Here is a 144179-nt window from a genome sequence, read left to right on the forward strand (position 1 = left end):
GCTCGAGTTCAGCTCAACATTTGTCGAGCCGAATTCAAGTTTTTCTCAAGCCGAGCCGCTATCATCCCTAGGTGCGGGTCTATTTTGCTTTAATTAATCTAGCGCAAATTACAGTCCAATCCTTCCAAACTATAGCCAAACATGTGACTAAATTTCAAAAAACTGTTGTAGCGGCATTGTTCATATCTTAGTACAGTGCAATACTACAAAACCAAAGCACCTTTAGGGTGCATTTGTCACATGTTTTGAGTAACAGTGGACTAAATTTATAATTAATTAAAAAAGTATAATTTAATTATTTAAAACTGAATTATTTAAATATTTGAATAAATAATAATATATATTTAGAAATAAAAAATTTGAAATTGGTCAATGGGGTGGCTGGTCACCAATGAGATTTCGGCAAAGCATCTTGCAACATTGTTGACACATTTAAGTAGATCGATGCATGATCTACCTAACAGAATTTTCGCAAATGTACAAAATCGTACAAGTAATAAAGGATGAATAATGAGTGTCGAATCCCAAGAGAATTATTACTACTAAGTACCAAATTAACCTATCTTATTATTATTTGATTAATCAGATTCCTTAAGAATGAATTACTAAAATTAAAACAAATTAAAAATTAAACAACAATAGGATTTTTATTAAAACTTTGGTTGAAAATCAATACGACTAAACCTATGATACCGATTTCACACCAATTTAATCCTATACATTGACAATTATTGCTAACCTAATTAAACTTTTTCTAAAGGCCAAATTCCCTAATATTCTGCTAACTTTCTGGTAAAAAATTGCTGGATTAACTCTTAATCATCAACACAAGATATCTCTAAATTGGATTAGAAGTTAAAAGATAATTACGTTTTATGGAATTTACCAAAGCCTCATAGATTACGGTAACCTATCTTTAGCGTTCACTCAATCTACGGTTTTATTACCTTAGACTAATTACATTTCATCTTTGATCTCAACCTAACCTATAAAATCATTCCAACTCTTGGATCCAACAGAATTGAAAGCATTACGTGCAATAATAAAACTTAGAACAATGCTTAACAAATTTTAACAATAATAAAATCAACACATATTCATAAATTAGGCTTCATCTTAGCCCTATAAAATATATTTAGTTCATACTTTCAATAATAAAAACAATCATTGTATTAATTAACATTAGTTCAGAAAAAGAATATTGGTGAACCAAAAACTCCAAGAATTGTTGTTTCGATCTCCCTAAAAAATGACTAGTCTTCTCTCTCTTTTTCTCCCCACACAAATAATAGCTAAAGACCTATATTTATAATGCTAGACTTTAAGAACGTGACTAGGAAAAAATTTATTCCAAAATAAAACAAGGAAATTCGGACTAGGCTACACACAACTCATACATGCCCTGGAAACTACTGTTGTTGTAGCGACAGAAATCTTTGTTGCAGCGTACGAAGATTTCCTCTAATGAGCCCGATATCTTAAGAATTAGACAGTCATTAACATAAGAATTGTAGCTCTCTAAATCAGCTTTCCAACACCACAAGAATCATCGAATTCTGAGGTCTAAAGCTCAAGTTATGGTTAACATACTGAAGCACGTTCACAATTGAAGAAATTTCCAAGATTTGCAATTTATCTTCAAAACAGCATAATTTTCTTGTTTCAACTGATCCTTGTACCATTTGTTCCTAGCTGTCACAAATTTCCTCACCAACATTATGCTTCATTCAAATATAATTTAGACTAAACAACATATTCCCACCCAATGTTGAGCGAAATCCCAAGCTAATACGCTTGGTTTAATTTATTCCTAACACCCACCCTTAAATTAACACCATTTCCTTTATTTTAACAGTGAAGGGGTAGATTGGTCTTTCTCTTTTTTTTTTTTTTTTTCCTTTCTCCTCTTCCCTTCCCATTTCTTTCCCCAGTACGCCTCCTCCTCCCATCTTCTTCCTTTTCCCTTTCACTTTCTTCCTTATCTCTGCATCCTTCTCCCATCTTCTTCTTTTTCCCTCTACACCTCCTCCTCCCTGGCGCCTCACCATCCCAACCCACTACCCCCCCGACCACCTTGACTCCCCTTTTCGACGTCACCCTTCACCTCAACTGTCGCACTCCGCCAACCACTTTCCGGCAGCCTCATCACCAAAAATCTTAATCGAGCCCACCATTTAACTCATCAAAGAGCCCTCTCCAATAACCCCATGTTTTCCGTCCCCGATTTCTCACCTTTCAACACCGATTTAAGCCCCCTCTCCCTAGGGTTTCTATTTTCTTTTTTTTGTTTTTTTTTTTTTTTTTTTTTTTTATTTTCTTTTTTTTGTTTTTTTTTTTGTTTTTTTTTTTTTTTGCTTTTGCTTTTGTTTTTTGTTTTATGTTTTTTTGTTTTTCTTATTGAAATGGTGATTTTTGGTGGTTGCTATTGGGTTTGGAATGGGGTGATTTGGCTGACTGTGGTGGTGGTTTGGACGCTGTGGTGGTTTTGGGATGGGGTGGTTTGGAATGGGATGTGGTGGTGGTGGTTTGGCCGGCTGTGGGATTTGGAATGGGTATAGTTTGGATGGCTATGGTAGTGGTTTGGGATGGGCTGGTTTGGTGGTTTGGCTAGCTCGGTGGTGCTGTGGTGGTTTGAAATGGGGTAAAGGGCAGTTTGGTAATAGCATCCATCCAAACCCAACCGTCACTAACTGTGTTAATTTAAGGGTGGATATTTGGAATAAATGAAACCAGTAGTATTAACTTAGGATTTAGCTAAACCTTGGGTGGGAATATGTCGTTTACTCTATAATTTATAACTTGAAAATACTCAAAACACACCTGTGATCCCATAAAAGATATTTATGAAATAACTAACTCAAATTTCGTAATTTAAACTAATTTTCCCTCAAATAATCTTAATAAATAACTAAATAAACATGTATTTTCAAGCTCTTATTACAACCCTCAACCAGCTTCTTGCTAGCCCCTAGCAAGCTAAGTGATAAAATAAGTCTTTTAGCTAAAAAATAAAATAAACAAACTAAACCCCACATCTAAACTATCCTAAATCACTTCTACAAATTGTCAGAGTTGCATTTAGCATTGCAACGAGCTCTAAACCCCTAGGCGATCCTAGTTGGATGAGTTGTAGTCTTGTGAGGGTTTCCAGTGATGATACTCACAAACATCCACACTAAACCTAACTTACACTAAAAAATAAAACTAACAAATCAATTCAAATAATCGCCTCAAAAATTGCATACACACATAACAAATAGAATAATTAATACCTCAGCCCAAAGATAATGCAAACATCAATTCCACTTTTATTATCGACTCTAGAACATAGGCTCACTTTTCAAACCACTCTCCACCAATATAGAACTACACATTACCTTGGATCAATAGGTGTTTGTAAAGGTTATAATGTTAGGCCATGGGAAGGACCCGCGGGGTGTGGGGGTGTTTAAGGAGGGTTAGTTGACCCTCCTTAACTTTGAAAAATTATCAAATATATATATATGAAATTAACTTTTAAATTCATCAAAGATATCAAATTAAATTCTTAGTTTTACAAAAAAATCCCATAAATACATTTAATAAATTATATAATGAATTTTATATCTATTATTTAATTGTACAAAGAACAAAATGAAGAAAGTTTGTATATCTTTTCATATATTTTATAAAATAAATTTCATTTCTAAAATTTGTTTGACAATTTAAACTACTGTCAATTGTTTTGTGTTTCAATACTTCTTACTTAAAAAAAAAAAAAAATCATATTATATATATACCTCACTTAAATTGCGGATGCTCAGATGGAGAATCGAACATAATAACTGTGTGTCTGTCCACACTTCCACACTATTTCTAATTCATTCTAATCATCTAGACTACCGATAGACGGGTCATATCAAAATATTGAAGTTAGGACCAAAAGATAGATATTAGAAATATGTATTTTGATGCATTATTTTAAGGGGTCAAAACATAAAAATGAAATTACAACAAAAGTTATAATATTTTACTATAAAGCTAGATAAATCTTTGAATATTTTATTAGTATAAATTTTATTGTAGTTTAATTTGGAGGTGTTGTTATTTGTGTTGGCTTAATAACTTGTTCGTTTGTAAATTTTCTTGGTTTTGTTTTGCACTCGTGAAAGTATTATAAATTTATTTCATATCATCAAATAAATATATGAATTATAAAGAGCATTATAAATAAATACTCATATTTTTGTATAACTTATATCTAATATATTATTTATTGTAATTTTATTTACAATTGTATTGTTAAGCTTAATTAACGTCTTGACCCCTCTAGAATGAGTTTCTGGCTATGTCCCCACTAGGGTATGGGTTCATGAAAGAATGAAAAGGAATTAAACAAAAATTAAGAGACTTAATCATCACTCCTTCTCATAATAATCAAATAAACATGAGTATACTTCCTGTTTTTCACCCAACTTTTTCCCAAACTTTATCGAGTTTTTCCTTCTCACACTAACACAAATTTTTTTCTTCACAATTTCACACCTTCGCAATGTTTTCCAAATGATCACTTTTCTTCCTAACTTCTCTTCTCTTCCTTTTTCTTTAATCATTGTTTTTTCATTTATCAAATTTTTTTTTTTTTTTTTTCATGGAAGAGAATAACTTGTAAGAAAGAAAGCAAAATCCAACCCCACCTTGATATTACCCACAACCCCCAATCTATTTCTCTGCATAAGTTCAGACTGTGGTACAAATTTTCACAACTTTCCACTCGCATTTGTCTAAATTCTCTCATCAAGCTTGTACTAGTATTAAGTCTCTTAAAATTAAACAGGCAAGGATGTGTTTTAGGCTCACAATCAAGGTAGGTAATCATAAGCTTAATGAAAGAAAAACAAGTCTTAAATATGTTTACAAACGGCTCAAAGGGTTAACTAGGGATTATTAAATAAATGGTTGGCTTGAAAGGCTCAATCATCCAAAAATAGCCTAAATTATTTCCTAAGTAATGTGAACTCTAGGATTTCGCCTCTTTTAGAGTTTGTCGAGATCTAAAAAATGTCTTATGAAAAATTCACACATAAAACTTCTCTAAGCATGTAAACTAACCAACCTTCAAACCACCAATTATTAGATTCTCAAACGAGACGTAATTAACATTCACAATCATCCATAAGTAAAGGCAAAATTTAACATCTTCTATATGTTCCATATTATTGCAATTATATTACTATCATTGACATACAAATTAATCTAAGAACACAAACAAACAAAAAAATAACTTATATATATATATATTATATTTAAAACAAAAAAAAACTTCTCCCTTTACCTTTAATCCATAATTCCATAGTTTTAACAAACTTTTGAAAAGGTTAAGGCTAATTCCTACCCCCACCTTAAAACCAACATTGTCCTCAATGTTAAGAAAAGGAAGAGGGAAAGAAAAATAAGGCATTACCCCTTCATAGGGGTGCGAGATCGGTCCATTTGTCGTGTCCATGTGCGCCTATTTCATTTTATCAAAATCACAAAACTAGGAGTACCTCATTGGCCAGCAGTGTTATATGTGAAGGTGAATTGATATAAAGAGTAATAAACAAAACAACAAATTTAACAAAACTATCATAAACACAATACAACTCTGAAAATTTGCAACATAACACACACAAACTCAAACATCATAATAAACCAAGTATAGAAATAGAAACAAACAACCAATGTAAGCAAAATCCAAAAAAAAAAAAAAAAAAAAACAACATAATGATAACTACATTCTTCCAACAGCAACACAACTCCTTTATTCCTCCATGCTATCCTCAGTGTATTCATTAGTAGATTCTTCATCTTCCACATTGTGCTAATAAACAAATTCATTCCATGCATACCCAGACGCCTCTATCCCAACATGAGTGAGTTACAAGCGTTGCATCTCATAAAGTACCTTCATTTGCTTAGTCATCTAGGATTGTTGTCGATCCTGCTTCTCGCTCAATTGTTCCATATCCTCACTCAACTTGGCCAATTGATCCTTCTTAGATGTAGAGACTATTGTACGTGACTCCACCTTGCCCCCACTTGTAAGATTATTCATAAATTACTTTATCAAACATGCGCCAGGTTGTATCAACATCTCATCAGAGTTACATGGCACTCCTGCTTGCATACACAACACATTTATAAGATGAGTAAAGTAATAACCTGTTTTCAAACGGTTTGCCAAAATATGAATTTGGTGGAAAATTATTTGGCCCACATTCATACTCATCAATCTGTGAATTACAAATAGCAAAATAGCTCGAGCTTTACTAACATAACTCATATGCTTTGTAGGCATCAATTTGGAGCAAACAAAGTACTGTTGAATTTGCGCAAATGCTTACGAGGGCTTACTTTCAAACGTTTTATGCTCACCAGCAGAAATAAGCTATTTTGCATTCTTCTCAACGAACACTCTTATCACCTAATCATAATCCACCTCTTGCTTGTAAGCCACATATTCATCCTCATCATCTTTGACATTTGGCAGCTTATAAAACTCATTGATAGTGGTTGCATCAAACACAATAGGTTTGCCTCGAACCATTGTTCTCCCATTAATGCTTTCTGGAATGTTAGCATAAAATTCCATGACTATAGAGGCCACAACAACAGCCTGAGGTTCTTTGCATAATGTCTACCAACCCAAAGTTGGGATTTTTGCAAAACTTACATGAACATTCAAAGTGCCAAAATTCATCCCTCTTTCCTTGATAAACCCTCATGTTTTCTTTTCCATATTCTCATACCATTCTTTTGCAGCCTCACTTATAAACCTCATATCATTTAAGGGCTTCCCCATTCGTTTATCTTTCCCAACTCCAATTTCCTTCCTTTTAGGAGCCCTTTTTCTTGGAGGAAAAAAAAAAAAAAAAAAAATTCTAACAAATAAAAACTCCCACAACAATGCTATATTCTCAAACAAATCAATCAAAATACTATCACCACCACTTCCAAAATCAACCACCACAAACTCTCCAAAATCACCCACAACAGCAAACTTCAAAAGCATAATATTACATCAACCAACCTCAACCAAATGAAAAAAAAAAAATGATAAAATATACGAGGGAACACTTACTTGAGTCAATGTCATAGCGAACTTCCCTTGAAATTGTGAGAATTTACCCAAATTTGCCAAACCTGCAAATTTTGGAACCCTAACCTTTCAAAGGGTGAGAATCCTTGAATTTCTTTCTTTATCCTATGGAAAAAGACTTTAGAGAGAATATTTAGTGATAAAATGATGAGAGTATGATGAAAGAATGAAGAAAAATGAGATGAAGAGTTAAAAATGAAAGTAAGATGAAGTTATAGACATGAGAGGGGTTGACAGGAGGTGAGTTAGCGTTATGAAACCCTTTGACTTGAATTTGTAACTTTAAACGCGAATTCGTGTTTTTAAACACTCATTGCACGAAAATATAGTTAGCCGCAGTGGTTATTACGTTCATAACGCTAGCCGCAACGAAAATTCTATTTGTCACGGTGTGCATACAATTTCATTGAATGATTTGATGTTCTTCTTAAGATTCTACCGCGGCGGTAATTTTCTTTGCCATGGTAGTCGCTCCAAAAAGTCATATGAACTAAAGACAAAACCTGCAAAAAAACAAAGACAACAAAACAATTAAACTTAAAACAGTAGAACAATAAAGTGAAGAACACGTAAAAAAAATAAAAAATAAAATACAAAGCTTGGGTTACCTCCCAAGAAGCGCTTGGTTAAAGTCGTAAGCTCGACTCTTCCATCTTGTTACCGTAGATTGTGAATGAAAATCAAAACCCTTTCAACTTCAATCCCATTCTCTATATAGGGTTTCAATCTTTGTTCATTGAATTTAAATGTCCCCTTCATCAGATGGTGAACCTTTACCACTCCATGTGGAAACACTCGATGTACTATGAATGGTCTAGACCACCTTGAACGCAATTTTCCCAGGAAAAGTCTTAGTCTTGAGTTAAACAACAAAACTTTGTTCCGCTCCTTAAATTCCTTTCTCATGGTGTGCTTGTCGTATAACTGTTTAGTCTTTCCCTTGTAAATTCAGGCACTCTTGTACGCACTATTTTGAAATTCTTCCATCTCATTGAGTTGCACTAATCACTTAGCTCATATTGCTTGCCGATCGAAGTTTAAAAGCTTCATTGCCCAATACGACTTATGTTCTAACTCAACCGATAAGTGACAAGCTTTTCCGTATACCATCCTAAAGGGTGACATTCTTATTGGTGTTTTGAATGTCGTCCTATAATGTAATGCTACATGCAAGACATGATATAGCTTATGTTGTAAGTGTTACGAGCAGATATCAGTCAAATCCAGGGGAGAAACATTGGTCAGTTATAAAATTGATCCTCAAGTACTTAAGAAGAACTGAGGATCTAACCCTGAGTTATGGATGTTCAGAATTAAACATTCAAGGATACTCATTCTAGTCAGATATTAATGATAGAAAGTCTATGTCAGGGTTCATTTTTATATATAATGGAGGTGTTGTTAGCTAGAAAAGTTCCAAATAGACAACTATATCAGACTCCATTACAGAAGTTGAATACATTGCCGCTTCAGAAGCAGCAAGAGAGGCTGTTTGGTTGCGCAAGTTTGCATATGAACTAGGAGTGGTTCAAAACATAGCTTATTCAATAAGCATCTTCTATGATTATACTGGAGCTATTGCAAAGGCAAAGGAACCAAGGGCACACCAAAAATCCAAACATATTCGGGGAAAGTATTACATTTTGAGAGAATTCGTTGGAGCGGAGAGATTATAATTCTGAAGACACCTTCAGCAAAAAATGTAGCTGATCCATTGACTAAGGCGATGACAAAAAAGTAATTGGACCATCATCTTAAGAAGATGGGTATGAGATACAATAGCGAATGACTTTAGTGCAAGTGGGAGTTTGTTAGTGTATGTCGTAGAAACCATTTGTGTTGTCGGTTTTAGAGTATCTTATCTTGTATCAATATTTTATAAATAATAAAAGAAAGAGTTCTTCAATTCATATAGATAAACTGTTTTTTTTATTATGTCATGCATTTAAAATAAAGTACGTCTATATATTGTTCAGATAATTCATATAATCAGTAAATGAATTTATAAAAAGGTTCCCTGTGAAAGCAATATTATTTGGGCAAAAATATTGTATAATAGGCATACTAAATGCTTCTGAAAGATATCATAAGTTGATATAAGTATGGATGACAATGATAGTCATGTCATTAGGGCATTAGTATGGATTAGCGGTTGGTGAACTTTTTTTTAACGTGACCGAATAATAACAAATCACTTGGAAAAGCATGTAGTCAGTGATTTATCGTTTGGTTATATCAATATGCGATGTAGTCCTTTGACCTGAGACATCGTGATTGGATCTGATACGGATACGTATGGTTCATATGGTGTATAAGTACGAGATTAGTCATGTTTCATATGATAAAGCCTATTTGGTCATGTATTGTTCATATGTGGAAACGAAAGATGGTCAAGACGGGATCCATTGACTTAAAAATATAGGATCAGGAGTACCGCTGACTCCATCCATATATGAGTTTCTGAACGGACGTCAATAAATGTCAAAAACAAAAACCTCTGGCCAGCGTATAACATTAGTCATATTAAAGTGAGTTCGTGGTAACTAGGGGTGAGTGGTTTCGGGTATCCTACATTTTTCGGTTCCGCACAATGCAGGTTCCCAAAAGAAGGAATCGGAACCGAAACCGGAACCGAAACCGCACAATGCAGGTTCCCAAAAAAAAGAACCGGAACCACACAGTGCATGTTCTTAAATTCAAGGAACCGGAACCTAAAATGCATGTTCCAGTTCCTTTCTTGGGTACCCTATAAAAAACTAATTGCACCCTATTAGTTTAAAAAATGATAAAAATACCTTAAAAGTTTACAAATACACCCCTAACAAATTTTGATTACTCATTCATTTGTGTCCAATGTGACTCATAAATCCTCTAATCTCTAGGCAACACTTGAATTCAATCAATTCATCACAATTCACATAAAATTCCTCAATCAAAACCAAAACACAAACAATTAATTAAATAAATCAAACAATCATACTATAAATCTATAATTTAATATTATAATTAATTAACTTTCTAATCATTTAATTAAGTATTGTATTAATGTTTATAATGGAATATTATAATTAATTAAATAATCATACTATAAATCTATAATGTAATGTTATAATTAATTAAATTTTTAATTATTTAATTAAGTAATATACTAATGTAGTAAATTACCAATGTTTATAATGTAATGTTATAAATTTATAATTAATTAAGTAATCATTTAACTATGTAATGTTATAATTAATTAAGTGATTATAATATAATGTAATGATATTATTAATTAAGTAATTATTTAATTATAATGTAATGTTTTAACTAATTAAATTTCTAATCATTTAATTAAATATTGTACTAATGTTTATAATAAAATGTTATAATTAATTAAGTAATCATTTAATTAAGTAAGCATACTATAAATTTATAATGTAACGCTATAATTAATTAAATTTCTAATCATTTAATTAGGTATTGTGCTAATGTAGTAAATTACTAATGTTTATAATATAATATCATAATTAATTAAGTAATCATTTAATTATGTAATGTTATAATTAATTATGTGATCATATTATAATGTAATGTTATAATGAATTAAGTAATTATACTATAAATCTTTAATATAATATTATAATTAATTAAATTTCTAATCATTTAATTAAGTATTGCATTAATGTTTAATTGTTTATAATGGAATGTTATAATTAATTAAGTAATCTTTGTTTATAACGTAATGTTATAATTAATTAAGTAATCATACTATAAATTTTATAATGTATTGTCATAATTAATTAAATTTCTAATTATTTAATTAAGTATTGTGCTAATGTAGTAAATTACTAATGTTTATAATATAATGTCATAATTAATTAAGTAATAATTTAATTATGTAATTTTATAATTAATTATGTGATCATACTATAATGTAATGTTATAATGAATTAAGTAATCATACTATAAATCTTTAATGTAATATTATAATTAATTAAATTTTTAATCATTTAATTATGTATTGTACTAATGTTTATAATGGAATGTTATAATAAATTAAGTAATCATTTAACTATAATATAATGTTATAATTGATTAAGTAATCATTTAACTAGTAATGTATTAATATTTATCCATTTATTTTATATGATTAATTAATTACTAATTTACTATAGATATACTTAGATCTTGATAATTGAAGTAAATAACTAAATATTATATTATTATTCAATCAAATATACTATTTTATTCAAAAATAATTCTTTTAATAACATTAAAATACTTTTAATTGGTCCTAATTCCAATTATACATTTAATTAATCAAAACTTTAATATTAATATATTATAATATATTAAAGTTTTTTATATGGTGTAGTTTATGTGTAATAAGTATAATTGTACATTTATTTAATTAGGTTATTGTAAAAAATTAACTTTTTTCCATTTTAATTTTTTATATGTAAAATTACAATAGACCTCCCATTCTTCACAAATATTTCATTTTAGCCTAGGTTCCAAAACAGGGTACTCGTTGTAGGTTCCAAGCCGCGTACCCACTACAGATTCTTTTTTCCAAGTTCAAGTTCCGATTCCGATTCCTCCACATGTGGGAACAGGAACCGAAACCGCACAGTGTCGGTTCCCAAAAAAAAAAATGGAACTAGAACGTAACCGTACAATGTCGATTTTGGGTAGGTTTTGGTTCCAGTTCTACTCACTACCCGTGCTCACCCCTAGTGGTAACAAGTTCCGAATATATTGATTGTCGATCCAAAAGAATATTGAGTATATGAATTTGACATTCCATGAATCGATGCTCAATCAAGTTATATCAATGGAGAGACTTTATCTGCATTGTAACACCCACATCGAGGTACGTAACTCTATTTATGTTTTTAATGCCCTTAGTATTACTTATTCTAAGGTTAAAGATTGAAAATTGGCATTTTCATAGTTCACCATGGCAAAGGAGTTTTGTCACCGCGGCAATGAACTTTCTACCCAAATTTGTGTGTTAGAAATCTTAGACTTCGCCGAGGCAAAGAAAAAAGTTCATCAAGGCAAAGAATTCTTTGGAGTTTTTCGCCAAGGCAAAGGAAAATTTTCGCCAGGGCAAAGAACTCACTGGAATTTTTTAGAAAATTCTAGAAAACTTGCTTAAGAGCAAAATGGTCATTCCACTCAGAATTAGTTGAAAGTATGGGAGTTGAAAGTAGTAGAATTTCATGGAGAATGCAATAGAAATGAGGACATTATTGTAATTGATTAAAGGGCAAAGATGGAATTTCATAGAAAGTGCAAGGGTAAAATGGGAAAGTATAAATAATATTATGAGATATGAAGGGTTCAAGAATTGAAACTCTAGACATTTCTCTCTTAGCTCACGCCACCCTCATCCCCAAATTCTCTCAAATTTTCTTCAACCAATCTCAAAGGAAATTCATAGAAGTTGATCTAAGTTTGGTAGAATTTCAATCCTAAGCAACTATACTAAGTTTCTGGCACTAATTTGTGAGATTAAATTTTTAAAGTGTTGAATTATTATAGTTTATATGCTTAGGGTTTAAGAGGAAGAGGAATTCTACCAAAGAGAGATTATAGTGTTGGAATTACTCAAATTCAAGGTAAGTAAATCCAACCTTAATTATGATTTGAGCAATAATTGTGTAAAGAAACTCTTATATGTATGTATGTGTTGTATGTTGAGAATTATTGATGGAGTTGATGTTGAATGATGGTTAGGATTCAACCATGAGAAGTAGTATTTGTGTATATGATGATTGGTGAAAGTTTGGATGAATTATGAAAGAATTTGAGTAGAATTATGGAGTGTGATTTCCTGGCCAAGTTTGGTGTTGATTTTAGGGAGCTTTGCTCCAAATTTTGGTGGTTAGAGATTCATATGGAGGTGTAATCAACTTAGTGTTTTGTTTGTGCATACAAACTGTTTGATGAAATGTCAAAGTGAAGGGGCATGTATGAATATGATAGCATGTTATCTTAATATGAGTTTATAGATGGTAGAGAAAGTAGAGAATGATATGTCTACATGCCATATTGCGTTCTTTGTAAATATTTGAATTTAGAAAGAATAACAAGAATAAGCCCATCTACATGCATACATACCTATATGAGAACACTAAAGAACAAAGAGAAAGAAAAGAAAAGAAAATTCATTATAGATTCAATTATTAAAGAAAAGAAAAGAAACTGAATTTTTATTTAAAAGAAAGATAAGAGAAGAGAAGGTTGTTACGATAGGGAACTTGTGAGTGACAAAGAAACAGAATAGCCCCACATGCACGCTGCCTTTAGTGAATGGCCTCAGAATAGAAAGAAGAAGTTGTACTGTCTGTTAGAAGTGCATGTGGATGAGGATTGTACCCAACAGAGCATACCTACATGCACGCCGCCGCGAGCGAGCGAGCGGCCACACAGAGAGATACCGTACTTGTACAGTCTATGAGTAGTGCATGTAGATGAGAACTATACTCACTCAAATGGCCAGGGTTCTGAATCTATGCCTCAACCGAGTCCAATCGACAAACCAGAATAGAAGAGAATGGAAAAGAAAGAATGGAAAAGAAAGAAAGAATAGAAAAAGGAAAGAAAGAATAGAAAAGAAAGAAAGAATAGAAAAGAAAAGAAAGAATAGAGAAGAGAAGAAAGAAAGAATAGAAAAAGAAAAGAAAGAATAGAGGAGAAAAGAAAGAAAGAAAAGAAAAGAAAGAATAGAGAAGAAAAGAAAGAAAGAATAGAAAAGCAAGAAAGAAGAGAAAACAGAAAAAGAAAGAAAACAGAAAACAAATGAGAAATTTTGAAGAGTTGATGTTGGAATTTGGAAGTGTTGAATTCGGCCAGAATAGGGGCTGAGTTTTTGTTGAATTTCTTCCAACTTTAAGGCATTTGGAGAGATGTGGAGGTGTGGCCAACCATGTACTTATATGTGCATGTAAAGTGTTTGGTGAAATTTCAAAAAGAAATTCATGCATGAATTTATCAAATATTGTTAAAGATATTGTTTGACAAAGGAAAGAATTGATGTTAAAAGGTTGTATTAGACTTGACCAGGTATAAGTTTAAGTGTTTAAGAGTGCATTTTGTTATGCCAAAATTTAGAATAACACTTGGTTATGTTAGTTCAATGAAATGAATGGCCTTTAGATCATGGTTCAAGTTGCTTGAACTTTTAGCATTAGTTTGAATGGCATATTGTATTTAGTCATTGAATTATGAGTTTTGAAACTTATGACTTTAGAAAAGTGATGGCAAGAATTGCATATTAAATTGTTGTAATAGTGTAGTATTGATGATAGGAAAAGATGGGTGATTATATTATAATATTACAATATGCCACAATAAATTGTCAAGCTTGTATGCTTGAAATTAGAAAGATCATTCAAAGAATGGCTTGCCAAATGAGTATATTTTTATTTCTTGTTTTGAGATTAGTTATAAACAATATGTAATAAGTGATTTTGTTGTATAAATAATAGAAAAACTTTCCCAAGTATAGATATCAAAAGAAACATCAAAGAAATAGAAGTTTGGTTTATATATTAAATACATGACCATTTTAGAAATTGATTGATATGGATATAGTTTTCATGCCTTATTATATATTACAAGCTATAGAATTGTGCTAGAAGATCTTGGGAATATGTTGTATTGGCCAAAAGTTTAGTTAAGAATGTTAGAAAGAAATTAGAATTTAGCAAAAGTATATATGTTGTGCTATATGTTAGATTGTATTTACAATGATTAATATGGCAATATAGATTAATGTATAGAATGTAGCCAAAAGAAAAGAAGAAAGAAGGGCATGTATAACAGTGTTGATGGTCATATTAAGAGAATCCAAATTTATGGCATTAAAATTTGTATTTAGAAGTTGTACAAGGCATGTTTGTAACATTAGAAAATATGAGAGAGTAGTTTAATGACATGGTTATGTGATATATATATATGAAAAAATCTAGTAGCATAATTGGGCAAGTTAGTAGACTTAATAACTAAGTTGTGGCATAGATTTTTATAGAAGAAATTAGATTGCCCAAAATGTAGAATTCATTGCCTAGTTGAATTGTGTCGTTTTAATATCTCACTAATAGAATTATAGAAGAGTAGAATTTGTGAGAGACAATGTAATTGTGTACGTGTACATTTTATGTAGCACGATAGAATGGAAGAATTATAGAATTATGTAGAAATTATAGAATCACATACGTACACATGAAGCATAGAATTCATAAATAAAGAATAAAATAGAAAATGTTTAAGTTAAGTGTGTTATTAGAAAAGGAACTTTGGGCTTTCCAGAAAAATATAGAAATAAAAGCCTTAGAATTAATAGAATACATGCTAGAGTCAGACACGTATTTTGGGATCATGCATAGACAACATATAAATACATGACATAGCATAGCATGTATTTCAGAAATTTTAAAATTATTGGAAAATGTCTAGCTAGTTATTTTTCAGATTTATAGAGCATGTTTTCAGAGGGCTATTGCAATAGGGAACCTATGAGCATTCACTGCATTAGTTACTGGCGACAGAGATGCAGAAGTTTCCCACATGCACGCCGCCATCAGTGAGCGGCCTTAGAATAGAAAACAGAATTGTACAGTCCGCTAGAAGTGCATGTGGATGAGGACTGTACCCAGAAAGAATCTCAGAATACGTTCACACAACTAGGGTTCCAAATCCATGCCTCATCCTAGTCCGATCGACAAACCAGAACAGAATACAGAAAGAGAAAAAGAAAGAAAAATAGAATAAGAAATAGAAAACAAAAAGAATTTCAGAAAGAATTAGAAAAGAATTTTCAGAAAGAATACAAACATGATCATTTGCATATGCATCAGACATTTTATGTGCATTGCATTTTATGCATTTATGCATAGATTAAATAGTTAATTTTATTATTGCGTGTCTAGCTAGCCAAGAAAAGAAAATAGAAGCCCATGAAAATGGAGAAGAAAAGAAAATAGAAGCCCATTAAAATGGAGAAGAAAAGAAAATAAAAGCCCATTAAAATGGAGAGGAAAAGAAAATAGAAGCCCATGAAAATAGAGAAGAAAAGAAAATAGAAGCCCATGAGAATGGAGAAGAAAAGAAAATAGAAGCCTATGAGAATAGAAAAGAAATTAGAGATATATGAGAAAGGAACATAAATTAGATATATGCTAGAAAACAATAGAAATTAGAAGCATGACCAATAGCAAGGAAACTTAGTGATTTGTTGAGTAGAGAAGGAAATAGAAAGATATAATCTAGCAGAGAAGAGAAATAAAATAATAAAGAATAGCACAACACTAGAAAGATTTAGAAAGATTTGAGAAAAATAGAAGACAGCTATGTAGTACGCCTGAGAATAAAGAGAGAAAGCAAGTAGAAATTTAGAAGCAGTACAATGAAAACGGGGACAGTGGAGTAAGAGCATAGTTAGATTTGATTTACTTACTGAGCATTTATAGGTCATCTTGTTGCTTTCTTTATTTTTGCAGGTATCATATTGTAGCGGTTGGGAGACGTCAAGCTGGCGAAAGGATTGCACACACTATCTTAGTGAAGGAATTAATGTGGATCTATGCATGTATTTTTGGTAGTTATAATATTTAGAAAGGCATCTTCATGCTTTCTGATTCATTAGAAAATGATTCTTATTATTTGTATATATGTGAGAAATAGTCATTGTGTAATAGTATTTTATAACTGGATTAAGGATAAAAATTTCAGACAAACACTTTTTTTAAGCTAGCAATTCTCTAGATTCTCTCTATAGGATACTCAGTGAATACTTGCCTAGTGAGAGATTACAGTAACCCTAGTGTCTATGGAATAAATCCTCTAATGAATGGTGGTGCATGTGATCCTTAGACTTAGATCACCAGAGCACCTTGTACACCGATTGGTGTAGTTTGACACTAGCCCAACATAATTCTATTCAGAGTTGTTAATACGGTAGTGATTGGCTACATCGAGGAGTGTATCAAGACTATGGTGGATTGACAAAAGATTCATCACTCCTAGGTACAGGAGAAGTTATCTCACGACGCAATTCAGTTAATGATAATGACAGTAAATCTGTGATCATAGTGGGATTGAGTTGTTGCTCAATCTAATTTATTATTCTGGTCATTTGTCTAGTAACTGAATATAAATATATCAAGGATAACTGAGATTGACACTATTTCTATACCTCATCTCGATGAGATAACAGATGATGAAAGGATTTGATTGCACGGTAACCATATAGTTGACAGGTAGCTATTTCGCTGAATCCAAATCTATTAGGTGGCCATGATGCCTTATAGGGGCCAATATTGGTCTGTGTGTAGTAAAACTATTGATCGGTGTCAATTGCGATACTACTCATTGTCGGTATGATGAGGAGCCTACAGGTCACACACTAAGGAGACAGTTTAAGGAAGGTTAACTATGGAAGGGTATTTTCATCTTTTGGACAAAAGGGCATATTGGTAATTTTGCTATCTAATTAAATTTACTGAGGTTATAGCCTGTGTCCAATTTTATTGGAATAATTTAGCAAAGTTACGAGTTTAATTATTGAAGTTAATATTAATATTTAATTAAATAATTAAACAGAGACCTATGAGCGATTCCACCTAAGTTTGAGTTGTAGCTAAACTTTGGGGGTGGAATTGACATTTGGTTTTTCCATATAAAGAAAAGCAAAATAGTTTTTCAATGAAGAGAATTCATTTTAGCCGTGGGAGTTAGATTTAAGAGAGAATTTTTCTCTCTTCATTTCTTCACTCATCTTTCAAACCTTGAAACCTTAAAGCCAAGGATTGGTTCTAGCAAAACCAATCTTTGGTCTCTGACGTACTATCTTCGTGTGGATGACGTGAGTTTGATCTTACACTTGGATCGGTAGCGAGATCGCGTTCAGAGATATTGATGGAGCCTCCAAACCCTGGTATGATCCGATCCTTGTTTGGTTTTGTGTTATTTCAATTTAACCATGTAAAATATATACATATCAAACCCTGATCATGGGTTTATCATAATAATCGATGGGAAAATTTTTCATTTTCCGCTGCATTTACCCCATCGATTTACTTACACGGACAAGGTTTTTTAAAAGATCTGAAACCATCTCATACCTAATCCATGGTGGACCTACATGGTCACACTAATAACCTTGTGCAATTAGAGAAGAAAGTGGATAGAGAAAAAATTATCCAAAGGAGGCTAGCACCTTCCAAGGGTAATAATTGAATTTCTATATAAATCATTACATAGAATTATTCATGACATTTTAAAGGTTAAAATGGTCAAGTAATAATTAATTGGATTTAGTTATAATATCTTAAAGTGTTACAATAAAATAAAATAAGACATGGACCAAATTACTAAATGCTTGGGCTCTTTTAAAATAAGATTTTTATAAGGACATGCAAGTAAAAAGTGGTAATTAAAATTTTGCCCTGGTCTATATAAGTAGAAGGAAATTTGATTTTAGAATACAATTTTCTTTTCTCTTATCTCTCTACCTCTCTGGTCTCTCTCTCTCTCTTGCCCTGGTGGTGTTAAAGTGTGGAGGATTCATCTTTTTGGATCTTGGCTTATCAAACCTTGGCACTAGGAGAAGGTATAACCCATTACTTCTTCCATGTATGTGTTGTTTTCATTCCTAAGTTCTATATATATGCTTGCATGCTTGTCATCTTATTTCCACCACTACTTCATATCTTTCAATTGGCAATACATAGTTTTTATTCTCATGATGTGTATAATGAAATGTGTGTGTTTTTGTGCTTATTGGTATATAATGCATTTCTTTTCATCACTCTTATGTGTCATTAAGATTGTGTTGATGTGTTGATATCTTTTTGGTTAATGACAAAAAGGGGGAGAGATAATGCATATGCATATTGAGTTTGATTGTGTGAGATATTGAAATATCTTTTGAAATGAATATGTCTCTCTTCTTTGATCTTCAAAAAGAGTATTACACTCTTACTTTAAAAGAAGAATGAATATGCTTAGTGTAAGGGGGAGCATTATGCTCACTTTATTTTGGATTATATGCATATTCTAAGGAGGAGCTTGTCAATTTTTGTTTTTGGCATGTTGTGAATGAATTTGTAGTTTTATTTGAAACTCAATATTTGCTTAGTTTTGTCATCATTCAAAAAATGGGAGATTGTTGAGCCCTCGTGTGTTTTGATATGCCAAAACTAAATCAAAGAGTTGATTGATTTCTGAGAAACATTCTTAGGTATGACAAAGAGTCATAACCAAAAAATAAATGTAGTTTTTCCTTTTGGAATGACCGTGTAGGATAAAGGAACAATCGTTCCTTTGTATTAAAGTTGCTCAGATGCACATTCCTCTTAGCACACAACGTTATGTGCCATTGTGCATGCTTCAGACTATTCCTTGTGGTGGAATGACCATTCGCGGTGATGATACAACCATTCCTCATGGTGGAAAGACCATACCAAAAACCCTAAAGCTATACTAGTTGACCATTGGTGTCAGGAACGACTGTTTGCGATGATGGAACGATCATTCCTTTGTGTCTATAGGCTTTTCAAACATGCATTAAATACAATGGTGTGCTGTCGTAGGCAACCAAGATTAAAAACCTTCCTAACCTAACTACTGAACTGTAAATAGGATAAGCAAGGGTCGATCCCACGAAGAGTGTCTAGAATAATTCTCGATGATGTGAACAAGGCTGGGGGGTTTTGAGTAAAACAGAAAACAATCTTAGCAAAAACAAAAACAAAAACAATTCAAATCAAAATCAATTAATATAAAGAAACTTGGTCTCAGTCAACATCCACTATCGGAATCTTACAACTAATCATTGATGCAAAATTAAATCAATTCATACCTGAATATTCACCGTTGGAACTATTTTCCTATCCCTCCTTAGGTGTAATTAATTAGGAAACAAGCGATCTTAATTAACCTTACTACTAAACAACCCTAGACAAGCACTAAAGATTTAATCTAGTGGCAGCTTTAAGAACTAGAGAGATCGATGAAGCTAAACAACACAAACTCAAGCGATTGCATTTAATTTAGTCGAGTGTTCCTCTTAAGATTACTAATTCCTGACACAGCAAATCAATAACCCTAATTGCTTCACAAGTTAGAGGGATCAAACAATTACGGATTTGATATCTAACTTAGCAGTAGATTATAACAAATAATAACCTAGTAGGCCTCCTAGAAATTAAATGAAACAATCATTAAAATAAGCATTGAAGAACATCTAATACTCAAAGCATAAAATTGAACACCAAAAACAGATAGATCTCACAGATTTATTGATTCCGAGGCTTCCGTTTCCTTCAACCAAGTTATAAAAATTAGCCTCTCATGGCAATAACAAAAACTCAAAAAGAAAGAAAAATTCCAGAGAAGAGAAGAGAGAGGTGTGATCTCACTCAAAAACCCTAATCTGATCCCTTTAACAAAAATCCAGTTCAAGTATTTGAATCCCACTAAATCTTCTAAAAGAAATATTCTAATATCCTAAAATAACATTAATGCTAATTTGATTCTAATTAATTGAAAATAAGATAAAGTCCTAAAATAAAATAGGAAAGTGGTGATTCTGAGCTGTAACTTGCATGTCACATGTCTTCAAATCTTCCAATAATAAACTGCCCAATTGATTTGCATGACAAGGCAGAATGTTCCAGGACATCAGCAGTGCAGGTGCGTCAATTTCAAGCCCGATTACAACCTTGATGCAGAGAGTATCTCTCCAAAATCAAAACCTGAAAGTTGTAGATCTATTTCTTATGGTTCCACAGCATTTTGAATCATCTCAATCAGAGCTTGGATGAGAGAGTTATGCCCAGATTACGAAACAATGTTGAAACTATCTGAATTCACTTAATTAGTTCCGTTTTGCAATTAACGCCTCCATTTGCATCCTAAATCAAAATAGAATAATAATGAGTACATTTAGGCAACAAAGACGTATAAAAGACTAAACATTCAGGGGGTAAATATGATATTTTGCATTCTCATCATGCAACAACGACTCTTTGCAACCAAGGGAGAAGTCAAGCTTAAATAGAGCACTTTAATGCTTAGAAAGGTAGAGAGAATATCAGAGATTCAAGTCATATCAAAACATTCTCACATAATCCCTTGAGCTAAAAATCCAAATCAAAACATCACTCTCTTGTACTTATTTGTTATCCTTTGAGAGTATTGTTCTTATTGTGCGTTCAAGCCTAAATTAAAGGGCAATCTTTCTCACACCTTTTATCAAACATTTTGTGGGTGAAATCCTATAAATCTAAAGGTCAAATCCGATTCTAGTGGAACTTCAAGGAGGGTGCCTTGAAGAAGTGGATGTAGAAGGCTTGTGGATAGAGCTCCGAACCATTATAAATCTTTGAGCATTTCTTCTCTCTCAACTCATTTATTGCTCATCTCATACTTACTTAAAGCATCATCATCATACTCATATTTATTGCTCACATTCATATATGCATCTCTCTAATTTATTGCTTATTATTGATTACTCATATTGTTTGAATCACTCTCATTCATTGCTTATCATTTGTTCAGTATCATATTTATTTATTGCATATCTTTGTTGGTGTTTGGTGTCTATAACTTGCTTGGGTTGGTGATAGTTTTATTTCCGCAAATGTTTTTAAAGTATCCCCACCCCCCTCCCAGCGGTCCTAGACTATTTTTGCCATATAGGGTTTTACACATGGCAATTTTTTTAATTCCAAAAGGTTTTATTTGGTCGAAAAGGAAATTAAAGAATAAAACTAATACTGGTGTTACTAAAAATAATGCTCGAGCTATTGATAAAATCACATTCTCTAACTTAACTTCAGAAGAAATAATTATTCATAAAGACATAAAAGCCTAGAAGTGATAATGTCTTTGAAAAGGCACAAGTCTCTGAAGAGACAAACGCCACCAAAAATGGCACATGCTCTAGAAGTAGCATATGAAGAAAATGTCTTAGAAGTGGCAAATGCCTAAAAAATGGCACATAAAATTGTTGCCCCAAAAGTGGCGCATATGCCAAAAGTGTCACACAAAAATGCTGAAATTTCAATAAATTTTGCATATACATGAGAAATGTGGAATTGTAAAAATATGATCATCGATGATATATCTGTAATAGCTACTGAAATAATGAATGATGATTCTAAGCAACGTACTGTCGATGAGTGTAGATAGTGATAATATTGGCCGAAATATAAAGAAGCAATTTAAGAAAAATTGACTTTTGTAGCAAATTGTAAAGAATGTGGATTTGTAGTCCAAATACCTAGAGTTGTTAGACTTGTAAGATACCAATAAGTATTCACAAGAAATAAAATGAGAAAAATGAATTGCTAAATATAAGTCCAAAGCCATGGCCCAAGGTTTACTATGGAAACCTAGAAATGATTTTGGTGAAACTTATTCACCATGATGCATGAAATCATATTTAGATATATAATTAACTTATTAGTTTGAGGATGAATTGACATGCTTCTCATAGATGTCGTGAAACTACTAGAAAAAATCTCATCTTTGATAGAATAATTTGACAGATTTTCTTGACCGTACTCAAAACTGTCAAAGAATTTGAAATATTTCTTGACATTTTGGATGATTAACTGTCAAGAATTTGGTAAGAACAAAATTTTATTTTGTTCTTGATAATTGTAGTTTCAATCCTTAATAATTTTACAAAAATAAAAGAACCTAAAACATTTGCTTACCCCATATTTCACGAAGGCAAACGTTTCCCACCCATTTTCATCAAGGCGAAAGTTTCTCATTCATTTTTCATTAACCCATTTTTTATTCTTTCTACCATCAATTATTTTTCTCTTTTCATTCTCCACGTCTCGTTCAGCTTTTCTCTTCGATTCTTCGTTCTCACCTTAAATCCTTCTCCGAGCTTCTTCGTTCTCACCCGATTATAAGACAAGCTCTGGCCTTTGAGTCCGTGACTTCAGCCACTCGCCAGTTCATCATTCTTCAAGCTCTTTTCGTGTCGCCATCAGCTGTGCCAGTGCGCCTGCCGCTCACTCTGTCTGCGTTCGGTCTTCACTCTACAGTCTTCAACATCACAATGTCTTTGAAGCTCATTCAGGTAATCTTCGTCATTGCTTCTTTTAGTTTAGAAGACTGGATTTTGCCATGGAGTTTTTGCGTTATTTTGTTCTCTTTTGGACTTCTGGGTAGTTTTGGATTTTGTGTGTGTTTTGAAGATGCTATATTGACACCGAGTGCTCACCGTTTATCCCGTGAGTGTCTCCTGGCAAGTTGGAGAACTCCTACTTTCAGTTTATGTCCTGTTTGCAGGTACAATCTAGTAGCTTCAAGTACTTTAACTTTTATCATGTTGCCTTTTCATTCTTTTCCCCTTTTCCTTTTGTTTTGTACTCGTTGGAGCTTTTTCATTATGAAATTTTCTGGTCATACATTCTCAGATAATATGTTTCACCTTATTGCAGGAAAGCCATCAATAGGCAAGACCTTATTACAGCCCCGACTGATAGTCATTTCACGGTTCATGTTGAGAAAGATTGGGTGGAATCATCTAAAATCGTTGTTCTTTTGCAAGAACTTGAAAATCTTCGCAAATCAGGCTCCAAGAGCATTATATATAGCCAGTGGACTGCCTTGTTGGACCTCTTGCAGATTCCTCTTTCTCAGTAATACATTTAGCTGCCTAAAATTTTTTGAGTATATTAGTTGTGTGAGCATAGCAAACTAGCCCTTGATTAGAACCTCTTTTACACAATTTGTCTCATTCACTATTTAGAGAACAATCTGGCTATCCATTTATTAATTTCTCATCACTGCATACTCTTAAGCAAATGATTTGTCAGATGCATTTCAATATGTGATTCATTATGTTGTTAAATCTTCATGAAGTTGATATTGGGCATGATGGTTGTTTAGGAAATTTTAGTTTTGGGCTTTGGTTGCACTAAGTGGATTTTTGCTAGAAATTATTTCATAGGGGTTTTGTTTCCAGGGAAATGAGGTGTGCTTATGGAGGGTTGTTCAATCAACTTATGTGATGTGAAAACAAATAAAAAAAGATAAGCTTTAGGTTGGGACCATGCTTACGGATATATTTTAACTTTTTGTCGAAGGGCAATACCAGGCTTTCTTAATATTTATAGGAAATTATCATCTTTTCAATAACCTAGCTCACTTTAATTAAGTATCAGGGTACTTTAGTATTTGCTCCAATTGAATAAAATCTTCAATGGACCCTTTCTTTATGAGTGTGAGAACTTGGGATCTGTTTTCTCATAAGTTTTTTACACAATTGACCCTTAAATGATAGCACCCCTAGACTTGTTTATGTATTGTAATATATTATCATATTCAAAGCCTGTGATAGTTTGAGGCCCAAGTGTTTGTGAGGCCTTTGCTGACCCCTTCTGTTGGAAGTACAACAAATATTCTCCCTTCATTAATTTTCATTTCTGCCTATTCAAAATGTTTTCGAAATTCTTGAATTGGTCAACATGATTGATGAACCAACGTTCATGTTTCTGCAGGATCCATGGTGGAATCCAGCTGTGGAGGAGCAAGTTGTCATACACATTCATTGTATTGGACAAACCAAGAGGGTGATGATTAACCGGTTCATTGTGAAGGTACATGTTCCCTAGCAACTAAAATCAGTTTTTGTGATGAAGCTGCACTTTTTGTTTATGTTTTTGTAAACTAGGAGTTGTTAATATGGTTTAGAATTTTTTTCAACTATAAATGGAAATGCAGTTGTCTGCTACAAATGATATTTTTTTCCAATCATAAAAAAAATAATTAAAAATTATTGATAATAGGGAACAGTTGAGGAGAGAATGGAAGCAGTGCAAGCACTTAAGCAGTGGATGATTGCCGGAAGCGTTGAATGTGGGTTTTATATAATAAGATATATTGGAGATATAGTTGAGAATGGGTTGGCAGTACTGAAAAACAATGTAAATTCTTTCTCTTTTTTTTTTTTTTTTTTTTTTTGTAGTTTTGAATTATAATAAGATATAGTTGATTTTTGTTGATTAGTCTTATTGTGTTTACTATCCATTTAGATTTGTATAAGTGTTAATGTTGGTTAATTATATAATAATTAAGGGGTTTTTAGAATATCATAAATAAATGTTGAAACACATATCTATAGCATGTCCTTAGCATGGGCAGGAAGTATGCTTGGTCTTGTAGTGGAGAAAATAATTATTATCATGTGTTTATAAGGATAATGAATCAAGTGCAATCTAAATGTTATGCTCATAGTACAATGTAATTTATGCATTGTTGATGGGTGGCATGTTACAATGTAATTTATGCATTGTTGATGGGTGGCATGTTGTCTTTTGATGAAGTTGTTGCGTCTTGTTGGTCTTCTACTATGTGTTTTAATCATATATAAATTACAAATTGCTTGATTACTGGAGCTCATCATTTGATGGTTTTGCTACTAGACTATAGTCAGATATTAGATATTAGATGGTTTATTTTGGTAGTTACTACTACTGAAGTGTAGCTGGTTATTACTGTAGGTTTACGAATCAAATTTACCCAAGAGAATAACAAAAATTATTTGATCCATAAACCTTTGAACCTAACGATCCTTATATCGATTTACATCGTTCATACATATAATTATATTAAATACAAATATAACTTCATATCAGCGTTCGGAGGCTCCTTCAATTGGTTTTTATTGCGTTCACTTTCACTCCAAGGAAGGAATGCACGAATGGTATCCACACGAAGACAGGATGATGATCATCAATAGGTTTATGTGCTAGCTAAACCAATCGGTTCAAGAATAAGAAAAGCGATGCTACAGACACCAAAAATGGGTACCAAAAAATTGCACCAAAATACGTGGCCTTTGACTAGGACGTCGCCACATAGGACACGATAAAAGAATTTTGTAAATGGACGATCGTCCATACTTCGTGGACGGTCATTCATTCAGGAATGGACGACGGTCCATAACAAATTTTTAAAAATAAGCACGCTAGACAGGATCTAATTTGACTGGCATCCATTTAGTGTTAAAATATTTTTTTATAAAAAATAAAAACAAAAAAACATTGGATGGATGTCAGTCCATCTAGTATGAATGGTCGTCCCTAATAGATGGACTGGCGTCCATAAGCAATACAAATTTTTTTTTTTTTAAATAAAAACGAAAAATTAGATGGACTGGCGTCCATGTTATGTTAAAAAATTTAAAATTTTAACTTCTTCCCACTTTGGCCCATTTAGTGTAAAATGTTATGTTAAAATTTTAACTTCTTCCCAACTGTCGAGCTTGTGATTGTTGTCGCTCCTGCAAAAGCTTTTGTTGTTGATGAAACTGTTGCTGTTGCTACAATTGATGATGTTGAAGTTCAAGCTGACACTGTTGTTGCAGATGAAGGGTCAAGAGATGTTCCATATCTGGAGCTGGATGGTTTGCCAACTGTTGTTGATGAATCAGATTCTGATTTGGCAACTGTTCTAAAACTGATTCATTCAGGCGTGTAGGAGGAAACATATTTCGCTATTGGAGCTGCTGTTTCTGCAATTGTTTAGACAAAAGCTGCTTTGCTAGATCAAAATGGTTGGATTCCTGTTCCATGCGTCGCATATGGTGAGCAGCCATAGGATCTTGATACACAATGGGGGATAAGATATTGGAGGAAGAGGAACAGAAAAGGAAGGAGGTTGAAGAGAAGCTAACAAATGCGGAAAGTATTGCAGAAGAATTGAGAGAAGCTGCAAAGCAAGAAGCTCATTCTACTGAGATTTGGAAGCACAAAACTACTTTTATATATATATATATATATATTGTGATGGATGGAGCAATTGATGGTGAAATGGCGTGTTTGAATCTAATAAAACAGGAGAACTTTGATATGTGCAGTCAGTAAAGATGCTGAGGAAGCATTCAAAAAAACTGTAGAGTTGGATAGGCTGATTGATATGCTCAGAGATGCAAATCCCAAAGAACTGGACCGAGCACTTAGGCAAGTTGAAGCTGCGAAACAAGAGCTTGCTTCAGTCTTGGTGCAGAAGGATGAGTCAGTCTTGTTGCAGAAGGAGGTTAAATTATCAAAAGTGAAGAAGCAGCAAGCTGAACTTGAAAATGGAGCATTGAGTATGTGCTTTTTGGATAGCCGTCCATATTAACTGGACGCCAGTCCATAGAATTTGGACGGGCGTCCATTGTTTTTTATTTTTTTTTAAATATTTTTTATGGACCCTCGTCCATTCCACTATGAACGGCCGTCCAAAAAGTATGGATGGTCGTCCGAAACCATTGGACAGTCGTCCCTTTACATCAGTGTTCTATGATCTAATGTGGCAACGTCTACGTATTTCGGTGCAACTGTTCGGTACCAAACTTTCGGTGGATATAACATTTTTGGAATAAGAATGCAGAATTTTTCTCTTGAAAAATTCTCTTCTCCAACAATGAGGGCTCACGATTTGGGAGAGAGAAAGAGAGAGAGAGAGAGAGAGGGCAACTAGGGTTTATTTTAGTGAATGGAAAATTATGTTTTAATTTTTAGTTGTACTTAAATAGTGCACTAATTAAAACCCTAATCAATATGGAATAGCCATCTACTTATTCCATATTTATATTAGCATTATTCCATTATCAAAACAAGGTAATTCTAATATTGGTATTTTAATTTTAAATTTGAATTTATATTATATTCATTAATATTAATATTATTTTAAATATTAATTATTAACTAATAATAATATAACATTTAAATATTCATATATATGCTTGTATTCACACACACACACACACACACACACACACACACAGAGAGGCAACAACCTTAGCAAATCTAATTACACTGTGAGATTACCAAAATACTCTTTCATCTTAAAAGACAAAAAAGCCTTTCTGACTTACTTATCCTTTATCTGTCTTCTACGTGTATAACCCAAGAGGCTTCTCATCATATCGGTAGTGAGTAGTATCGCGATTGATACTCAATCAATCGTCTCACTAAACACAGACCAAGAATGGCCTCTAGTAAGGCATCGTGGCCACCCGATAGATTCAGATTCAGCGACAACTACCTATCAACGATATGGTTATCATGCAATCAAATCCCTTCATCATTCTTTATCTCATCAAGGCTGAGATACAGAAGTAGTGTCAACCTCAGATATCCTTGATCTCTTTGTATTCGGCTATTGGACCAACGACCAAAATAGATTAGATTGAGCTACAACTCAATCCCACTATGGCCACATATTTGGTGTCTTTTCCAATTATCGAATTAGTTAGTGAGATAATTTCTCTTGTACCCGGGAGTAATGAATCCTCTGTTAATCCGCCATAGTCTCAATACAGTACTCGATGCAACCAACCACTACCTTTTTGATAGTCCTGAATAGAACTATGTTGGCTAGTGTCAACTACACCAATGGGTGCACAAGGCACTCCAATGATCTCAAGTCTAAGTATCACATGCACCACCATCCGTTAGAGGATTTATTCCATAGATGCTGAGTTTACCATCTATGTGGAATCCTCTAGTGGGTTTATCTGGTGAACTTACCTATAACAAGCACCGATGCATTGCACCAGGTTGTCAGCAAACAACCTTGACAAGTGAGATTAGTCACTGTCTTTCAATAGGGTCGTTCAACACTATGATAGCCTTACCTATTATCTGTATCCTTAGTTAGAATAATACTGGGGCTATGAACATTTCTAGAATATCCACCATATGTGATCATAAGGTCCTCACTATCGAGATTTGAAACACTCAATACCCTCGTTACAGTTTTACCATTCTAAGGACATACATCATAACATACAATGAATATATTACACGATGTAGAAAAAGTCTTTTATTGATTATAAACATTCTTACGAAGAGTCAATATTACAATAATGGATTGGCTCTAAGGCACTTACTCTGACTGTTGCTAGTTTATGTTTGTTGATCTATTTCATTCTATATGTTTTTATTTGCATGCATTTTCAGAATTTCATGTATATATACTGAATTTATCTACTTTTCTTTTATAGTTCATGGGAAAAGAAATATACACAGATGCAAATGTCGATGAAGTTAAAGGAGAATGGGCGATGTACATATCAAACTTTTTTTAATTATTAATGTTTTAGTAATGTCAGAGGGAAAAAAATATGTATCAAACTTTTAATTATTGATGCACTAATGCCATAGATCTTTTATTCATGTATATATACTGAATTTATCTACTTCTCATCTTTTATAGTTGTTTTTGCAATATTTTAAAGTTTATACTTGTTGTTCAATTTTGTTTAATAAGAGCAACAGTAATTTATGTATCATTCAATAAATTAATTGAGAGATTGTAGAATGTCTAAATTTATTGTTGAATTATGATCATTGTTGTTGGTTGAGGAATATTATGAATAATTTTGTTGCACTATTCCATAATTTAATTTCATTTTATTATTATTATTCAATTTCATTTTATTTATTTATTTGTTTGTTAAAAACACTTGACAATTCTAGAAACTGTCAAGAATTTGGTTAAAATTCAAAAACTAAAACCAAATCCTTGATAGTTCGAAAACTGTCAAGACCCTTCCTTGACACGAGCTTCCTTGACAGTTCGAAAACTATCAAGGAACCCCTTCTTGACAGTTAATAACTGTCAAGAATCAGGGTTTTTCTTGTAGTGTGACTACATACTTGTACGGCACAATGGATACTAATGTTATATGAAAATCCCTAAATGATTCAAATTGCTAGAAGCAAATATTATTATATGGGTTGGTATAATGTAGACAAATGTGATATATATAATCGTCTAAGAGGGTACTTGACGAAAGAATGACATGTTCGCCATCCTACATATTTATAAAGAAATCAGTATCTTGTTTTGCCAATTATGGTAGTATGTGTCAATGACATGAACTTAATTAATTGGAACTCTTAAAGAGTTCACAAAGACTATTGAGTACTTGAAAAGAGAATTTGAAATGAAGGATCTACGGAAAACATGATATTGTCTCGGCCTATAGATTTAATATTGTTCAAATGGAGTATTGATCCATCAGTTAGTTTATATTGAAAAGATCCTTAAATGTTTTAATATGGATAAGGTTTACCCCTTGAGTACCCTAAGGGTGGTTCAGTCCCTTGATCCTAAGTATGATTCATTTCATACTAAAGACAATGATGAAAAGATATTTGGTCTTGAAGTACCATATCTTAATGAAATTTGTGTTTTATTATACTTAGCATAATATGCTAGACCGAACTGTTAGAGTAAGTGCCCTATAGCCAATCAATTACTATAGAATTGACTCTTTGTAATAATATTTATTAATCAATAAAAGGCAAATTTTTTTTTATATCATGTAAATCATAACTGCATGTATTGATGTTAGGAAATGATCAAACATAGCAATGGAAAAAACAAAAAAAATTACAACATGGATCGTTCCTTAGAACCAAGATCATGGTACAAAATTACAGTTTATATATAAAATAAGAATTTGCAGATTTTAGTTTAGAGTTTAAGAAATCATACGCATGTTTAGAGGCTCCTCCAACTTGTCTCTGAGCATATTTCGCTACCGACCCAAGTGTAGAATCAAACCGGTGTAGTCCACATAAAGATAACCTCAAGGAACTAAAGAGGAATTTGCTAGATCCTCTTTAGCCTTTAAGAACCAAGAAGAAAACAAAGTGTATTTGATTTTAGCGAAGGATGCAATCTGGCGTGAGAAGAGAAAAGGGGCTAGAAATATTTCTTTCAATGAGTGAATTAAAATATTTCACAAAGTGTGCACTTATATAATACACACTATACCCTATTCCATCATGGAATGGGCTTGGGCTCTAACCCAAACACCCCTTGTATCCAAACATCCCCTTTAAGATATTTTAATTTTAATTTATCATTATCTCAATTAAATTAAATTAATATATATTTACAATATATGTATTAACATTTAACAATAATGATAATTTATTTAAATATATACGAACACATATTTAAACGTAATCTCACTTATTTAATTTTAATATCAAATTAAATAAAGGCTATGACCTCAGCAAATTTAATTGCAATGTGAAATTACCAAAATACCCTTTCACCTAAAAAAGACGAAAACACCCTTCTTCTAAACTGGTTCTTAAATTATCTTCTATGTGTGTGACCTGTAGGCTCCTCATCATACCAGCAGTGTGTAGTATCGCGATTAACACCAATTAATCGTCTCACTACACACAGACCAAGATTGGCCCCTAGCAAGGCATCATGGCCACCCGATAGATTCGGATTCAACGAAGTAGCTACTTGTCAACGATATAGTTACCGTACAATCCAATCTTTTCATCATCCGTTATCTCGATGAGACCGAGGCATAGAAATAGTGTCAACCTTCGGTTACTCTCGATATTGTGTATTCAGTTACTGGACCAATGACCTGTATTATAAACTGGATAGAGCAACAATTCAATCCCACTATGGCTACAGTTTTAGTGTCATTGCCATTTACTAAATTGTGCCGTGAGATAACTTCTCCTGTACCCGGGAGTGATGAATCCTCTGTCTATCCACCATAGTCTTGATAAACTCCTTAATGCAGCCAATCACCACCGTATTGATAGCTCTAAATAGAACTACGTTAGGCTAGTGTCAAACTACACCAATCGGTGCACAAGGCCCTCCGGTGATCTCAAGTCTAAGGATCACATGCACCACCATTCGTTAGAGGATTTGTTCCATAGACACTAAAGTTACCATCCATATGGAATCCTCTGGTAGGTTAGTCCAGTGAACTTGCCTACAACAAGCACCCATGTGTTGCACCAGGTTATCACCAAACAACCTTGACAAGTGAGATCAGTCACTGCCTTTTGACAGGGTCGTACAACACCATGATAGTCTTACCGTATTATCTGTGCCCTTTACTTCAGAATATTACAGGGGCTACAGACGTTTCTAGAATGGCCACCATATGTGCTCACAGGGTTCTCACTATCAAGATTTGAAACACTTGATACCCTCGTCATGGCTCTACCATTCTAAGGACATATATCAATACATACAATGATGATTTACGCGATATAGTATAAAATGCCTTTTATTGATCAATGAACATTATTACAAAGAGTCAATTCTACAATAATTGATTGGCTCTAGGGCATCTACTCCAACAATCTCCCACTTGCACTATAGCCAATCATTTATGTATTTAATACCAAATGATCTCAAGTGCCTTTCATGCTTCTGCTGCAACAGAGGCTTTGTTAGTGGATCTGCGAGATTGTCATCAGTATGCACTTTACTAATCTGCACATCTTTCCTCTCAACTATCTCTCTGATGAGATGGAATCGTCTGAGTATGTGTCTAGACTTCTGATGAGACCGTGGTTCCCTGGCTCTAGCAATGCTCTATTGTTGTCACAATAGATGTCTATAGGATCAACAATCATGGGAACCACACCAAGTTTAATAACGAAATTTTAATCTGGACTGCCTTCTTGGCCGCATCTGCTAATGCAATATACTCAGCCGCCATTATAGAGTCCACTATATTGCTTTGCTTGGAGCTCTTCCAACTCACTGCACCCTTATTGAGACAAAATACAAACCCTAATTGCGATCAATAATCATCTTTGTCTATTTGAAAACTAGCATCACTGTATCCTCTTACAGTGAGCTCATCTTCCCCTCTATAAACTAAGAACATATCCTTAGTCCTCTTCAAGTACTTAAGAATATTCTTGACAGCCATCCAGTGACGCTTACCTAGATCCGATTGATATCTACTACAAGTGCTTAAAGCACATGAGACATCAATCCGAGTACATAGCATGACATACATGATGGATCCAATTGCTGATGCATATGGGATCTTCTTTATCCTATCTCTCTCATCTTGTGTTCTAGGACACAATTCCTTATAGAGATAAACACCATGTGACATCAGAAGAAATCCCTTCTTGGATTCTTCCATACTGAATCTTTTTAGTACTTTGTCAATATATGCACTTTGACTTAGGCCAAGAACCTACGCAATCTATCATGATAGATCTTTATTCCAAGGATGTAGGTTGTTTCCCCTAAGTCCTTCATGGAGAAGCACTTGGATAACCAAGTCTTTACTGACTGCAAGTTCGATATATCATTCCCAATCAGAAGTATGTCATCGACATACAACACTAAGAATGCCACTGCGCTCCTACTCACTTTCTTGTAAACACAAGGTTCATCTTCGTTCTTGATAAAACTGAATTCTTTTGCGGCTTCATCAAAACGAATGTTCCAGCTCCTTGAAGCTTGCTTGAGTCCATATATGGATCTCTACAACTTGCATACCCTATCAGCTTGCCCATCAAGAATGAAACCATCGGGTTGTGTCATATACACATCCTCTTCAAGGTTTCTGTTCAGGAAAGTTGTTTTGACATCCATTTGCCAAATCTCATAGTCATGAAATGCAGAAATTGTAAGCATAATCTGAATGGATTTAATCATGGCAACCGGCGAAAAGGTTTCTTTGTAGTCAATTCCATGAATTTGTTTGAAACCTTTGGCAACCAGTCATGCCTTATAAGTATGCACCTTGCCATCCATGTCATTCTTCTTCTTGAAGACCCATTTACACCATATGGGTTTTACCCCTTCAGGTGGTTCCACCAGAGACCATACTTGGTTCTAGTACATGGAGTCCATTTCAGATTTCATGGCTTCAAGCCATTTAACGAAATCTGGGTCCGATATAGCATCTTCGTAGGTTCTAGTTTCATCGTCTTGGTAGACTAGTACGTCACCATGTTGAGTCACGAGATAACCGTATCTTTTGGGCTCATGGCGTACTCTCCCATATCTACGTAGCTCTTGTGCTACTTGAGGTGGTTCACTTTGATCCATAGCTTGTGGATTAACCTCCTCATGATGTTCAACCACTTCATGTGGCACATCATCCCGTCCTTCGTCTAGTATAATTTGTGGTTCTAGAACTTCATCGAGTTCTACTTTTCTCCACTAGTGCTTTTTAGAAAAAATTCTTTTTCTAGGAAGACACCAGAATGAGCAACAAAAATTTTGCGCTCTTCTGGGTGGTAGAAATAGTATCATTTGGTCTCCTTTGGATACCCCACAAATATAAAATTACAGGATTTTGGGCCCAGCTTATTCAAAGTCAATTTCTTAACATAAGTTTCGCAACCCCAAATCCTTAGATAAAACAAGCTGTGTTTTCGCCCTCTCCATAGCTCATATGGAGTCTTATCTACAGACTTAGACGGCACACAGTTCAAAACGAGAGTCACAGTTTCTAGGGTATAACCCCAGAACGATACAGGTAAATCACTAAAACTCATCATGGACCTAACCATATCAAGTAAGGTCCTATTCCTCCTTTCAGACACTCCATTGTGTTGGGGTGTATACGAAGGGTTGAGTTGTGATACTATCCCACATTCCTTCAAGTATTCAAAAAACCCTAAGCTTAAGTATTCACCTCCTCGATCAGACCGAAGAGCTTTAATACTCTTGCCCAACATATTTTGTACTTCATTCCTAAATTCCTTGAATTTATCAAGGGCTTCAGATTTATGTCTCATAAGGTAAACATAACCATATCTACTGAAATCATCAGTAAATGTGATGAAGTATGAATATCCACCTCTGACCTCAACTATTAGTGGACCACGTACATCACTATGGATGATGCCTAAAAGCGCAGTAGCCCTTTCACCTTGTCTTATGAAAGGAGACTTGGTCATCTTGCCTAACAGGCATGACTCACATACCTCAAATGACTGAAAGTCAAAAGGGTCCAAAACTCCATCCCTTTAAAGTTTTGCAATGCAGGTCTTTTTAACATGACCCAATCTACAGTGCCAGAGGTATGTCTGGTTTTGATCGCTATGTTCAGCTTTCTTGGTTTCAACATTGAGAATATCTTTATTGTTTAAATCAAGAACATATAATCCATTATATAACCTTACAATTCCAAATAGAATACCATTCAAACTAAAGGACAACAATCCATTAGATATCTCAAAATGATACCCTACATTATCCAAAGCGGATACTAAAATAATATTTCTAGAAATAGAAAGGTACGTGATAACAGTTATGTAGTTCCAACAACAAGCCCGTAGGTAAACATAAACAGTAAGTCCCTATAGCCAATGCAGCCACATGTGCTCCATTTCCAACTCGTAGGTACTCCTCTCCCTTGGCGAGCAATCAGGTACACCTCTCCCTTAGCGAGCAATCTACTCTGCCTTAGCCGCTACACATCGGTACAAATGTGAGTACCATATCCTGTGTCAATGACCCAAGATGTTGAGGGAGAGAAGTTAATCTCAATCATAAACATACCTGAAGTTGTAGCATCTGACTTTTTCTTGCTTGCGAGGAAAGCCTTACAGTGTTTCCTCCAGTGGTCAGGCTTGCCACAAAAGAAGCAGACTAGTTTGCCCTTCCCTATGCCATTCTCAGGCCCAAGAGCAACCTGTCCATTGGGCTTGGGCTTGGGCTTGGGCTTGGGCTTGGGTTTGGCCTTGGCCTTACCCTTGTCGTTACCCTTTCCTTTACTGGCAACAACCAGTAAAATAGGCTTGGACTTCTTTAAGTCATGCTCTGCAGTCCTCAGCATGTTCAAAAGCTTCGACAAGGTTTTCACCATCGTGTTCATATTGAAATTCATTATGAACGGTGCATAAGAGTCAAGCTTTGTGATACAAAATTACAGTTTATATATAGAATAAGAATATGCAGATTTTAGTTTACAGTTTAAGAAATCATACGCATGTTTGGAGGCTCCTCCAACTTGTCTCTGAGCATATTTCGCTACCGACCCAAGTGTAAGATCGAACCAATGTAGTACACACGAAGATAAACTCAAGGAACTAAAGAGGGATTTGCTAGATCCTCTTTAGTCTTTAAGAACCAAGAGAAAACAAAGTGTATTTGATTTTAGCGAAGAATGCAATCTGGCGTGAGCAGAGAAAAGGGGTTGGAAATATTTCTTTCAATGACTGAATGAGTGAATTAAAATATTTCACAAAGTGTGCACTTATATAGTACACACTATACCCTATTCCATCATGGAATGGGCTTGGGCTCTAACCCAAACACCTCTTGTATCCAAACATCCTCTTTAAGATATTTTAATTTTAATCTATCATTATCTCAATTCAATTCAATTAATATATATTTACAATATATATATTAACATTTAACAATAATGATAATTTATTTAAATATATGTGAATACATATTTAAATGTAATCTCACTTATTTAATTTTAATATCAAATTAAATAAAAGCTATGACCTCAGCAAATTTAATTGCACTGTGAAATTACCAAAATACCTTTTTGCCTAAAAAAGACAAAAACACCCTTCTTTTAAACTGGTTCTTAAATTATCTTCTATGTGTGTGACCTGTAAGCTCCTCATCATACCGGTAGTGTGTAGTATCGCGATTAACACCAATTAATCGTCTCACTACACACAGACCAAGATTGGCCCCTAGTAAGACAACATGGCCACCCGATAGATTCGGAGTCAGCGAAGCAGCTACCTGTCAACGATATGGTTACCGTACAATCCAATCTTTTCATCATCTGTTATCTCAACGAGACTGCGGCATATAAATAGTGTCAACCTTCGGTTACTCTCGATATTGTGTATTCAGTTACTAGACCAATGACCTGTATTATAAACTGGATAGAGTAACAACTCAATCCCACTGTGGCCATAATTTTAGTGTCATTGCCATTTACTGAATTGTGTTGTCAAATAACTTCTCCCGTACCCGGGAGTGATGAATCATCTGTCTATCCACCATAGTCTTGATACACTCCTTAATATAGCCAATCACCACCGTATTGACAGCTCTAAATAGAACTGCGTTAGGCTAGTGTCAAACTACACCAATCGGTGCACAAGATGCTTCAGTGATCTCAAGTCTAAGGATCACATGCACCACCATTCGTTAAAGGATTTGTTCCATAGACACTGAGGTTACCATCCATATGGAATCCTCTGGTAGGTCAGTCCAGTGAACTTGCCTATGGCAAGCACCCATGTGTTGCACCAGGTTGTCACCAAACAACCTTGATAAGTGAGATCGGTCACTGCCTTTCGACAGGGTCGTTCAACACCATGATAGCCTTACAGTATTATTTGTGCCCTTTACTTCAGAATAATACTAGGGCTAAGGACGTTTCTAGAATGGCCACTATATGTGCTCATAGGGTTCTCACTATCAAGATTTGAAACACTTGATACCCTCATCACGGTTCTACCATTCTAAGGACATATATCAATACATACAATGATGATTTACATGATATAGTATAAAATTCCTTTTATTGATCAGTGAACATTATTACAAAGAGTCAATTCTACAATAATTGATTGGCTCTAGGGCATCTACTCTAACAATTGATATATGTCCTTAGGATGATAGAACCATGACGAGGGTATCAAGTGTTTCAAATCTTGATAGTGAGAACCCTATGATCACATATGGTGACCATTTTAGAAATGTCTATAGCCCCAGTATTATTCTGACCAAGGACACAGATAATACGGTATGGCTATCATAGTGTTGATCGACCCTGTTGAAAGATAATGACTGATCTCACTTGTCAAGGTTGTTTGTCGACAACCTGGTGCAACGCATGGGTGCTTGCTGTAGGCAAGTTTACTGGACAGACCCACCAAAGGATTCCATATAGATGGTAACCCATTGTGTATGGAATAAATCCTGTAACCAATGGTGGTGCATGTGATCCTTAGACTTGGGATCACTGAAGCACCTTGTGCATCGATTGGTGTAGTTTGACACTAGTCTAACATAGTTCTATTCAAAGCTATCAATACGGTAGTGATTAGCTGCATTGAGAAGTGTATTAACACTATGGTGGATCAACAAATGATTCATCACTCCCGGGTATGAGAGAAGTTATCTCATGGCGTAATTCAGTAAATGACAATGACACTAAAGTTGTGGCCACAGTGGGATTGAGGTATTGCTCAATCCAATTTATTATTCTAGTCATTGGTCTAGTAACTGAATACAAAGATATCGAAGATAACTAAGGTTGACATTATTTCTGTACCTCAGCCTCGATGAGATAATAGCTGATGAAAGGATCGGTTTGCATGGTAATCATATCGTTGATAGGCAAGCTATTTTGCTGAATCCGAATCTATGGGGTGGCCATGATGCCTTGCTAGAGGCCAATCTTGGTCTGTGTTTAGTGAGACGATTGATTGTTGTCAATCACGAGACTACTCACTGCCGATATGATGAGGAGTCTTCGAGTCACACACATAAAAGACAAATTAAGGATGAATTTGTGAGAAAGGGTATTTTCGTCATTTATAATGGAAATGATATTTTCTTCTTTTGAGATGAAAGGGCATTTTGGTAATCTCATAGTGCAATTAAATTTGCTGAGGTTGTTGCCTATATTTAATTTCATATTGAAATTAAAATTAGCGAGATTAATATATTCATATATTTAAATACTATATATACATATTTAATATTAATATTTGATGATATGAATATTAGTGAAGATAATATATATGAAATATGAAATTCATATTTGAATTTAAACATATATTCAATATTAATATTTGATGATATTAATAAAGATAATATATGAATATGAAAATCATATTTGAATTTGAATAAGATGTCATGTGGATTATTACCTTGTTTGGTAATGAGGATTTACTATTCTAGTCATGGAATAAATTTATTCCTAACTAGATTAGGGTTTTAATTTTTGTTGCATATAAAAGGCAATTTAAAATTAAAATAAAATAGGAGAACACATTAATTAAATCCAAGCCACTCACCTCACTCTCTCTCACATTTTTCACTTGGTGGAGAAGAGAATTTTTCTTGAAGAAAAATTATGCATCTTTTTTGCTTGTGTGTCTTGCTAGCACTTGAGACCGCAAGTCGATCGTCATCCTGTCTTTATGTGGATACCGAGAGTTCACTCTTATCTTAGAGTGGGAGCAATTCGTATCGATTAAAGAAGCCTCCAAACGCTGGTATGAAATCTGGAAATGTTATATTCAATATCATTTCATATGTAAATAACGTAAACTAGGTATAAGGTTCTTGGGTTCAATGTTGTTATTGGGGATTTTATTTTTATTTTCCACTGTGTAAACCCCATCAGCGACTAACACGAACATGGTTTTTGTAGTCAATTTACTAATGTTGTTTACCTTTCTGGTCCCCACAAAGCCCATTGGCAAACATGAACTATTTTTACTTAAATTGTTTAGTAATATCGTGATGCTCTAACAAAGCATACTTTGGTTGCAAAAACTTTTAATCATTAAAAAATTCTAGCAGCTCATGAAGCCAACCAAGAATGCATATGGTTATCAACATTAACTTTTGATAAAATTGGTATATAACGTTGAAATGTGGAGACTCAGTAAGCAACCAAGTTAAATCCATGTCAACTTCTAGCATAATTTCAAAGAAATCAACATATTGGCCAAACTGTTCATTGTACTCTTATTTCTTTGGTTAGGTTTTGTTTCACTGGGTTTCCTAACAAGGTTTTTAATAAGGCAGTTTAAGCAAGCCCAAGCCACCTTACAATACATTGAATAATCACATTTCTCTACTTTGGTTTATATCTTGGGTTTTTCCCCCGCAAAATAATTTTAATTATCTTTAAGTGGTGGAAATCCAAGGGAGAGTCTTGTGGACATGTGTCATGGTTCTAGCTTTCCACCACATATGCTTAGCATTTAAGACGTATANAAATTGGTATATAACGTTGAAATGTGGTGACTCAGTAAGCAACCAAGTTAAATCCATGTCAACTTCTAGCATAATTTCAAAGAAATCAACATATTGGCCAAACTGTTCATTGTACTCTTATTTCTTTGGTTAGGTTTTGTTTCACTGGGTTTCCCTAGCAAGGTTTTTAATAAGGCAGTTTGAGCAAGCCCAAGCCACCTTACAATACATTGAATAATCACATTTCTCTACTTTGGTTTTTATCTTGGGTTTTTCCTTCGCAAAATAATTTTAATTATCTTTAAGTGGTGGAAATCCAAGGGAGAGTATTGTGGACATGTGTCATAGTTTAGCTTTCCACCACATTTGCTTAGCATTTAAGACGTATAATTATTAAGACTTGATAATTATTAAGACATATGGTATTAGGAGATTAGTCTAAGACTTGATAAAGGGACAAGTGTCCCAAAATTGATGTTTATCTCATGGTTGAAAATGGCTGGAAAATATTATATCCCCCCCCCCCCCCCTCTCTCTCTCTCTCTCTCTCTCTCTCTCTCTCTCTCTGTGTGTCTGTAGGAGAGATTGATTATTTGTAAGAGAAAAATGAAGAGCTAAGCACGTTTGTAAAGACTAGTAAAGGTGCATTTGGTTAAGGGTTTGGGTATAATCTATATTTTATTACAGGCATTATGTTGTTTGATTGTCAAGTAATAAAGATTACGATAATCTTTTGTTGTCAATAGTTGTTACTGTTGATAATATAAGGGTAATTAGATTACATTCTTAATAGGTGTTATCAAAAGATTAGTAGAGAATCTACTATTCATACCAATTTTTAGACCTAGCAAAACAGGTCCATAACTACGAGTGGACCTGCACCTGCCCAAAAACTATAGGGTACAGGGTCCACAAGTTTAAACCCGTTTTAATTTTACTGGTACTCGGCCTTGCCCATTTATTTTGCGGGTCAGCCGCATATTCTCGCAGGTACCTGCAAAAATTTAAAAAAAAAAAATTACCCTAATTCCTTCCAAAATCACTTCCTCTCTCTAAAACCGACCAGTAAATCGAATTTTGGAACTTAGGTACAATCGAGATCTTCTTCTCTCCTCTCGCTCAAGCACCTAATTGAAGACAAATCAGTTGTTGCATTTGGCATTGTGGCTACATTGAGTAATTTCTTCTCTTCTATTTTGAATCTGTTTTGTACGACTTTTTTTTAATTGTAACTCTGTTTTGGACTCATGATGTTGCGCACATAAGGTTGGGTATTCGTTGGGGCAATTCTTCAAACACCTGGTGGGCAAAGTGCAGGGGAAAGGTGTTCAATCAATCAACAAAAAATCACTTAAAAAAAAAATCCTCAACCTCAAAACACTACAAATATCCGTTTAATCAACTCCAACAATGACCATTCAAATCGCAACCAAGAAACCCAAAAGAAAAACTTAGCGAACAGGCTCATGATAGAGGCGAGGTGCGGCGGTCTTCGAATGACAATTGGGCAAGTGAAGGCGGCTAGAGGTTTGGAAGGTTATGTGTTGTGCAGCATTGCCGGAATGGGAGGCAGAGGGCCGTGCGCTCGTTCGTGTGATAGTCACAAATGATCACGCTAGGGGAGACGCAGCTGGAAAAAAAAGGGTGGTGGTGGTGGCACACAACGTAGACAGCGACGAAAGGGTTGGCTGGGAAAGCGAAAAATGGCAAGGGAGCTTCACGATAACGCCACAATAGGCGGCGACGCTGGCAAAGAAGAAAAACACTAGCAAATTTGATATATTGGACTCGTTTAGAACCAAGCCATTTAGGGCCCGTATCTGTTGAACCCATACCCGTTGGACCCGAACCATACTTGGCCAACCCACCCATTTTGCGAGGTCTACCAATTTTACACTCAATTACAAAACACTTTAGACACAAATGTCCTCATATGTCTATCAAATAACAATTAGTCCAACTATGGAAAATGACTTCTATAACTTCATAAATTAATTTTTTGGACAGAAATGCCCCTCACTATTTATATGAATACCATCCAAAATTATTTAGCCATTGCAGACAATTGTCGGTCACCGGCAATCGTCAGAATGACTCATGATCAGCTGGATCTGATCGGTCGTACGTCGATATGGTCATTTATGGCTAGATTAAAGGTTGAAAACGGCCAAATGGCCTTGGATCTTTAGGCCTCTCTGGCCATTAACGACCTTGAATCTGGTAAAAAAATGGCCACATCCATGGCCATCTGACTGTTTTCGGCCTTTGATATGGCTGGCAACTGCCAGATCGGTGCACGGCTAGTTGTGTGCCGTTTTGGTGACTATCGGCAATGGTGGTCGGTTGTCGACAGTAGTTGGGGGTATTTTGTTCAAATTTAAACTTTTGTTGTTGCAGTGTTTTAGCTAAATTCTCAAATGTAGGGGGTTAAAAGTAACCTGTATAATAATTATTTTTATTATTATTAAAAATGAAGGGCAATTCAATAAAAGCCTTTGTCGATAATATCTTATTCCTCCCAACCAAACATTTTAATTATTTATACTCAGCAATCTAACCAAACATATTGATATAACATTTCCCCATAATCTTCAAGGTAACATATTTCACTAGTAATCCTACATTTTCAACAATAAAATATTCTCCGAACTAAACGCATCCTAAAGGCAGTAATGTATGATTAGTCCCACATCTCTCAATCCTCTCACTTTGTCCCTTGTTTCTTTTATTTGTTAACTTAATTTTTTGTCCTAAGTTAATTATTATATAAGACAATAGAGACTTAATATCGATTTGTGTTATTGAGTTAGCACTTAGCAATGCTATTACTATGGGAATTGATTACATTGACCTCCCCTAAGGTTTCAACATTTCACATGTGCATAGAAAAAAAACTAGGTTAACACAGATGCCCCACTCTGTTAACTTCTCTTAGAGCTCCGCTGACTAAAAAGCTCCTTTATAACCCTACAAATATAAAAACCTAACAGTTACCCCCACTAACTCACTTGTATTTCTTTCAAAACAATTTATTGATAAAAAAATTACAAATATTTATTTTAGCATTTTATTTTTAAACTAAAAAAAAAATTTAAGAAAATTGAAACATAATTTTTAAATATAATTTTTTAAAAAATTAATAAATAATGAATCCAAAACTAAAATGTTTTGTAAAGTAAAATATAAAAACTGGAAAAAAAATTTAAAATAAACCTTAAAATATATATATATTGTAAATTGAAAAAAAAAAATAGATCGATGATCTAAGAATGGAGGTTGCAACGATCTTTATTAAATGTTAAATGTAATTTATTTTTAAGACTTTTTTTCTAAATATTAATTTGTTAATTTGAAATATTTAATTTATAATTCTGTATTTTAACATAAAAGGACTATTTCACCCCTCCTTTATTAACTTTAACACCAAAAATTGACTGTAGGAGGTGTAAATATAATTAATTTTTATCGTTTTTCAATTGACAAAAAAATATTTTAAAAAGTACTGTATATATATATTTTTTTTAGTTTTTATATTTTTATTTATAAAATATTTTAATTTTTGATTCCTTATTTATTAAATTACAAAGAAGTATTTAAAAATTATATTTCAACTTTTTAAAATTTTTTAGTTTACAAATAAAATTTAAAAAGAAATATAAGTTGTAATAGTTCTCTCTAGCTAGTGTACTTGTGAAATATAAAGTAAAACTCACTAAACATACTATAGAAAATATATATGTATATGAGTATGAAATAGAGCGCCCATAAGTAATTTTTCTTTATACACAAATCTCTACACTCAGTCATAAATTCACAAAAATAAACTCAAATTACAATCAGACAGTGTTGTCAAGTTCTTCCGCTTCTTGACGTTCCAACCGACCCCATCTCATCTATTACCTGTAAAAACATTGAAATTAATAGAGTGAACACTTATTGCTCAGTAAGTAAACCCACTATGCTACTCTTCTATCTCCGTTGCTCATATTTTGAATTTCTTTCCTTACATCAAACTTCTCTTTTCTTCTCTGCTCTTTCTAAAACTCTGGTTTCTCACTTACCCAGGATAGTGGGAATGGTATCATACATAGGTATAATGCATATGCACAAATGCATAGGATATGCATTTTCATTTTTGTTTCTTTGTTTTCTTATTCTGTTTTCTATTTCTTTTTCTGTGTTTCTTTCTTTTCTGTGTTTCTTTCTTTCTATTCTTTCTTACCGATCAGAATCGATTGAGGCATGGATTCGGAACCCTGGCTGTGTGAGTGTATTCTCAAATTTTTTCTGGGTACAATCCCCATCCACATGCACTTCTAACGGACTGTACAAATTCTTCTTTCTTATTCTGAGGCCGCTCACTAAAGGCAGCATGCATGTGGGGCTAATCACTCACAGGTTTCTCATCGCAACAACCTTCTCTTCTCTTCTTCAAAAGTGTTCTTTAATAGGTTTCTTCATTTCTCTTTGTTCTTTAATGCTTGTATGTATACATGTAGATGGGCTTATGCTTGTTATTCTTTCTAAATTCACATGTTTAGATGGAAAAATGAAATATGGCATGTGTACATGTCATTCTCTACCATCTACAAACTCATATCGAGATAACAAGTAATCATATCCATGCATGCACTTCTCTTTGACATTTCATCAAACAATTTGTATGCACACACACAAACTCTAAATTGGTTACACTTCTACATCCCTCTCAAGCCACCAAAATTTGGAGCAAAACTCCTTAAAACCAACATCAAACCTGACCAGGAATTAAACTTCACAAATTCTACTTCAATTCTTCCATAATTCATTCAAACTTCCTCCAAACACCATATACACAAACACTCCTTCTCATGGCTGAATTCTACTCATCATTCAACATCAATTCCATCAACAACTCTCAACATACAAACACATACATACATATAAGAATTTTCTCTAGACAGTTCTTGATCAAATCATAACTAGGGTTGGATTTACTTACCTTAGATGTGAGCAACCCAAACACTTTAGTCTTCCTTTAATACAACTCTCTTTCTCTTAAACCCTAGGGATGCTTTGGATTGAAATTCCACCAAAAATGAACCAAACTTTATGAATTTCCTTGGAGATTGATTGAAGAAATTTGAGAGAATTTGGGTGGAGAGTGACGTGAATGGAGGGGAAAAGTGGCTAGGGTTTCATTCTTCCATCCTTAATATAACATAATAATACTTATAGATTCCCATTTTACCCTTGCACTTTCTATGAAATTCCATCTATGTCTCTTAGTCAATTACAATAATGTCCTCATTTCCATTGCATTCTCCATGTAATTCTACTTCTTTTCACTCCCCACACTTTTAACTAATTATAGGTGGAATGACCATTTTGCCCTTAAGCAAATTTTCCAGAATTTTCTCAAAAATTCCAGTGAGTTCTTTGCCCCGGTGAAGACTATATTTTCTGCCATGAATTTGGGTTGAGAGTTCATTGCCACCACGGCAAAATTCCTTTGCCGCGGCAAACTATGAAAAATTTTCCTCAAGCTAACTTTCATGCATTCATCTTGGAGTAAACATTACAACTAAGGGAAATGAAGTTACATACCTCAATGTGGGTGTTACATAAGTGTTTTTAATTAATTATTTTATGTTTTTTTTTTTAAGAACGATATGAATTTTTCTTATCCAATTACATGGATATAATGGTTAAATCTTGAAATATCTATGGGAATAAAGTTATTGCAAAAGGTGGAGGCATCATCAAGGGTATTTTGGCTAGTTAGTACTTAGTAGAGGTAATTGTATGGTTTTTATATTTGAGGGGGTATAAGGAAACTTCTCAATTAACAAAGCCCTAACAGAAGTAAACCGAGTGGGGTGTCTGTGTTAATCTAATCATCTTTTCTATGCTTACGTAAAATATTGAAACCTCACGGGGAGGTTAGTGTAATTAACTCATACTATGAGACCTTTGCGGCAAACATGATCTACGGACTGGGGCTAGGGTCGCAGTGTGCTGAAGTGGACCGAGAGAAAACCCTCCTTTGCAAGAATTAACGATACCAAAAACTAGGCACAAGTCAACTCACAATAAAACTGAAAACAAACCCAAACCTCTTTGCCTCTTTCATCTCAGAATGGAACCAGAAATGGAAGCGTGTGTTTCAAAAACAGTGGCAGTGATTGGTTGCATATTCATGACATTGTTATATGTTGCGATTCTCTATGCTCCCACTCTGATATTGCGTCTCCCTCCTCCTTCATCTCTTAACAATTTCCTCATCAGACGCTTCATATGCGCTGCTATTGCTTCTATCCTCTCACTTCTCTTCTCTGCTCTCATACTCCCTGTAAGCTCAACTGTAACTTGAACTTACTTTTATTCTTTGTAAATCCAATTACTTCCCCAACTGACTTTGATTTCAAAAAAATTTAATAATGCTAGGTAAGAAGTGGGGAGGCATCGGATATATTTAGTGTGTATGGCATTCGAGCGGATCATATTGTGAGTATAATGATTTGGGTGCTAGTGAGGAGCAATTTGTTTGCACTTTTTAATTATCTTTATATTCTTGTATGGTCTGCAGATTTGGAAAAGGGTGTCTGATTCCTAAATTTGCATGCTGAAATGCAATTTTGTGTGTGAAACAGTGGCAAGCTGTGGTCTTTCCTCTTTTCCTCACTTCTCTTATGTATGCTGGAAGTTTGGTCCTCAAGTGTCTGTTGTTGGTGAATTCATGGAAGACAGACTTTGATAATGGTGGAGAGTTTTTGTTTGACCGCATCAAAAGTATAACCCAAACATTCCTCAGTTACTTGCTTTCTATTGCATCCAATCTTCTAGCTTGGCGTAACTATGTTGTGGTTAGTGTTTTCAACATTTTAATTTATCTTTGTAAATAAATGTAAATGTGTTTTCTTTAGTTTTATTACTTGTGGTTTTTCCATTTGAATGTTAAATGTTTTCATTACTGGTTTAAGGATGTAAAAGTCTGCCGGAAAACATAATATTAACAATAATCAAAGAAAGATGATGCATTACCAAACTGAAAAAGAAGCTGATACATTTGTTTGTAATATATGTTTATATAAACTTACCTAAATCTCAAATGATCGATGTATCTTTATCATTTTGAGCTGTGTTTTGTTTATTTAGTAGAAATACATGAGTGTCTTCTTCACTTTCAAATTTCTTGAAATGGATTTGATGGAGGCTCTATTCATGCATTATTTCCATTAATCACTAGATGTCCTTTGATCAATTGTAAGATTTTTAAAGGAACAATCCAAATAAGTTCCCCCTCAGTCCTTGACTGTACTTCAATGAACAGGCACCATTAACAGAGGAGTTGGTGTTTAGGGCATGTATGATACCTTTACTTCTCTGTGGAGGATTCAAGATATATACTGTCATTTTTATCTGCCCTATCTTCTTCAGCTTGGGTAAGTCAATAACTCTCAGTGGAGATTAAAATCTAGTTTAATATGTACAGGAACTTTAGTAGAATTTGTGCCTCCTGTTACAATGAAATGCTTGTAACTTGTTGAATGGGTCACTATTCTGATCAATCACTCGAATTTAAGGTATAAAAGAGTGCTGTTAATATTCTTTCTAGATCACATTATATATTTATAAACAATGTTGTAATTAACTGTATAAATTTTATAAATATATATAGTAGTAGCTTTCGTTCATTCTTGAATGTAAGATGTGATGACTACTTTGGCCTCATCAGCGTTTTGTGACTTACTGCTTTGTTTATGTTATATTTCTTGTCTTCTGATAAACATTTTTGGCCCTAAAAACTCTTTGGTTGACAATAGAGTGCGTGGAAAATAGTTTCTGTTTAATCCCTTATTTGCTCAAAGATTTCATGACCTTTATGGTGTTGTTAGATTTTTTTTAATATCATTTTTATGTTTTAAAAATCCAAAAGCATAAGAGAAAATATTCATGTGGCACTTGGAAAAGAGAATTTATAATGACAAAATTTAGCTTCTGAAATTTAGTGTTAAACTCAATATTTGTGGTTTTGTATGTTTTGGGAAGCAAAATTTTTAAAAACACTCAAATCTGTCCGCTAATTCTCCATAATATTACTGCTGAACACTGTCATTGTTTGCCTCTTCTTTGTTTTAAAAATTAACTACTAGAAACTTTTTCAGGTTTCAAGAATGCAAAATTAAATTTCTCATTTTTGTCTGCCAAACAGTTTCTCAAAAGCAATTCATTGAATGGATTCTAATACTTTGCCATAGTTCATACATGTGTTTCTTGTTTCAGCATCTGTTACATATATTTGTATAATATTTCTCTTTCATATACCAAATTTCATGCTAAGGTGAATTTGTTCTTGGAATAGTCTTACTGTCTTTGATCCTTATCGTGCAGCTCATTTGAACCACTTAATGGAAATCTATAGATCTCAAAACTATAGCTTGCTAAAAGCTTCCATGGCTGTAGGTATGTACTAATCTTCTTGCTTTCATGTATAGCTAAATGTCAGTTTGTTATTTGAATAGCTTGCTTTTTTTATCTTCTTGAAGTACTCGTGTTTCTGAGTTTGAATTTTTTTATTTATGTTTTTTGTTGTTGAATATAAATGATATCTGATATTTACCATGTATCAATATCTTGTTTTCTAATGCAATTATATATGTCAGGTCTTCAACTTGGCTACACAGTCGTCTTTGGTTGGTATGCTTCTTTTCTCTTTGTGCAGACAGGTAAGTAATTGGTTGTTAACATCTACTTATTACATTTTGTCTTCAATTCCTGGTTTTTAGAAGTTTTGAATTGACATGAACAATTAATTCATTTGTTTAATGTGTATATCTTGATGTAACTGTGTCAAAGATTTACATACAGCTGTATGAATTGTTGCTCTTATAGGGAGTTAACTGGTGTTGTTAATCTTTCATGAGATTTTAAGTTGAGATCTTAGATGCTTAGACACCAATGATTAGTTTATGATTTATAGCAGAAGGGTTTCAGGCCTGAGATTATAATTAAAAGAATTCATACTTTTAAACTATTAAGAATTTGTGTAAAACAATTGCATACAATATCTTAATCCTTTAAGCTATTCAGATGTGTATAGCAATTACTTCATAAATAATTTCATTAATGTCCATGTAAGTAAATATGACAACTTAGGTTTTCTGGGAGCAGTTCTTGGAAAAGTGGCCATTTATGGTGTCTAGAATAGTTTCATATTTGGTAGGTAGAGATTTTACCTTCACAAAAGATTTCCTTATGTCTTTGAATTATGACCTTAAGAAGGGCTATCTAGGCTTGCTAAAATCTCCAATAGTCAGAGTTTATGGTTGACACGGACAAGATTATAGTGTAGGGCCAAATCTGGTGCTGTTTAGTGGTCAATGCTTGCTATACTTTCACTAATATAATAGACTAGTTTGTTCTTTTTTATTCGGCTGCTTAGTTTATCATCTGTCTGGTATATCTTCAACCTCCATGATGTACTACATTTATTCTTTGCAGGGCATCTTGTTGCGCCATTAATTGCTCATGTATTTTGCAATTTCATGGGATTGCCTGTGATGGTTGCCAGGAGGAGAGGTATGAGTAACGCAAGTGAACCATATTTTGTTTATTACCGGAGAGAGTGTAGATTTGTAATCATTGATAAATCTTTGTTTAATAAAATTAGTTTCTTTTTGGTAATCAAAAGAAGCTTAACTGGCATTTTACCATGGTTTGGGGCAAATTTGGTTTCTTTTATATAATCTGTCAGTGGTTTTTACTTAAAAACATAGCTCACATCTTTTGGACGAGATTGTGATTTTGGTATTTCAAGTCTACCATATTGCCTTGTGGAATTTGGTATTCGGAACTGTGTCGTGAACCGATTGTAACATTTCATAACAGAATTAAATCCCTTGATACTCATTTCTGCCAAGCTCACCTGTTCTTCATTCTATTATTTTCAGGACTAGTGACTGTAGCCTTCATAGCTGGAATCGTGGCATTCGTATGGCTTCTTTTTCCAATCACGAAGCCGGATTTGTATAACTACAGAACAGAGAATTGCAAATGTTGGAATGGATATTGTTCATGGAATTGAACTTTGAACGTATGAAATCTTTGGAAGAAATTGATTTGCATGCATATGGGCCTAATTCAGTAGCAACGGGAAATGAAAACCTTATGTTAAGTTATTAATTTTTTATTTATTTATGTTATTTACATTTTCAAAAGCTTACTCTGTTGCTTTAGTTTTTACTTTTTCGGTCGAGAGATGCTAAAGATTCTTTCTTTTTTCTAACTTCAGTATACCTGTCGTCAGTTTTCCTTGTTAAATCTAACACCTTGAGGGGCAAAAGGTAACTCAACTCTAAAACATGATTAAATTAAAAAAGTTTAGTGGAAAGTGTTGGATATTCATATACCGATTATATTCAATCATTGAGAATAATTTATTTGTCAAAACATATATTGTTGTAGCTTCAGACTTAATTGGTGTTTTATTTTTTAATTGGAAAACTGAATAGAACTGAATTAATTTATAAATTGAATAGATTTAAATAGTTAAATCTGAATGATACGTTTGTTTTTTTTACTTTTATAGTTTGGTTACAAGTGTTAATTTGTATGTTTTTTAACATAAAAATATATTAAAATATAATTGGGACATATATGTCCCTTTATATTATACCTAAAAAATGTTTTAAGTTCTATTAGTATAAATAATACAAGAACCAATAATTTGTCAAAAATATAAACTAAATTATATCAAAATTAAAATTTCCAATTTTTTTCCAACTAATTCAATACTAAATTGTAAAACCCTAATATGCAGGGACAACCAACAACAATAAATGAAAGCATTAAATATGCAAGAAATATTAAATGAGTCGAGAGAAAAAGATGTTCCGGGATTTATAGTGGTTCGGAGTTTTAATCAATAGTCTCCTACATTCATTTCTTCAAGGGAACTTCCTTAAAGTTTCACTAAAATTGGATTTTGCTGATACAACAGTTTAACAGGATTTCACCTCTAGATTTACAAGATTTCGCTTCCAATATGAATGAAAAATATGTTTGTGATTGTTTGCCTCTAAGCTAGGCTGATATACACAATGGGTTTTGAATTTCTCTCCAAGGATACAAGTTTGAGTACAAATGAGAGAGTAAATTATGTTCAAGATTGGGCTCTAGGCTTTTCAATAATGATGATTGATTGTTGCACTAATATCTCTCTCTCTTTCTCTTGCAATAAACTTTCTCTATTTATGTCTTCATTACCCTTGAAATAAATTAGAGTCCATGTTTCATTTAATACACTATTACAGCTTTCTACAAAACTACATAACCTAGGGAGCATGTGTTCCATTATCGGGAACATGCACTTTTCTTTGAAAATAAGGTTTGGACTAGTCGTTCCCCTATTACGAACAGGCATTCCCCTATCGCGAACGGGCGTTTCATCTTGGATCTCTTAAAGTCCAAAAATTCTAGAACTATGAACAACTTCGTGGAATGATGTTGTTCCTTCTTTCAAATGACTTCATAATTTCTAAGAACAGGTGTTTATCATGGTTATTCTTATTTGGCTTGAAATTTCCAAAACCTTGGCTTGAGCTCCAAATATTTTAAGTCTAAAATCTTAACTTGAACTTGGAACAGGCATTCCTCTTATGAAATGGACATTCCTCTTCAGATCGCAAAAAGTGTCAAGATTCCAAAATCATGAACGACATGATAGAACAACATCATTCATGTGGAATGATCGTTTTTCTTTAGATAGCGAGTGTGTGTCAACCTCTTCGAATAAGTCTTCTGTTATGTTTGGAACAACTTGACGAAATAAGGTGTTCAATTTGGAATGACTTGACAAGAAGTTGGCTTCAATTTGGCAGATTGATGAACGACATCATGGGACAATGTTGTTCCTTCTTGGAACGGTTTGATTGTGAGTTATTTTTAATTAGAACTGAAAGGGAACGGATTGGAAAATTGCATTTTCATTTTAAGGTTATGGCTTATGTCATACCTTTACACATTGTTTAGTTTTGACACATCAAAACATATAAGAGCTCAACATAAATGAATAATAATATTTAAAACTGAAGCATAAAATATTCTAGCTTAAAAAAAATGAAAAATAAATAAATATCTAAGGTAGTGAAACCTAGTTGAGCTAAAATACTTGATCAAGGAGTTCAATCATAAAAGCATAAACTTTGAAGTAAAAAATGTTAGCCCACAAGGAGAAAATTGAAACAATGGTTTGTAAATGGTATAATTATTATCAACACAATTAAAATAAATTTTTCAGATAACTGCTCATTAAGTGAATATATATTCAATTCAGTGAATTTAAGAAAAAAAGTGACAATTAAGTTAAAAAACAAACACACCAAAAAGACTGAAACATACAAATTAAGTTGAAAAAACAAGGAGGGTCTTAATTACTTAAAATTTTAAGCTACAACAACAAATATATAACTGATTAAAAAGTTTAAAATTGATTATAAAACAATCAGTTTTATAAAAAGATTCCAAAGGTAAGTCTTTCACAATCAAATTATTTTTAATATGGCAATTACAAATATACCCCTCTATAATTTTTTAAATTACACTATAATCTTATCTTAAAAAATTAATTAATAAACTAAATACGTACACTTTTCAAATAAAACAGATGAATAGTAGCAGTCACTGTGGGTGTTGGACTACCACTGTTAACATCGGTGAGACATTGTTGACGGTTGCCGGAATGGCACATTTGGCGACATCGCTGGTGTTGTTCCTGGTGGTTCGGCTGGAATTCATGGTTTCAACATTATAAAAACATCATACAATTTTATAAATAATTATAGAATATTTTGGAAAATAAACTATATAAAATTAATTGAAAAATGTATTTTATTTTACCAAACATAACATTAGAGATTTTTAAAATCAAAGCAATTTCAAAACATTTTATTATAGTTTTTCAATCTCTCTTTTAAGTATTAAAAATCGTAACTAAAAAACCGTCAAATTTGTATTAATTTAATGAATAAGATTGAGTTAATAAATATTGAATTAGTACATAATAATAATAAAAGCAGAGTCTTACCAGAATAGAATAATCAAATTGTTACTTCAATTGTCTCTCTTAACATTAAAAAGGGGGTTCTCTTCCTTATTGACATTGTTTGCTTATTTAACAAAATAAATAAGTATTGTAATACTTTGGAATCACATTAAAATCTTTTATATTAGTATTGTTTGATTGAAATCCTGCAGTCAGCTTACCCTTCCCTGGATCTTCTAAAGAGATATTAGTCATGATTGCTAGCTAGGTCGTCCTTTCAGCTTGTTCATTGACTTGCTGTTGCTAAGTTGTTGTGTGATGAGTGGCCTCATGAAGTTTTAAGGGCATTAGTCTTAGATATATTCATTGAGTTTGATGATAAGACATTCTTTATGTTATCTCATACAGAAAAATCTCTTATTTTTGTGGTCAACCAGCTTATGCTATAAGGCTATGTCATGTCTATGAATTTGATTTTGTGAGTTACTTTTTCCAAACTTAATGAACCCTCATTGACTTTCTCCTTTGAATCTGATGACGTTACCTTTGATTAGATCCTCCCATCACACACAGAATCTGAATGACAAGCCCATTTTCTTATTTTTCTAATATCTTTGCAATTTTTAGTCTGCAAAAAATTGTGCTCCGTTGGGGTTTACTTGAAACATTTCAAGCCAACTTATGCTTCTTACCCTTCCACCTTTTGTTAAGTGGATTCTACAGTTCTCAGGCATAATATTGCTAATATATTAATTTCTATAGAAATAGAATACACAATTTCATTTATCACTTTGACCATTGGCCACTCTGCATTTTGTTTTATCTTCTTGAGAGCTGCATTCTTTTATCGTTACCAAGTTATTAAGGTGCTGTTTTATTCTAATGTATATTGAGAGAGAGAGAGAGAGAGTGATAACAATAATATCATATTTATCTCTAGCAGATAGCCTGATACATCTTTGTGGTTCAGAAATCCATATCTTAAACCCCCAGAAAAGAAAGATGTATCCAAGATGAAAATAGAAGCAAAAGTAAACCTGGTAGCAAAGTACTACTACTGTCCTATATTAACTGAAACTAGAACTACACTAGTGTTTGACTATGGTTTTACACAAAAAAAGAAGGCTAGGGGATTCTTCAGCGGGGTCATGATATCTACTTAGCTGAATCATGGTTTGCTAGATTTGGCAGGATTTGGGTTGGAGGTGGAGCAGAGGTTGAGGTCAGGAATATTATTTGGAGCATTTCCTTTTGATGAATTTCCCTTCCCCAATTTCTGTTTCAGTTCAGATAGTAGTGCTTGATTCTCCTGGTTGAGAAGCTGTGCTTTCTTCCTTAGCCTCTCATTTTCCTTCATAATATAGCAGTTCTGTAAGTACAGCTTTGAGTTCAGTCTTTCCATCACTCTGAATATTGTAAAGTTTTCGAACTTTTCTGCAAACAAAACCACCAGTGTCAACAATCAGTATTTTAGCTAACATTCTTTATTGTCGCATAAATTATTCTACCACACAACCAGACACTAAGAATATATTCAAATCCGTACGCTAATAAATAAAATATAATATCCATAATAGAAAAAAAAATTGCAACTGTTAAAAGGAAAAAAAATACTGCTCACTGCAAACAAAAAAAAAAAAAAATTACCCAAAGAGTGAAAAACAATGAAGGAGAGCTGAGGCAACTGAATCAAATATCTAAATATTCAAAATAAAAAATGTTATAACATGTAAAATATGTTTGATAGAGGTAATTTAACAGTTGAGTAGGAAACTCATAGCTACAGGGGAGAGCAGGGGAAGTGAAGGGTAAAGAAGAAGTGAATATTTATGGACCACCGTAGCTATTAATAGAGCAAATGGGAGAGATGTGGAGCTGGAAAAACAGTTGTCAAAATCTCTACTTGTGAAAAAATGGAGTCTTTCGGCTGCGTGCCCATTGATGAAAGAAAAGGATAAAGATTGATAAGAAGACCAACAGCAGCCTGATGTTTTGCTGTGTCTGCATTTACTTAAGTATGCTAGATATCTATAAGTAGATGTAATTCTTGGCTTGTATGATTGTGCAAAGAATAGAATGTACCACTGTGTTCTCTTATTATAAAAAGAATGGGCCGAAAGTTGTTAAAAGACAGAAGAAAGTAAAAGAACACAAGTTGAGAGAGGTAGAGAAAGACAAAGAAGCTATGAAAAAGAAATTTGTAGAATCCAAGGGAGAAACACTTGAAAAGCAAACATTCCCTCCTCAAAATGAGGTGAACAAGACAAAGTAAAGAAAATCCCAACTCCCAACATCGTCTCTTGAGTTGTTGTAGTAGTGGACATAGAAACCATGTCTAACCTTGTAAACGAAAGAAAACAGAAGAAAAAGAGAGAGAGAAACAGAGTCACTCTCTATCCTTTCAAAAAAGATCACCTTTTTGAAGTTGAAGGTGGCCGAGGAAGCCAAGATAAGCTAAGCTAAGCTAACAGCTAGTTTAGTTTGCAGTTGTTTTAAAAGAAAAGAGTAAATTGTGTTTGTGAAGTGAGGGAGAAAGTGAAAAAAACAGAGAAGTAAATATATAGAGGAAAAGCCTCTCTCCTCTGACACAACAATCATGCATTTGTAAGCATGGAAGGCGGCCGGTTAGGGGCGAGGATTTAATGTTTTGGTTTGTATGATGATGGGTATGGCGTCATGTGAATGATGATGGGTCAAGGGTATTTTCGTCTTTATGGGTGTGAGAAGGACAATTATGGGATTTTAGTTTTTTCGGCTAGGGCTTGTAAAATGATGGTGAGCTAGGCCGTCCCAAGATTCGCAATGATGGTTTGGATTGGTTCTAACCATCATCACAACACACTCCTTCTTCTACCCCATAATCAATTCGCTTTTGTTTTACTTCTTCACATCTTCTTCTTGTTTAGACCCTTCCCTTGCTTTCTTCGTTTTATTGCTTGGTTTGGCAACTGTTGGTAATAATCATTCTTTGCCGTAATGCAATGTTGAAACTTTAAATGGCGGTTTTTGCATAGAGACACTAAAACCAAGTGGGCTTTTATGGCTTCACATGTATTATATTGCTCTATAGTATTATTAGTCTATACTTGCTAGATAAATTTGGTCAAAAAGATCTTTTACTGTTTAGTTTTGGGTTGGAATGACCAAACAGATTTGCACCATTGATGATGTTTTGTTTTACGTTATTTCAATCATCATAAGTTAAGCAAATTTTGGCCAAATTTATGGTGAGCTTGAAATAATAATGGGTTGGAAGAGAGTTGGGCCAGCCACAGCCAGCCTCAGCTATGAGTGCCTTAACGTGAAGCATCATGGTTGACAGGTGGTGTTGTATGGGCAAAATAGTCAACTTATTTCTCTTCCCCCTCATGGAGCTCGTTTATTTAGCCTATTATGGGTTTCCAATCCATGGGCCTCTCCGAGATCAGAAAATAAAAGTGAGGTGTAGAATCTTCTAAAGAAACATAACATAGGGAGGCAAATGGGAGGATAGGGTTATAAATCTCGTCTGAAAAAACCAATGATGGCAAAACCCCATTATTAATGTGTCTTAAATTGCTTTTTGCAGCAATATTTGAGTCACCCTTAATGAAAAAAGAAATTTGGTTTCATGATTTAAGAGGGTTAAATGTGTATGGCAGTGCTCAAGAGATTTGCATGGCCGCAGATAGGCATTCATCACTACTCTTTCATCATCATCATCATTTTTTTTCTTCTACTTTCTCTGTAAATACAATTATGCACAACCAATCCAACTGGGTAATAACCTAACCTAACCTTTTAAAAAAAAAAAAAAAAAGAGTTGATTGCTTCACCCGTGACGTAAATAAGTAATTGACCCATGAATTATGATTGGACAGCATTGATGTTAGACACGTGATGGTAATTTTATGATTGGTGAAATTTTTGATGACCCACTGTTAAAACCATGATATATGAATATGACCTCATTAACTTTGTGAGCTCATTTTAATCATATCACATAATACCAATCCCTGCATGGCTAATCATGAATTTTTTTTAACATTATCATGCTTACCATATCAAATGCATTGAACCCTACACGTGAGCTTAGACCCCTTTGATTATAATTCATCACTACTCATTTTAGGCTTACCCCAACCCCCAAGGGGACCACCCGCTTCATATGTAAACATTTACATAACTAATAAAAATAACAAAAAATCAAGAATAGTCAGGGGGATTTTTGTTATTATATCATACCTCGGGGGTCTACGGTTTAACATAAAAGAAACTTCTTTTTCCTCAACATTTTCCCAATTAAGAGATATCGTCCTTCATAAACGCACCCCACAAAATCAATTCAATTATGAAATTTTCAAGACTTCCCTTTTTTAGTTGACACACAAGTACATATGGTTGTGGTGTGGCTATTCACTCTTACTTTCTTAATATAGTCGAGACAATAAATTATCAATTAACCTGAAAATTTTAATCACTTCATACCATTTTCTTAAAATTTCAATTCCTCACTTCTTTTCATATTGTCTGGTGCCCAATAATTATATACTACTTATTTATATAACCAATTAATTTGTTAAAAATGTAAATTAAATACAATAATTACTAAATGCATACCATACAGCCTAGGGACTAATAAATTTTAAAAATTAGAATTCATAAAATTATTGTTTTTTTTTTTAATTCACACAAATTATGATATTAAACAAAACCATTGTTGATGTCCAATTTCACACCAAACACATGATTACTGTCTTGCCCTTTGGAATACAGTGCCTTTACGCTTCTACCCTTGGATTCATTGACTCTTTTGTCTTTGACTCAATTGTTTGATGCAACACCAATCTTTGCCCTGCAAAAGAACTACAGAGGCACCTGCATGATCGTAGGGTTAGAACAGGGGCAAAGTCTAATTCTGATGACAATCAACTTCAATACATAATGCTCAAGTACAAGACTTTCTCAAAGTGATCATTCTATGTCGTTTAGCCTCCTTTATATGGTGAAATAGAATAGGGTTTAGAGAATAACTTTCCTTGCCGCGGTAGGATTTGAGGTTGTATAAGGATTCTTGGAGTTTTAAGAGAATGCAAAATCTTTTTCCCTTTTCGGATTGAATCTAGTCCTTGTTCACTCTCTAACTCAACTCACTTTCCTCTTTCCCATAGATTCTCTCTTTAATCATAATTCTATTTCCTATTTTGGAGAGAAATCCTTTAGATTGCTTAATTAGTGAGTAAGCATATCAATTTAGGATTTTATTGTTTTGCCCCAGGGAAATTTGGATACTACTTAGGCACCTCGGTTTGCAAGGTCATAGTGATGTCTCTGTGAACCAATTATATCTCTCAATACTACAACATTGTTGCTTTTTTCACTCTAGGGTTTGGCTTCTACGTCACAACCTTTTGGGTTGTTGAACTTTGAAATTACTGTTCTATCACATCTGTGACGATTATGGCAAGTGTGCAGTTGACGAGAATGCATTTATGCGTCTATCGCACCATAACTGTTGCGGTGTGTGGGTCTTATGGTCATGACACCTGGCAACTGGGGCATGTGCTTTGATCCTTAACTGTATAATCTATCCGATGGCTAGGATCTGAAGCTGACGTTGCCTTTATAAAGCTTTCCTTGTTGTTTTCTTGCCATTTTGCAATTTCTTTAGATTATTGTGTTCATCCGTTAACCCTTAATTAAAAAATGGAACCAACTAATTAATTTATAAGAGATTAGGAAATTGCTGTTGGGTAGTTACCCAGTAACTGCTACCCTTGGGCTTTGCTAAGTGCACTGATGGGTGCAAGCTTTGGTACAAGCCCAAAGTCCAAGAGAATACGAAACTGTCCCCAAGCAGTAATTAAATAACAATAATTATAAAATATTATATAGTTGGTGAAATTTAATGGAACGAAAATGAAATCAGAAGCTTGCACCATCACTTGAAAGTTGAAATATTACCACTAATGAGCTATCCGAATCCTCGACCTCATGTAGGGGAAAATAATTTTTCAATAAAAGTAATTTCATGGAAAATAATTTTTAAAGAATAATACTATACAAATATTATTCTCATACAACATTATATGGCAAGATATGATTAGGTGAAAATTAAATTTTAACTTTAAATTAGTGAATCATATCTTGTCAGATAATATTGTATGAAAAATGTTGTATAAAAATAATGTATGTGTAGTATTATTCATTTTTAAAAACATTCTATATGTTCATTTAACAAACAATTAAAATATGTCATAGTATTACTAAGCACACTTGTAAATTCCTCATACAATAATCACAACAAAACGTTTACTGGCTATGTAACAATTTTTTTTTTTTTTTTTTTTTTTTTATGTCTTTATAAAGAATTATGCCAAACATTTTAATCGCTCTCTAAACAAGTACCAAATGGAAATAAACTTGTTATACCCATAAGGGCAGAGCGGGAATCTGGTCAGAGCAACAAATGTAATCTGGTCAAACGCCCGCAAAGCTACCCCGAAAGACCAAAATCTTAATATTAATTTAGAAATTTCAAATCTAATTAAGAATAATTCGGCTCCTTAATTAATAAGTTTTCTTTCCTTTTAACAACTGTAACAAAAATAACTGTCTTTTATCAACCAACCCAATTAAAATAAATAAATACTTAATAATTGTATATCTAAAATAACGGAATAAACCTTAAGAATATTAGTTTCAAACATCTACTTATAATTATAATCAGCGTTGGTATAATAAAAATTATCAGGAATTTTATCAAAAAGTAAAATCATAAATTAGTAAATATTGGTATGAATTTGAACAAAAAAACAATATCAACGAACGATTGACCAAATCAAATAATACAACATTCTTTAAACAAAACTCAATATAAAATATATACATATACATAGTAGACCAGCAATATGTTTAATGTAGAAACCATATTATAAATTCTAACATTTTATTTAAACAAAACAGATTATACATCCTTTAAATGTTTTTGAATGGAATAAATACATTAACTCACTTCACTGATTTAAACATTGTCTTTTAAAAAAACTCTTAATAAATAATTCTATAAAAGAAAGCTTTTAAAAGATTTAGTTAATTAAAAAAAAAAAAAAATCAAATGATGACTATCACTCTGGGTATTGAAGCAACTTCAAAAATTAAATAAAACTTACTGAAGTTTTCAAACTCAGCATTTAATCAGGTCACCCAAGATGATTTAGGCCTTTTGTTTCCGTTTTTGATTCTGTTTTCCATCACTTTTTTTTTTTTTTTTTTTTCGGTTGTAAAGTGTGATACACTTTTTCACAAATAGAAAATGTTTTTATAAAATGAAAATGCAAAATTTGCTTGAGTGATGTTTAGGATTTTGAGGAAACAACAAAAAGTTGTTTTATGGTAATCATTTTTAACACAATATTATTTCTTTTTACATTCTTTTCTTAGACTATATTTTCATTAATACTTATCAATATAACACATATATTTCATTTAAGTAAGACAATAAATTCATTTCTTTTCTTTCTTTTTTCCTTTACTTAAGCCCATGCGTTTTGCAGTTTGATTTGCGTTTTGCAGTTTGCAATAAGACAGTATGATTGTTATTTATAAAATAAACAATTACAGTATAACATCTCTATAGTGATACTCTATATACGAATAACCTTTATAGAGTTATAAAAAATTCTAGTCCTAACTTGTGCCATTTATAAATAAGAATAAATTTTACATTGTAATAAGTTATAATTTTTCTAAAACCCGTCTTAATGAACTTGCCTCCACATAGTAATAATTATCTTTATATTACAAAAAATATATATTATATTATATTAAAGGTTTGAGATGAAATAAAATAGTTATCTAAAGTTGTTTGGAACAATGATTTATGCTTTAAAGTTGCTACCATATTTGAATTTACGGGTACGTAATAACTCACCAACATAGATATCTTCTTGTTAAAGTCAATATATTTCTTGATTCTTAAACATGTTTAGAACTTCTTGACACGAAACTATATCTATATCTTTTATCAATGTTTATACTTTGGATTTGACATACTCCATTAATTAATTATCAATGTAGTGTATATTTTACCTTTATACCACATGCACTAAGGATAACTAAGTTAAAATAATAATTTTTGTAGCTATACATCTATTATAATATAATCTCTTTATAGTAATAAAATTAGTTTGGTCTCACCGCTATGACTATAGAGAGGTTCTACTATATTTTATATGCTTAAATGTATTGTCGTAATTTGTATACATGGTAACAACATTTATTGACATTTAATTAATATTTTTGTTTTTATAGTATTGCATTATTGTACATGTAAAAATTATTACATATAATTAAATGATTTTTTTTCATAATATTTATTATTATTTATTTTTAACACTATAAATCAATGTGTCAACTAGAAGCATGTTATAGTTATTCATTTTATTTGATTTTTAGTATATTGGTCAAATTTAAAAATGTTTTTGTTACATTGTATTATTTTTCACATATTAAATTTCAAATCTATTCTACTCTCAAAAAAATGATTTTGTATATAATGGTAAACCATTTTCTCTATTTTCATTGTTATAATTTTCTTGTAAAGTATGAGTCTTGACTAGAGTAATATTTTTTGCAAGTTAATTAAAAACAAGTAATTTCTTTTTTTAATTTATACAAGGCAAAATAAGAAGTTAGCAATCGCAGCATTATCAAGTATCAACACATGTACAAGTATTATTTGAGTATATGATAAGTCCATATATCTTTTTTAAGCAAAAGGATTAACTGTTTACTGCTTGTCTGCATACTAAACTTTGAATTAATATAAGGGAAGCGATTTTCAGTAGCCACTCTATTTCCTTTTTGCCCCCATCTTTAATTTTAAAGAGGACATAATTGTAATAAAAAAAAAAAAATTAATCTTCTCCTCTCAAGCTTTTACTTCGAAATTTTATATTTGCACTTATCAAAAAATTGAAAGTAAATTTTTATCTATTTAAGTTAACAATAAAACATGAGATCGATGGGTATTTCTTCTGTTAAGATGTGATTTAGAAATGATTACTAGATTTTAAGAGCTTTGAGATTATGGTTTTGTAAACAAATTATATAATCTATAGTTGTATGATAATGATATTGACTGATTTTCTCTCATGCTTTATTATTTAGTCCATTCATTTAAATTTACATTTTAACTGTTTATAACTGTAAATACAAAGCTTTAAATTGAAAATGGAAAAAGAAATTTTTTTTTTTTTATTACAATTATATTCTCCGCTTAAACTAATTTCACCCTTTGGAAATTTATCACTAAATCCTTGAATCACTTCGAATTTATCAAAGGAATCATGCAAAGATGAAAGGACGTCATCGAAGAAAAAGTAAACCAACATTTATGTTTGTAGAATTTAATTTCATTGAAGACCTCTGTAGTTCTACTTAGAAGCAGATGACAATGTTGTAATAAGTCATAGATTCTATTAAAGGTGAAAAAATAATCCACTCGGCCTGTGGCGGGTTAAGCAAAATTGCAGGTCGGGGCCTAATCCGGCCTGCCAACAAGCCCGCCTCTTTGGCCAGAAGGGTTGGCCTAGCTCGGCCTGCCAACCCTAATCCGGTGGGTTTTTGTGCGGGCCGGGCCAGGCTGGTCTGGAATTTTTTTTTTCTTTTGTGTAATTTTTTTAGCTAACTTTTCAAATATCAATAATTCAATTAAATTTATTTTTTTGCTAACATTTCAAATATTAATTCAATTTTAATTAAATTAAATTGTAATATAAGAAAAATTAGATTTATTCATTTATCAAAAAATAAAATAAGAAATAAGAAATTACAATAATTATTGCCTTGTTAAAAACCTTACCAAGAAAAACAAAATTGGAAAAAAACTTGGTAAGGAAAAAAGAGTGCAATAATTGACAATTAATTTACAAATTACAAAATTACAATTTACAAAACAACTAATTTAAGGGTTGACTAGAACCTCCCTCATTTGTATCATCTAAATTACAAAATTGAAATGATTCTATTAAAGTATCGTCGACAACCTCGTATTGATCCTAATGACGCAACCATTCCCAATCTCGAAGACATATGAAGACTTCAATCAATTTTGGTGAAAGTTTACTCCTCTTGTCATTTAAAATTCTTGCACTTGCACTTGCACTAAAAGTTTGTTTGGATGAGACGGTTGAGATAGAAACAGAGAAAACATCCAGGGCAAGTCTTGATAATATCAGAAAAACACATTTAAACACATTTTCTGGTTTTCCAATATTCTAAGACAATAAAGTTGGCTCTTTGTTGTGGATCTGGTGTTAGCACGTTGGGGGTTCCCAAATATTGGTGAAGCTCATTACTCTGTAGCTGCATGGAGGACAATATATTTGTTGTTGATGCTTCTAAAAAGGAGGCTATGCTTCGGGGTCGGGTCTCTTCGGCCTATTTAGTGCACTCTAGGAGTTGAAGTCTTCATTTGTTTCTTCTGATGCTACTTCCTCAGGTATTTCACCTCTTCACTAGTTCCCATACCTGTTTTCATATTGCAAATATACATTTACAAGACATTGTCTTATCTCTCCTAGTTGATTAGCATAAGATTCGTCTCATAAATTTTCACTTAACGTGTCTAAACCATTTTCTAAACGCGCTAATTTAATTCTAGGATCAAATATGACAACTAAATAAAAAAGAAAAGGAATGAGTTTCCAATATTTTTTAAATTTTAATTCTATTGCCTCTATTGGTCCCGCTAAAATTTCATTGTTTCTGTTTTTTTTTTTAAAATAAATCTGAAATTTTTATAATTGTATGTATTACCAGTGGACTAGTAGGATAATACACACTATAAAGTTTTAAAGAAAGTTTTAAAGTGGATTGATAAAAAATTTTAAGAAAAGAATGAAATTTTTGAGTTATATGTTAATCACTGTCTACCAAATAATGAGGACTCCTATTATTTGCTACAAAATAACTAATTAAATTTGCATAAGGTAAACATGAATCAAACATTAAATAAGTACTATTCCATCTAACAAGAATGTCTAATGCAAAAGTTCTAGGAGATATATTCAATTTTATACAAACATCTTGAAATTCAGCATTTCTTCTATTACTACTAGTAATCAAAGCTAAAGAATCCCTAATTCTATCAATATTATTTCTAATTTTTTCATACCACTTTTCACAATAAAATTAATAATGTGACATACACAATGTTGGTGAAAAAACTTCAAATTGTCATAAAAAGGAAAATTACTTTAAAAAAAATCTATAGCTCTATTGTTAGCACTTGCATTATCTAAAGTTACACTTTGTGAACAATATCATAATCTTCTAAAACTTCAATAATTTTATTATAAATTTGTTGACCACTATGTCCACATCTATTAATCTAAATCCTAATACAAAATTTATTTAATTTACATTAGTTATCAAAATAATGACTAGTCACACAAATATAATATTGTTTAACTCTACCACTCCAAATATCGGCGATTAGAGCCATACTAACATGACAACTATGTATTTTATTTCTTAATTCTAATTTCATTTTCCCAAACAATTTTATTAAATCATTTCTAGTTGCAGTTTTAAAATAACTTTCAAATCCTGGAAAAAATGAATTTTTAATAAATATTTCAAAATATTTATCTTCAGTCATATTAATAGGTTGATCAGTTGTAATAATATATAAAACTAATTGTTCCCTATATATATCAAAATTATAATGCCAAGTAGTACCCATATTAGTTATTTGAGTTTGATTGGTTTCTCTATTTCCATGTTGATGCATATGTTTACTAGCATACATTTTTAAAGTACTAGTACCATTACCTGCATCAGCTTTATATTTCCATAATACTTACATCTTGCTTTCTTCACTTGAACTTCATTTTCTGTCTCGTAAAACTTATCGAAATGCACCCAAACGTCAGATGTGTGCTTGTCGTCAATTCCGACTGCAGTTGATGAACCCACTTTTGCTTGAGATGGAGTTGGACAAGAACGACGATTACGAGGACGATTTCTAAAACCACCGGGAGCTGTAGCAGCATGGGGAGGAAGGGAGGAAATATTATGAGGTGTATCGGATTCTAAGAATGGGAAAGCGAGACTATTTGAATCTATTGCATTTACGTTAGTAAATTCAGGAGGACTAGGATAATTTTCTTCATCATCGAAATTGATGGGATGGAAATATCTATCCATTCCAGTTAAAAAAAAAAATGGATATAGAAAAAAAAAGAATTAAAGAAGGAGAATTGGAATTTGGAAATATGAATTGAAAATTGCAAAAACTAATAAAAATTAAAATGAGAGCAAATTGACAACAATGGGATTGAGAGATTTCAATAGAGAAAATGAAAGAATGATAGAATTTGGGATGTGAGGAAATATGAGAGTTTAAGTCCTATTTATAGAAAAAAAAGGGAAAAGAAAATGACCAAAAAAACCCTTCTAATTGCTATAAAATGGTTATATTTCAAGGGTAAAATGGGTTTTTGTAAAAAAAAATAATTAAAATTCTTTTGTTCAACTTGTCGAGTTGGACGGGTTTTTTTTTTTTTAAAATATAACCCGCCAGGTCGCCGGGTTGGCCTATGAAGGCCCAACTCGCCCAACGGGGTATACTTGGGCCAGGTTAGGGTTGACCCACGTAACTCGACCCATTTGTTCGACCTCTAGATTCTATAGTTAAAAAATTGACTTCCCTATTCATTTGGATTTTTAGTTATCGAAACTGTATTTAACTGGTTCATTAATGAAACACTGCAGAATGGTTCTACTTAAGTTCGCTTGTGCTTGGAAAGATAATTAATGAACATCAACACAATATCAAGCATTCAAAACATAATGTAAAGCACACCAAAGATTTTATATGGTTCGGCTAAAAACAACTTTAGTCTACATCCATGGGACCAAGTCCAACTCAATCAAATCCACTAGCATCAAGGAAAAATACCAATACAAGATAAAAATTAAATACATTAATAAGTAAACATCCATGTTTGCAAAATTTAACTTCACCCTATTGATTGAACAAGCACCAAGCTGTGATTAGATTGGATCCAAGCTACCTCTTGGATGGCACAAGCTCCATTCGAACTTGGATAGCTGAAATCACGTTTCAGCTCACGAGCTTGGACTTTCTTCAAGCTTCGATGATGGAACCACATTCCACAAAACTCATCAATTAGATAGAAGATTGTTAAGATAAATGACCAATAAACAATTAAAGGAACCTGAGTGAAAGAATAAACTCTGCAAAATTTCAGAGAACAAAACAATGAAAATTTTCAAGTTCAAAGAGTAAGGAAGAAGAAGATAAGTTTATATATTCCTTAATGAATCTCAATAGTACACGTACCCTTCACTTTTTAACAACCTTGTTGGACCAATTAAGGACATACATACAACTGTCAAGTGACATTTCATGTACGTTTCAGGAATGAAAAATATCTTAATAAGCAAGGTAAAATTGACACCTGTACTGAGAGATCAGATTAATAAAATGTTTACACATCAAAAGAAATGCATACACATATTTGTTCAATACAATCATTTGAACAACAAAATGTGTACACAAAAAGCAATTTGTCAAACTTATGAACAAAACACAATCTTTACATATTATCAACACAAACATTTCTTAACAAAATATCATCATCACAATCATAAGAGAAACACAAAACGCAAAAACATATCTCAAGTAACATCACAAACATAAGGATATGCTATAAACACAAGCAACATTAAAAAAAAAAAAAAAAATCAATTTAGAGGAAAAACATAAACAAGTTTAGATGAGCAAGACAAAAAGTTCAACTTCAACATAAATTTAAAAACATTAAACAACTCCCCCTACGTAGAAGAAACTTCCCCTAAGTTAAAACCCTTTATGCTCCACCATCTTTAGCATTTAAAAGAAACATATAACTACTCCCCCTCTTTGTTCATAAGGTTGAATTGAACCTCAACGTCGACTGGATTTTCGGGGAGTCACTTTCGCTTGCATAGCTCTCCTCTTGACCCTGTTGCCTTTGAGAGAAACATAGGATTCTATTAAACATGAGCTCTTGTCATTGCGAGCAAAGGACGGTGATTTTCTTTCAGAAATTAACTTTGATGATCCATGATTCAGATAACAATGTGAGATTGAAAACGAGAGAGAATGATTCAACAAGGAGTTTAAGACAACATAGAGAAAGGTTAGCCGAAAAACAATGTAAGCACATAAAGAAATAAACCCTAGAAAAATTAGGAATTTCACTTAAGTGAGAAGACATTGAATTAGAAGTGCACACATAATGACAAGATGTGAGCACACAATTTAAATGATTTGAACATGTGAAGACAATCTAATAAATGTTAGCACCCAAAACAAGTTTTGAAAATGTGAAGACATTCACAAACATGTTAGCGCACAAAATAAGTTTTGAAAATGTGAAGACATTCCACAAACATGTTAGCACACAAATCTCGATGTGACAAGAGTAATAGACAGACACAGATATATATATTGGAACAAACAAGAAGAAAACAAAAATAAGACAAAAATCATAAGATCAATCAAAAGTTTCACAAGATTTTAAAGAGACAAGTTACACTAATCTATGCAAAGTACAACCAATCCATTTCTCAATCTTGAAAGTTTAATACATTATAAGGATCATAGCCCACATATTTCAACAATCAAAACAACAATATCTCAAATCATTCAAGAGAAAATCAGTTGATAATCCTTATCATACGTGTGTGATGTGTCCACAAGAGGAAATTATGACACTGTTAGAGTAGGTGCCCTAGGGCCAATCAAAATTTTGTAATATTGACTCTTGTAAATCATGTTAATATCAATAAAAAGGCATTTTTCTTTATATCATGTAATTCATATTATGTATCTCGATGTATGTTCTTAAGATGGTTGAACTTTGATAAGGGTATCAAGTATTTAAAATCTCAATAGTGAGGACCCTATGATCAAATATGATGGCCATTCTAGAAATGTCAGTAGCCTCAGTATTATCTAACCAAGGGCACAGATAATACAGTAAGACTATCATCGTGTTGAACGATCCTATCAAAAGGCAGCAACATTTCTGACTTGTTAAGATTGTTTGGTGACAACCTGGTGTAACACATGAGTGCTTGTTGTGAGTAAGTTCATTGGAATGACCCATCAGAGGATTTCATATAGATGCTAAACCCAATGTCTATGGAACAAATCCTCTAATGGATAGTGGTGTATGTGATCCTTAGACTTGAGATCATTAGAGCGCCTTGTATGCTAATTGATGTAGTTTGACACTAGCCCAAGGTAGATCTATTTAGATCTATCAGAACGGTAGTGATTGGTTGCATCGAGAAGTATATTGAGGCTATAATGGATTGATAAAAGATTCATCACTCTCGGGTATAAGAGAAGTTATCTCACTGTGAGATTCGGTTGAATGGTAATGACACTACATATGTGGCCAGAGTGAGAATGAGTTGTCGCTCAATCCAATTTTAGTTTGGTCATTAGTCTAGCAATCGTATACCAAGATATCAAGGATATCTGAGGTTGACATTATTTTTGTGCCTCAACCTTAATACGATAACAAATAATGAAGGGATTCGATTGCACGGTAACCATACCATTGACAAGTAGCATTCTTCTCTGAGTCTCTAATGTAGTCCTATTTAGAGCTATTGGTATGGTAGTGATTGACTTCATTGAAAAGTATATTGAGGCTGTGATGGATCTATATAGAATTCATCACTCCTAGGTACATAATAGAGTTATCCTACTGTGCGATTTGGTTAAGTAGATACGACATGTAAATATATAGCCATAGTGGGATTGAGTTGTTGCTCAATCCAATTTTGATTTGGTTGTTGATCCAATAACCAAATACTAACACATCAAGATAACATTTGAGGTTGACACTCTTTCTATGCCTTAGCTTGATGGGATAACAGATGATGAAAGGATTTGATTGCACGGTAACCATATCATTGATAGGTATTGATAAGAGCTTGAAAGTATATATTTTTTTAGTGATCTAATTGGATTATTTGTGGAAAAATGTGTTTAATTTGTGGAATTTGAATTAATTATTTCATAAATACATTTTACGGGATCACGGATGTATTTTGAGTATTTTCAGGTTCAAACCGATATTTGAAGGAAAAAAAATGATGTCGATGGAATTCGTGACAAGTAGGAACAAACGGTGCAAGAATCGGAGTTGAAACGAGAAAGTTGTGACGTGTTGAAGATACAACATAAAATCTGGAAATTCTTCAAGATGAGCATGCTTCGATATTTCGATCATAACTTGAGCTGTAGAAATCAGAATTTGACGATTCTTGTAGAGTTGGAAAGCTTATTCAGAGAGCTAAACGTTTGTGTTGATGACTTTACCAAATTCTGAAGATCACGGACTCGTGGGACAGAAAGAACGATCGCCACAAGGATGGGTCATGGGCCTATTTGGGTTATTGCATTCTCCTAGTCTGAATATGAATGGGTTAAGGCATTTAATTCTTTCCTAAGTAACCTCCAAACCCTAGCACTATAAATAAGGGTCTTTAATTAGTTTTGGGGAGATTAGAGAAGGAGAAAGGATGGCTACTATTTTTGGAGATCGGAATTCTTGCAGTTTTCGTTCGCCAATTTTTTATTTCTTTAACTCATGTTATTGAATACAATGGTTGTTTTTATTACTGCAATTATGAACTAAATCCCTTTTCTAGGGCTAAAGATGTAGCCCAATTTATGAATATGTGTTGACTTTATTGTTGTTAATTCTTATTGAGCATTAATTCTAAGTTTTATTATTGTGTGTAATGCTTTCAATTCTTAAGGATCCGAGAGTTGAATGATATCATGGGTTGGGTTGTGATCGAGAGATGAAACCTGATTTGTCTAAGGTAATAAAACCATAGATTGAGAGAATGCTAGAGATAGGTTACCGCGATCTATGAGGCTCTGGTAAATTTCATAGAACTTAATGATCTCTTAGCTCCTAAATCCAACTTAGAGATATTTTGGGTTGTTGCTTAAGGGTTAATTCGCTAATTGTTTGAGAGAAAGTTAGTGGAATATCATGGAGTTTGGCCTTTAGAATAAGCTTAATTAGGTTAGCAATAATTGTCAATGCATATGATTAAATTGGTGTGAAATCTGTGCCCTAGGTTTAGTCATATTGATCTGTTTACCAAAGTATTAATAAAATTCTACTTTTGTTTAGTTTTTAGTTTGTTTTCTTTTTCATTAAATTCATTCTTAAAATTATGTTTCATCAAATAGCAGCAAAATAAACTAGTTTGGTACTTGGTAGGTAGTTCTCTTGGAATTCGACACTCGTTTACTCGAGCTTTATTACTTGCACGATTTCGTACACTTGTGAATAGCCTGTCAGGTATCAGTCTTCACTAATCTCTACTTGTTGGGTGGCCATGATGCCTTACTAGAGGCCAATCTTGATCTGTGTGTAGTGAGTTAATTAATTAGTGGTTAATCACGATTACTCACTGCCAACATGATAGGAAGCCTACAACTCACACACATTAGGAGAATTAAGTCAAGAATGTGTTTTGATCAAAGAAATGGTTAAAGGGTATTTTGGTATTTTCACAAAGACAAGTGTAGACAGTAAAAATCTACGGTTATGGAACAAGATGTTCCTATGAGGTTGAGGCCACTAATGATCTGTTGAACTTGCACACACAAAGAAATAAGCGCGAGGCTCACGAAAAACACCGGTGTGGTGTTAACTATAGGCACTCCGATGCTCAAGTCAGCAAGGCTGAATGAGGGTTATTTAGTGAGGGTTAAGGGGAGAAAGGGTTACTAGAGTTTGATTAGACACTAGAACTACAGTAGAGGAGCTAGTTCTTAAGAGTAAGAACTTTAGAAGCTAGTAGGTGGTATTGAATAATGGATCCTTAATGAGAGGCAAGACCCTTGCTTATATACTGGTCATAGGGTCTTCGAGTCCTAGTAGGACTCTAAGTCCATAATGGTAGAGTTCCAGTAAATAGGAAAATCTTGATTTATTTGCCTTTGAAGGAGTGAGCATCCTAATTCATATAAGATTCAAGATCTTGGATGAATTAAGATGAAGATGAAATAGGAAGTAGATGTCTTAGGGTTTAAATAGGATTCTAGACCTTTTGAAGCTAACATGGGCCAATGGGCCTGGACCTTAGTAATTGGAAGGCCCAACACATTAGTTGTTTGGTTGGTGAAATGGGCTGGCCTATGGCATGAATCTTGGCGTAGGCCTAACCAAAGTTGGGTCATGACCCTAAACCATATAGTAGATGTTTTGTGTTTGGGCTTGATAAGGCCCAATGATTTTTTGCCCATACAACTGGGTAATTTGGTAATTCTATATAGGTTGTTGCCTATGTTTATTTCTTAATGAAATAGAATAAATAAGATTACCCAATTAATATTAACTATATTATATTAATATTAATTGAATGAATTAAAATTACTCTAATTAATATTAAATATATATTTATTATATATTAGTATTAATTGAAATAAAATACCTAATTAATATTTAATATATTTAGTATATTAATATATTAATCGGAAACCTATTTAATTCTATCCTAAATTGGATTTAGCATAAAACCAATTAGGAATAGAATTGTATCCTATTCCAAGATGAAATAGGACTTTAAGTTTACTATATAAGCAAACTTAAAATTAGATTTAAAAAAAAAAAAAAAAAAAAAAAAAAAAAAAAAAAAAAAAAGGCTTTTAACACAATTCTCTAAAAGTGGTGTGAGTTATTTTTAGAGAGAGAGAACCCTAACAGTTTTTACCAATCTAGCAATTGGGTGATTTATTCTTCGATTGATCTTGCCGATTCTCTGTGTGGATACTGAAGCACGACTCTACACTTGAATCGGATTCGAAGAACCTATTGTGAATAGTGCTGTAAACAGTGATGCAAACAGTGATGTGAACAGTGCCATGAACAGTGCCAAAAATTAAAGTGAAGGAGCTACCAAACATGAGTAAATCCTTCCATCCTTGAATGTATTTTTAATCATGAAAACAGTAAAATCAATGCCCAGATCCTAGGCTTTAAGGTTTAACTAATTTTTAATTGTTAATTCTACTGCATATGTTCTAATCAAACCTTACAATCCATTTAACACACAATCTCCACAAAAGTATAATCAACAACACTTCAATCAGAACATCCCTCCACAATAGCACAACACTCCAGAATATCATCATCGACACCATTTCTACAAAAATATGCTAGCAACACTCCTCAATAACATACATATTCCAAGAAAACAAAAAATCAATCAGCATTCCCCAACTTAAAATGTCATTGTCCTCAATGACTCACAACTATAAACATTCTCCCCAAATTAACATTAAATGATCTCAAATGAAAATAAATCAATAACAATTAAAATAGTCCAACACATTTGAGAACATATCAAACAATAGCAACATATAAGGTGTAGACATACAACTTGAGGGACAATGATGGAGTTGTTATGGGGGTGCAGAGCATGTTTAGGAGTAGTCCTCGACTAGTCGATATGAGTTTCCAATCATTGCACACATGATTATTCCTGCAAAGACAAAAACAACAAAGACATCAAAGCAATAAAAACATATTTATAAAGGTGGGTTACCTCCCACATGCGCTAAGTTTGAAGTCTTAAGCTACACATGATGCGAACAGAAAAGTGCAAGGTGGTTGAATCGTTGGTGGTTCGTTACCTGGCCCTTGCAATTCATCAACAAGTAGGGTCTCATGAGGTCCCAAGAAGGCATATTTGAACTTAATACACCTATTCCGTGTGCACAAGTCGTTTAAGATCTTAGCATAGGCAGGTATGTGCTTAATGATATCTAGAAGTGGAATACCAATCGGCCATTGTCTAAACAACTTGACCATTTCCCCCATCCTAGTGTTTTTCTTAAAACTGGATTCATTATGTGACTCTAGGTATTGAGGAAAAGGTGTTGTCGGCAAGTAAGATGCAGGGATGGTACTTTCTCCCCCAACTTCCTCATTCTCATGTATCGGCGCATCTAACTCTATGGTTGGTTCTCTCTCACCCCTCTCGGCTTGGTTTCCCTCTAAGTTCTCTTTCTTTCCAACCTCAATATATAATTCCCTCTTAGGCCTAGCTAGCTCTTGGCTGCTTTGAAGAGTCATCGCGACCTTAGCTTATTGATGATACCCCACTTGGTGAGGTGCACCACTAGGATTACCTACAACTTGACTCAGCACATGACCTTCATCTCTCCTATATATTAACCGCTTAAGCTATTTGACCAATTTGGGTCTCTAGCTTACTAATAGATTGAGAATGAGAATGTATCAATTTGGTACTTTGCTCTAATTCTTGGAACCTAGCGTTCATGTCTTCTATTTGTTCCTTGCATGGTTTGGAGCATGTCAGCTTTATGTTCTTTCATGGTTTAGAGCATTTGAGCCATCGTTGATTCCAATGAATCGGGCACTGGAGTGGGCTGCTAGGCAGGGGATGGTTTGACCGAATACATGTCCCAATAATTGCTCTACTGATTGAAAAAACTATATGGCATATTATGTATTGGGAGGCTGTGTTTAAGGGAAGATATTGAGAGAACTGGGTTAACTTGTAACTATAACAAACATAGTGGATTGTTCTACAATTCTAACAAACTTCATGTAAATGACGACGTTTTGACTAATGTTATAAAGTCCTGCGTGTGTCTTCTTCCAGTTTAACACAAAATACAAAACTACTTTACCAAAATTTCTAGAAGTTTTCTTCTTTGTTTTTCTTCTATATTTTTCATGACTTTTTCTTGAACATTCTTGAATCTCAACTTTATGGGAGACATTCTGAGGCTATTCTTGCTTCCAGGCAAAATTAGGATGGTTATGCCACCCATTATTGAATGTGTTCGAGTACGAATCATTTCATTTCAGGAAACCTTATGCAGCTTGCACTTGCTCCTCAAAAGAGTCAGGAGTTGGTTCCTCAAATGTGTACTCAACAACTAAAGGTTGTGAAGGCATAGCAAATACATACTGACTTGTCCTAATAGGTGGTGGTTGCCAAGAAGCTTGCCTTTGCATGGATATGAACTTTCAAATTGGTAGGCTAAAGACTTCAACCTTATAGTTTATATCTCTTCTCTTTAAATTAAGAGTAATTTTAAAATTTAAGATAACAAACATCTTATAGTTTATTTTTAAAATTGACCTATAAGTAATTGTAGAGGTGGGCATTTGGGACTGAGTCCAAAAACCCAACCCAAAAACCCGGTCCTAGGATCGGTCCTTGAGAGGACCGGTCTTAGGAGGCCTGATTCCAAAACGGGACCAAGCCTAACAAAGAGGGCCCGGTCCCTCCACTGGGCCCTCCTCCAAGGCTCGGGACTGGGCCCACATCTTTTTACATATTTTCGTTTTAGTCCCTTGTACAATGACATAAAACCCCTTATAAATTTTGAAATAACATAAATTATAGGGGTTAAAAGAAAATTTTACAAAATGTATTAAAAAAAAAAAAATTTCCAGGCCCTAAAAAATTTATAAATTTTACCTCTAAAAAATACTAAAAACCCCCTACAAAATTTCGTTTCGTCCCTTAAATATAAAAAAAATTAGGGGAGAAATTTTTTTTCAGGCCCATAGGACCGATCCTAGGCCCATAGGACCAGTCCTAGGGACTGGTCTAGGTCCTAGAATTACTCATGGGCCTGGGATCGGTCCCAAGCCCATGAGCAACTGGTCCCATTTGGGACCAGTCCCAAACGGGCCCAGGCCTGGGCCTGCTTGGGATTGGTCCTTGACGAGCTCTAAGTAATTGTGTGATCCTAAACGAAGCCTAAGAAAGAAGATATTGTTTGATTGTAAACTAAGAGAATCATGGAATAATAAATGTGGTTAATCAAATGGAGTAATAAGAATTGAATATCAATGCTTGTTGTTGTCCGTTTTCTATCTTATCTTTTTATTACTATTATATGTTGTTAATATTATTTAATTTAGAGTTTGAGCCCAGTAAATAAAAAATTCTGGTTCCATCCTTGTTATTATGATCGTTACTTTTTGGTATTATTGAAAGAAGAATTGAGTATGTTCACAAGTAATTAAGAATTGAGTTTACAAGAAGGATTAGATGAGAGACTAGTGAACCAAATGGAGTCACTAGCAAAAGGCTGGTCATTTTCATTCCTATGCCATGTCCAGAGTGCATGGCTTTCATTCATCACTTCCAGTTGGCCGTGTCCAAAGCTTGCCTCCCTGAATACTGATATTTCTGGCTTTGGCTCCATAAACCTGATAAATGTACAAAATTAGCGAACATTCATTCTCTTTAGTTAACATCAACAATATGGGATTCTTGTCAAATTATTTTTTTGTTAATTAGTAAGGAAAAAGTATTGTAAAAGAAAACAAAGAAGCTAATTACTTACAATACTTGTTCCTTACTAATTCAAACTTACTTGCTGGCAAGGCCTTCACGGTTGCCACCATCACCAATGGTTATATGTACTGGACCACAATTGTTAGCTTTCCCATTGAAGACATGAGTCTAAAATTGACACACATAGAGAAGCATTAATCAATAGTAAGGTTTATTTATACACCCAGATTTTGGAAACTATTAAAAAGCATTAAACAATTGTTAGCTTTATAATTATTGAAAATCCCCTTAAGAAAAGGGAATTTTTTAATAATTTAAATGGGGTATCTAAAAATTATAGGGATTATTTTATAGTTTTTGTCAAGGTAGGTATGCTCATATTAAACAATCCTAGAAGCCCTTTTAAAAAGTTCATAAATGAAGATGTTGGATGTTGAAGAACAAGGAATAGGAAGCTTACAAAACGCTCATAGGCATGGACATGGCCAGCAAAAACAATATCAACCCGAGCCTCATAAAGTAACTCTTCCATAGCTTTCTTCATTTCAACTGATTCATTCTCACCCTGATGAGCAGTATTTGAATTGTACCAAGGTGCATGAATAACAACAACTATCCATGGAGTTATTTTCCTATCAATGTTCTTCAAATCTTGCTCTAACCATTTGTATTGCTCCGAATTGGGTTCAAAATCAGTGTAAGATCCTAACATAACAACATGCACACCTGCAGTATTGAATGAGTAGTAAAGATTTGAAGTGGAACCACTTTCTTCAAATGGCATGCGCCATCTTGAATTATAAGAAGTGAAAGGAGTGTTATGAAATAGAGGTATTCTTTCAATCTCGTGGTTGCCTTGAGTCACCATCCAGGGGCGTTGGCTGGCTAATGGTTCCACCAGGCGCCCAAATGAATCCCATAAAGGTTGAACAAAATCAGCATATGATAAATCTCCTGGAAGTAGCAAGATGTCGTAGTTGGATTTTGCTATTTGTTGTAAGGTTGAGTTGGTCCATCCAGTCTGACCAAGATCACCTGTACAAATTAACAGAGAATGTCTTTGAGCATTTTGTCGAAGAGATCAATGTCCTAACCTTTCAAATACTATGAAATACCCCTGTTCAACTAATAACTGCTAATTAAAACAAATAAAATAAATTAAGCAACATTACCTACGACAACAAATTTGATTGGAAGCTCAGAGGGTGGGGTTTCGACAGTGAATTCGGTGTCAGAAGAGCCACATTGGTAGTAATATGTTGTATTGGGCTTTAAGGGACCAATAACAACATCATGGATTTGACCTGACTTGTAAAGCATATAACGATACGATGTCATATCACCATTAGCAGAAAACGGGTAATCTCCTGGAGATGTACCATATTTTAAAGTTGCAGCAGATTCACTCTTGGTAATCCATGATACTCTTATTTTGTCTTCACCAACTAGAGATATATGCACCTGCATGCAATTCCAGATGAAAATGATATATTGACAATAAATATTTTTTAAAGATAAATACGTTAAAGAAACCCATGGAAAGTTTGGTAAAATAGCATAATCTTATCTTTGTTTTTATTGAGTTTCAGATATCAGGTGGATTCTTTTAAATTGAAAGGAAGTAGAGATGGTGATTGTGAAAAGGATATAAAGGCATATACTTGATTAGAAGATAGATAGCAAATTTAATATTCATTTTCTACAACATTGTTATCATCATATGGAGTCAAATCTTTAATCATTTCTAAATTCATGATATGAATGACCAATTAATAATAAACGTTTTAATCACAGAGAAAATATTAATTTAATTTAAGTATCAGAGAAGATTGACTTTATAAGATACATTCATTCTGCCTAACAATATCCATCATCAAATTGACCAATTTCTTTCCCAACCATATCAACCAAACACTCTCCTAATTTCCATTTTCTTACATTTTACCCTTTCTTAATATTACAATTTCTCACCATAAACAATAATATTTTCACTCTAATTAAGGAAATATTTACACTTACTATTTGATTTAATATTTTTTCATTAAATATTTTAAATACACTTACCATTTTAACCTGAATTCTAAAAATGAATTTGGCTTGTTAGTTAAGAGTAATACAATTAATATCTCAAATTTTACATCTCAAATGATGTGTCACCAAATATGTCATTGTTATCTTAATAGAATACTATTATTGATCTGATAAGTTTTGGAAAGAACAATATTAAAATGCATACTACGTTAAAACTTATCTTTTCAGCTTTCGTTTTTCATATTTCAAGAAAGAAAATTTATATTAGAAAAAAAAAAAAAAAAAAAACAATTCTCTAGAATTTCAAGTTTTCAATTCACAAAATAATAATAATAAAAAAGGATCATACACGAAAATACAGACAAGGAGGAGTTTCCCATAATATCTAATAATTACAAAACCTAAATGAAACCAAAACACAGAAACTAATTGGACCAAAGCAAATACCTGTTGTGGAGATGAAGAACTGGAACGTAATTGGTTCAAAAAAACGAGGTGACGAGCGGGTGGGCGATCATAAGAAAGAGCAGTGATAGATAAAAATACAAACAGAAACGCTAACATGAAATGAAGAGGTTGTAGTTGAAGCAACATGGTGGGCGTCACGGGTGGCAGATCAAGAGCTTGAAGGAATCTAAAGAAGAAGATTTACCTCTCTCTCTCTCTCTCTCTCATGAAAATTTATAGGGGCTTTCTTCCCAGTATGGAATATGGATACAGATTTTCAAAATGATTCTTGTGGGGATTTTTATATATATTCTCTTTAGTCCTTGTGGTTTCTGTTTATCATTTTTAGTCTAGTAGTTTCAAATATTATAATATTGGTCTTTCTTGTTTCAAATTACGCCTTTTTAGTCATTTGGCTTAATACAAGGTTAGTTAACTGTTACATTTATGTTTGAAATGTGTTTTTCATTTTTAAGTTTTACTTATAATTTTGTTATGCATAATGCATAATTTTTATTATTAGTATATATATAATTTTATTACACTAATGATGTTTAATATAATTTTAATAACTTTGAATAAGGTGTATTTTTTTCTTTTCAATATAAAATTTTCAATTAAGCTTTTATTTAGTCAAAAGACTAAAACAGTAATAATTTGAAATGAGAAGGGCCAAAATAACATTTGAAACTTTGGACTAAAATAGGAAACTGAAGCAACAAGGATGAAAAAGAATTGTCTTATTTCTTGGTCATAACCTTAACGTACTTGCAGACAAAATATGTGTCTTTTGGATTGACAAGACACGTGTATAAAGAAAGCATTTCTACTCCAGAATTTGTTAATTGGTTTGTTTTTTTGTTTGCAAGGTTTCGTTACGGTTTCGGTGCCCTTTCAACTCTTAGGGAGCGTTTAGTTCAGGGAATATTGGATTACTAAGAATATTGGATTACTAGAATCTTATATTACCTTGAAGATTACTGAGAATTTTTAAGAAAATATGTTTGGTTAGTTGGTAGGTATGTTATATTAATATGTTTGATTAGGGGGAATAAATTGGTGGATATGTTATTTAAATTACTAAATTGGCCTCTTTTTAAATATTAATATAATAATATTTTTATTATTAACTTTTGAATAATTTCTTTTAACCCCCAATATTTTAGATTTAGCTAAACCACCCTCTCTTATATAAAAATTTAATTTATGACAAAATCACCCCCAACCACACCCCCTTCCGCCGCCTGCCGCCTGCCGCCACTGCAAACCACCGTCGAAAGTCTCTAAAAGTCACCGGGAGTAGCTCACAGTGACCATGAGGCTTCGTTGATGGCCGAAAACGGCCATATAAAGCCATATCTGGCCGTTAACGGCTAGATCCTTGGCCATTATCGGCTAGATCTGGGTGAGATCTGGCAGTTAACGGCTGGATCTATTCTGTCGGAATAGATCTAGCCATTAACGGCCAGGTCCATGGCCATTAACGGCCAGATCTCGCTTAGATCTAGCCTGATATGGCCGTTTTTTGCTATCAATATGGCCAGAAACGGCCATATTGGAGCCTCCCAGTGAATCTCGGTCATTTTTAGGGACTCCGACGACTTTTCGGCAATGATCCGTGGTGGTTGGCGCGTTACCAGCAGTGGTGGCTGGGTGGCGGTGGCGGTCTGTAATTTGTTTTAAATATAAGGGCATTATTGTCCAAAAACTTAATTAAACAAGGGTAAAATTGAAATGGTATATTAATGTAAATTTATTTTAAAACAGGGGCATTATTGTCCAAAATTTTTATTAATAAGGGATAAAATTGTAACAAAAATAAGATTACCTTGGTAATCTTACAATACCTAAGAAAATGAAAATAATCAGATTATTTCCAATATTACCAACAGTAATAACTATTGGTAAAGCAAGATTACCGAAATCTTATATTACTTGACAACCAAACATGGTAATAAAGTAATATAAGATGACATAACTCCAGTAATCTTTTATTACCTCCAACCAAACGCCCCCTTCTAGTTTTGTGGAGTTTGAATCTAAACTGACTTATGACTTAGTTGGATGAACTCTATGAAACCATTATATCACGTTGGCCTTCCATGTTTTACCCTCGAATTGGTGTCTCTGCCAATGTTTTGAAGAGTAATGCTACCTTTACACCACCCTTTACACCATTTTCATTACACCATGACTATTTTACTAATAATAATTTTATTATAATATTAAAAATTCAAAATAATTAAAAAATTGTGTGGATGTGGCATATGCCACATCATGATGTAATGAAAATGGTGTAAATAGTGGTGTAAAGGTAGCATTACTCATGTTTTGAAACCAGGACCGGACCAACCAATCAGACAGGGTTTTGTTCAAGACTCTGGTTCACTAATACAATAAAATCAGATTTATTATTTAGACCATTTTAAACCGCTGTTGGACCGACGGAATGGTGCCAGACCGTCGGTCCAACCGGCCCAGCAGCAAATCCGGTCCACAATAAATCAAAATTCCTAAAACCATTTTACCCTATCTCTCCTTCTTCATTCAACAATTTCAACTTCGAAATAGCTTCAGCCTTCAGAGTTCAACTCTTATCTCTTACCAAAGAAACTGATTTTGTTGTTCGATTGAGTTAAAACAAAAACACCCTAAATAAAAACAAACTCACATGTTCGGATTGTGTGAGAGCATTGAGACAACAAACACCATCGATTCAAACCCATTTCTCTTGCAATTCTATATATCCAGGTTTTATGCGTGACTTGTGGGCAAGTTGCTTTTTTTTGTTTTTGTTTTGTTTTCAAAAGTTTGAAGCAAACAAAACCCGCAATTCAAAATTGTAACTTGATGATATGCGAGGGAACTAGGCCTTGAAAATCTCATCTGTAAATAACAGAATTCCTACGGGATGATATGCGAGGGAACTAGGCCTTGAAAATCTCATATGTAAATAGCAGAATTCCTACGCGATGATATGCGAAGGAACTAGGCCTTGAAAATCTCATATGTAAATAGCAGAATTCCTACGGGATTGTATGGTTAGAAAAGGAATGAGAGACTAATTCAGGCTACGCTCAGGTTTCACTTGGAATGCTCTAATATTAGGCTTTTTTGTACTAATTGTTATGTATCATTCCATCCTGTTAGTCTCCCTTTATATAGTGTAGAGTGAGTTTGAGGAAAATACATTTCTTACCATAGTATGACTTTGAATAGGAAAGAGATTGTGAGAATTTCAGGAGAATGTGGGATCTTTTTCCCTTCTTGGATCATATATTGTCTCCATTCACTTCCTAATTTGAATAAACTTCCTTATTCCCTCATATTCCTCATTTAATAATAATTCTTTTTCTTATTTTAGGGAATATCTCTTAGATTATTTACTTAGGGTGCAAGTAATATCCTTTAGAGAAATTATATTTTTGCCCTTGGGAAAATTTGGGCACTACGTGATCTTGTTGGTGATCGTTTTGATTATGATTTTATAAGGCAACAATATGCCCATTGTTGAGGTTCACTGACTATGTCCTTGTAGCAATAGTTTGGGCGGCCAGCCAGTTATAAATTTCAGTACGTATTTCACTACTCATATTCTTGTACTGATCTAGGAGAAACCCTACCCTTAAGGGCTCAAATGTGCTCGGATCAATAAGTCGTTGGTTGTTACAGGATAGAAGAGTTATTGGTGCAACAATCACACCTAGAGGGTTTCCAGTCAAGAAGATGTTGCCAGTGTTGGCAAAGGTCATTCTAGCGTTCAAGGCCTCTTTTTCCTTGGTTGTCTTTTTTCGGCAAAATGTGTGGTCACCATGTTGTTGATATGACTTTTTGTTTGACTTTCCTACTAATGGAGCCAATTGTTGATGCTAATTTTCACACCAAATTAGAAGTCACAACTTGCCCTTGGATTGGTGTCTTTGGAGTCATGTTGCCTCTGGAGTTGTCCTTGACTACAGCGCTTGTCCTTATTGCTGTATAAAATAGCAGAGTTCCTATGAGATTGTAAGGTTAGAAAAAGAATGAAAGGCTGATTTAGGCTATAGTCAGGTTTCACTTGGAATGCTTTAATATGAGGCTTTTTTGTATGAATTGTTATGTATCATTCCCACTGCTTTAAAATTCGGACCAGACTAGTTGGTTAGACCGGTCTAATCATGACTTGATAGCCTCTTCGGCCCGGTTCAGGTTTTAGGGGGTTTCTACTATATTTCAAACTTGTTGGGACTAACTTGTAATTTTTAGGGGCAGTTTTACAATATTTCAAAAATGTAGGACTAATAGTACTTTTATTTGGGCATTTTTGAAATAAATGAAAATTTTAGGGGTATTTTTGTAATGTACTAAACTTTAAGGACTAACGTAATTTTTTAAAAATATTTTGTTGTTGACATCATCGGTCCAACTGGTTGGATGGTTGACCTGTGACCCGATTACCGTTCTAAGTCTCATAACATGTCAGGTTTTAAAACAATGATCATTCCATGCTATTAGCCTCCCTTTATGTAGTGAAGTAGAGAGAGTTTAAGGAAAATACCATCCTTACCATAGTAGGACTTTGAATAGGAAAGGGATTGTGAGAATTTTAGGAGTATGTGAGATTTTATTCTTTTCTTTAATATTATCTTGTCCACATTCACTTCCTAATTTGAATAAACTTCCTTATTCCCTTAGGGTCCGCATGGGAGTTTCATGGTAGCGGTTATGAGGGTAAACCACTGTAACGATTTTGAGGGTAAACCATCATAGCGGTTTTGAGGGGTTTTTAGTAGCGGTTTTTAAAACACCCAACCTGTGCTTGGAAGTTTATTTTCTAGCAGTTTTAACAGTTTTTTAAAATGATAAATTTACATATATGCCCATAAAAATACCCCAACTCTAACTAGTACTTTCGAGTTTTGTTTTTTCAATTTTAAGTAAGAGTTCTTTATTTGTTTTCTACGTATTAGTATTTTATAACTTCAAATGTGATAAAGTTTTCTTATCATTCTTCGCCATTCTTTGCAGCATATGGAATGATTGAAAAATTGTAACTCTACTTCTCCAAGAAAGCATCTAAAAATGAGATTTTAATAATTTTTTAATTTTTTTTTAATTTTTATGATTGCTTAAAATTGTTTTATATTTAATATGGTTGAAGACTTGCATAATATAATTAATATATAATATTTAATTGGGATAGTTTTATAAGAGATAGGGTATTTGTGGAATAAAATTTGAAAACCAACTAAAACACCCCGATTTGGGGTGTTTTATAAACCCCTCAAAAATACACTACACTGGTTCTAGGGGGTTTTTGAGCCAGTCAAAACCAATGCATAAAAAATTTGGCAAGTAATGGTTTAAAAACACCTCAAAACCAGTGAAAAAAAAAAAACTCCCAATCAGACCCTAAGTGTTTGATTTTTTGCCTAAGTGAACAGCAGAAGATAGAAGCAGTTTACATTTAGTTTTGCAGGTTTAACCGAGCTTGGCTCGGCTCGTGTTTAGATCGAGTCTAGCCGAGCCAAGCTCAAGCTAAGCATTTTCCTTATCAAGCCGAACTCGAGCTCACGAGTTTGAGCTCGAGCCACTACCTAGCTAATCTGAGCTGAGCTCGAACCAGCCACTACTCGGCTCGGCTCGTATGCACCCCTAGGTCTACCCTTGATGGTGTGGCCAGATGTTGATAGATTTCCGCGCAATGATTCAGTGGCACAATGACCTAGTGTGGCTTCCATATGGCAATGAGGCAATTGTCCATGATTTTTTTATTAATTTTTATTAATTTTTTAAAATTTTAAAATTTGTTTTTGTTACAATAAATTTAATTCATATTTTTTTTGTCTTTTTCTTAATTTTTACTGTAGTGAAGAATTTCCCCTAGGGCAAAAATATAATTTCTCTAGGGGATATTACTTGCAACCTAAATAAATAATCCAAGAGATATTTCCTAAAATAGGAAGTAGAGTTATTATTAAATGAGGAATCTAAGGGAATAAGGAAGTGAATGTGGACAAGATAATATTAAAGAAAAGAATAAAATCTCACATACTCCTAAAATTCTCACAATCCCTTTCCTATTCAAAGTTCTACTATGATAAGGATGATATTTTCCTCAAACTCTCTCTACTTCACTATATAAAGGGAGGCTAATAGTTGATATTCTCATAACAAACCAAAATTGAAATGCACAAATGCTCATAATATGATGAAATGAAAAATTAAACAGAATGCAATCATTTAATTAAAATCTCTATCCAACAAAAAACTTGATATAAGTTACACTTTTTTGGTATTAGGCTCCCAGTATTCTTTTCTTACACAGCTCGAAAATAGCATGAAAAAATTAATTTTCAAAGAATTCTACTGTAGTAAGAAATCTGTTGTTCCTTTCCTTTCAGGGCACTTGAAGCCTACACTTTCAAAGAATTCTAGCACATTATCTCTTGGACCTTGGTAGACATTATCTCTTGGCTTCATGTATCTGACAATCTGGAAAGTTGTAAAGCTGTCCAGACTAGTTAATATCTCATCCATGAAAAGAGCTTTGACAGGTCCAACCAACATTTCTCCTGCATTTATACTATTTACCCTTTGTTAAAATGTTGTAGATGACTAAATGTGGATCAAGAATCTATAATGACTCACCCTTAAAGAGAACAACCAAAGAGAGCAACGTCAAGCACCCATCCAGCCTACACACAAAACATGGCAGCAAGTTGTTGGAGTTGGAGCCCTAGAGCCAATCGATTATTGTAGAATTGACTCTTTGTATTAATGTTTATTAATCAATAAAAGACATTTTATTCTATATCGTGTAAATCATATTGATATGTATTGATATATGTCTTTAGGATGGTAGAACCGTGACGAGGGTATCAGGTGTTTCAAATCTTGATAGTGAGAACCCTATGATCACATATGGTAGCCATTCTAGAAATGTCCGTAGCCCCAGTATTATTATGACCAAGGACACATATAATACGATAAAGTTATCATAGTGTTAAACGACCCTGTCGAAAGGTAGTGACTGATCTCACTCATCAAGGTTGTTTGCCGACAACCTGGTGCAACACATGGGTGCTTGCTGTAGGCAAGTTCACTAGACTAATCCACTAGAGGATTCCATATAGATGGTAACCCTAGTGTCTATGGAAAAAATCCTCTAACGAATAGTGGTACATGTGATCCTTAGACTTGAGATCACCGGAGCGCCTTGTGCATCGATTGGTATAGTTTGACACTAGCCCAAAGCAGTTCTATTCAGAGCTGTCACTACGGTAGTGATTGGCTGCATCGAGGAGTGTATCAAGACTATGGTAGATCGACAGAGGATTCATCACTCCCGGGTATGGAAGAAATTATCTCATGACACAATTCAGTGTATGGCAATGACATTAAAGCTGTGGACACAGTGGGATTGAGTTGTAGCTCAATCCAATTTATTATTCTGGTCATTGGTCCAGTAACTGAATACAAACGCATCGAGAGCAACTGAGGTTGACACTATTTTTGTACCCCAGTCTCGATGAGATAACATATGATGAAAGGATTTGATTGCATAGTAACCATATCATTGATAGGTAGCTATTTCACTGAATCCGAATCTATCGGGTGGCCATGATGCCTTGCTAGGGGCCAATCTTGGTTTGTGTGTGGTAAGACGATTAATTGGTGTTAATTGCGATACTACTCACTACCAATATGTTGAGGAGGATCGAAGTCACACACTTAGAAGATAATTTACGAATCAGTTTGTACAAGGGGTATTTTCGTCTTTTAGAACAAAAGGGTATTTTGGTAATCTCACAATGCAATTAAATTTGCTGAGGTTGTTGCCTGTATTTAATTTAATATTAAAATTAAATTAGTGAGATTATATTTAAATATATGTACGCATATTTTTAAATGTATTATTATTATTAAATTAAATGTTAATATATTTTATATATTAATTGATTTTAATAATGATAATAATAATTAACTAAAATTTAAAATACCAATTAAAGGGTGTTTGGTTACAAGAGTGGATTAGGGTTGGAGCCCGTGTCTATTCCATATAGGAAAAGGGTTTTAACTCTTGCAGTATATAAGTGCAACTTGAGTTAAAACATTCATTATTATTATTTTCAATTGAAAATCGGCCACCCTTACCCACTCTCTCCCTCACGTCCAAGGCATAAAATTGAAGAGAAATTTTCTCTTCTTGATTCTTCAAGGTCTTTGATTCTTGAAGCCATCCTATTGTTCTAGCATAACAAGGGTTGGTTCTTTGGATTGTCTTCGTGTGGATCACCGTTTGTGCGATTTTACTTTGAATTGGTAGTGAAGTAAATTCAGAGACACTTGAAGGAGCCTTCAAACGTGCGTAAGATTTCTAATCCTTGCATGGATCTTTATTGTTTCAATATATATATATATATATATATATATATGACCGTGATCTTGGTGAATCAGAGTAATCGATGGGCAATTTTTTTTGTTTTTCCGCTGTCTCTGTTCATTGATTTACTAACAGTGGTATTAGAGCATAGGGCCTTGATTGTATATATTTTAACTGTGTTTTTGATTGATTAATTGGATTGATTGCTTGAAAAATGCATGTTTAAGTTTTTCAGTCTGTTAAAGTTGCTTAAATTGATTAATAATATTCAATTTATTGATGATCTGCAAAATTGGTATAATGTAATAAGGATTTTTTTTGTTGATATCAGAAGTTAAGTTGATTGCAAAAATCCTTTGGTGTTTTTGTTGCTAATTAAATTGATCCACTACAGATCAATCTATGCTCGATCGCTCTTAAGCATGCTCACTGATTGAAAATTAGCGCATGCCGCTACGATATAAAACATCGTCGCGGTGATCGTACTCTTGCGTGCGAGCTAATAAAAAATTAGTGCACGCCGCGATGATATAAAACATCGTCGCTGCGATCGCACTTGTGCTTGTGTGCGATTGAAGATCAGCGCACGTTGTGGTGATATAAACCATTGTCGCAACGATCGCAGATGTGCATGCATGCTGACCGATAATTAGCACACGCCGCAACGATATAAACCATCGCCGTGGCAAGCGTATTTTCAAGTGCAGAAGGGCCTAAGTGAAAAGTTTCAATACTTTTGGACCAAAAGGAGATCTGCAAATTGTCAGAGGGTAATTAATAATTTCACCCACCCAATTCAAAATTTTATTTTTGAATGTATGCAATATACTTGTTTGAATATTGCATGGTGCCCGGTTCATGAGCCTTAGACCTATGGTGAATGTTATAAAATATTTTTGGGTATGTATGATTGTAATTTTTAAATAAGGCTTGCATGCCCTGTCTTTCTCTTACCTTCTCGATGTACATTCTCTTCTCATCTCATTCCCCTCAAATGTAACTCGAGGATTCTAAATTTATTGATGTAAAATTATTGTAGTAATAATTTCATTGTAAATTTAGTATGATATATTTCTTAATGTGCTTGAAGACGGAGCAAGGACGAAGTGATCATACTTGAAGACTCAAGATATTTTTTATAAGATCCTTAAGTGACCCATCAATTCCTCTAGGCTCAAGGAAATCAGTTTTAGATAGGCCACGTACCGGCATGTTTCCTTAAATGCATAGAATGCATGCTAAGGGTGTATGTTATGACTATAACATGCTAATAAAGATAAAACTGGTGAGTCCTTAAATAAAGATTATTAAGTCACGTACGCCTTCCATCATCATGACTATAAACCACTATTTATTGGAACCTCGTTCGCTAAAGTGAATGGTACACTTCTACTAGCAGGAGGTTAAAGCTCATTGGAGTTTTCCTCAATGGTGATGGGTCTACTTAGAATGACGTGTTTTTCTTGTTTCCTAAAGCAAAGGTTGATAAGCACGTCATAGGCATAGTAGAGAAGTACAAGTGTTATGTGTACGTGGCGACATGTAGTGTCCACTCTACTGATACTAAGAATCACACTTGAGGACAATGGCCTAGGGCCATTGAATTGTGTGATTGGCTTGTTGGCTTGTTTCACATTTGAGGTTGATAGTGGGAGCTATCAACTAGTGTGGATTAAGTTTGTTGGCCAACCTAATCGACACATTTTGGCTTGTTCGCCAAAGCAAAGGTTTGAAATGGGCTAGATGAGATCTTAGTCCACTAGGAAAGCCAACGGGCTTTCTCGAGTTAATAGTGAGGGCTATTGGCTTGAGGAAAATAGTGGGAGCGATTATTTAATAAAAGGCATTATTAAATAATAATAATAAACATTGTAATAATGTTTACTTATTCTATACTTGTAGATTCACTTAAAAATTGAGCAATATGATCCCATCATCACTGCCACAAATCATCGAATTGGGAAACAAATGGAATGGTGAGAATTTCGTTGACTAGTATAGAAGTATAAACAATATACTTCAGTTAAGCGATGGATTATACACCATTGAGCAGACTTTGTCACCAGAGCCTACTGATAGCTCTATCCATTAGACTGGGTATGTATATATGAAGCATACATATGATACAAAAGAAGAAATGACAAGTTACATTGTGCTTGCATCAATAACACCATTATTGCGACAGTAGTGCTAGAAAATGGACTTAGCTTTTATTCTTCATTTTCTCTAGAGAAATGAGAAGTATATGGTGTCTCGGTCATTGTTCAAATGCAAGATGGAAGAGGGAACCAAAATTGATGATCATATACTCAAGTTGACCAAGTATATGAACAAGCTTGAGATTTTGGGATGCTGACTTAATGAGGGTTTAGCGATAGACCTAATATTATAGTCTTTGCTAGATTTTTACTCTTAATTTGTCTATGAATTCATTGAGGATGATAAGAAGAATACCCTTTCCGACCTTCCGGATATGTTGAAGGCTACTAAGTCAGGCATGAAAATGTCAGAAACATTGACGTTGGTTGAAGTTAACTCAAGTAAGAAGGAAAAGGCTCATAAGTCGTTGGAAGAAACTGTTGTAGGTAGGAAGGGCATTTGTCCTCACTGTGGGAATCCCAACCACTAGAGGAAACATTGCAAGGCCTTCCAAGCAAAAAGGAAGAAGAATGTTACTTCTTCATCAGGTAAGTTCTTGATTGAGATTAATTTCTCCTGTCAACATCTTGCGTCATTGACACAAGATACGGTACTCACATTTGTTCTGATGTGCAAGGACTATGACAGAGTAGATTGCTTGTTGAGGGAGAGGTGGACCTACCAATTGGAAATGGAGCATGTGATACTGCATTTGTTGTAAGATCTTATCGTCTGATTTTGCCTACGGGCTCGTTTCTTGGAACTTTTGGATTATTATTATTTTTCTTCAGTTTCTAGAAATTATATTTCTGTGTTCACATTAGACAAACGAGAGTATTACTTTACTAATGGATTGTTGTCCTTGAGTGTAAGTAATATTTTTTGTGGAACTGTTTCATAATAATATGTTCTTAAGATAGACAATAAGGAAAATCTCAAAATGACAAGCATGCCAACTGAGGCAAGTTGAGTTAAACATACCTAAAGGAATGTGGGATAGTATTAAAACTCGCCTCTTTGTGTACACCCCAACATAATGGTGTATCTGAAAGGAGGAATATGACTTTACATGAAATGGTTAGGTCCACGATGATTTTTTAGTGATCTACCCACATAGTTCTTAGGTTATGCCCTAGAGACTGCGACTCATGCACTGGATAGTTTGCCGTCAAGGTATGTGGATAAGACTCCATATGAACAATGGAGTGGGCAAAAGCCAAACTTGTCTTATCTAAGGATTTGGGGTTGCGAAGCTTATGTAAAGAAATTGACTTTGAACAAGCTGGGCCCGAAATCCTGCAAATGTATATTTGTGGGGTATCTTGAGGAGACCAAAGGATACCATTTCTACCATCCAGAAGAGCACAAAACTTTTTGTCGTTTGTACTGGTGTCTTCTTAGAAAATAATTTTTCTAAGAAGTACTAATGGGAGAAAAGTAGAACTCGATGAAGTTTTAGAACCACAAGATACATTAGACAAAGGACGGGATGATGTGCCATAGAAGGTGGTTGAGCATCGTGAGGAGGTTACTCCATAATTTGTGGATCAAAGTGAACCACCTCAGGTAGCACAGGACCTACGTAGATCTGGCAGAGTACGCCCTGAGAGATGGTTTTCTTGTGACTTAACATGATGACGTACTGGTCTACCAAGACAATGAACCTAGAGCCTACAATGAAGCTGTATCAGATCCAGATTTTGTTAAATGGCTTAAAGGCATAAAATCTGGGATGGATTCGATGTACCAGAACTAGTCATGGTTTCTGGTGGATTCACCTGAAGGGGTAAGACTAATAAGGTGTAAATGGGTCTTCAAGAAGAAGACTGAAATGGATGGCAAAGTGCATACCTATAAGGCACGACTGGTTGCCAAAGGTTTCATACAAATTCATGGTATTGACTATGAAGATACCTTTTTGCTAGTTGCCATAATTAAATCCATTTGGATTATGCTTGCGATTGCTACATATCATGATTGTGAAATTTGGCAAATGGATGTCAAAACAGCTTTCCTGAATGGAAACCTTGAAGAGGATGTGTGTATGGCACAACTCGATGGTTTCATTCTCGATGGATAAGCTAATGACTATGAGATTTGACAAATGAATGTCAAAATGGATTTCTTTAACAGAAACCTTTAAGAAGATGTGTACATGATACAACTCGATGGTTTCGTTCTTGATAGGCAAGCTAATAAGATATGCAAGTTGTAGAGGTCCATATATGGACTCAAGCAAACTTCAAAGATCTAGAACATTCATTTTGATGAAGTTGTAAAATACTTCAGTTTTTATCAAGAACGAAGATGATGCTTGTGTTTACAAGAAAGTAAGTGGGAGTGCATTGACATTCCTAGTGTTGTATGTTGATGACATACTTCTGATCGGGAATGATATATCGAACTTACAGTTGGTAAAGACTTGGTTATCCAAGTGCTTCTCCATGAAGGACTTAGGAGAAACAGCCTACATTCTCGGAATAAAAATCTATCGTGGTAGATCGGGTAGGTTGCTTAGCCTAAGTCAGAGTACATAGACAAGGTACTGAACATATTCAGTATGGAAGAATCCAAGAAGGGATTTCTTCCGATGGCACATGGTGTCTATCTCTTTAAGGATATGTGTCCTAAACCACACGATAAGGGAGATAGAATGAAGAGGATCCCACATGCTTCAGCAAGTGGATCCATCTTGCATACTTGATAATCATATTTTACATTATGATTTTGCATTGAATTTTGATAGGATTTAGGATACTTTTCATACAATTTGGGCTATAATTGCTACCTAATTCTATTAATTTGTCTTTGCAGGCCTAAATGGTGATTTTTAGCACAAATGACAGTTTTGAGCATAAATTGTGTAACTTGAGCTTGGAAACTTGGAATGACCTAAATTTAGAAGCTTTGGAAAGCTAAGAACAAGCGCTACAACTTTCATGTTTTTGGTTTTTCCTAATTATGACTGGACAAGGGTGAAAACTTGGCTTGAAGTTGTAAAAAGTATGCTGGGAACTGAAGAAAAATGTCTTTGGACGTGCTTCAGTATTTCTGCCATAACTTGAGCTGTAGACCTAGGATTGTGGTGATTCTTGAACTATCAGAAATATAATTTAAAGGGCTATAATTCATATGTTTAACACTTGTTCATATTCATACTCTATCATGCTCATATTTGGCCAGAAAGTCTTCGCCGCGGCGAAGCTTTGCCAGATGTAAAAATAAAACGACGCGTTTTGGCTTGCTAGGGCTTCATCCTTAAGTGAGAGAGGTATAAATTAGAGCGAAAAGGAAGAGGAAAGAGGTCTTGGTTCATGATTTGGGAGGCAGCTCATGGAAGGAGAAGATTATTGAAGATTTGGGTTTCAAATTAGAGAAGATTTCTCCATCTTTTGCTTGCTTTTCAATGATGAATCTTGATTCAGTTGGCTTTTGTTATTTTATTTCGTTTTTGAGTATGAACTGAGTTATTTAGCTAGGGTTTGATGTAATCTTGATACAATGATTCAAATTTATATGAATTGATTTACTTTGAGTTTTAATTTCGTGATTGAGTGTTTATCTCTTTGCTTAATGACTTTTGGATGCTTGATCACCATTCAAATGTGTGTTGTTCATAATGAGATTGAGAAGTGATTTGTGATTGTGCCTCTTGGGATAAATACTGTAGATTAGCAAGCGCTAGAGATAGGTTTAGCGATCTATGAAATCTATATAGAATTCCATAAAGCTTAAAAGACTTTGAACTATTAATCTTCAATTTGTTGGGTGCGGAAGCTTAATAGGGATAAGTAGGGAAATGTAGCCTGAGAAGGTATGTTTTACAACTTAGAGAATTCGATTTTCAATCAAGGAATTAGAATTTGGGTAATAGATTCTATGATTTGGATTAGCGTATCTAGGTGAAATCAACACCCTAGCATTTTTTAGTATTGTTTAAGTAGTTAAGTTGTTGGGTTTTGCTTTAATTTCATTATCATTCGTTTTTATTTTGTTAATTTGTATTTAGTTGTTAATTTTCCATCAATCCAATTTATTGTTGCTTCAATTAGGACTTAAACTAGAGAAATCGGTACTTAGTAACATTATCCTCGTGGGAACGATACTCACTCATCACTTTATTACTTTGTGCGACTAGTGCACTTGCTATTTTTGCATGTTGTAGGAAACAAGCATCAATACTTAGATTGATATCTAATGTGCATTAAGCACTTGTAGTGGATATCAATCGAATCCAAATGAGCAATGCCATGTTGTATACTCAGATTGATATCTCATGTGCATCGTGCACTTGTAGTGGATATCAATCGAATTCAAGTGAGCAGTGCCATCTTGTATGCTCGGATTGATGTCTCATGTGCATTAAACACTTGTAGTGGATATCAATCGGATCTAACTGAGCGATACCATGTTGTATGCTTAGACTAATATCTCATGTGCATTAAGCATTTGTAGAAGATATTAATCGGATCCAAGGGAGCAATGTGATGATATGTACTTAGATTGATCTCTTATGTGTATTCAACACTTGTAGAAGATATCAATAAGATCCAAGTGAATGACACTGGATGAGTGTTAATGGACATCCTTAAATACCTGAAAGAGGACTAAGGATATGTTCTTGGATCATGGAGGGGAAGATGAGCTCACTGTAAGAAGATACAGTGATGGTATTTTCCAAACATAAAAAGATAATTTTCACTTGAAATTTTGTCTCAATAGAGCTGTAGTGAGCTAGAAGAGCTCAAATCAGAGTACTGCAGTGGATTCTACAACTAATGCTAAGTATATCGCATTATTTAATGCAGCCGTGTAGGCGGTTTGGATCAAGAAGTTCATTACTGAACTTGATGTGGTTCCAAGCATTGTTGATCCAGTAAAGTTCTACTACGATAACAATGAAGCCATTGTTGTGGTTGAGGAATCACGGTCTCACCAGTAATCCAAACACTTACTTAGTTGATTCAATCTGATATGAGAGGTCGATCAGAAAGGGAATGTGCAGATTTGCAGAATACCTACTAACCCACTGTTGAAGTTTCTGTTGCAGCAAAAACATGATAGGCACTTGGGTTATACTCTCTAGCAAGTAATTCTTTAAGAAATATATGATAACATCCACTAAATAACTTTGTAAACATATATATACATGGAGGTATAAAATGTAAAATCCAAAAATTTTAATTTTAATTCACATAAACATATACACAAAATAACTGATAGTACAAGGTAGTCTTGGACAGTGTCGCCAAACTGCTCCGCTTCTTGATGTCCCACCTGATCGTAAATCATCAAGTACCTACAAAACAGTAGAATAACAGAGTGAGCACTAATTGCTTAGTAAGTAAACCAAACTGCACTACTATTTTTCCTCCATTACTCATGTTCTGATTTTCCTTTTCTCACTTTAATCTTTGATAATATTCTTCATTCTTTTCTGATACTCTGATTTGCTACTTATCAACGTGAAAAGACAATGAATAAAACTGTACAACGTCGAGCACATAAGAAACATTGAATCATGTAAGTAGCATAATACATATGCATAATAATAAACTTTCCTAAGAAAAGAACTTTCTTTTCTTTTCTGTTATTTGACTCTTATGCTGTATCTCTTTCTTTTATTTTCTATTTCTCTTTCTTTTCTTTCTTCTATTCTGGTTTGCCGATCGGACTAGGTTGATGCATGGATTTGGAACCCTGGCCATGTGAGTGTATACTGGGTACAATCCTCATCTACATGCACTGTTAACGGACCGTACCAATGCTGTATCTTTCTATTGAGGCTGCTCACTGATGGCGGCGTGCATGTAGGTATGCTCTGCTAGGTATAGTCCTCATCCACATATACTACTGACAGACTGTACAAATACTGTATCTCTCTGCTAATGCCGCTCACTAATGGCGGCGTGCATGTGGGCATCTCTGACACTCACGGGTTCCCCATTGCAACAACCTTAAACATAGCATGCTGTAGAAAGAGAATAGAAAGAGATACTATGCACATATCAACATGAATTTCAAAGATATGGAAATTCTAAACTTACATACTTTAGTAAATGAGAAAATATACATAATTGCATATTAGCTTAAAAGAAAAATAAAAGTCATTTTCTTTTCTTTCTTTCTCATTCTTTGCTAACATATTCTTTCATATTCTCATTTACCAAATCAAGGCTATATATAAATCATATGCAAAATATATGCATGATCAAGCCCATTCTTTGATGTTCTTTCCAAGTTCACATACACAAACTTGAAAATTCATTATGGCATAATGGTATGTCATGACATATTCTACCATTCTCTACTATCACAATTGCCTTATCAAAGTAACACTTTAACTTGCAATTCTTCTCTAACACTTCCATGTGCATTTCAAGAAGTAGTAAGGTTCAAGTAACCTAGAACCAAACACTAAGGCCATTACTCTCATGTAACTAACATGACCAAGTAGAATTAAATTTTGGCATAATAATAGGCACTATTGAATAATAACATTTACACTTGGTTAAGCCCAACCATAATCTTCATACTTCATTCTTGCTTTTCTCTAACCCTTTCTTCATGAGGGTTTAGCCAACTCATGCATGCATTTTCTCTTTGGATTTTCAAACAATTCATATGCACATACAACTACTAAGTTGGCTACACTTCCATATCTCTCTAAATCCACCAAAATTTGAGCAAAAACTCACTCATTATAGCATCAAACCTGACCATTTTCAACAATTCTCAACACTTCAAAAATTTCAACACCAATTCTTCCATAACTTCACCAAATCATCACATACTCATATTGTAACACTCACATCAAGGTACGCAATTTTACTTATGCCCTATACCCTTAGTTGGATTTCTTGAAGTTACTTTAGACAAATGTGAAGAAAATTCCTTAAAAGTTATTAGGGGTAAAATGGTCATTTCACTCTTAATTAGATGAAGAGTGGGGAGTGAAAAGAATAGAATAACATGGAGAGCTAATAAAAATAAGGGTATTTTAGTATTGACTAAAGGACATAGATGGAATTTCATAGAAAGTGCAAGGGCAAAATGGGAATACATGCATATATTATTTGATATAAGGCTTTATTTGAAGAAACCCTAACTACTTCAGCCCTTGTTAACACCACCTATACCCCATTTTCTCTCAATTTCCTTCACTAAATTTCAAAGGAAAATCATAGGATTTGGTTTGGATTTTTGGAGATTTTCAATCCTAAAGCATCCTAAGGTAAGATTCTAGCAAAAGGAATGTGATTAAACTTTAAACTTTTAAATTTTTATGGTTTTTATATGATCTAGGTTCAAGAGGAAGAGATTTAGAGCAAAAGGGAAATGATCTCACATATTCAAGGTAAGTAAACCTAATTTGAACCTTAATTTGAGCAAGACTTTGTTGAATGAATTTTTTTGCATGTTTGTATGTGATGGTATGAGAGAATTATGGGCTGTTTTTGATGTATTAATTCTAGCCAAGAGAAGTAGTGTATGATTATGTGATGATTTGATGAAGTTGTGGAAGATTTTGTGTTGAAATTTTTGAGGTGTAGAGAATTGTTGAAAATGGATAGGTTTGATGCTATAATTAGTGAGTTTTTGGCTCACAATTTTGTTGAATTAGAGAGTTGTGGAAGTGTAGCCAACAAGGTAGTTGCATGTGCATATGAAGTGTTTGATGAAAATCCAAAGAGAAATTGCATGCATGAGTTGGCTAAACCCTAATGAGGAAAGGGTTAGAGAAAGGCAAGACTTGAAGTTTGAATGTATATTATTGATCTTTTAACCTGTTTTCACAGGGGAGAATGGTTAGTAAAGGTTAGGGAGTAAGTGAAGGTAAATAGGAATGGAAAAGCCTTAAAGTAGGCATGTTACCAAGGTTGCCCTGTCAAGTCCGTGACATTCTGAGTGATTTTTGGGCATCTTACCTATCGAACTGGGTTGAGTCATAAACATAATAGTTGTAGCCCTTTTTCTAACCTTTAAAATGAGACCAAGATCATATCAATCAGAGGTGTATAACTCAAGATATTCCTTCTTGAATATGACATGTGCAGGATGACTATCTCAAAAGTGCTTCCACTTTATTAGTTTATTTGTAGTCTAATAATCTATAATTGATACAAAGTATAAAAATGATGCTAAAAGAGTTGAGAAGAATGTTTGAATGAGTGATCTTTATGATTATTTAATGATTGTATGAACATATATATTTGATGTAGTGAATGACCATGGAAGCTATGTGTAATATGTTATATACCACCTAAGTACGAGCTTGTGCATGTATAAACAAGCCTAAGGATGATATATTTCTATGAATTTGTTATGCATCCACAAAATGGTCATGATGAAATGATATGTTCATATATGGAAAGTGTATGTTTTTTAAAGAATGCAAGTGTAGAATTTCCATAGCTTGGAAATTCATGTTGAAATGTGCATAGTATCTCTCTCTATTCTCTTTCTATATTATACTATGATATAAAGTTTTTGTGATGGGGAACTTGTGAGTGACAGAGATGCCCACATACATGCTGCCACGAGCGAGCGGCATCACCAGAGAGATACAGTATTTGTACAGTCCATGAGTAGTGTATGTGGATGAGGACTGTACCCAGCAAGGCATACCTATGTGCACGCCGCCACGAGCGATCGGCCACAGTAGAGAGATACAGTACTTGTATAGTCCATAAGTAGTGCATGTATATGAGGACTGTACCCACTCACATGGCCAGGGTTCCAAATCCTTGCATCAACCTAGTCTGATCGGCAAACTAGAAAGAATAAAGAAAAGAAAGAGAAACAGAGAAGAAAAGAAAGAGATACAACATAAGAGAAAGAGAAAACTTACATGATTCAGTATTTTTATGTGCTCGACGATGTATAGTTTTATGTATTGTCTTTGCATGTTGGTAAGTAGCAAATCAGAGTATCAGAAAAGAATGCAGAATATTAGAAAAGAATGCAGAATAACATAAATGAATGAAGAATATTAGCAAAGAATAAAGTGAGAAAAGGAAAATTAAAACATAAGTAACGGAGGAAGAACAGTCATGCAGTTTGGTTTACTTACTGAGCAATTAGTGCTCACTCCGTTATTTTACTGTTTTGCAGGTATTAGATGATTTACGACCGGGTGGGATGTCAAGAAGCAGAGGAGTTTGGCGGCACTGTTCAAGATTACCTTGTGCTTACTAAAGTATATTAGTATTTTGTGTCTATATTTATATGAATTAAAATTAGAATTTTCAGATTTTACATTATGTATATATGTTTATAAAAGTTATTTAGTGGATTTTATCATATATTTTTCAAAGAACTACTAGCTATACAATGTATTACACATACACTACTTCCCATGGCTGGAAATTATGCATCATTAAACATAAAAAACAGCCAATAATTCTCTTATACCGTCATATACAAACATGTAAAAATTAATTCAACACAAGTCTTGCTCAAATCAAGGCTAAAATTAGGTTTACTTACCTTGAACGTGTGATATCACCTCCTTTTGCTAAAAGTCTCTTCCTCTTGGACCTAGATCATATAAAAACCATAAGAATTTAAAATTTTAAACTTTAATCACACTCCTTTTGCTAGAATCTTACCTTTGGATGCTTTAGGATTGAAAATCTATGAAAATCCAAGCCAAATCCTATGATTTTCCTTTGAAGTTTAGTGAAGAAAATTGAGAGAAAATGGGGGTGAAGGGTGGCGTGAATGAGGGTTAGAATGGCTAGGGTTTAGGTTATTGCAACCTTATAACTAGATATATATATATTCCCATTTTGCCCTTGCACTTTCTATGAAATTCTATCTATATCCTTTAGTCAATTACCAAAATACCCTCATTTTTATTATCTTCTTCACATTATTTTGCTTCATTTCACTTCCCACTTTTTAAACTAATTATGAGTGAAAAGATCATTTTACCTGTAATGAAGTTTTAAGGAATTTTCTTCACATTTGTCTAAGGTAACTTCAAAGAAATCCAACTAAGGGTATTAGGGCATAAATAAAATTACGTACCTTGATGTGGGTGTTACAGTCATTCGATGTTAAATACATGGATGATTGGCTATAGTGCAAGTGGGAGATTATTGGAGTAGGTGCTCTAAAGCCAATCAATTATTGTGGAATTGACTCTTTGTAGTAATGTTTATTGATCAATAAAAGGCATTATCTATCGTATCATGTAAATCATAGTTGCATGTATTGATATATGTCCTTAGGATGGTAGAACCATGACAAGGGTATCAAGTGTTTCAAATCTTGATAGTGAGAACCCTATGAGCACATATGGTGGCCATTCTAGAAATGTCTGTAGTCCTAGTAATATTTTGACAAAGGACATATATAATACAGTAAGACTATCATAGTGTTGAACGACCTTGTCGAAAGGCAATGATTGATCTCACTTATAGAGGTTCTTTGTTGACAACCTGGTGCAATACATGGGTGCTTGCTGTAGGCAAGTTTACTGGACTGACCCACCAAAGGATTCCATATAGATGGTAACCCTAGTGTCTATGGAACAAATCCTCTGATGAATGGCGGTGCATGCAATCCTTAGACTTGAGATCACCGGAGCGCTTTATGCACCGATTGGTATAGTTTGACACTAGCCTAACGTAGTTCTATTTAGAGTTGTCAAAACGATAGTGATTGGCTGTATCAAGGAGTGTATCAAGACTATGGTGGATTGACAGAGGATTCATTGCTCCCGGGTATGGGAGAAGTTATCTCACGATGCAATTTAGTTAATGACAATGACAGTAAATCTGTGATCATAGTGGGATTGAGTTGTTGCTTAATCTAATTTATTATTCTGGTTATTGATCTAGTAACTGAATATAAATATATCGAGGATAACCGAGGTTGCACTATTTCTATGCTTTTGTCTCGATGAGATAGCAAATGATGAAAGGATTTGATTACACAATAACAATATCGTTGACACGTAGCTATTTCGTTGAATCCAAATCTATAGGGTGGTGATGCCTTGCTAGGGGCCAATCTTGGTCTGTGTGTAGTGAGACGATTAATTGGTGTCAATTGGGATACTACTCACTGCTGGCATGATAAGGAGCCTACGGGTCACACACTAAGGAGACAGTTAAGGGTGGTTAACTATGGACGGGTATTTTCATCTTTTGGACGAAAAGACATATTGGTAATTTTGCTATGAATTAAATTTATTGAGGTCGTAGCCTATGTCCAATTTTATTGGAATAATTTAGCAAAATTATGAGTTTAATTATTGAAGTTTATATTAATATTTAATTAAATAGGGACCTATGTGCAATTCCACCTAAGTTTGGGTAGTTGCTAAACTTTGGGTGTGGAATTGATATTTGGCTTTTGTATATAAAGAAAAGCAAAATAGGTTTTCATTGAGAGAATTCATTCATTCTTTGTTGCTGCTGTAGGAGAGTGAAAAATTAGAGAGAATTTTTCTATCTTCTTTTCTTTATCTTTTTTTCACTTCATCCTTTCAAAACCTTGAAACCTTAAAGCCAAGGATTGGTTCTAGCAAAACCAATCTTTGGTCTCTGACATACTACCTTCGTGTGGACGATGTGAGTTCGATTCTACACTTGGATCGGTAGAGAGATCGCATTCAGAGATATTGACGAAGCTTCCAAACGCTGGTTTGATCCGATCCTTTCTTGGATTTGTGTTATTTCAATTTAAGCATGTAAAATATATACATATCAGACCCTGATCATTGGTTCATCAAAGTAATCGATGGGAAAATTTTTGTTTTCCGCTATGTTTACCCCATTGATTTACTTATAGATTTACTATCACTAACCTATCAAGATTCCACGCAACTTTATAGGATTGGAAGTCGAAACTGCTCATTTGTCTTATCCTTTTAAACAACAACAAGGAAAACAATTTTTTTTTTTTAGTTTGAATAATGTTAATAAATACAAATTTTAATAAATTGCACTATGGAAGTATGAAACTTACTTTGTAACTTTTCTTGATTCCATAGAGATTGTGATACCAATCACCACTATAAAGTAGCACTTGTATGGTATCGGGAGACAACGATGATCAATAAGTGTCAATAACTCGACTTCCAGCACTGAAAGTTGCCTCCAAAGTGACCGTGGTGATTGGAATGGCAAGTATTTCATGAGCCATCGTGGATAAAATACGATAGTTCATTTGATTAACCTTCCACCACTCTAACGCATCAAAATAACTATCATCCTCAACAATCTAACTCAAATTTCTCATGTTGCTCCATTTGAGTTGTCCTAACAAACTAATTGAACCGTGAACTAGTATTTTAGGGCATTGTACATTCACCCGCTCAACCTTACTGATTTATACAGGTGGTTCATTGCTAGAAGATTGACTTTTTGCCGCATTTTCCTCATAAATCTCATACAAGGCAGCGCACACTTCATCAATTTTTTCTTGTGCTTCTTCAGGAGGAAACAATTGCAAGTAGGCAAATTGCAGCAACCTCATTTTCATCCTCGGATCCAATACAACTGCAATTGCCATTAAGAAATTGCATTCCCCCAAATATTTGTCAAATTTTTCTTTCATCTTTCCCACCATTGATCGAATGAAATCATCATCATCAGAACACTTTTCATCTAGCAACTCTTTTATGTCACAAACTTTTGTAAAAATAAGTTAGTAGTGGGGTACTCACTCCGCGATATGACATTAGTTGCAGAGTTGAAGGCTTCCAAAATCTCACACACTTTCTCAAGTTTCTTCCAATTTTCATATAATAGGGCACAAGTAAAGTTATTATCCATCAAAAATAACATTGGAAACACCTCTTTGTATTTAATTGCCAGTACAAACATCTCATAAGTAGAATTCTATCTCGTTTTGCAATCAAGTTGCAGTTTCCGCTGAGGCAACTGCAACATTTGAGCGATCTCAAAAAACATAACTGCTTTGACCTCTGATTGCTTGACATACGCAATATACTAACGTATGTCTTGAATGATGGACTTAATTTGGGAAACCCATCCTGAACCATAAGATTCAGTATGTGTGTCGTGCACCGCACGTGAAACAACTTCCTATCGCACAATAGTTCTTGTTTCTTCCTAAATTCTCTCTCAAAATCTTGATTGCCGCGTCATTACTTGAAGCATTGTCAACCGAGATACTGAACACCTTGTTCTCAATTCCCCATTTTATTAGACACTTATGAATAGCAACAGCAATCTCAACACCACATCGAGGATGAGGTATACGAACAACATTGAGAACACGCTTCCACAACTTCCAATCATTATTTATAAAATGTCCGGTGAGAACCATGTACTCAAGATTTTGATTAGAAGAATTCCATTAATTAATTGTCAAACTAATCTTCTTAATACTCTTAAGCAAATCAAACAACGTTAACTTCTTCTTTTGTATCTCATACATAGCCACACAATGTTGTTTCAACATAGTACGTGTTATCTTTTCCCATTGTGGCATACCACATCTTTGCATCATGTTAAAAACCTCCTCCTCTACGATTGTAAACGGATGCTCATGCATAACCACCAATTAGTAGCTAGTTCCCGCATCTTGCTCATATCAAACTTGGCATCTGAAAATGCAACTGCAGATTGCATTGAACTTCATCCGTTGAACTTATTACCCAAAAAAACAACTGTGTTTGCCCCTGGGTAGCCATTCTCTTCAAACAAGATTTCAAGTGTCTTGCAAACTGGGTTGTGCTCTTGGTCTCCGTTATTGCGAGCTTTGCCTTATAATGAATACACTCTCCCTTTGTAGAACCATCCGGTAGAACTACCTCTTTAAATTCATTCCAAACCGTTGATGTCTTTGGTCTCTTTTTTCCTCTGAAAATGATTAACTTACTCCTCTTCATTACCAAGGGTAGAAGCATCAACATTAGCATCAGTTACAGTACGAGAAATAGGTGTGTTTGTGGGTGTGGCATCGTCATCAAACCAGGTTTCAAATATATCATCTACTGTAAGCTTTCCTGAAGTGAGTGGGTGTGTTCGATTTGGGGTGGATGATGGCTCCATTGGAATTAACAAATCCCTCTGCAAAAAGAATATAAACTATGGTATTAATGAATTCACATGGACATTCATATATAGATAAATAAGAAAAAGCAAGCCAAAGCATTTTGGGGATTTTTCAAGTGAGATATCCTAAAAAAGGAGAAATCGATGACTAATTTTCACCAAGTCTAAAACAACTCAACTCTCAAAATTCTACATAAAAAATTGTAGCCACTGTGGTTTAATTATAGTCATTGTGGTTTCAATTTACTACCGTTTAAGGATAATGGTTTCAAAAACTATAGTTTTGTTCCTTCATTTCAATATGTACTATAGTTTCTTTCAATAATGGCTGCTTCTTGTACTTCTAGAGGAGCACATGTTACAATAAACAAGTAGAAGCAAAACAGGTAAAAATTAGTTCTAATAGATCCAAATTCAAGTCTGGCGGGACCTCTTAAAACATGTATATCACTCATAATAATAGAAGCAAAACTTGATCTACATTAGATTCGATTGCAATAGACAAAATCTCACAAACAGAGTAAGTAATTAAGAAATAGAAGCTAACCTAAGTTTGTGGTGTCAAGATTCAAGAATCCAAGCTCAATAAAGGGTGGAAGGCTGTAGGCGATAGCTGAACAATAGTGGGGTGAGAATTTGAGTTTGTAGTAGCTTCGTTGTCGGATTCAAACTTGCAACAGCTTCGATTGAAGGGTAAATGAAGGTTGGTCATTGGACAGCGGCAGCTGAATGAAGGCTAGACAATGGTGGCGTCTCAGACCTTGCGGTGTGATGAACCCAAGCTCAATGAAGGGTGGACGGTGGTAGGCGACTACTCAATGAAGGGTGGCATCTCAGACTTGTGGTGTGAAGAAGTGAAGATGATGGTGGCAGAGGTAAAATAAACTTGAAGGGAAAACGTCTTTTTTTTAGCTTTTAGGGATTTTGCAGCCGAGTGTAGTTATGGCAGATTTTAGGGAAAATATGATATTATGCGAGTTGAATCAATTGATCGAGCTCACGAGCTTCGTTTACTCGAATGATGTCGCGAGCAACTTGAAGATCGTGAGCTATTCGAATCGAGCCCAGAAAAGCTCGACACCTTTTGCAAGCTTGAAGGTAAGCTCGAACTTGCGAACAACTCGACTCATCAAGAACTGAGCCTGAGATCGTGATGAGTTGAGCCCAAGTAGCTCACGAGCTACTCGATTCGACTACAGCCCTAGGTAGACCTAACCCCTTTGAGGGGCCTACCCTCAAATTTATTAAAAAATAATAATAATAATAATAAAAACTAATTTTTTTCCAATGGAAAAGTCTTATCTAGAATCTCTCCTTATTCTTTGGGATTCTACCTGTCTTTATTGATTTGACATTTATGTCCTCCTCTTTTCCCCTAATTTAGTCCATATAATATACCACATAAATCACTATTAACTGTGATTTTTAGTTTTATGACTTGGCCTCACTGTCATTTTATCTGTACTTACCTTTATGTCTTTTTTCCCTCTATCTAATTAAGTACTTAATAGATGCCAATTCCCTCTACTAATAAAAGATTTCATGTTGTAACTTACACCCCTTATCAATAGAAATTAAAATTAATAATTTATATAATTATAAACTAATAATCTACTTAATAATTATCATTCTCTTTCCTTGATTTTAATAAATTTTGAATGATTGTGTTATACTCTTTTCACAAAGCTATTCTCTAATTAATGACAATGACGTGACATAATTTAAAAAAAATCAAATTATAATTTAATTTGAATCATTCATTGAACTTTAACCATGACAATCTAGTGTTAAGAGCAAGCCGAATTGTTTACTATTTAATTCTTTAAAGAACTTAATCATATAAAACATTACTTTAAAGTGCATATAACTCAACTCATTTTTCCATTCGGCCCTTGCTTCTTCCCTTCCAATTTCATCACAAATTTTCATAAGACATCAACAACATCAATTGGTAAGAGAAGAATTTGAAGTGAAAGCAAATTAGGTTAAGATTTAGGGTCTGCTTGGGAGTTTTTTTTTCACTAGTTTTGAGGAGTTTTTAATTAGATTGGTTTTGAGGTGTTTAAAAACCATTATTTGCCAGATTTTTTATGGACTGGTTTAAAAACCCCCCAAAACTAGTGTAGTGTATTTTTGAGGGGTTTATAAAACACCCCAAATCGGGGTGTTTTGGCTGGTTTAAAAATTTTATCCAAAAAAAACCGTTTTCCACTATTAATAATCCCTTTGCTGCTAAAAAAAAAAAAGTCACAGAATAGAGGAGCCAGTAAGCCTCTTCGTTTGATTCTTCCTTCTCCAGCTTCTTCAATTCTCTCAACAAGGTTTGTTTTTCTCTTTCTCTCTCATTTTTTGTTTGGGTTTACCATGCCATGCTTAAATGAGGGAAGGATCCTTTGTTCTTCTTAATTGATTTGCCCTAGATTTGCAATAGGTTATTCTATTAATCACATTTGAGATGAATTGCCGCTTGTTTGAAAGGTTATACTTCTTTTTAACTCGTATTACTTCATTCAATCTTCAACATTTAGATGACTGTTACAATGCTTTTGAATCTTTCATTTATAGAATAATACGTTAGAGTCAAATCATAAATTAGGCTTCTTTTTTTTTAATTTTTTCAGTTTGTTTTGTGTGAGCATGTGTGAGACTAAAACCGTTTTATTATTTGAGTTCTCTTTTTTGCATGCTTGTGCTGGCTCTGGCTGATATAAGTTGCCAATTAATCACATTTTTATTTAAAATACTACACCAGATGCTAATCCAAGTTGATGATGACGAAACGTTTATGGAGAGAAACCCCCAAGCCTTCTACCATTTTCTATAATGCAAAATGCTTCCAGTTAAGACAAGAACAAAAAGCCAAAGCACCATTTACATTGAAACGATGATGTCCTTTTTAATGGACCCATAATTTCCAAAACCAACATTTTTTAAGGTTGTATTTCAGTTGGTTTCACAATTAATTATTGATATTTTGCACCTTTTGTTAGGCTTTTGTTATGGGCATATATGAAAATTTATCATTTTAAAAAACTGTCAGAACCACTGGAAAATAAATTCCCAAGCACAGGTTAAGTGTTTTAAAAATCGCTACTAAAAACCCCTCAAAACCGCTACGATGGTTTACCCTCATAACCGCTACCATAAAACTCCCAAGCAGACCCTTAGAGTTTAGGTTTAACCTTTTTTGCTCTCTTCACATTGAAAATGTTTTTCTCGTAAAAATTTTCTTGTGAATTAGATGTTATTTTCAACATATTTGCTCAAGGTTTTGCCTCTCATAGATTTATTCAAGTAAGAAAGTATTGTGTTATTACATTCTTTCTTCTTAGCTTCTTGATGCTGTATTGTTTCTTTTGCTCAAAGTTTGGTGGTTTTTTAAAAGTTTTCACTAGTTGATTGGCAAACAATGGCGGAGTTGTGGAGGCCCCCCTTGGGTAAAATCTTGGGTCCGCCACTTGACACCACCATATTGTTATGCAATAATGTTGTCATCATGGTTTTAGTGATGGTAAACAAGATAGGTCGGGGTGGGGACCGCCATCTCCATCCTTATCCCCATCCCTAAAATGAAATAGCATCCCTTTCCCTGAATTGGACAATTTAGGGATAGGGCGAGGATCCCCTATCCTTGAATTGTCCAAATAATATTTTATTTTTAATTTTTGTAATTTATGATGACTATTTTTTCAAAATATTAAGTTTTAAGAATTCTATTTTTAGTTTAATCTAAATCATATAGAGAAACAAAAATTGATTTTGCATTCAAAGTTATTAATCATGTTAAAATATTTATGTTCAACATTCCAAATTATGTACTAACACGCACATTTAAAAGTCTTATTTTCTAATTGTACAAGAAAACAAACTAATAATTTACATTAAAGATAATGAAAAAAAATTCATAATCACGTACATGGATAATTTATATAAAATTTGCATGCGCACAATTTAGATAGAAGTTTACAAATTTTAGATAGATTTTTACAAATTTTAGATCGGGTCAGGAACAAGCGGAGACCTTTTCTCGCAAGAAAAATTTTCATCTTTTATTTCTTGACTGCCATGTTTGATTATCAAGTAATATAAGATTCCGGTAATCTTCCAAAACCAATAGTAATTATTATTGGTAATATAGAAGATAATCTGATTACCTCCATTTTCTTAGGTATTTTAAGATTACCTGGTAATCTTATTTTTGTTACAATTTTACCCCTTATTAATAAAACTTTTGGACAATAATGCCTTTTTTTTTTTTTTTTTAAATTGATTTACATTAATCAGCCATTACAATTTTACCTCTATTTAATTAAGTTTTTAGACAATAATTCCCTTATATTTAAAACAAATTATAGGCCCCTTAGGACCACCGTCGCCTGCCAACCATCATCAGCCGCCATCGGAAGTCGCCAAAAATGGCCATTGTACGTCGATATGACAGTTTCCGACCACATTGATGGCAAAAAACGGATAGAGGGCCATAGATTGGCCGGAAATGGCCAAATCTATTTTGGTTGTTTCTGGCTAGATCTACGGCTTCTGGTCGTTAATGATGGCCAGGTGGCCAAATCATGGTCGTTAATGATGGCCAGGTGGCCAAATCATGGTCGTTAATGATGGCCAGGTGGCCAAATCATGGTCGTCAACGGCCAAAACTTTGGCCAACTCTAGCTATAGATCTGGCCGAAAATGGCCATATCGGTGTACGACTGGCTAGATTCGACCGATCATGTGTTGTTACAGCCATTTCCGCCACTGCCAGTGGCTTGGGGTGGATGGGGGTGTTTTTGTTAAGTTTTAAACTTTTTTATTGCTGGGGTGTTTTAGCAATATCTCAAACGTAAGGGGTTAAAAGATATTCAAAAAAAATAATAAAAACAATATTATATTAATATTTAAAAAGGAGGGCAATTTGGTAATCTATATAACATACCCACCAATTTATCCTCCTAACCAAACATATTAATATAGCATATCCACCAATTTATTCCAAACTAACCAAACACATTTCCCTAAACACATCGGTAATTTTCAATGTAATATATCTTTCTATTATCAACATAACATTCCCAATAATACAATATTTCTTGAGCCAAACACACCCTAAGGGAATAATTGTATTCCTAAAAATGCTAAGTCCCATGTAGAAAAGGAAGAACAAGTAAGAGCATCTCCAAATGGCTCTTTATATGACTCGAACTCTTTATTATGAAGAGTTTATTCATAAAAATAAGAGTTCAACATATTTTTTATCTTTTAAATAAAAATTAAACAGTAAAATTGGCTATTCACATTTAGAGATTCAAATTTCACTCTCTATCCTAATTTTAATTAATAAAATACTGGTTTCTACGCATTTTACCTCTTATACTAAGTCTCTTTCTTGAAAATAAAGAGTATCTTTATTAAATTTAAAGAGTTCATTGGATTTGAATAAAAATTTTGTTCTTTATATTTAGGTATTAATGAAGATACTCTTTAAAATAAAGAACACCATTGAAGATGCTTTAAAAAATGTTTATAAACACTTACTCATCACGAATTTGGTAACAATTAAAGCCCATTGGGCTACCACTTGTACAAGGCTTTATAACCCAAGCCCAAATCTATCTGATTATAAAAGTCTAAAATCTAATTATAATTTTTTTTCTTTTTCTTTTGTTGTACACAAAATGTTTATCATACGCAAACTGCCACGTGTAGAAAAGGATATTCTTTTATATATACAGTTGAATAATTAAATTATAATTTTACAATTAATATTATGGTTTCACTCCTATACGCTATACCGAAGGGCACGTGTCTCCCACGAAAGGCATCCTCATTCAAGGTCAGCTTCATTACATTTAACAATTGAAAGGATTGAGGTCTTCTTAAAGTTTGCCATTCTCAATAAATTTTCATGATTATTTAATCCCGAAATCTATCTGTACTCACAGGTCATCTAATATTATATTTATATATATGCGCGTTTTGACTTTAAAATAAACAAGTAAAGTTATGAGGAAAGAAAAACAACCAGTTAATTGGATTTATTTTCCTAACTTAATTAAATGGTGTTTGAAATATACCTCAAGTTGCTACACTGATCAACAATCTGAACTCAATCATGAATATTTGTGATTTATATAATCAATGGTTAATGATGGATCGCCCTTTCGAATTGGAACGGATTTGTCTCTCACTTTATAATTATCAAATGAAAGTAGATTCCTAGGATATTCCGAGGTTCCATATTTATTTATATTAGAATAAGTTTATCATTGAATTGACTTAAATATATATATATATATATAATGAATGAATGATTCCCGAGAAAGAAAAAATTGCAGTGCGTGAATTATTACGTGTTCTTATTAGTTTATAGAATTGTTACGCTTATAAAGAAATCTTATAAAGATCAAGTGATATAATAAAAAATTAAATAGAAGAGTGAATATAATAAATTTGATTTTTTGTTTTACTCTTTCATTCATTTTTTACCACCTCACTTTGTATGTAAATTTTTATAAAATTTCTTTATAAATATAGTATTATTAACTAGTTTATATCATCAATGATCTGTTTCGCTTCATTGACATAGAGCTTAATTACAATTTTACAATTAAATTGTTGGTTTAATCTTTTAATTGAACAGAATAACTTTTACAAATTTATTCCAGTAAAAATAAACTAATAATTAGTAATTAGAAGAAAACTGTTTGAAAATACATCTTAATTATACATTATTCACACATTCTTTTAAGTATCGGGTATATCTTGAAAGACAAAAACGCTAAAACCAAACCGAATCCTCTATACACACAAGAACGTTAAGCAAATTGGTCTATAAAGAAAAAGGAAATATATTAATTATACATAAGAAATACATGTATGTATACAAATAGATGTGATAAAATAGTAAAAATTAAAAATTAATTCAATAAATAAAAATGATAATAAAAGTATAGTGTGACATATTATTTAAGTAAAGAAGCTTTATACAATGAACGAATATTTTTCTGTGGTGGTAACTGAAGATAAGTGAAGCCAAAAGGATACATAGAGGGGGAGGGAGGGATACATAGAGGGGGAGGGAGGGTGGAGTTCCGTGTATCCATTGCTGTAAGCATATCCAAAAATAATATTCTTAAATGGACATACTTCACGCCATTGCAACTAATAATTTATATTTTTTCAAACTCGCCAAACCCTTTTTTATATCCCTCCCCTTCCCTACCTTAATTACAACTCATGAATCCTTAAACAAAAAAATTATGGAAAATTTGCTGTCACCTGTGTTCCCTATTCTTCTAACCATGTGCATTTTCTCTCAGATTTCACCGTCTTATGCATTAACCCATGACTATATTCGCCCACCAGCTCGAGGTCTGGTCTTATCTCAACACAAACGATCTGAATCCGACCCTCAACAGGTCTGTCTCTTCATTAACACTCTTTACTATATCATCATTTCATAATGTTAAAGTTTCTTTTCAATAATATCTTAGGTGCATATATCCTTAGCGGGTAAAGATCACATTAGAGTATCTTGGATTACGGATGATAAGAAGGTACCATCTATTGTAGAATATGGAAAAGTACCAGGTGAATATAATGCAATGGCAACTGGAGAGCATACCTCATATCATTACTTCTTTTATAGCTCCAGCAAGATACACCACGTTAAGATTGGGCCACTGGAAACAGACACTATTTATTATTACAGATGTGGAGGTTGTGGTCCAGAATTTTCATTCAAGACACCCCCTCCATCTTTTCCGATTGAATTCGCCGTGGTTGGTAAGTAGATTTTTATATATCTAGATCTAAATATCAACTCATACTTCTTCCTAAATAGCTAAATTTAGACGTTGAGCAAAAGTTGGTAGCGTTTAATTTGTGGTGAATGTTAACTTGCACGTTTCATTCAAAACAAAGTAGACATGTTTTTGTTTTGTTCTATGTTGCTTTTTGGGCTTAAGAAAGGCGTTGTTTCTTTTCCCAAAAGGAAAGAAAATGAAGAGTGTATACTGTATACTACTACTTTTATATCAATTTTGTTTAAGATTAAAAGTCATTATTATATATGCTTAATTGATTGTATTTATCCATTATTTCACTAGCAATTGGTAATATTGAATTTGATCCCACTGTTACATGTATTTTAATTAATTTCAATTAAAATCTCTGCTTTGTTTTTGTTTATTTCTTCTCTACTTTTATTGTTCCGGAGATGTTAATTTTCTAGAACTATGTAGTTAATTATATAGGTCTTTACTTGAGTCCAGATTTGTTTATTAGAGCTGAAAATGCAGAATATTAAATTGTCCCATGCAGGAGACCTTGGACAAACAGAATGGACAAATTCAACCCTAGCACATGTTGGAAGCAAAGACTACGATGTATTTTTGTTACCAGGTGATCTATCATATGCAGATACCCAGCAACCACTTTGGGATTCATTCGGTCGTCTAGTTGAGCCATACGCCAGCAGCCGCCCATGGATGGTGACAGAGGGCAACCATGAGATTGAGACTTTCCCCATTATTCAACCCCACGGTTTCAAGGCTTACAACGCCCGTTGGCGAATGCCATTTGAAGAAAGTGGATCTTCATCAAATTTGTACTATTCTTTTGATGTTTCTGGAACTCACATTATTATGTTGGGATCTTACACAGATTTTGATGCTGATTCAGCTCAGTACAAGTGGCTTCAAGCTGATTTATCAAAGATTGACAGGAAGAAGACACCCTGGGTTATTGCTCTTTTGCATGCGCCTTGGTATAATACTAATTCTGCTCATCAAGGGGAAGGAGAATCCATGAGAAAATCTATGGAAGACTTGCTGTATAAGGCACGAGTCGACATTATTTTTGCTGGCCATGTTCATGCATATGAACGATTTGTAAGTATCTTCATCACTAATCAAGTATTTTTTTTTTTTTTTTTTTCTAATATCATTGAGATATAATTAAGTCCAAGTTAGAAGTTACAGATCTAATTAGACAAGTATATTATTGGATGTGTTTAAGATTAAACAATCTCAGAAGGGGGTCCATAAAATAAACCCTATGCAATGTATATATATGAGTGATTAACTGTAAAATTTGTTTTTCCGATTAATTGCAGACTAGGATATACGATAACAAAGCTGACCCGTGCGGTCCCATGTATATAACAATTGGTGATGGAGGGAACAGAGAAGGACTTGCATTAAAGTAAGTAATTTTTCCTTTTTCACAAGCGTGAAATTGTTAATCATTAATATATCATTAGTTGCAGTTCTGGTTATTATAGAAAACCTTTTTAAAAACTAAAGATACAAGTGCTATTTGATTTCAAAATGAAGAATGTTTATCATGTTTTTCCTTGATAAGATTATCTAAGTATTATATAAGAGTTTCGGGATACTAAATTTAGCTATTCTTAGTATGATCAGCTCGAAAAATATATATTTTAACCAAATTGATTTCAAAGAGATTATGGAAATTTTGTCTTCTCTTCTGTGTTTTAGAACTTTGGATGGCTAGAAATTAATATTATATTTTGATTGAATGTGAAGTTTTAAGGAGCCAGTATCCCCTCTGTCAGTGTATCGAGAGTCAAGCTTTGGACATGGACGGTTGAGGATATTAGACGAAACCCGTGCTCATTGGTCATGGCATCGTAACAATGATTCTGACTCTTTTACGGCTGATGAGATTTGGTTTGAAAATTTAAGCACATCAAAACAATGTTGGGGAAACACCAATACCCAACAATCGTCATCAATTGGCATTAGTGATGANATCAAAATACTGAAGTGCATTCTTAACAACAAGATAATCCTCAGTAATGGAGTTTAACAGTATCATGGCTAGACTAGTCTCTCTTAGTTCCTGATATGTGCCCTTTAAAATTAAGGTCATTTTTAGGAATTCATCTAGGTTCTCCTCTATTGTCTTGCTACTATCAATTTTATAAGAAAACAGAGCACCCCTGAGAAAAGCTAAGTTTGGTGCAGATTGAAGTGCATACAAAGTTTCGAGTTTACCCCATAACCCCAGAGGGGTTTCGATTCCATCGACCTTGCTCAGTACACTGTCTAAGAGGTTCATCACGATCAGATTGTAGGCTGCTTCGTCAATCTCCTCCTTCTCCTTCAATTTCTCCTCGGGCCATTTCTTTTGATTCTCCAGTGCAAGACCGACTTTATTATATGAAAGCAGAGCCTTAATTTTCTTCTTCCAACTCCCGAAATCGATCTTTCCATTGTATTGGGAGATCTCCATACGTGTAGCGCTCATTGTATTATACAGATAGTGTGATACAATCTAAGGTGTAAGTGGCGTTGTTAGACCAGAAGTCGCCAAATACTACCATGCAGTTTTTAAGGCGGTTACTGGTTTCCAGCCTATATACCCTTAAACTTGACAAAAACGAAAAAGAACACTACTAGTACAGACTCAAGGCAATGACCAAGATTTCTTTCCTTAACCAGTGTTTGTGATCTAATCTCACAAAATAACCCCAAGACTCAGCAAGAATCAAAGTTCTAAAGCTCTAGGAACCTTTGGATTGAGAAATCCCTAAAATCTGAGAAACCCTAATTTTTTTTCGAACAAACCCTAATTTTTCGATTCGTCAAAAAATTAAACGATTTCTAAAACCTAGATACACCCTAGGACGATGGCTCTGATACCACTGTTATGCAATCAACCTAGAATCAACCACAAACAACCAAGAAAATAGAAAACACAAACAATCAACACCAGATCTTTACCGTGGTTCATTTGCCCTATTTGAGCAAGCTACATCCACGTTGAACTCCGAAAAAGGAGTTCGCTACACTATGATTATAGAACAACCACTTACAGTCACGATTACAAGAATACAACCAAGAACCCAGATCAAACAACTCTGATTCAAACCCTTAATCTGCCCTAGGAATCCTCTAACCTGGAAATCCCTACAACAAGAACACAGAAGTTCTTCCCTTGACTGATTAACCCAAATCACTCAAGAAACTCGCAGATTACAACTGAAATCAAACCCAAAAGAAAGAACCCTAATCGCACAAAAGGAAAAAACAAAAATGTCTCTGACTTTTTCTGGTTTGATCTACTGTTAATAAGAAACCCTAATCCTTTTATAGTGTTGACTGGAGGCTTGATCTCAGCCGTTGGTTTTTCCTCTAAATCAGCAGTCAGGATCATCTTAGAGCTGTCTCAAAACGACACCATTCCGTTAATACTCAGTACAATGCCGTTTCAGCATTCAATCACAACAATCTCCACCTTGAATGCTAAACATTCACAGTGCAGCAAACCCAAACAGTTCCTTCATTGTTCTGGTCTTCACAGGTTATCTTACATGCAGTAGGTTCAAGCAGTGCTTGAACTTTGCAGGTGAGACAACCTTGGTTCCCATGTCAGCTGGATTATCCTCAGTTGACACCTTTATAAGATCAGTTACCCCCTATGATACTAAGTCCCTGACGAAGTGGAAACGAACATCCATATGCTTGGTCTACTCATGGTATACTAGACTCTAACTGAGATGAATTGCACTTCGACTATCTGAGAATACAGTAACCTTGCCATCAGTCAGTTTTGCTTCGGCTAACAGACCTTACAGCCACACAAATTCCTTAAACACATAAGCAATAGCAATATACTCTGCTTCAGTTGTTGAGAGAGCAACAATGGGCTGAAGCTGTGACTTCCAGCTAATGCAATTTCCTCCAAGGGTAAAGTAATATGAGGTGGTGGATTTCCTTGTGTCTTTGTCACCTACAAAATCAGAGTCTACAAAACCCACCAAGTCAAGTGTATTATGCCTTTTATAGAAATTTAAACCAACATTCAAGGTACCATTAATGTACCTTAACACTCCTTTTAAGGCAGTCCAATGCTCACTGCTTGGATTTGCCATAAATCTGCTCAGTAAGGAAATGGAATAGGACAGGTCTGGTCTGGTACTGATTATTCCATACATCATAGATCCAACAACATTTGCATAGGGGACAAATTCCATTTTGATTATCCCAGATTCAGTTGTAGGGCATTGACTCTTGTTTAACACAACATGGTTTGTAAGAGGCATGGACATTGGTTTTGAATCAGCCATACCAAATTTAGACACTAGTTTTTCTAAGTATGATTTCTACCTAATGATTAATTCATGTTTATCCCTGTTCCTGATAATGCCCATTCCTAGGATTCTTTTTGCATTTCCTAGATCCTTCATGTCAAATTCTGATCTAAGGTGACCCTTTAACTCATGAATTTTAGACTTAGACTCACTCACAAGTAACATATCATCCACATACAGTAAAAGATATATAGGTAGGTTATGATTCAAATTAAAATAGAAACAATTGTCATATCTACTCTTAGTGTATCCTAAGCTTACAATGAAATTGTCAAACCTCTTATACCACTGTCTTGGGACTATTTTAGTCCATACAATGATTTGTCCAGAATGCACACATGGTCAGGTTTCTTGGGATCAATAAAACCTAGAGGTTGGCTCATGTAAATGTCCTCTTCTAAGTTACCATGCAGAAAGGCAATGGTAACATCCATCTGCTCTAGCTCTAGGTTATAATGGGCAACAATGGAGAGCATTAACCTAATGGTTTTATACTTGACTACAGGGGAAAAGACTTCATTGAAGTCTATTCCTTCGCGTTGGGTGTAACCCTTAGCTATTAGCCTAGCTTTGTACCTAGGGGGGTTAGTAGCTGAAATTCCCTCTTTAATCTTGTACAACCATCTGCATTTGATTAGTTTTTGGTCCTTGGGTTTGGGAACCAAGGACCGGGTTCTATTTACCTCAAGTGACCTCATTTCATGTTCCATTGCCTGCCNTTTCTCCTAAACCCTAACCTTGGCCGCAATTCCCTTGCTTGAGAGAGAAATTCTTTCTCTCAATTTCATGGCCTTCCTTGAGCAATTGAATCTATCTAGCAATTGATTCAACTGAGATCCAATCCTGCTTTTGTGTGGATACTGACTTGCTCGATTCTCCCTTTGAATTGTTAGCGAAGTTCAAATTCAATCCAATTGAAGGAGCCACCAACGAAGGTATTAAAAAGTTCTAACCTTGTATGAGTTTAGTTTGGGTTACACCATATCAATCCTAATCTTGCGTTGAGATTCTTCGAATAAAATTTTATATTATGTTCCGCATATTCGATGAAAAACACTATAGGGTTATGTTATTATCAATCTCTTGAGATAGAGCCCGATCGATAGTACATAATTTATTTTCAGACTCAAGTACAATTCAAAGATCTCTATACCTGTCTGTAAAATTATTACCATCCAGCCCGTGTTCATTTTCGATTAAAGATCGCAACATTAAATTGGAGTTGTCCATTTTAATATGATTTTACAAGTGCAACATAAGAGAATTAATTTCATGTTATAATCATTTGTTTAATGAGGTCTTTAATTAAACAAACGCTCCCACTATTTTACTCAAGCTGATAGCCGTCATTATTAAACTCGAGAAGGCCGTTAGTCTTCCTAGTGGGCCAAGATCCCATCAATTCCATTTAAACCTTCACTGATGTGAACAAGCCAAAATGGGTTAATTAGGTAGGCGACAAACTTAAATTACATCAATCTATGACACCCACCAAAGATCTCAATGTAAACAAAGCAAACAAACCAATTACATAATCCAATGACACAAACCATTGTCCTCAAGTGTAACTCTCGGATCAATAGAGTAGACACTACATGTCAACTCGTGCATTATTCGATTGCATTTCTCTACTATGCCTTTAGTATTGTTAATAACATTCCCTGATGCGAACAAGCAAAACTACTAGTTAAGTCTTAACCCAACTCTATTAAAGAAAAGTTCCAATGTAACTTAACCTCCCACTGATAGAAGTGTTCCCTTCGCTGATGCGAACACGGTTGCGACGAACAATGGTTTGATTAAGCCTATAGTGTTGGAAGGCACTGAAATGTATATAACTTAATATCATTTACAAGGGGTTTTTATTATGTCTCACCATTTTATTAATACATAATTAGGCATGTGAAACATTCAACCTTAATCATGCATTCTAAGCAGAAATTAAACATGCCGGTGCATGGTCTAACTAAAAACTGGTCTCCTCAAGCTTAGAGGAATGGGTGGGTCAACCTAGGGTCTTGTACTAAACAATACAAATCTTGAGTTTTCAGGAATGAATGTTGCTCCTTCACTTCGTCTTTAACTGCATAATATTATAAATTTACAAGAAATTAAAATACAACTATTTTAATTTACATTGATAAATTTGGAAACCTCGAGTTACATTCGAGGGGAGTGAGGTAAGAAAAGAATGTACAATAAAGTTGACAGAAAGGCAAGATATGCAGACCCTATCATAAAAATGTACAAACATACATTCTTAGAAAATTCAATTAAAAACATACACCATTAGGTCTAAGGCTCATGTACTGGGTACCTTGCAATAACACACATAGAAGCATTGCATTCAAACAATCAAAAGAATATTTTGATTCAATGTAGATAATTACATTACTCCTTAATAATTTGTAGAATTCTTTAGGTCCAATAGGTTTTGAACTTTGCAGTTTAGTCCCTATTGACGGACTTCAAACAATTGGGCCACCAAATTACAGCAAATGTGCATCAACACACTCCAAATAATCTTCAAGTAAAATTGCATGCAACAATGCGCAATTATTAACCCAAAACAGTCCAAAATTTGTCAATACAAAGGTTGCTCGAAAACGCTCTCGTGCGCAACAACACATGTGGGCAGCAACTATTTTAAAATACTAGGAAATGCACCAACATGTCCTCTTTCATATGATACAATTTGTGAGTCACTTGACTCACCACAGCCTCTGAAATCAACACTTTATGAGGATGTAGTCAGTTCACACGGGACAACGTGCAGAAAAATTGCATTATTGTAAATTGCTCGAAGCCCTATGTTACACGAGTCCAAAAACTTGGGCAGGCATACCAAAATGTTCCTCACACATGCAGCAACACATGGAAAAAGACCGTGCACAAAAATACATGCTACAACACGAACGGAGCTAAAGTTCGAGGACAGTCTGCTTGTTGTCGCAACAACGCGCAGAAAAACTGCTTGCTTGACAACTTGCTCGAAACCTATGCTACAGGTCTCAAAAAACCTAGTGTCACAGGCTGGGAGTTTCACACCCAAAAGGTTAACCTATTAGGTGGAGGGACTCCTCCCATTTATAAGCCCAAGACCTCCCCAATACGCTTCCAATGTGGGAATTGTTACATTCTCCCCCACCCAATCTTGTGACGCCCTCGTCACAAGTGGGGCCCCCTGTCTACCCATCCACCTCACTCTCGTGTAGACCCACAATTACACGTGGACGCCCCTGCGTGGGCGCTTGACGGGACATCGAAAGACGAATTGGGTCTGCTCTGATACCACTTGTCACGGGCTGGGAGTTTCACACCCAAAAGGTTAACCTATTAGGTGGAGGGACTCCTCCCATTTATAAGCCCAAGACCTCCCCAATACGCTTCCAATGTGGGAATTGTTACACTAGGCACACCTCCCATATCGATCCTCACACATTTAACATGTGGATGGAAAACTCGCACCAAAATTCGCGGTACTACGCGAACGGGAGCTAAAGTTTGAGGAGAACCTATCTACTGTCGCATGTAGGTCTGTTGTGCGCAATTTCACACAACAACAGATACACATGGCTGAAATTGTCATGTGCTGGTCAAGACCATGTTTTTTCACACATGGCCGTCATAGATTGGCCATGCACAAATGTGCACAGCCATGAAAACTGCCACTCATGGAGTAGGACAACAATAATGTGCAAAAGCGCACAGCCCCCACAGCAGCAGCGACGAGCAACAACGGGTAGCGCAGTGGATGTGCGTGTTTGTACTTGGCCACTACAACATCGTTTGCGGTCGTTGCATGCAGCCATAAAGCTGTTGTGCGTGACATACTATTGTTGTGCACCGCAACGCTCAGCAGGTGCTTGTTGCTGCGCACGGCAGCACACAACAGTCGTGCACCACCACACATGGTGGCACACGATTAGGGTTCCGATAATCAATTTAAAAAAAAAATTAAAACAAAGGCATAAAATTAATCCCAACGCAATTCATTAACAAATCACACTTAATCAATTTCAATTGAACAATTTTAATCAACAAATTAAAATTAACACATGCAATCAACAAATTGTAGGAACCATGCTGTGGCAAGCGCGGAATAATAACAAAAAAATTTCTTGCCATGGAACGATTCCCTTACCCAAGATCACGATTTCGACTAAATTAATCAACATAAATTAAAACAACCATACAAGGTTATGTGACATACCTCCTGTTGGCGGCTCCTCCTCTGGATTAGAACTTTCAGTACTGTTCACTGGCATTATTCACAGATACTGTTCACATACCTTGTTCACAAATACTGTTTACCGTATTGTTCACATATACTGTTTACAGGGTACTGTTCACGGGTATTGTTCACAGGTACTTCACTATCAATCCAACATAGGATTGAATCCGTAGGTATCCACACTAGGATCGACTGCTAGATCAATCGTAGGGCTTAAGGGAGGTGGCTAGGGTTTTTAGGAGAGTTAATTTTGCTATTTAATTTGCAAAATTAACTTTATGATCTTCGCTCTCTTAAAACAAAACTCAATGACTCTTTATATAGACAATCCCAAATAAGAGTCTAATAAGGATTGTAAATCCTTAATTTCTATTCGGATTGGATTACAATCCTTTTAATTCTTATTTGAATTGGATTGCAATCCTTGATATAAGGGATTAAAATATCTCTTAAAGACATTCTCCTAAATATGCATCATAATTAAATAAATATTCATATTTATTTAATTCCTATATAAATATATATTCTAATTAAATAAATATTACTATTTATTTAATCCATATATATTTATATATGTTTATCATATTTAATATATGAGTTTTAATATATATTTAACTAAATTAAATATATATTCTCCGTATTAATTAAAATTAATATGATTACAATTTTGCTAAAAATTCTCCCAATAATTTGGATAATGACATCAACCCCTTAGCAAAATTACCAAAGTGCCCTTTTCACCCATAATGACGAAAATGCTCCTAGACTCCCAAATTATCAAAATACCCTTTTCTGCCCAATCTCACTTAACTACCTTCTATGTGTGTGATCCGAAGGCTCTTTACTTTGCTGGCAGTGTCCTTATGACTAGTTAAGCATCAAACAATTAGTGTTTTCATACACCAATCAACATTGGCCTCTAGCAAGGAATTTTGATTTCTCGGTAAGTAAAGAATCAACAATTTAGGCTTACCTTGTCTTCGATATGGTTACCATGCAATTTGATTCATTTCATCATCTTTTATCTTATCAAGGTTTGAGGTATAGAAATAGTGTCTACCTGAAAATGCTACCTTGACATATTCTATATTTGGTTCTTGAATCTGACGACTATTGGATTCGAGCACTGACTCAATTTCACTGTAGCCACGAATTTGAGGTCATAGTTCTTTAACCAAATATCTCATCGAGATAAGATCTCCTGTAACCAAGAGTGATGAATCATTTGTTGATCCACCATAGTCATAGTGAATTTCTCGATGTAACCAATCACCACCGTTCTGGTAATCCCTAAAAGAGTCGACGTTAGGCTAGTGTCAAATCACATCAATATTTACACATGAAGCTCTAGTGATTTCAAGTCGAACGTGTTAGCAAATCGATGAGCAGAGGTAATGGAAAAACAAAAATTATTGCCCATCGATCACTTGGATTTCGCCAAGATTAGGGTTTGATATATATATATATATATATACTTAAATTGAAATAACAAAGATCCATGCAAGGATTAGATTATACTAGTGTTTAGAGGGTCCGTCAGTATCTCTGAACGCAATTGTTACCGTTTCGAGAATGGAATCAAACTCACGTTGTCCACACGGAGACAATATGTCAGAGACCAAGAATTGATTTTGCTAGAATCAATTGTTGGCTTTAAGGATGATATTTAAGGTGATAAAGTGAAGAGAAGTGGAGAGAACATTTTTCTCTCAATATCACTCACGACACAAAAATGAGAGAATGAATAAAACCTAACTTTTTGCTTCATTTAAATAATGATGCAAATATCCATTCTGCCCCCAAACCCCAAAGTTTAACAACAACCCAAACTTAGGTGAAATCCCATATAGGTCCCCATTTAATTATTTAGTTAAATATTAATATAAATATTAACATTAACTTCAATAATTAAATTCATAATTTTGCTAAATTACTCCAATAATAAAATTGGACACAGGCTACAACCTTAGTAAATTTAGTTACACATCAAAATTACCAATATGCCATTTCATCTAAAAGACGAATATGCCCTTCCAAAGTTTACCATCCTTAAACTGTCTCCTACGTGTGTAACACCCACTTTGAGGTACATCATTTACTCAAGTTTATTTGCCTTTTAATGTTTAAATGGATATGTGTTATTGTTGCTTTTATGCCCTTAGTTTTGCTTATTTTAAGGAGAAAGATTGAAAAATCGACATTTGCAAACTTCGTCGCGGCAAAGGAATCTTGTCGCCGCGGTACTGAACTTTTTCCCAAATTGGTGTCAGAACTTTGCCGAGGCGAAGAACTCTCTGGATTTTTTCGCCGAGGCGAAGAACCGTGAGAAAATTCTAGAGAAATCTTCCTTAAGGGCAAAATGACCATTATACCCCTAATTAGTTGAAAATGTGGGGAGTGAAAAATAAGAAAATTTGATGGAGAATGTAATAGAGGTAAGGGCATTAGTGTAAATGACTAAGGGACAAAGATGGAATTTTCAATAAAGTGTAAGGGCAAAATGGGAAGGTATGCCTATAATATGAGATATTAAGGGTTCAAGCACAAAGACTCTATCATTCTCTACTCCCTCTCATGCCAACTTCACTCTCCATTTCTCTCATCTTTGCATCCATTTGCTAAAAGAAATTGAGGGCTTTTGGTTGGATTCTTATAAGGATTTGATCCTAAGCATCAAGAGGTAAGGATTCTTGTTCTAGACATAAGATTAAGTTGTGTTAATGTTGAATTCTTATTAAGTTTATGCTTAGGTTTAAGAGGAAGAACAAGTTCAACAAGGATAGAGAACTTTTGTGCAATTCTTCAAGCATAAGGTAAGTAAATCCAACCCTAACCCCTTGTTTGAGCAAGTAAAGCATAAAGATTGTTTTATGTGAATTTTATATGAAGTCCATATGCTTGAGATTTGTGTATGAAACTTGTTATTGAGTTTGATGATGATCCATGAATGGGTTTCTTCTTGAGAAGGGTTGGTTGAGTTGATAGAAGTTGGGTTGAATTTAGAGGGAGTTTAAGAGCATTTATGAAGTGTATTTTCTTGCCTAGGCTTTGAGATGATTCAAGGGAGTTTTACTCTCGTTATGGATGGTGTAAGAAAGAAGGAGAAGTATAGTTAAAGTAGACTTGAAGTATGCATGCATGATGTTTGATGAAATGCCTAAGAGAAGCTTATGCATAAGTAGAGAAACTTATTTTTATGCAACATAGCATAATTGCATTGCATAATTGCACTCAAGGAAGAAACATAAGCATGAGCCATCCATATGCATATACTTACATATGCATGAGAACCTAAAGAAAGAATAAAGAACTTTAAGAATAAAGAGAAAGAAAGAAAAGTACTAAAGCATCAAAGAAAGAAAAGTGCTAAAGAAGAGAAAAGAATAGGTTGTTGCGATGGGGAACTCGTGGGTGCTAGGAAGAATTTCCCACATACACGTCGCCTTAAGTGAGTGGCATATGAAGAAGAAGAATTTGTACGACCCGTAAGAGTGTATGTGGATGAGGGTTGTACCAAGAAGAATTCCTACATGCATGCCACCTTAATTGAGTGGCCTAAGAAAAAAGAAAGAATTTGTATAGTCCGCAAAAGTGCATGTAGATGAGGACTGTACTCACTCACACGGCCAGGGCTCCAAATCCATGCATCAACCGAGTCCGACTGGAAAAGAATAAGAAAGAATAAGAATAAGAAAGAACAAGAAAAGAAAAGAAGAGCTTGAGCATGCAAGAAAAGAAAAGAAAAGAAACAAAATAAGAAATAGAAAAGAAGAAAGAAAATGCATTTCTATGCATTATTGCATGTGCATTGCATTCATGCATATTACCATGGTTTCCATCATGGTTAGTAAGAATAGAAAGAAAGAGTAGAAAGAATAGAAAGAAAGAACAAAAAGAATTAGAAAGAAAGAAAAGAACAGTGAGAACTAGAAACAGAGAAAGAAAAGAGAAAGAACAAAGAAAGAATGATGAAGAGAAAGAATAGAGTAAGGAAAGAACCAAAGAATAAGTTGCGAGGATAAAGGAGTAGAGGATTTACTTACTGAGCATTGTTGTGCTCACCCCGTTGTTTCTCCATGTTTTTCAGGAAATAGGTGAGAAGCAGTCGGATGGACGTCGAGAAACGGAGAGAAATGGCATCACTGTCCACCATTGCTTAAGTTTTTGTACATGTTATTTTGGTATATGTAAAGAATTATAGTTTATAAGTAAAGAAAAATTTGGCTCAACTACTTTTCATATGCTAAGTATGTATGTTTTCATTGTATATTTTCTAAAGTATGCTAGTAGAAAGAAGTTATTACAAAGTGTGTGACCCGTAGGCTCCTCATCATATCGATAGTGAGTAGTATCCTGATTGACACTAATCAATCGTTCACTACACACAAACCAAGATTGGCCCCTTGCAAGGCATCATAGCCATCCGATAGATTCAAATTTAGCGAAACAACTACCTATCAATGATATGGTTACTATGTAGTCAAATCCTTTCATCATCTGTTATCTCAACAAGACTGAGGTACAAATATAGTGTCAACCTCAGTTACTCTCAATGTGTTTGTATTCAGTTAGTGGACCAATGACCAGAATAATCAATTAGATTGAGCAACAACTCAATCTCACTGTGGCCACAGCTTTAGTGTCATTTTCATATACTGAATCGCATTGTGAGATAACTTCTCTCGTACCCAGGAGTGATAAATCCTTTGTCAATCCACCATAGTCTTGATATGCTGCTCGATGTAGCCAATCACTACCGTATTGATAGCTCTAAATAGAACTACATTAGGCTAGTGTCAAACTACACCAATCGGTGCACAAGACACTTCAGTGATCTCAAGTTTAAGGATCTCATGACCACCATTCGTTAAAGGATTTATTTCATAGACACTGGGGTTATCATCTATATGGAATCCTCTGGTGGGTCAGTCTAGTGAACTTGCCTACAGCAAGCACCCATGTGTTGAACCAGGTTGTCAGCAAACAACCTTGACAAGTGAGATCAGTCACATCCTTTTGATAGGGTCGTTCAACACTATGATAGCCTTACCGTATTATCTGTGTCCTTGGTCAGAATAATACTGGGGCTACAGACATTTCTAGAATGACTACCATATGTGATCATAGGGTTCTCACTATCAAGATTTGAAACACTTAATACCGACGTCATAGTTCTACCATCCTAAGGACATATATCACTACATATAACTATAATTTACATGATATAGTAGAAAATGCCTTTTATTGATTAATAAACATTATCACAAAGAGTCAATTCTACAATAATTGATTGACTCTAGGGCACCTACTCCAACAGAAGGACTACATGCACTACCTTCGTAAGAGGATATATTCCACAAATACTGGGTTTACCATCTTGTGTGGAATCCTCTAATGGGTTAGTCCAGTGTACTTACATAAGCGAGCACCCATGCGTTGCACCAGGTTGATGCCCACAATGTTGACGTGTGAGATCTGTCACTACCTTTTGATAGGGTAGTTCAACACGATGATAGTCTCTCCGTATAATAAGTGTCCTATTGTACTTGGTCAGATTTATACTATGACTACAGACGGTTTAAGAAGGGCCACCTTGTGCTCATAGGGTTCTCACAATTATGGTTTCTAAAGACATATAATATTTTCTTTACGAGTAGTAAATAGATGCTACAATATATGCTCATAAATAAGCGATGCCTTTTAGTCATTAATTTGAAATGAGTTTAAAAGAGCTAAATTGTTGGCTCTGGTGCACATACTCTAACAATCTCCCACTTGCACTATAACCAATCATTCATACGTTTGATCCCATATGATGCTTTGTGCCTATCATGCTTCTACTATGACAAAGCTTTTGTAAGTGTTGGGTTTGCGATGTTATCGTCAGTAGGTACTTTGTCGATTTGTACATCACCTCTCTTCATGATTTCTCTGATGAGATGGTATCGCCGAAGTATGTGCTTGGATCTTTGGTGACATTGTGGTTCTTTAGCTTGAGCTATGGCACCGTTGTTGTCATAGTAAAACACAACTAGATCAACAATGTTTGGAACCACCTCTAGTTCAATCATGAACTTCTTGATCCAAACAACCTCTTTGGCCGTATCACCCAATGTGATGTACTCGGCTTCTGTAAATCTGCTACAGTGCTTTGTTTTGAAGTCAATGAATTTCATCCAATCTACCCTTAAAATCACAGAATATAAATACAATTTCACCACTTATCCTAACCCTCAACCAGCGTTTTGCTAGTCTCTAGCAATCAAAGCAATCGATAATAACCTAACCCTATTATAATGACTTTAAACAAAACCACTTCCGTAGGTTGACACGATTGCATTTAGCATATTCAATAAGCCTTTAAACCCCTAGGTCCCCTTAGTGGACGAGTTATAGTCTCGTGAGGGTTTACAACGATGCTACCCACAAACATCCTACAAGTTCTACCAAGACTCATAACTAATAAACTAACAATTCCGGATCAATACATTAAGGAGTCTCAAAAATTTCATACACATTAGGCAGCCAAAATAACCAAACATTACTTTACTTCTAAGAACATCCTATTGTCAATCTCATTTCATTATCAACTCTCTACGTTTCAAAAGTCCACAGTTTGTCGATTCTAACACCAGGAATAATTACGTATGCAACATCAATAAACTAACATTGATCCCAATAAAAAAAATGCAATAAGAGTAAAACTCTATAGAAACAAACTCCATAGGCCTAATTTTCGAACCACTCTCCACTAATGTAGAAAATGACATAACTTTAGATCATTAGGACTTTATTAAGCTTGTAATGTTAGGCCAAGTATTGGGTTATGAAAAAGAAATGGAAGGAGAATCAAACAAAATAAGAGGATTAATCTTACCAATTTGCAATGAACTCGCTCAAAGCACATCACATCCTCTCTACTCTTTCTCACTGCATTGCATTAACATACTTTCTATACTTCCTTGATTCTTTCATTTTTTTTTTCTTTTAACATTTTTTTTTTCACTTTTTTTGAATCAAGAATCATTAGGAAGCATAGATATCACAATCATTCCCATTATTACCTTGATATTCACAATACACCACAACCCCTAACCCATTCTTTTGAATACTCTTCAACATCTTGAGAAAACACTTAAAGCCACACACAAACCTCTCACTTTGCATAAATTCAGATTAAATCCTCTTATAAATCATGGGTGAGTAATGTGTTTAAGGGTTAAAAGGGTATGTTATTGTGGGTTACATGAAAGAAAATCAAGGCTAAAATATTTTAATCTTGGCTAAAAAAGGGTAACTAGTGATAATCACAACATACAAGGTTGGCTTGAAAGGCTCAAACGGTCCAAAGATGGCCTAAGTCACTTCTTCAGTCATGTATCATCTAGGATTTCGCCTTGAGTGGTCCTCAAATAGGTTCTAGAGTTTGGGGATCTCAATTATGTCTTAGGATGTGCACATACCAACCATTCCTAAATATTAAAACTAACCCACCAGACAAATCACATTCATGAGAGTTTCAAATTACAACAAAACTAACATTCAAAATAATTTCTCGACTAAAGCAAAATTTGCATTATTATCAACGCTTTATGTTGTTGAATTACTTACTATCATAGACAAATATATTGATCCAGAACAACAATCAAAATGAAACAAACATCCCAAAACTCCTACAAATAAATTGACGCAAGTCCCCACCCCTAACCTAAATCCTACATTGTCCCCAATGTGGTAATCAAAGCAATTAGGAGGTTATGAGAAAGAATCAATTACCCATGTTGAAACATCATAAAACGAGAACGCTATATAGCCCCAAGTGTCCACCTTGTATTGGATTCAACTATCTACCAACAAAAGAAACAACACGATATCCTTGAAGGAGAAACCACATTCTTGTTAAAGATCATGAGTTTGGGAAGAAATAAACAACAAATAGAAAAATACAACCAAACATACTTGAGAAGTGTCTACACTTAACCAACTAGAAATTGAAAATGAAAATACGGCAAATGTCATTAACAAAACAAAAACATTCACACAACATATGAAAGACAAAAACAAATGAAATAACAACTATCCACATCCCTTGGATCCCGCACTCTCCTCTTTTCGCTCCTCATCATCCTGCTCCTCATTGCTCTGCTCCTCACCAGGCATATAATCTGGCACATCAGGCTAAAAAACCCAGGATACAACGGAAACTGAAACTAAGGTTGAGTACTATCGGCCCCAGCCTGAGTAAGGTGGAACTGCTAAATCTGTTGCATAGTCTGCCAACACTCTAACTGATAAGTCATCTGATCCGTGGCCCAAGTCTGCCATGGCCACATTCGGGACACCTCATCACTCACTCGGGTCAGTTGATCTCTCATACTCTACAATGGATTTGACAAGGGTGGGGGCACAGAAGTGGATGGACATGAAGTGCTCTCAATAGGCCTTGGTAAGAGATTCTAGATTTCTCCTATGTTCCGACCATGCAACTTCAGATAAAAGGTGCCATTCAATGAGGATGATAGCTTTCTTTGGACTTTATCGTCCCCTATCGACAATCCAACTTGCTTGTATAGGGCAGTGATCAAATTAGGAAACAAGTAAGACACTGATGGATTTCTCGCTGCATGCAAAATCCGATAATAAATAAGATTGCCTACATCTACTCGCATCCGCTGAGCAATACCATAAAGCAATAGTGCCCTTTCTGTGTCTACTATGCTATGATGAATAGTGGAGAAAATCGAGGTGCACACAAAATACTACCACAATCAATGCACACTTTCATTGCACAACCACAAGACTAACACTACAACCAATATCAGCTACAGCACACCACACAATATAACACTAAATAATCTAACAAAGACACCCCAATTTTCCTTCAACACTGCACACACACTCCCTCCATGCACTCTACTTGACAATGTCAATCAAATCTGATCTCAAAACAACCTCAACACTCACCCAGCATTACCCATAATCTCAATCACCCAAACATAATGCCATCAAACACAATCACAACACCAACTCAATCTACTATACTATTCACACATATATCAGTTCCTAATGCACTCCAATTCATTTTTTTTTTGGTAATATGTGCAAACAAACACTGCAAATTAGGATGAACAAGGCTTACCTACTTAGTATGAACGAATTGCAAGCCTTGCATTGAAGATTAAACTCCCAATCACAAAATCCCCAAATTACGAAACCCTAACCTCTTCTTCTTCTTCAATTCGAACAAATCCTGCAAAATAGACAGAAGATAAGAGTTTGGGTGTTATGGGAAGGGATTAGATGTTGTGAAGGTAGTTGATTGGGGAGGCAATCGTTGAAAAAATATGTGTTTCAGAAAGGAAGAATGAGGAGCACTGTGGCATGGAAGAAAAAGTGTAAGATAAAAAAAAAATTTGGTTTTTTTTTATATAACCCGATTGGTGCCGCGGCGCTTGTATTATGGAGGAGTCTTGCACCATAGTGCATAAAATTGTCACGCTACAACATTAAGTTTCTGTCTTGGAGGGCATTTTTATGCCGCGACGTGGAAATCTTATGCTGCGACGTGGCTTCGTGATCGGATTCTCCCATTTTCGAGCCACAACATGAAAAATTGCCACGCCCTGGCATGAAGTTTTTGCCTTGTGGTCCCTTTCTATGCTGCGACATGAAAAATCTGAGCTGTGGCGTAAAACAGCCATTCCTGAAAAAAAAAAAAAAAATTAACACATAAACAAGAATAACGTAAAACTAAAAGAAATTAAAAAAAAAAAAAAACTTGGGTTGCCTTCCAGTAAGCGCTTTATTTAACGTCTATATAAGATAGAGTGCATGGCCTTTTAGTTCATGTCGTCGAGGTATTCCACCACTTGTTTCGAAAGGAAATCTTCCAAGAATGGTTTCAAGCGATGCCCATTAACCTTGAAATTACTCCTTATCTTCAGGTTTTGAACTTCCACTACACCATGAGGAAACACTTCAAGCACTTTATATGGTCTCATCTATCGTGACTTCAACTTTCTTGGAAAAAGTCACAAACGTGAGTCATAAAGCAAAACTTTCATACCTGGACGAAATTCCTTGCATTGTATTGCTTTATCATGATAGAGCTTCATTTGTTCTTTGTAAATCTTCGCATTTTCAAATGCTTCATTCCTAAGCTCTTCCACCTCATTTACTTGCATTTTCCTTACCTCTCCGACTTTGTGTTGAGTGTTGGAAATGCAAATTTATTTAGTGATTTGGGGGTGAAACTGTAAGGAATTTAAGGTTTAATGCATGATTTATGATGTGAATTCTTTCAAGTTTTGTTATCTTCAAGAATCACAGGTTGTGTGTGTTTTTTAGGTTTTCAGGTGCAAAAGAATGAATTATTTGTGCTTGCATTGGTGTTCAGACATCTGGAGTCATTCGAGTATGGATAAATCAAGGCAAGAAGTAAAAGTGTGAAATTCTAACTTTGCGCTGTGGCTCAATTCAACTGAGTCATGGCGTAAATAGACGAGGCTCAATTAAACTGAGCCGCGGCGCAAATCACGCTGAATGTAAAAATGTCGCATTTCTTACCCTAATTTTGGCGACTAGTATTTACAAGTTTTCCATTTTGTCTAAAAACTATATAAAGGCAGCTTAGGTTTATTTTTTGGGAGTTTTTAGGTTTGATATTCACATTTAGGGAGAGAATACATTTGACGCTTCTTGGAAAGGTGGAGATTGGAAAGGAGAGGAGGTTCTTTTCCTCTCCTCCTACTTGTTCTTCACAATTATACTTCCAGGTGTTGTTGTTTCTATTCCTTTATGTTGTATTTTGTTTTCTAGGGATTTGATGTAATATAATTGAAGGCTTGTGTTTTATTGTTAATCTATTTGTTTGATCTATTCTATTATGTTCTAGGTTCATTCATTGCATTTAATTCAATCTTTAGTTGATATTAGGGCCTGATCAATCTTGATGTTAGTTAATTGATTGTATGAGACAAGATTGGGTGTGGAATAATTGATTTGTAGCTCTGCCCGGTTATAGATTGGTTACTGTCTTTAAGTTTATCTTGTGCTTAATGGGTTTTTGTTACTAGACTAGGATATATGCCACTGTCTACTTTAGTCGATGGAAACAATAGGTTATTCCGAATGGCCGTAGTAATACCTTAGGAATGAGAGACGCCGTGCCTATCTTGAATAGCTCTATGAATGGATGATTTGTGTCTTTAAGATCGTCTTGTGTTTATGTGTTTTTCTTTATTTCAATTCTTGTTGTTTTCATCAAGGCATGGTTACTAGGATCTCGAGAGCAGCTTCAGCCTTTGGGGGATCGACCTTGACTCATGCACTATGTTGCGATTGCGACTCGTGCACTTGCGAAGGATTAAACACTGTATGTCTATCACTTTGTCCATGTCAAAATTTAACCGTTTGATTGCCCAATAAGCTCAGTGCTCTAATTCCATCGGTAAATGGCATGCCGTTCCAAAAACTAGCCTATATGGGCTCATCCCTATTGGAGTTTTGTATGCAGTTTTGTATGTAGTTTTGTAGGCCCATAGAGCATCATTCAACTTTAATGCCTAATCCTTCCTAGATGTGTTCACTGTCCTTTTCAAAATTGCTTTGATTTGCCTATTACTCACCTCTACCTACTCGGTGATATGGGGTGGTGACTTTATGAGTTACATTGTACTTCTTCAATAGATATGTAAAAGACTTATTACAAAAATGATTCCCCACATCACTAATAATAGTTTTAGGGGTACCATACCTTGTGAAAATCAAGTCTTTAAGGAAACTAAGTACAACTTTACTGTCATTAGTTTTTGTGGTGATTGCCTCAATCCATTTAGGCACGTAATCTATAGCAACAAGTATGTAGGTATAACCATAAGAGTTAGGAAATGGACCCATGAAATCTATACCCCAGACGTTGAATAATTCCACCACCATGAATGACGTGAGTGGCATCTCATTCCTCTTGCCAATGCTTCCAATTCGTTGGCCTCTATCGCATATAGCAGAAAAAATAAACACATCTTTAAACAAAGTTGGCCAATAAAAACTGGATTGCAATACCTTTAGTGCTGTCTTCTTTCCCCCAAAATGCCCTCCACAATGTAGTTCATGACTATGTTGTAATATACACTACTACTCTTGCTCCAGTACACATCTCTTGATTATCTAATCCGGACAACTCTTAAACAAATAAGGGTCATCCAAAAAATAGTGCTTGACCATGGATGAAAATTTCTTCTTTTCCTGAAAGGTTAGATCAGGTTTTAAAATATCACATGCAAGGTAATTCACTATATTTGCATACCAAAGTTCTTTTCCACGTATAGAAAAGAGTTGTTCATCCGAAAAAGTCTCATTAAGAGGATAATCCCCTCATTGATTATGATCTTCATGGCTTGTTGTCTCCACTAGTCGCGACAAATGATTAGCCACTACATTCTCGTTTCCCTTCTTGTCCTTGATAATCAAATCAAATTCTTACAACAACAGCATCCATCTAATCAACCTAGGCTTAGCATCCTTTTTAGACATCAAATATCTCAAAGCAGCATGGTCAGAATAAACATGTAACGCCCCACTTGAGGTACGTAGTTAATGCTTATTCTTTTGCTCTTTTTGAATTGATTCATTATTGTTTGGTTGGCCTTTGAGTGATATGTTGAACACTTGCCTTGATATTGGTTGAAAATAGAAGAAGTTTAGTGTTTCAGGCTTTGCCGGGGTGAAGAATAATCTTCGCCGCGGCGAAGAGGTGTTGTAGCCACGGGGAAGCTGCTGGACAGTTTCGCCGCGGCGATAGAGGATTCCTCGCCGCGGTGACGTGCCAACCAAAATGTTTGTTAAGTTTTAGATATTTTCTTCCCTAAGGGCAATTTGACCAATCTACCCCTAATTAGCAGGAAAAGTGGGGAGTAAAATGTAAGGAATTTTCATGGAGAATATGTTGTTATGGGGGTGTGTTTGTAATGAATCAAAGGATATAGATAGAATTCCCAAAGAAGAGTAAGGGCAAAATGGGAATGCTTGTGTATAAATTTCATTAAAAGGAATTAAGTCATTGCAAACCCTTCATTCTTCTTCTTCATCGCCACTCTCCTCTCTTGCTTCCTCTCAATTTCTCTTTCTTTTGATCAAGGAGTTTTAAAGGGCTTTTGGAGTGATTTGGGGTAGAAAATCAACCTAAGGCATCCTAAGGTAAGGATTCTTACTTTGGTTGTGAAGCTTTGTGAGTTTTAGTATATATTGAATATTGAGGGTTTTTGTTCTTTTGTTTAAGAGTAGAGAAAAAGTCAAGCAAACCAAGTGAAAGGAAGAGTTAGTGAAGTCTCTCCATAACAAGGTAAGTAAATCCCAACCCAAGTTGAGATTTGAGAATTTTCTTGATTAGGGTTTTGATAGCAATTATGTATGTGTGTTATATACATGTTATATGCCATGTTATTGAGGCTTAAATAGAGATTTCTAGTGCTTTGTGATTGTTTATACCTTTCAAATATAAGAAGTGAGTTGTGGGTTGGAAAGGTAGTTTGAGATGGAATTGAAGGGGTATTGTGGAACCCTTTTTGGAAGTGTCTTTCTTTGGCAGGTTTTGTGGCTATGTGAGGGGGTTTCTCCCCATTTTGGATGGTTAGAGAAAGATTTAGAATCATTGCTATAGTAGAGTTTTATAATGCACTTGAGTTGTTTGATGAAATGCCTAATAGAGGTTTGAGTATGAGTAGTGAACCTTAATTCTTGCAACATTGCATGTTGGCATTTCATAAGTGCATTAGTGGAGATGAACCATCCATAGGCACTAATTGTGCATTGAGAAGTGACCTAAGAAAGAGTAGGAAACTTTGTGTATGCACTTGCTCTATGAGTAGAGAACTTTGTGGATGCAACTACTCTAAGGGTAGAGAGAATGAGAAGTGCTAGAATAGAGTGAATGAGAAGAGTAGTAGAAATGGGTGGATGCTTTGTGATCATCACCCGACAGTTATGAGAATCGGGTTGATGCTTTGTGATCATCACCCGAATAGCCATTAGAAATGGGTTGATGCTTTGTGATCATCACCCGATAGTTATTAGAAATGGGTGGATGCTTTGTGATCATCACCCGGTTAGTTATTAGAAAGGGGTTGATGCTTTGTGATCATCACCCGACATTTATTAGAAGTGGGTTGATGCTTTGTGATCATCACCCGACAGTGATTAGGAACGAGTTAGTGCTTTGTGATCGTCACCCGAAAGTCATAAGGAATGGGTAGGTGCTTTGTGGTCTCCACCCGATAGTTACGAAAACCAGGTAGGTGCTTCGTGATCCCCACTCAGTTGTCACTAAGAACGGGTTGGTGCTGTGTGAACTCCACCCGATAGTCATGAAGAGTGAGATGGTGCTGTGTGAACGCCATCCGGCCGTGCCTCCGGTAAGATGACGCCATGACGTTTAGTAGGAAACAACAGAAAATGTGAGGAAAGAATTAAGAGAAATACATACGGGGATAAACAGATAGAGGGTTTTACTTACTGAGCATTATTTTGTGCTCACCCCGTTATTTTCCTTTGTGGATGCAGGATCTAGGTGATGATGCAGTCGGAGGGGCGTCGGCAAGCGAGGAGCAATAGCTACATTGTTTCCCCTGTTTTTGTCTTTTAAAATGGCTTTTTGTAAATGATGCTCTTTGCGTATAGAAGATGTTATTTCAAACTGATTGAACAAGATCAAACATAACAGTTCCTAAAACAATAAGTTGGGATCAAATTACTTTACTAGAAGATTAGGGATTAGCAAATGCAATTATACCTTTAAAAATGAGAATTCCTAAACCTTTAACCCAACCAATCCAAAATACAGAGATTGAAAACATAACTAAAAATTCTGATGGAAGTGTTCGGATTAGGTTTAGTAGGCTCCAAGAATAAGTTTTGATGACTCACACTTATCCCCTTCCAGATTAAATTCCAAAGAACCTCTTGAACAAAGAAGATTTTCTTGTTCAATAAGAGACCCCCCTAGACCTTCCCAGGTTAAAATAAATATTCAAGGAATAGATAATTCCTCAACAATACCACAACCTTATTATTCAGTTCAAACACCTTCCCAACAAGAAGGGAAGAGACATCACAAAGAATGTCTCTGACCTATTCCCAAATGACAGATTTGTCAGAATTAAACATGATTGAAAAATTTGAAATAGATAAAATCTCTTAAGAAAGGATTTTTATTCGAAAGAAAATCAAGAATTAAGGGAAGCATTCTCTAAAAACTTTAATAAAAAAGAAAGAGATATAATTCAACAAAATTATTACAAATTTATGAAAACACACCAAATTCTTATACCTTTCTTTCAATGGTTTGATAGTGAAAAAACAATCAATGTCCAAACAAAAGGCAAACAGTGGAAAATCACAAGAGGAAAAGATATTGAAGAAATAGAGTCAATTCATCCACCTTTAGCAAAAGTAACAATTCCCTATAAAGGAGTAGAAATTAAGGCTTCACCTTTTAAAGTCAAAGAAAATTTAAGTGAAATATCAGGAAATGATATTAAAAATATTTGCCAACAAAATAATTATGCAAACTAGTGCTTGAATACTATTGACAAACAATTGGATAGAATTGAAGACATTGTAGGAAAACTTATCCTAAAACCTATTGACATAAGGTCAAAACCACTAAAAATTGTAGATAATAAACCTTTATTTGTTCCACACAAGATCCCTCCAAAACACACTAAAACTTTAACAAACAAAGAAGAATTTATGCAAGAAATAAATAAAAAACTCAACCAAATAAAAGAAGAATTCTCTAGTGTTGTCGCACCAAAAACCCCACAAATTTCTAGACATATAAATTTTATTGGCAAAATGGATTCATCAGAAACTGATGATCAAAATACATCCTCAAGTGATAATTCTATTCAAATCAACAACATGAATTGGAAAAAAACCCCAAAAAATGTATTATCCAAGAGCTTCAGCCCCAGATTTAGTTTTGGAAGAATCCTCTCAAATACAACAAAGGAAATACAATGACAATTCTATCTATGGATGGAACATAGATGGGATGTCTGATTATAATATTATTATGGTCTGACAACAAATGACCATGGTCAGTAATGCCTATAGGACTAAACATAATTCAACAGACCAAGCCATAGCCCACTTGTTAGTAGCTGGTTTCACTGGCTCTCATAGCCACCTACAAGATTGATACCAAAGTGAAATTCTTAACGCAATCAAAATTGATGATAATGGAATACCAATTTTGGATGAAGATGGTTATGAAATTCAGGATGTTGTTAATACCTTAATTTTTGCAATAACTCTTCACTTTGTAGGAGACCCTGCAAACGTAAAAGACAAAAGTCAAGCTGCATTAATGAACTTAAAATGCAAAACCCTTCATGATTACAGGTGGTATAAAGAAACATTCTTTGTTCGAGTTATGCAAATGCCTAATAGTAACAAAGCTTATTGGAAGGTTAAATTTTTAGTAGGATTACCCAACATCTTAGCTGGAAAGGTTAGAGAAAATATTAGGAAACAATATGATGGTATTATACCATATGACAATTTAACTTATGGACAATTACATAGTTTGGTCCAGAAAATTGGAATGAAAATTTGCAAAGATGAAAAACTCGGTTACCAAAGGCAAAAAGAAAGAAAACAGTTAGGAAAAGAATTAGGAAGTTTTTGTCAACAATTTGACAATCAACACAAAAACTATTTTGAAAGAAAGAAAACCAAGAAAACAGTAATCTGCAAAGGTTAATGTGATAAAACCATGAATAATCATAAGAACAGTACATACAAGAAAAACTCATACAAACCCACATTTAGGGGGAAAAAAAAAAAAAAAAAAAAACCTTTTCAACAACACAAATTTTCTAAAACAGACAAACCCACAAACAATTCACATGCTTTAGGTGCGGAAACAGGGTCAATAGCTAAGTATTGCAAAATTAGTAAAGGAATTAGAGAATTAAGCCTTGATGAAGAAATTATAAATAAAATTGAAATGTTAATGATACAATCCTCTGATTCAGATTCAAGTGAAAAAGAAATGTCCAATGACAACCAAATTGATGAAATCGAAACATCAAGTGAAAATGAAATAAATGTCTTAACCAAAGACCAAAAATTCCTCCTAGAAGCCGTTAATAAAATTGATGATCCTCTTTTGAGAAAAGAGTATCTAGAAAGACTAAAAAATACCTTAAAAAAAACTAATAGGAAAATAGAAACCCATAAAGCTTATAGTTTTTAGAATATTATTGACAAATTCGAAAACAAGAAAAAAGGAAATTAGCACTTAAAGATTTAACAAAAGAAATCCAACAAATAAAAATTGAAGTCAAAGAATTAAAAGAACAACAAAAACAACATTCGAAATTACTTGTTACTAAAGAAAAAGATAAATATGAAGATGATGAAGATCATAATGAAGATTTTATAAATATGCTAACCCAAATAACTTATCAAAAATGGCATATTAAGATAAAACTCTTAATCAATGATGCATTTATCCTAGAAACAATTGCTCTATTTGATACTAGAGCAGACTTCAATTGTATCCAAGAAGGATTAGTTCCTACAAAATACTATGAAAAAACACTAGAATTTGCTAAGTCAGCCAATGGCTCAACACTTTTTATCAAGTACAAATTATCAGATGTTAAAGTTTGTAATCAAAATATTTGTTTTAAAACCTCTTTTTTATTAGTAAAAAATTTGAGAAGAAGTATAATATTAGGAACACCCTTCATTAATTTCATACAACCATTTAGTGTTGATGACTCGGGAATATTCACAAAAATAATGGGTGAAGTTCTTATCTTCGAATTTATACACAAACCCATCCAAAAAAACCTTAATATTCTCCAAGAATACTCAACATCAAAGAAAGAAATTAATCACCTTATCCTAAACAAACAAAAACATATACACTTCCACCAAGAAGAAGTTAAAACTAAAAGAATCGAATCTCAATGTAAACCCCACGTTATTATTCTGATGCCCTAAAGTATGAAATTTACCTTTTCAAGTAATTTTTCTTTTTTGAATGGAAGGGTAAAATGGTCAATTTACATGTATTTCGAGATGTGGCCATTATAAAGTGTAAGGGGTGATGTCATTGAAGATAAATGAGGGTAGAATGGTCATAAAGTTGATTGATATGGTTAAATGGCGTAAACGGTAACCAAGGGTATAATGGTCTTTTCATACAAATCCATATGAATTAAGTATCCATAAAAGTGCACCAAGGGTAAATTAGTCATTAACCTAATGGGATTGCTTAATTGCTAAGTGTTTTAAAGAAGTCAAATGGCATTAAATGAGTGCTAATCATTATGTTGTAGTAGAAATGACCAAAATGCCCTTATATGCAAAATTTATACCAAATGACCCATATCTCTAATTTTGATGGCCAATCCCATTTGGGAATTAAAAAAAATAAAATATTTATAAGATATTTCCTTGGTTAAGTCGGCTAACACTCTTAGAACATCAAACTCTCTTCTTCAAGTCTCATTCTCTTCCATTAAAAGCTTAAATTCAAGCTCTCTCTCTCAAATTTTCATAGGATTTCAAGTTGAATTTCAAAAGAGATCACCATTCACACTTAAAGAACTTCAATTTCAAGGTGAGTTTCAAAACCCTAGTTTTTCTGATTTTTAGTTAAAAGAGAAATTCATAAGTGGTTATGTGTGTAAGGTAGAAGGGGAGGTTTTTATGGCCTTTTATACTTAGAATGATATGGCAAATGATATGAATTTGCAAATGAAGGTGACATGGTTAAAATGAATTGAATTCGGATTTGGCTTTTTAAGACTTATAATGTACATGCTTCACTAAATCAGTCATAACTGAAGTTATAGAAGTCTGATTGAGTTTATTCTTGAAGTATTAAAAATTTGAGAAATAGACCTCAAACTTTTATGCTTTAGCCAAAAATCAATTCGAATTGGAAGATGAGGGAAAAGTTGCTTCAAAAGTGACGAACTATATGGCATCCACCTTGTTAATGGAAATTCCCTTTTTTTTTTTAATCCTAATAAACTCCTGAATAATCTTACTATTGAAATTCCTTGTATTGTATGATAAATTGAATGAATTAAGTTAAGGAATTTAGTAGGAGAATATTCATGTCATAGAGTTTTGCTAAATTGATTGATGAGTTGTGCAATTGGCCAAGGGTACATGTTAAATGAATGAATAGTATGATTGAGCATGGGAGATGTTATTCCATATGTTTGCATTCACAATGGTAATGCATATAGCTTATTTAGTTGACTTATGAAAAAATTTATGAAAAGTTAAAGAATGAATTCCATGAGTCTCTTGAGGTATAAACCAAGATCAGAGGAATGAAATTCTTATGGAAACCATGAGTCCTTTGAGGTGACGACCAAGAACAAGGTAATGGTTCAAATGAATCTAATCGGATAATAAATACTAATGAAAATATCAAGAACAATGACAAAAGAAATAGGCATGCCATGTTTATGAATATTGCATAAGTCATATATGTTCTATGTTATTTTATGTATGGTTATGTTATGACTTATGTTTATGAGAAAAGTCCAAAGTGTATGACATGTTTTATGAACTTGCTAATGTCAATGAATGAAGGTCATGTCTTGTAGGTAGGTAAGGTCCTAAGTAATATATTTGTATAATGAACCTTAATAGTTTATAAATGGTCATATTCCCTTATTGAGCGATTAGCGCTCACCCCACGAAATGTTTTAAAATGTTTTGCAGGTAAGGATTAAGGCATGAAGCTGGGAGAGGATTCTGAGGGACGCTATGTGCATGAAGGGATTTTTTAATTATGACTATTGAATGGTTTTGCTAGTATTTAGTGTAGTAATTATGTTTATATCTCATAATGCAGTAAATATATCCATGTTATAATGGAGTATATATGTTTGTGTTAATAAAGGAAATCAAATTGTAAGAAAAAAATTGTAAAAGTGTGTATGTTCTAGTAAGTATTACTATAGATTTCATAATTTACTCCAAGAAAGGAAACTATATTATTTGACTTGTACAATGAACTTATTATAGTTTAATATACATACATATATATATATATATATATATATATCTATTATATATATATTATATATTATATATATATATTATAATATAATTATAATATATATATATATATATAATATATATATATATATATAATAATATATATATATATATATATGTGTGTGTGTGTGTGTGTGTGTTTTTAAACTAAAAGTTTATTCTTTAAAAAAGATTTAAAAAAACTTCTTTCTAGGGTGCGTTTTTAGGTTCTCAATAACCAATGGAATATTAGGAAATATGTAACGCCCCACTGAGGTACGTATTGTTGTTTCTCTTTCGCTCTATTTGAGTTGGTTTTGGTAAATTGTTGTTTGATGAATGTTATGTGAATGTTTGCCCTGAAATTGGTTGAAAATAGAAGAAGTTTAGTGTTTCAGTCTTCGCGGGGCGAAGAAGAATCTTCGCCGCGGCGAAGAGGTGTTGAAGCACGGGGAAGCTGCTGGACAGTTTCGCCGCGGCGACAGAAGTTTCTTCACCGCGGCGACAGGCCGATTAAAATGTTGGTTAAGTTTTAGATATTTTCTCCCTAAGGGCAATTTGACACTTCTACCCCAATTAGCAGGAAAAGTGGGGGGTAATTTTAAGGAATTTCATGAGAATATGTTGTTAAGGGGGTGAGTTTGTAATGAATCAAAGGATATAGATGGAATTCCCAAAGAAGAGAAGGGCAAAATGGGAATGAGTGTATATATATTTCATTAAAAGAATTAGAATTGGAAAACCCTCATTCTTCTTCTCCAAAAACGCAACCCCTATCTTTGCTCCTCTCAACTTCTCTTTCTTTTGATCAAGATATTTCAAGGGGTTTTTGAAGTGGATTTGGGGTAGAAAAGCAACCTAAGGCTTCCTAAGGTAAGGATTCCTACTTAAGTTGTGTGATTTGTGAGTTTTGGTTCATATTGAAGTTTGAGGGTTTTGTTCTTTTGGTTAAGAGTAGAGAAAAAGTCAAGCAAAACAAGTGAAAGAAAGTTGGTGAGTCTCTCCATAACAAGGTAAGTAAATCCCAACCAAGTTGAGATTTAGAATTTTCTTGATTAGGGTTTTGATAGAAATGATGTATGTATGTGATATACATGTGATATGCCATGTATGGAAGTTTAAATAGAGATTTCTATGCTTGTGAAGTTAATACCTTGCAAATATGAGAAATGAGTTGTTGGGTTGGAAAGGTAGTTTGAGATGGAATTGAAGGGGTGTATGGATCCCCTTTTTGGAAGTGTGTGCTTTCTTGACAGGTTTTATGGTTATGTGAAGGGGTTTTTCCCCATTTTGGATGGTTAGAGAAAGATTTAGAATCTTTCTATAGTAGAGTTTTATAGTGCACTTGAGTTGTTTGATGAATGCCTAATAGAGGTTTGAGTATGAGTAATGAACCTTAATTCTTGCACATTGCATGTTGGCATTCATAAGTGCATTGGTAGTGATGAACCATCCATAGGCATAATTGTGCATTGAAAAGTGACCTAAGAAGTGTAGGAAAATTTGTATGCAATTACCCTAGTAGAGAGCTTGGTGGGTACAACTACTCTAAGGGTAGGAGAATGAAGAATGTTTAGATAGAGTGAATTAGAAGAGTAGTATAGTTGGGTTGATGCTTTGTGATCATCACCTGATAGTTAGGGAATCGGGTTGATGCTTGTGATCACCACCGAATAGCCTCAGAGATGGGTCGATGCTTTGTGATCGTCACCCGATGAGTAGTAGAAATGGGGAGATGCTTTGTGAACACGACCCGGTTAGTTGTTAGATAAGTGGATTGATGCTTGTGATCATCATCCAACATTTAGTAGAAGTGGGTTGATGCTTTTGACCATCACCGATAGTGACTAGAGATGGGTTAATGTTGGTGATCGTTACCCAAAATTCATGAGGAACGGGTAGGTGTAGGTGATTCCACCGATAGTTAAGAAAACCGAGTAGGACTTGGTGATCCTCACTCGGTAGTCACTAAGAACGGGTTGGTACTGTGTGAATTCCACCCGATAGCCATGGAGAGTGAGATGGTGCTGTGTGAACGCCATCCGGCCGTACCTCCGGTAAGATGAGGCCATGATGTTATTAGAAACAGAAATAGAATCAGAAATAGTATAAGGAAAGAATTAAGAGTTGTACATACGGGGACAGACTAATAGAGGGTTTTACTTACTGAGCATTATTTTGTGCTCACCCCGTTATTTTCCTTTGTGGATGCAGGATCTAGGTGATGATGCAGTCGGAGGGGCGTCGGCAAGCGAAGAGAATAGCTACACTGTTTCCCCTATTTTGTCTTTTAAAATGAATTTTTGTAAACAGTACTCTTTGTGTATAAAAGACATATGAATTATAATGAAAAGAAAATTTTGGGGCCCAATTTTCTATTGTTATTATGCATGCATAGCACTAGTTTTCAGCAGTTGTTACAAAATACCCGGCTAGGGAGGGATTTTACACTCAATTTCAATAGAATGATATCCGCTCAAAGATAAATCAAATACAAAAAAAACTATTGAAACTCAAATCTACTCTAACCTACCTAATGCTTTTTGGGAATGGAAAAAACATATGGTCAGTTTGCCTTATGAAAAAAATTTTGATGAAGAAGAAATACCTACAAAAGCTAGACCAATATAAATGCATAAAGAATTAGAAGAGCATTGTAAAAAGGAAATCAATGATCTTCTACAGAAAAAATTAATTAGAAAAAGCAATTCTCCTTGGAGTTGCTCGACCTTCTATGTTTAGAAAAATGCTGAATTTGAACAAGGAGTTCCAAGACTTGTCATAAATTATAAACCTCTTAATACAACCTTAAGATGGATAAGATACCCAATCCCAAACAAAAAAGATTTATTACAAAAACTATCCAATTCAAAAATCTTTTCCAACTTCAACATGAAATCTGGATTTTGGCAAATCCAAATAAAACCAGAAGATAGGTATAAAACCATATTTACTGTACCATTTGGTCAATATGAATGGAATGTAGTGCCCTTTGGGTTAAAAAATGCCCCATCAGAATTCCAAAGAACAATGAATGACATATTCAATCCATACTCTCAATTCCTTACTGTCTATATGGATGATGTTCTTATATTTTCATCAAGTATAGATCAACACTTTAAACATTGAAAAAATTTATTCACATTGTCAAAACAAATGATTTAGTTGTATCATAAACAAAAATAAACCTTTTTCCAAACAATCTATATAGGTCAAATAATCTACAATAGTACAATCATATCAATTCAAAGATCCATTGAATTCGGCCAACAATTCCCAGATGTCGTCACTGATAAAACTTAGTTACAAAGATTCATGGGAAGTCTTAATTATTTAATGGATTTTTATCCAAAATTTAGTAAAATTTGCAAACCTTTATATGAAAGATTGAAGAAAAGTCCAAAACCATGGACAAGTCAACACACTTGTATAATCTGGCAAATTAAAGCCCAAATTACTCATTTGCCATGTTTGCATTTAACAGACCCATTAGCCTTTAAAATAGTAGAAACATATGCCTCAGATTTGGGATATGGAGATATTCTCAAACAAGTAAAAGATAACAAAGAATAAGTTGTCCAATATACTTTCAAATTTTGGAATGAAACTCATAAAATACTCCATTATCAAAAAAGAAATTTTATACATTGTCTTATGCATTTCTAAATTTCAAAGTGATTTACTCAATCAAAAATTTTTACTTCGTATTGATTGCCAAACTGCTAAACATGTTTTACAAAAGGATGTTCAAAATATTGCATCAAAACAATTTTTTGCAAGATGGCAAGCAATTTTATGTGTGTTTGATTTTGACATTGAATACATCAAAGGAGAAACTAATTCCCTACCTGACTTCCTCACCAGGGAATTCCTTTAGGGGAGGTAACCATCATGCCACCCAAAAAGACCAACCCTCTAATCACTAAAAATCAATCAAAGGCTTCTTATGCCCAAAAGCCCACAAACACCAAATCATGGTTTGAACTAGTATGTGAAGAAGAAGCCCAAGAAAAAGCCCAACAATCAAAAGGAAAAGGGATAGCCTCAACAAGCTCTTCTCAGAGCCCAACAAATATAGAGCAAATCCGGAATTGGATCAACTCTTTTCAGCAAAGTCCAGAAGCAGCCCTAGCCATGATTGGGCTAATACCAAATTTACCAAAAAATGAAATTTTGAAATTTAAAAATCCTCAAACTCTTCCAAAAAGTTCCCAAGAATTTTCCCAATGTGAAAAAATTACGTTAAGTAAACTACAAAAGGCAACTCAAATTGTTCTTTCAAAAAACAAAGAACTTGTTCTTGCGGCTATACCATTAAAAGCCCTTAAACCAGGACAAAAATATATTCAAAAGGAATTGCTTCAAATCTTTTGGCTTTTGAAGAAGGAGATGATTTTGAAAACCCTAAACAATTAGTTCAACAAATTTTTCCAGAAGGTTTTCATTTTTTCCCCGAAGATTTAAGGAAAACTCAAAAATTTTATGAATTTATTCTTGTTGATTCAGACTCTTATGAGTTTAAACACTATGAAGATAAAAACCAACCAGGATTTATCACTCATTCAACCCTTCATATCATTAAAATCCTTAGTCCTTCTGATTGGGGATCCAACCCAAACCAATTCAAAAAAATTTCCCAAAATTTTGATCCGCCTGGATATAATTACTGGGACTATCAAAGGGCCTAGAACAGATCACTCTTTCTCCAAAATAGTCACCACAGGCACTCCTGGATGATTTACTTCAAAAGAAACACTTTATTCAAATTTCCCAATTGGTTTGCGTAATGGTGGGATCATTTTGGATTAATTCCCGAAATCCTACCCCCAACTGTCCTTGAGGGATTCAATGAGTTCAAGCTCAAATTCAAAGTTTCTGAAGCAGATTCAAATTTCCCTCCATCACTTCATTTCTTAGCAAAATTCCACCTCTCGTGGATATGAAATTGTCCAAAATATTAGCAATCTCCCTAATTTGATACAGAACAATGAGATAACAGATGATGAAAAGATTTGATTGCACGGTAACCATATCGTTGACAGGTAGCTGTTTCGTTGAATCCGAATCTCTCGAGTGGCCATGATGCCTTGCTAGGGGCCAATCTTGGTCTATGTGTAGTGAGACGATTGATTGGTGTTAATTGTGATACTACTCACTACCGATATGATGAAGAGCCTATGGGTCACACACATAGAAGATAATTTAAGAATCAGTTTGTGCAAGGGACATTTTCATCTTTTAGGACGAAAGGGTATTTTGGTAATCTTACAATGCAATTAAATTTGCTGAGGTTGTTGCCTATATTTAATTTAATGATAAAATTAAATAAGTGAGATTATATTTAAATATATGTATGCACATATTTAAATGAATTATTATTGTTAATTAAATGTTAATATATTTCATAAATATATTAATTGACTTTAATTATAATAATAATTAATTTAAAATAAAAATACCACAAGAGGGGTGTTTG

At 34.1% G+C, this 144179-nt stretch overlaps 5 protein-coding genes across 5 annotated transcripts; 2 read left to right on the forward strand and 3 right to left on the reverse strand.

The window, feature by feature from the left end:
• Window positions 1-45977: 45977 nt before the first annotated feature.
• LOC116129228 (CAAX prenyl protease 2) lies at window positions 45978-50192 on the forward strand. Its single transcript, XM_031414979.1, has 8 exons — window positions 45978-46190; window positions 46286-46345; window positions 46492-46704; window positions 47172-47283; window positions 48233-48304; window positions 48505-48567; window positions 49343-49420; window positions 49792-50192. The coding sequence occupies exons 1-8, from the start codon at window positions 45978-45980 to the stop codon at window positions 49923-49925; spliced, it is 945 nt and encodes a 314-aa protein (XP_031270839.1). The 3' UTR covers window positions 49926-50192.
• Window positions 50193-53835: 3643 nt separating this feature from the next.
• Window positions 53836-54303, reverse strand: LOC116129203 (protein LITTLE ZIPPER 4-like). Its single transcript, XM_031414948.1, has one exon. It carries the CDS (start codon window positions 54283-54285, stop codon window positions 54052-54054), a length of 234 nt encoding a protein of 77 aa, XP_031270808.1. The 5' UTR covers window positions 54286-54303; the 3' UTR covers window positions 53836-54051.
• A 20627-nt stretch (window positions 54304-74930) lies between these two features.
• LOC116129235 (probable purple acid phosphatase 20) lies at window positions 74931-77861 on the reverse strand. Its single transcript, XM_031414986.1, has 5 exons — window positions 77742-77861; window positions 76436-76724; window positions 75724-76298; window positions 75343-75431; window positions 74931-75175 (listed from the first exon to the last, which is right to left on the reverse strand). Exons 1-5 carry the CDS (start codon window positions 77856-77858, stop codon window positions 74986-74988), a joined length of 1260 nt encoding a protein of 419 aa, XP_031270846.1. The 5' UTR covers window positions 77859-77861; the 3' UTR covers window positions 74931-74985.
• Window positions 77862-109388: 31527 nt separating this feature from the next.
• On the forward strand, window positions 109389-112109 carry LOC116129254 (purple acid phosphatase 22-like). The gene is made up of 5 exons (XM_031415004.1): window positions 109389-109696; window positions 109772-110063; window positions 110601-111169; window positions 111394-111482; window positions 111827-112109. Exons 1-5 carry the CDS (start codon window positions 109415-109417, stop codon window positions 112107-112109), a joined length of 1515 nt encoding a protein of 504 aa, XP_031270864.1. The 5' UTR covers window positions 109389-109414.
• A 1765-nt stretch (window positions 112110-113874) lies between these two features.
• LOC116129255 (secreted RxLR effector protein 161-like) lies at window positions 113875-114372 on the reverse strand. Its single transcript, XM_031415005.1, has one exon. The coding sequence runs from the start codon at window positions 114370-114372 to the stop codon at window positions 113875-113877; it is 498 nt and encodes a 165-aa protein (XP_031270865.1).
• Between the last annotated feature and the right edge of the window lie 29807 nt (window positions 114373-144179).

The sequence above is a fragment of the Pistacia vera genome, unplaced genomic scaffold, assembly GCF_008641045.1.
Source record: "Pistacia vera cultivar Batoury unplaced genomic scaffold, PisVer_v2 Contig21, whole genome shotgun sequence".
NCBI classification, from domain to species: domain Eukaryota; kingdom Viridiplantae; phylum Streptophyta; class Magnoliopsida; order Sapindales; family Anacardiaceae; genus Pistacia; species Pistacia vera.

Bases quoted from the DNA above. Each gene is read 5' to 3' on its own strand.
- LOC116129255 (XM_031415005.1), bottom strand. From the start codon at position 114,372: ATGGCTGATTCAAAACCAATGTCCATGCCTCTTACAAACCATGTTGTG.
- LOC116129203 (XM_031414948.1), bottom strand. From the start codon at position 54,285: ATGGAAAGACTGAACTCAAAGCTGTACTTACAGAACTGCTATATTATG.
- LOC116129235 (XM_031414986.1), bottom strand. From the start codon at position 77,858: ATGTTAGCGTTTCTGTTTGTATTTTTATCTATCACTGCTCTTTCTTAT. The intron at 76,725-77,741 runs GTATTTGCTTTG...AATTGCATGCAG, and splicing joins GTTCTTCATCTCCACAACAG to GTGCATATATCTCTAGTTGG. The intron at 75,176-75,342 runs GTAAGTTTGAAT...TACATTTATCAG, and splicing joins CGTGAAGGCCTTGCCAGCAA to GTTTATGGAGCCAAAGCCAG.
- LOC116129228 (XM_031414979.1), top strand. From the start codon at position 45,978: ATGGAACCAGAAATGGAAGCGTGTGTTTCAAAAACAGTGGCAGTGATT. The intron at 46,191-46,285 runs GTAAGCTCAACT...TAATAATGCTAG, and splicing joins TCTCTGCTCTCATACTCCCT to GTAAGAAGTGGGGAGGCATC. The intron at 49,421-49,791 runs GTATGAGTAACG...TATTATTTTCAG, and splicing joins GATGGTTGCCAGGAGGAGAG to GACTAGTGACTGTAGCCTTC.